Genomic DNA, 124,647 nt, shown 5'->3' on the forward strand with positions numbered 1-124,647 from the left:
GCACACACGACTTGTGTTTAGAGACAATAATTAATTCCTGATTTTTCTGTCTTGGAATACTTTTTTATCCACAGTGCCTCCTCCAGGGCTGAAAAACAATATCAAAAAGACCTTGATGAGAGTCTGTATCCTGAAGGCATCTGAAAGGTCAATAATACGTGTTGGTATCAGGAAACCAATCCTCATCCCAGTATCAGCCTCTTTGTCTTTTAGTCCTCTCATTTCTTCATCACAAAATCACTACAGACAGAATAACTGATTGCTAACCGTGTTAACAGCTCCCTGTCTGTCTGTCTTTTTGTCTGTTTGTCTGTTTGTCTGTCTGTCTGCCTGCTTTTTCTCTGTTTCACAGCCTGAGGGACTGAAGGAGCAGACAGCTGGTGTATGGTGATGTAAAGAAACGGCTTCCATTCTGCTCTCCACTATCCTTTTACAGCTTTATGTCTCAGTTTCTCTTTGACAGAGTAAAACCCGCAGCCTTAGGGCAGCTCTCTCTCTCTCTGTATGTGTGTGTGTGTGTGTATATGTGTGAGGACCACACTGTGCTATCTCTCTGCCAGGTGGACCTCTTCTTCCTCCTGGTGTCACACGGGGAGGGGCCTGGGTGTATGCAGGTTAAAACTAGCTCCTCTTATTTCCCTGGCAAATGTTGTCACCACAACCAGTCACATTTCTCTCCTCCTCCTCCTCCTCCTCCTCTTCCTCCACCTCTTTCTCTTCCACTCCTCTGCTCTCCTCTCCTCCTTCCTCCATCCCTCACTCCCTGCCTGCCCGTCAGAAGTCCCACACATCCCAAGAGGATAAGATGCCATGGAGGCCACAGGAAGAACAGCGCTCTATGTCTACTCCGTCCTGTTCATCTTAACAGGTGAGCGTCGCATGCGAAGGTGTTGCGGTGGGGTGTTGTGCTTGAGTTGTCAGTGCTGTGTTGGTGCAGCTATAGTAGTCACTGCGGTTGCTGTGTTTGCTTGGTTGGCAGGGTAAAAAGAAGGGGTGAGGTGAGGAGGAAGTTTTTCTTTTTTTTGTGGTGTGCAGCAACAAAATGTTCACTGAAAACTTGTGAAATCCTTTGTCTTTAAAGCATTCAGGTCAGGGAAGCAGAAACTGGCTTGCAAAATTTTGCAAAAAAAACACAAAAATAGATCATATGGCGCAAGAAGTGAATTTAAAAAAAAAGTTAAACTAGCCATTTTTATATTATTACATTTTGGGCAAAAATCTAGTTCTTTACGCAGAAGTATGTGAACTTCTCCACAGCCCTTTTCAATGCATATTTGAGTCTTTGAAGTGTTCCTTAGAGTCTATCTTGGTTTGCTTTGCATGTCCTTTTCATAGTCATCACCGTGTGACTTTACAGAATTAGCTTTTCTACTATTGTTGGCTGTTAGGTAAAGACAGCATGATAGGGTCAGTGGAAAGAAGAAGTGACCTAGGCCACAGTTCTGTGACTCAGTGATAACAGACACGTACCGGCTTCTCTCACATGACCAGATAAATCTAACAGAAAAGTCCCTCAAACATGGACTCTCCCCTGCTTTGATGTTTGTATCATTAACCTTCCATGAGGAGCACTATTTGTCTTATCTGAAGAAGGACAGAAGATGGTGGCGTTCGGACACGCACCGGGTGACTTTGTTTAGTGTCCAAACAACTTAGATGTGTGTGAGGGTGATAAGAGGCAGGTGCTTGTGGGTCTCCTCATGTAGTTGTTTGAATGTGTGTGTGTCTGTGTGCATGAACACCAAACTAAGGTATCCTCTCACCTTAAAGAGCATTGTCTCTCTAATCTCCTCTGTATCACCGCAACAATATCTGTGTTGTTTGGGGACAACAGTGGAGGAGCGGGCTCGGCACACTCCTCCTCATTCTTCCTTTTCACCAGATCTCAGCTGTTGTAAACACAGGCACACTGCTGCTACTGACACACACACACACACACACACACACACACACACACACACACATACATAGAAACTGGCCTGCAGGCCTGTAAGAGTGGAACGTGTCGTGTGGGCTGTCAACGCTGCATGTATCACTCAACCATCTTCAGGTTTCTTGAATCATCAGCAAATGAACAGTCTTAGGGAAACAGAAATTATACAGACAGAAGTAAGACAAAGTGATACAAGAGAAACGGGAAGAGATTAAAAGGGATTACATGAGACAAAAAATTAGAGGTTTTAGCGAGTTTGTTACACAGTAGCACTTCCTCCTCACATGCTGATACTCATCTCAACATGGTGCCAAAACAAAGTCCACTAATTCACCTCAAACTTAAACTTGAAAATTAGTTTGATGTTAAATTTTCCTGCCAAATGACACAATCAGGTCATATTAATTATACTTGCATTAAAGGGCATGAGAAAGATATATGTTTAGTGTTTTGTTAGTTTTATATATATATAGTTCAATAATCAGAAATGTATTCTTGAAAAAACTTTTTTTTTTCTATTTAAGTTGATAACTTCAATATGATTGATAACTTGAGGAGATTACATTTATCACAAAAATCGCAATGGTTTAAAAAATTACAAACTCATCGGTCAAACACAGCCCACATTCCCTTTTCCATCCAAGTTCCTATAAACAATAATTTCCGATTATTGGTGTAAAATTATGTTAAAGTTCCAATAAAGGGGAACCTGCTGGTGGAAATTTGATAACTTCACAGGCAGTTTGTACAAATCATAATCACATTGCAATAGAAAATTGGGTTACTAAACCAAAAGGAGTCTTTGTGCAGAATAAATTTTAGAGCACCATTAACGACTGTGGCATTCAGACTCCTCTCTGCGACACTAAACTATGTCAGCTTTCCTAATATAATGACAAAATGTAATGTAATGTATCTAATGTAATAATTTAAATAACTTTATTAATCGAGTCATTTTGTCTGGATGAATTTTTTTGTGAAAAATATGAATAGCTCTTGATAGCCTTTCCATCTTAGATAGTAAGACCCTCATGAATATAGTTGTGTCCCTCTGTAGTCGAGAATTCGAAATTGTTTTATATTTATCCATGTTTTTACAAATGTTTTGTTTCTCCCTCATTTCTTTATTCCTGGGAACAGTGATTTCTACATATTTGACTTGTGTTACAAATTGAGTGTGCCAGTTGATCATGTAAGGCAATTATTTCACATTTGTCATACCTGTTGCTTCGGAGAATGATTAATGGAGTCAAGCACAGTGAACATGTGTTTTTCATCTTTTAAAAAAGAGTGTTGTATCATCTGCAAATTGACTTACAATGTGTTTCCCATAATATTTATGCCCCCAGTCAAGTCATTCTTAATCACAATAGACAATAATTCAGTCAATATCATAAATAATAAATTAGAGCTGTTGCAACATTGTCTAATGCCCCTCCTGATCACCACTGGAGCTACTAGCTCTTGGCTCAAGTCCTGTCAGATGCATTGCTTATGCTGGCTAAGGTGTGATCCAGTCCCTCAGAGCTTCAAGGAGTGAGTGAGTGAGTGAGTGAGTGAGTGAGTGAGTGAGAAATTCTTGTGCTCTTGCATTGCCTTGAACAATAGATCATTAAGAGAATATTCAAAAGAGAGAAATTATTTAAAAAAAAACTACCACAAGCCAATCAGAGCCAGGGGATGTCTATGGAATAAATACATAAATAATGACATTTCATCTTTTCAACACAGTTGAAGATGAGTTATTCCCAGTTGTGTTTTCAGTTTGTTACCAGTGAACAAGCTCTCCTGGCAACCAGCCAAAGCTTCAACAGACTGCAAGGTGCAATAAATCAGCAGTTAGTTACTTAAGAGAGCCCAAGTGTTTGTTTTGTGACAAGTCAGGATCAAAGAGACAGGCTTCATCCTTGTTTGACAACAAGTCACTCTGTAGTGAGCTGGGTCAATATTAACTCACTACAGTTTCAGGACTTGGACAATTTCAGGACTAGGATACAGATTATAGAACAGACAGTCAAAACATACCTGAGTTAATCTTTTAAATTGTTACTCTCACTCCATCTGATCAATAGCACAATATTTTTCCAATATCTATATCATGTAATTCATGACATAGATGTAATTCATATAGCAACATATGCATGATAACTTTTAATTTGTAACTAAGTTTCATACATTTCAGACATTCTGGACTTTAGGCACCTTGGGTGATTATCCCTAAAATGTCTAAATGAGTCTAAATCATCAAAAGAATATATCCACTTTCTGCAACAAGCTTTATATCAGGAATGATGGGCACTGTATGAAGCCTACTGGATGTTGCCACTTGTGCAATAACGATAACTCTCTGTCTTTACCTCTCTCTCATTTACTTCTCCCACAGTCTCCACCACCACAGAGGTCAGCTCTGATTTCATCCACATCCCTTCATTAGTCCATCATGGCATTGAAGGGAAGCCACTGCTCCTGTCCGTGGAAACTCGCTTTCCGCTGGCCGACGCTGAGATCCAGGGAACTTGGTCCCACACCAGGCCGAGTGGCAGCAGGACCACATTGGTTACGTTTACCAAACAGGCCACAATCACTGACATGATGTACCGCAACAACCTCCGCTTCGAAAAACCCAATGTGTCTTTAACAATCAAGAAATTAGGCCAGGACGATGAAGGAGATTATCATCTGAGTCTCAACATAGAGTTTCATAACAAGACAGGACTGGTTATCAAGGAGGAGAGAACTGTGCATGTGACAGTGGACGGTGAGTGTTTAAATGACCTTCAGATCTGATCTGTCCGGTCACGATTACCTGTTTGATGACATTTATTGGACATAGCCCCAAATTTACCAGCATTTCCTGTTTTTTCCTCAGTCCCTGTGTCCACTCCAGTCATTGAGAAGAACCCGTCCTACGCAGTTGTTGAGGACAAGGCAAACGTAACCTTGACTTGCTCTGTTGAGAGAGGAACAAGAGTTGTGTTCCAGTGGCTGAGGGACAACATCTTGCTGGGTCCTAGTGACAGATTCCACTTCTCTCGAGGCAAAGCTACACTCCTAATCAGTCCTGTGAGGAAAGAAGACAAGGGAACTTATCACTGTGTGGCCAGCAACCCAGTTAGCCCGGGTCGACACAGCAGGAGCGTGGAACTCAATGTTTACTGTGAGTAAATATAGCCATCGTATTTCTCCTTCCTCTTCCCCCTCTCCCTCTTTTTCTGTTTTATAACATGGAGAAAGGAGGTTTTATAATATAGATCAAGGAGATGGATGTTGGCAGCTCATAACCAGCAGCTACTTTCATGTGAAAGCTGTGAACACCAGAAGCGATCAATAATAGCAAAAAGAAATCCATAATGCCAAGATAATATTACAGGGACTGGAATCAAATTTGTTTTACCTCCCTGGTTCCTGCAATCTCTCTCTAAAGTCATGTGACTTTTTTTTTTTTTTTTTTTTTTTTACAAGCTGTTGCTAACTTGTGATTAGGTAGGATTAACCTAAGTGAACCAACTTGAAATCAACAATGTAGACAAAGGAAGTCAACTATAGTGTGTGATTGCTTTCAATTGCTTGTTATTTGGCACACATTTTGACCAGGTCTGTTATCATTGGGTATATATATATATATAGCCCAGCCTTTGAAGTTTACTTTCGTTAACTTTCCCTAAAAGAAATTGTGATGTACGGTGTATGGTATGGTAAGGTATGATGTTTTTTGTTTTGTTTTTTAAAATCTAATTTGTCAGAGACATTAATAACAATACATAGAGTACATCTGCTTTTGTATTTCCTCTTTTGCACTGGTCTCCTGGAAATACTAGGTTGTATGTAAATTTCTGTGAAATCAGACTACTTACTGACAACTGAAAGCACGTGGCTGTTAGGGGATCGTATTTGCATGGGCGCAGACTTATCTCACAGAGCTCCTCTGTTCTACCATAAAGCGTGTAGACTTTGATACACTCCTGGTTGTGTGAGTTTTTGGTTGAACCTCAAAGAATCTTTGTATAATATTAACATGAATTCATTTGAATGAGTTTTAATTTTTAACAAAACTGAGGGGACATTAAAGATGTAGTACATTTATCCCTGGGACATCCCTGTAATTTTAATTTTTCACTATCTCTTTTAGTCAGTGTTTTCAAACAGCGGGTGTGTTAATATAGTAATTCAGCAGTGGGAACTGTACTACTAAGTACATTTAGCAGTTCTGTTTGCATAGACAAAGCATGTTTGTTTTAACATTCAATAACAGTTAAAATACCTCCCTCAGGTTTATCATGTTCACTTTCTATTCCACACAGTCTTTATTAATGTTAATGTGCAACTGACAATGTCTTATTTGTTTTCTAAATTTCTATTTGTAGTCTTATACTCTAGGCATTCATGTTGAAACTGACGGATGCCAAGAACTAACATTGATCTTGAACAGATTCACTTGGTACTTCTACTGTAGAAATTTAATTCTGCTGTTGAGCACAAAAAGAACAAAAATCTTAATCTGACATTTTAAAGGTAGTATCTTTTCTCATCGGATACCTGGAGGTCAATGTATCATTTTACAGCAAGCAGTAAAGTCTTGCACAAATTCAGGTCATATGAGTGATGAAATACTCAATCACCCTTGTAGTGTTAGAATTGTTTTCTCATTTTACATTCATTCATTCATTTGTCATTTTATTTCAGCTAACCTGACATCTCCACTAGAGCTGTTTGGTAGGTTCAGTGCCTTGTTCAAGGGCACCCCAACTGTAATTTAGGGGATTACCTGCTGCTCTTGAACCTGGGAACTTGTAGTCAAAAATTCACTTCACCGACCATAAGCCCATTGCTGTCCCATCATGCATTACAATAAGACAATTCATAGTAAAGTAACAATTCTGTATAATAAAGCAGTAGCAAACTGTCATGTTTCCCTGAACCCATTGTTTGCCCCCACAGATGGCCCCTACAATCTGGAGGTGAACTCAGGCCAGGGCCTGCGGACAGGAGAGGTGTTCACCATCAACCCAGGAGAACTGGCCTTCTTTGAATGCCAGGCTGATTCCAATCCACCCAACAGCTATGTCTGGATCTCCAAGAGCAGCAATTCAACCCATGTCATCACTGAGGGCCCGCGGCTGGAGGTGCTGTCCTACAGATTGGCCCAGGCTGAAGAGTACCTGTGCCGTGCCTTCAACAACGTGACACAGAAGCAGGACGAGGCCCAGTTTACTCTGGTGGTGGCCAGTTTAGGAACAGGTGGGTAGAGGGTGGAACATGGCGAGAAGGAGCAGAGCGTGGGTAGGTTATGGGAATCCTCTGAGATAAACACTCTGTAAACAGTGCGTTGTGCCAAAAGCAGAAGAGGTTGATGAACTATGAGAGATATATCTTGACAATGGCAAACACTGGCCAGTTTTGGGAACACCTGGGTAGATGAAATGCTGCAGATGAGGCAGTACATGCACAACAGGTGAGAAGTGAAACCAGGTTATGGATATAACCTGAAATATTCATGGCTATTATTAAAGTCTGGTTTTATCCCTGTTGCTAGGTTCCAGCACCTGCAGCCTGTATTAAAGTTCAGTGGCTGGGAAAGTAAACAGAGGAAGACAGCTGTTGTATTTGTTGACTAAGTTTTATAGCATGTGGAGTTTCTGTGTGACAACCGCGACGTTGATATGTTGTCTTGGTGATACTGAGACAGGCTCACTGATGGCTACTGCTGATACTGGCTATGATTGAAAATGCTGTTTATTGAGTCAACAGAAGTCATGACAGCATTCATATTTTTTATTGACATCAGAATCACTTATGAGCCTTTCCAAGAAATCCTCTGATGACTAACCTTTTCATAAATCTATAGGAGACTTCAGCCATGTTAGCTACTGTTATAGCTATTTATGCACACCAGTGCTTTAGGCTAAATGCTAATATCAGGAAGCTACCGTGCTCACATTGATAATGCTAACATGCTGATATTTAGCAGGTAATACTTAACCGGGTTTTAGTTCAATCTGTTAGCATGCTAAGATTTGCTAACTAGCACGATATAAACCAAAGTATTGGACAACTTGCAACTCTGACCTGATAATGGCGATAACCTGATATATCATTATAAATAAAAACCTTATAAGGACCTTGAATATCTATTGCAAATTTCACAGCGATCCACACTGCTAGCTCAGCTAACATGAGTGTTAATATCAGTTTGTCCTGTGTTTGTTCATAGGGAAGGAAAAGCACACTCAGGAGGGCAGCTCTGTTTTTCCACTGGCAGCCATTACTGTCTGCTCTTTGTTCATCATCGGCTGTATGCTGCTGGTCTTCCTCAGGAGAACCTGCCATCCTAAGAGAGGTAAGATAATGTCCTTTACTGCTGCTCTGTCAGTGGTTTTCTACCAAGTATTACTTATTACCTCTGATTAACATGCTCCAAGCTTGAAATGTAGATATCTGAATAGCTGCGATCTGAATATAATGGCTGTTAATCTTCTCCTTTTCCTGGTGTAAGATAACATTAACGGCTTGCTGCACCGAGGTCTTATATGTTAAAGTTAATCATAGATGTAAATAACTTGCAAATGTTAGTCAAACTGAAGGTAACCAGGGCAAAGTAACTACTGCTTTTGAATAAGTCAAGGTGAATATTGTAATGTTATTCCTGTATTTGTGAATAATGATTTACCTCTGTTTTTCTCTCTGTTACTGACAGTTCTTATGAGCATTTACAACAGGTAAGAGCCTTGAATATGAAATAAATACAGACACTTTTTTCTGTGCCTTTAATCTACATACTGTAGAGGCTTTAATTAACTGCTTTATTTGCCTGTTTTTGGCAGACCACTTTCAGAGCAGAAAAAACCCCATCGTTCAGGTAAACTACTGCTTGTTACAGATGTGATTAAGTATGCTTACATTATATTTACATATATACTTATCATATGTAATGTGAAGTATTATTGTAGGGAATAATATGGAAAAAGTGCTGTGGTTTTTCGTTAAACTGAAAAACAGAGCTAGGTTTTATGGTGTCATTACATTCATCATGTCACTGTGAAGTTTGACAGAAATATTGTTACTGTAACTGAACAGTTGGTCTGATATTAAAACTTGTGCATCAGTAGGTCACGAGGATGCAACAGAAGACTTTGGCATCTACGAGTTTGTCTCCATACCTGGGAAAATGGAATCTGCGCAGGTATTAAACATGTAAACGAACGCCAACCATCATTTTGTCTATGTGTTTGTGTTTTTATGGTTTTGATTTTCCTATGCGACTTCACCTCCAGGTGTCATGCAGATCTCTGGCCCGCCTCGAGTCAGTTCAGGATATGCACACCACCATCTATGATGTGATCAGACATGATCCTGAAACCCCCAGTCACAGTTTGCTGGAGTAACGTTCAGCTGGAGAGTTGAGATGTAACTTACAGTCATTTCACTTGAAGACTCTTTGTGTAGCTTTAATTTCTTTAGTCTCTGATATCAAAGCCTGAAACCCTGGATTTGGTGGCCCACTTTTTTTGCACAAGGGATGAAGGAGACTAGTGTGACTATACAACCTGATCGTGCACTGTTATTGTCCAGAGTTCGGGACAGACGTTAAATGTCTTTTGCTGACATTATTGTGATATGAAAATGTGTGTATGAATGGCTTGATTTTTTATGTGCAAGTATAACTGAAGATGGAATTGTTTTGTTTTTTTCCATTCAAAAATGAAAATCATATTAAACTAAGCAAGTTAGTAGTAGCTATTTTTACATTATTATGAATATTTTATAAGGTGCTTACAAGCTAAATTCCTGTACCTAGATCACTATTTAAAAAATATATCTAATATTTTAATTATTGAAGTTTTATTTGCAAGTTCAATAATATCTTTGTAATTTAACATTTCCCCCCAAAGAGAGTCTGGTTTATGAGAAGACAAGTGTTATAATGAATGGATTTTCTTGTATTGAATATATTTAGGTTAAATGTATATATTGTACATGGACTACACTGCAGATTCTTTATACATATTATTCTATATCTATGTTTTGCTGAAATCTATTTATTCCCATAGAAACTCTTAACCCTGTTTCCTCAAATGTAGCATTTTCTTTCTGCTCAACATAGATATAATGAAATGCTGAAATGATTAATAACTCTTAAATTATTGTACAGTTTGTTTTTTACTTTATTAAAGATATAACTGTTTACTATTTTGGTTCATTTTTGAATTTGTGATTGTTGCCCACAATCAGACAAAGACAGTGTATATCATTTTATAATTTCTGCAATTAATATTGGTATTTTTCATTATATTTGTCATTTTCCTCAAATGGCAATAAATGTCAGGGCTTAAAAATGAACATACTCTATGTCACAGATCCTACAAATATTTGATGAAGACAGCAAAGATGTCACTTGTTTTGTTGCTTCACAGTGAGTCTTTGTCTGATGTCCTGGCTCTGATCTCTTGTCTATGAGTTGTATGAGTTGTAGTTGGTCTCCCGCCATTGCTGCAGAGTGTTTGTTTCCCTCAGCCTGGCTGCACTGGTTGTCGTGTACCTGGCGAGATATGGAGACAGGCAGCAACAGACGGATGGTTCAGCATGTGGCAGCGTGCCCTCCACCTGCTCCTGCTGACACCTTGTCACGAAGAGATAAAAACGTGTGTGCTTGTTTGTCTATGTGTGTTTGTGTGTGCGAGAAACAGAGAAGAGGCAGAAGGAGAGGGAAAGCTGGTGATACAGACGAGCATGGAGAGAACCAGACACAAAGATGTTTGGTTAAGAAAATAGAGGTCACATTTTATCTGCAATTTGCAAAATTTATTAGAGACTGCAGAAGTTAGTTTTTGTTCTTTCCTCTCATTTTGAACAGCGTATAACTAAAAGGCAGGAGTCTGCCTTCTGCTATGATGCAGCTTATTGCCAGAACACTGAGTTGTCCCCAATATGTCACTCTCATGCTGAATGCTTCTATTCAGTCATTAGAAAATACTGTAGCACAAAACTTGTTAATATTCAAACTTTAGTTAAACCAGTATAGTTTGTTTACTGGTGAGTTTTGAAGAGATTTCCAATATACATCAACATGACAAATTATGACATTTTTACTTGTTCACTGTTTAAGGATAATAAATTGTCTTGATCTCAGCCATAAAGTGCTGCTTATCACGATGCTCCCCTGCATAACAACAAGCGGTTTATTGAATCTAGCTCTAATTATAGTTTGTGAACTGACCAACTGAGTGCTCTGTGTCTTTGTGGTGGCATCTCCGGGTAGAGGTTGCCATCTGTTCCGTCTCTATGTATGCTTTAAGGGAGAGGTCTTTGCACTGTAGATGACTGCCTAACAAACAACAGTGGTGAGTAAATTCACCTAAGGAGAGTGACCTCACCTTCATTTGACTGGGAAATAGCCTGAGGCATCATTAACCAGGAACTGGAGCTCACAGTGCCTGCTGTCTGCTGCACGCTGCCTGCTATTAACCAAGTGCTGCTCAAAATAACACCTAAGGGGGCAATTACAAAGCACGCTGAATGGGTCCATGTTTCTGCACCGTTTTGGTAATTATTTGGAACAGTTTAGAATGCAGAGCCAGGTCTAATTGCTTGGCAGAGATGGAGCTATATGGCGCGGAGTCATGGACGCCCGACATGATGACATGATCACTTTTGCTGGTGAAAGGAAGTGTGGTTTGCCGAATGATGCAGCAGCAAGAGAAAGTTAGATAGTGTTGATTCCATATACTGCAAATTCATGATAGAAGAAGTATTCAAATGTAAAAGTAGCAATACCACAATGTAAAAATACTCCATCAAAAGAAAAAGTTCTCCGTTAAAAATCTAAAGTACAAAAGTATTATTAGCAAAATAAGTTAATAAGTATCAAAACTGCATGTATGCAGAAAAAAGGCTCCTGTCAGTGTTATATTATTACTTTACATAGGCCTACATTATATTACATTATACAATACATACACTATACAATATACACTATACATTATATTATTGTAATGTTATTATTGATGCATTAAGTAATCAGTGTTTTAATGCTGTGACTGGTAGAGATGAAGTAAATGTGAATCCCTTTCGGGAGGTTTAACCGATAATCATGCTTCATGTTTTAGAAGATCAAATGTTTTCAAAATACTTAAGCAGTCTACAGTCATTAACTAAATCAACTTACTTACACTCCGCCACTGGCTATAAATCTGAAAAATCATATGGAGCTATGTCATTAAATAAATCAAGATACATTCAGTTAACCTCTGAAATCTGCCATATGCCTTTGTGTATTTGACTTGTTAAAAGCAGGAAAAGCACAAGTGTTAATAATGACATTAACAATGCTTCTGTTCTATTCATGTGTCCCAGTAAGTCATGACAATGACAGTGACAGTGCCAATAGCAGGACCTGGAGTGGAACTGAGACATTGTTAATTTATTAGGCCTACTGACACCTGTGCTTTTCCTACTGTGATGAACTATTTCAAAATGTCGCACCTGATAGAACAGAAAGGTGAAATAACATTTTTCAGCAATGACAACTGCTGTCATATATTCTGCTGTGAAGTTACCACCATCCAGTGGTGTATTATAGCACATGTATCTGTGTTAATGCTCCATGCCATATGAATTTATTTTCTAATCTTTTCTTTTTAATGAAGAATAACACATATTTTCATTTAAACGCAAATATTTTCAGAATTTTCACCTGCGAGATTCTCATTGAGTTTAAAAAAAAATAAAATAAAAAAAAATAAACTACATTTCCCAGGATGCTTTGGAATTTTTTTCCGGTCCCTGCCATAAGAGTCACGTGACAGTCAACTATGGCTTCCCTCTCGTAGTGATGGAGGCACATCGTTAACAACAAAACAAAACTGTGACTTTAGTCATTTATTTGTCCGCTGACACAAGTTGGATTTAAGATGCAGAAGATCAAGTCTCTCATGGCCCGGCAGGTGAGCGGAGCAGGTCCACACAAGCTGAGCTGCTGGCCGTTTGTCTCTGACAGCTGCATGTAGCTAAGCTAGCATAACAGCTAGCTTAGCTAACTGGCTAATTTGACAGCTCGTCGTGTGGCTCATTGAAGCGCAGGTTCAGCCGGAGTAACAGCCGCTATTTGAACGACTACAACACAACTACGACCTATTTCCCTCACATAAAGAAAATACATGTTTATAGGCAATTATACCCACGCTCTAGATGTACGAGTTTATCATTAGGCAAGCACAACAGCGGGGCACACCAATGGAAACTGGGTTGTTAGGGAAGTTCTCAGTTTGCAAAGCAGTAATGTTAGACCTCACCACTGGACACAACAGAGCTTATCGCTTTCAGAAATCTGCCAGTCGCTTCCACTTTTTGCTGTATGCAGTAGTGTGCTCATGAATAGCGAGCTATGTGACAGCCGGAACAGTTTATAACTGCAATACACGTTACTGTTACTAGACTTGTTGGGGCTTTTGAAGTGTAACAGTGAGTTTGATTTTGACAGGGCCTGAAAAGCCCCCAGGAGAGCATGGCAGACCTCAGTCCTGTGGAGAACCTGAGGATCCCGAGCAAGGTAAACTTCATGATAAGGCTGAAACTGTGGCTGTCATTTGCACTGTGGTGTATCTTGCATGATGTGTGCTGCATAGTCTTGACTGGACTTGACTTAACTCTATTACACCACAGCTAACAATGTGTCTCAAGTAGATAAACTATTTGAGGTAGATTACTACCAGTGCTATATTTATCTGTTTTCATTATGTAGCAAGTTCAGAGTAGCTGATTGTTTCCTGTAACAGTTAAACTGTTGTTCCTGCATTTGTCTCAATGCACAATGAAAAAACAGCACATTCTTAAATGATCGATTATTATGCACTGCACTTTTGTTGTGTATGAAGTAACTATTTTGGCCAATTTCACAATACATATAATTTAAATAAGTCCAATAAAATCCAACCAAACTTAGCAGTTACATCGCTGGGTTTGTCACAACATAGCTTTCGGATGGTTTTAGAATTAAACCAGACGGGTTGTATAAATTATGTGTCAGGGCTTTGTCTCGCATGCATTGTATTACATTTTGAACTACTTCCTGCGAATTGCATTAGTTCCATCACACCTACAGGATTTCCTAGGCAGCAGTGTCTAGTGAATGAAGGCTCCCATTTATATCACTTAAGACCACACTTCACATCAGTCCTAACACCAACAGTGTGAAAAATAGGCTGCAGTAACACCACTTCAGCATTTTGGCATGGATGCGTTTGGAAATGTGATCAGTCATGCTTAGTCACTGGAAGAATTTGTCATTATCCACTTGTACAAATTCAATTTGTCAAGAGCAGGCAGGGTTAAGCAGCAGAGTGGGTCTATATAATTTATAGTCACTTACTTGCTTACACCTCATTTTACTGCTGGTTGCTGGCTTTGCTTTGTCTTTGCTTCTGCTTCATAGTCATGACCTTCTATTAATGTGGCTAAGTAGAATTTGGAAGATGACCAATTGTATTTATTCATATGGCAGGGTGATATCATCCTGGTTGATTCAATCATATGTTTAATTTCTCAATTTCAAAAGACCTCTCTATTTTTTTGCTTGACGTTGTTTTGATTGTCACCCTAGTTTGGCCTGAACATTTATATGTGAGTGAAATTTTCTTCATGGCATGTTTTGCTAATTTACCATTTGAATAGTTTGTATTGTGGTCTGACCAGGTTTGAAAATACTGCAAAAGATAAGACTGAAAAGGATGTGTGTTTCTGTCACTTCATCGATAGGAGTTGCGAAAGATGAAGCTGAGAGAATTTTGAAAAATATCTTTCGATCTGTTGTTGTTCAACAGTCGCGTTGTCATGGGAAAAGAAAAAGACAGCGGTGTGTGATAAACACAATGCTGTCTCTTTTGGAAAGCTCAAACATAACATTGTTTTTTTTCTGTCAAATGTAGGGCTGGAGCTCTGTGTTATTCTCACAATGAACATACAGCCTCATGAGAAATAACAATGATAATACATAATAACCTAATAATTTGAGGTGATTGTATCATATTGGTGTAATGCATTGTAGACAATATTGCATTGCTGTAGCTAGACCTGTTGTTGCAGAATAAAGACATAGATGAAGCTCAGATAAGATAAGCAGTCATTTACACTCCAAGTGTAATTAGAGCCTGAATGAAAGCAAATGGGAGTGCCTTAGGAAAGATTTATTTCTTTTCATAGAATGCATGTCTCCCCCTGGCTTTGGGATTGGTATCGGTTGATGTGGCCAAACTGGATATGCAGTAATCAAACACCCTTTTATGTTTTAGGCCTGAAATATTCACCTTTGTTCATTCTGGAGTCATGGTCCACAAGAATGAATGTGCATCTTATCATGTCTGCTTTGTTTAGCTTATGTGATATGTGGCAGCATGGTATGGTAAGACAGAGATATTGACCAGGATTTAGTTTAGATGTGAGGGTTATATGCACTTAAACCTACTGCTCCAGATCACCCATGTATTGACTCTCCTGTGTGCACTGCAAACACCTGCGTATTGTGTGTTCAACCAAAACACAGGGTTTATTATTTGATGATGTTATGCTTTGACTTTATTTACTTTGCCGCTGGGCTTTTTGGCTTTCAGGAAAATGAGATAGCACCCACACAGGCCAGGCTTTATTTACAGTGGCAGTACAGTAAGTCAGCCCTTTGGAATTATTTATTTAATTTATTTTATGCATACATGTTTCCTAAAATATGGTCAGATCTTCATCTAAGTTACAATTCTGATTAAACAAGATCTGTTTTAACTAATAACACACAAATCATTGTATTGATCATGTCTATATTGAATACACAACATTCACAGTGTGGCTGGAAAAAATATGTGAACCCCTTGGTTAGTAACATTAACAAAAGCTAACTGCAGTCAGGCGTTATCAAACTTGGGGTCCAAATCAGTGAAACAAGATTGGAGGTGTGGGTTAGAGCTACTACCAACATGAAAGCATGTTGATGCAGGGAATGATTGACAAATTATGCCATTTTGTCATTATTTGGGCCTGACTTGAGGGTTTGATAATGTTTGAATGAGAAGAAAAAAAACAAGCTGTTGTGATGAGGACTACAACTAATGATGGTTTCATTATTGATTTATCTATTGATTCTATTCTAAATTAATAGAATAAAAAAATATTGAAAATATTCTATTTTTTTACATGAGAAAAAAAGCAGCAGATATTCACAGTTTTAATGATGGAGCCAGTGAATTTCTGGCATTTTTGCTTGAAAACTGATTTAAACAATCAAACGATTTTTGACTAATTGGTTATGTCACTTGTTTTGCCATAACAGATGATGCTTTGCAGCTTTTCGAGCAGTATAGTTTGCTTTGTGTTCTGGAGACATTTGTCGAATCTTTGACATGTCATCGACCAAAACAGGTTGTAGAGGCAACTTCCCCAACACATCTTCCTGTGTAATTACAGAAGTTAACTAACTTTAAGATGCATGGTGCAAAATGCTTAATACTGTTTTATGAATGTAGTGTCACTGCTGAAGTGGAGCATTTGATTTGGTTGCTTTCACAGATGTCAGGCTGGTTATGTGTGCATAAAGAGGTCAGATTCTTGGCTTTAGTAACAGTTTACCCTCAGGGGAAACTATTCTCTCAAAGAATTTGTGATCCCCCATGTTCACCTGCTGCTGTGTACTTAATGCCCTCCACACATTTACATTTAAATCTGGACAATGAGTCAGGGACCTCAATTTAATAAAAGTTCGACCTTATTCAAGATTTCAGCATGATATTATCCCCAAAACTGTTATACAAAAGTAGGTCCATCGTATTCAAGACTTGTGTAAGAAATTGGTAAGAAATTCTTATCATCTCATCTATCAAACAAAAGCTAATTCACGCCAACACAGCCTTGGCACATTTTTTTAATTAACTTTTTTATTTAAATGACTCCAAATGGCTTTGAGCTATTTCTGACCACTTTGATCTTTTTGCTCCTTTTCTTAATCTCTCTGGGTTCCTGAGAAGGTATAAGCTGCTTTGTGGGTTTGCACTAAAAACAAACACACCAACAAACCTTTTTCCCCTTTCCAGTCCTCTCTGATCAAAGCTGTTGTCCCTCTGCGAGTCACTTTTCTTAAAGGGATTTTCTGTGTAGGTGTCCCTTAACCTTTTCAACCCTGTGGAGCCTTTGATGGTTGCCATCATTACAATCTCATATTGTGTGGTAAAGCAGTGCTTGAATCAACAAAACTTTAAATTCTTGATATAAAGTATTTTATACTCACTTTTTTATATCTAAGAAAGATATAGTTAGAGCTGAAATGATTAGTTGAAGTAGGTAATTGACAGAAATCTTTTTATATTTAACTTTAAAGCTTTGGGGGACATGTTGGCAGCAGTAAGTTCGTCCTGGAGGCTTCATTTTCCTTGAGGCAAACAGTGGTAAAGTTACTGCTGCAGTTTCGTGTAGTACCAATTTCCCATCAGCAGGGGTCACCCTCAGTTTAATCATTACACATTTTTATCTTACGGTAGAGCCAGTCATTTACACAGGCTGAGTGCATCGCCTGCTCAATATTGCATTATTATTATTATTTCCTAACATTTTTAGGACTCATGTGATTGGCTTAGTGCCTCCAGCGGGAAACATGTATCTGAAGATAGGGATTGGGGCTAAAGCTGGGAGCAGGGCATGTTTGATAACCTGTTGTTAGTTCTCACTGGGGTTTATCAGTTTGACAGTTCGAATGTGTTATGGCCTTAGTCTATCCAATCAGGTTTGTTAGGGTGAGATGAGCTGTTGTCTAATTGTGCGTTCAAAGTCCTGGTTATATACTTGTATAACTGCATGACACCAGAGTACCCCTTGCTTTTGTCCCAATGAAAGACAGAGCTGAAACAATAATAATAATAATGATAATTATAATAATCACACACTTCCACATGAAAATTCAATATTGTTATCTGTTAACCGGCAGCTGACAGCAGTGTTGAAGCCTGGATATTGCTGTTGACCGTCATTTTGTGCTTATGTCCCAGAAGAAAACTGAGTTAAACCCTTGTTTAGTAGCAGACAAGGATATACACCCAGTTCTGCTCGCATGAATATTCAGTGCTGATTATAGTGAGCTGGTTTTGATTTGTTCATCTAATGAATGATTGCATAGTGGAAATAATCGGCCCTCGTCCCACTCTCCACATCCCATCGTCTTTCTCTTGCTGTGTCTCGCAGGATTTTCCATGAACCTCCTTTTGTTCATTCAGTCGTTTGTTTTATCCTGTGTTGTTGAGAACCTATTTGTCCTGCTCTTGATTTTCCACATTCAGTGAGCACTCCAGACGAATATGTGCTTTGATTCTTTGATAAGCCTTGTTAAACATCCCGCACATTGGATGCAAATAGATTTCTAACTTGCGCAACGGGATGAGAACTTCATTAATTTGACGAAGGGAATGATGGGCCGTTTGTTTGTCCCTCATCCTTCAAATTGAAATTTGATCAAAGCCTCAGAGCAGCTGGATGTTGGGTTTGACACGTGGGGCACAGAGGAATATGTTTTGTTTCGTGTCTGTGCCGCTGCAGTGTGTAGCCCCTCAATGAGTCATTCACTTAAAGAAGTTTAGTTTTTTGCACGTCACTGCAGGTAGCAGACTGAGGCAGAGGGAGGGAGAAGGGAGAAACTGACACTGGGGAGGTGAATTGCCCTAACCATACTGGAGAAGCTTCACAGGAGAGTCATTGTCTTTTGTGTTGCTCATTCCTCTGTCTTTTTCTTTCTGCTCTGACTTTCGCTAGCAGTGACTCATCCGCCTCACTCCCCCCTCCCCCTTTCACTTTCCTTCTCATTTGAGCTGATTTCCCACCCACCCTTTTGATGGCAGAGCGTGATTTCCTATCTCCTACCTCTACCCCTCCTTTCCAATCTCACACACTCACCCACACATTTCCCCCAGGGCTCCTGCTCACTCCTTTACCTGGTTCTGATGTGGCAACACACACACTTGCCTGAACGTCTGTGCTCTGCAGAAGCACACAAGCGCAAAAGCACACATTTCAACACATTTTAATGCTTTATTTATTTTTGTATAAATTTCACGTGTGCTATAAAAGGGGATTTTGTTTGTGTAATTGAATTAAATGAAGTTACATTTTACTGTGAACATATGATTACAGCATTGCCTCAATTAAACGTCACTCAGCAAGACACACTATCCTCCACAGAGGCAAATTCTGCCACATTGGTGGCACACTTCATGGCCTTGCTGCACGCTTCTTGCTGATAGTTTTTTGATCAGTATCTGCTATCGCATGAGTTCTATATGAGCTAATGTGTTGACTTTCCTATGAGGGATTATAATATGTTTATTTAATAGAGTATGGATACATATAGAGGCGTATAGATTGCTTTTATCCCATAAATCCACATCTATCCTGTTTCACCTCCTTCCCAAGCCCTCTGTTCTATTTTTAGTGCCATTATGCTTTAATGTGCTGATGCCTCATTGTATTGATCCTACACCAGCAAGAAGTTAGACTCAGCATTAACTTTAATAAGAGATTTCTCACTCAGAACACAAAGTGAAGCCACCTGGCATGAGATGTTTTCTTTATGTAACATTGGAATGAAATATAATGTACTATTAAGCTCTATATAAGATTTTTAGCCATACTAGTGGTGTGGATCCAGGAATGGCATGGGGTGTTGGTTGGTTAACCACTTTGGTCCAGACTGAAATATCTCAGTAACAAATAGATGGATGGCCATGGAATTATGTACAGACGGCCATGTTTCCACGACGATGAATCACAGTGACTTTGGTGATCCTCTGACTTTTCCTCTAGTGCCACCATGAGGTTAACATTTGTGGTGAGTTGAGTGAAATGTCTCAATGACATGATGACATAATGACAGAAAGTACAGCTTCAGCTTCAGCTGTACTTTCTGTTTAGATCTAATTAGTAAATGTTCGCATGCTAACATGCTAAACTCAGATGTTTAACGTGGCAAACATGGTCACACTTGTTGAACATCAACATGTTAACATTGTCATTGTGAGCATGTTAGCAAGCTGACGTTACATTTAGCTTGAGCTGCTAGCATAGCTCTAGCTTCTATACAGTGGTGTAAATTAAGATTTTGGACACTAATGAATCATCATCATTTTGTGTCAAAACTGACAGGTGTAGACTCCTACAATGGTACTTTTCTTTTGTTACACTGTTGGAATTTTGGACACTGAAATAAAATTGCACAGGATAAATAAAGTGCACTATATGGAATACTAAATATGGAGTAATTTCAGACACAGTTTTTCTCCTGTTCTACTTTAACTTAGCATTCAGCAGCTTTTCTGTTACATACTGCTAATATTGTATGACAACTCCTCCAGCTGGGCACTAGGTGTCCCTGTTCAGTTTTTAGTTGTGTTTTGAAGGTGTTGAGTGGAGGGTCATCAGCTGCATGAGCTGCACCTGGGCCGGGTGTGCTCTGCTCTATAAAATGTCCTCGCTCTCTTTGGGGGAGCTTTCCTCTCTCTGGCAGACCCGACGACAGCTGTGGTTTTCCTTTTGTTAAATTTTTTGTTAAAATTGTTCTTCCTATGTTTTCTATGTTTAAATAAATTATTTTTCCATAACTCATGTTGCCTCCCATTCTTGTCACAGTCTTTGAGCCGGGCTGTGATGATAGTCACCACTTTGTTCTTCACCTATGTCTCCACTCATTAAGGCGGTCAGGAGGGGATGTGGGTTTAAAGCCCTTCATCTAAAAGACTCATTGCAGAAATAAGCCTTGATGGATGCACAGCATGTTAATCAATGAGGCTCTAATGTTTCTCAGAGAAACTTTGAGGGGGAATCTCTTTTGAATTTTTTTGGCCATTCGTTTCTTCTCATCTTTCCTCTGAAGGATGCCTGCTATCCCCCGTGATAGCTGTCCAACGAAACAAGCTGCAGTCTTCTCCCAAACCCCATGGTTAATGTTTTCTCCTCCACTTTTCCCCACTAGATACCTCTTCTTTTTCCCTTCTAGCCCTTTGTTCTCCAATTCATTTATTCTGTCCTCTCCTCGCTTTGTCCTTCACCCTTGAACTTGCCCTTAAACTCCTCTGTACCTCTTGTACCTCTAATCCCATTCCCCTCCTTTAATGTTCTTTCCCCTTGCATCTTTCCTCCTTTTTTTCCCATTTCATCCTATTTCTCTGTTTCTCTGTTTTGATGTAATTTTCTTGAGGTTTCATTAGAGTTTTTGTTTGTTGTTTTCATTAATTGGGAAATGATGTAATTCTCTGTTTTGGACATTTTTCTGTTTGTGCCTCAGTGTGTCTGGAACTTTCTAAAGTGCTCACTTTTTTTTAATTCTCTTTTTCTCTTTTTGTTGCTGTCTGTCTCTCTGGGTCATCTCGTGTCCTGTCAGGAGGAGTTGCGGGAGCTGAGGGAGCAGCCCATCGACCCCCAGGCGGAGCAGGAGATCATCGACAGCATCGAGGAAGTCTACTTCTCTAATGACTCCTTTGACATGGTGCAGCACGAACTGGAGGTCAGATGCTCACTGTATGAATGAGCAAGCGCTTGTGTTATTGACTGAATGAGCACCACTCACCTGTGAAATGATGACAACAGACCCTCTCAGACTCTCACAAGTTCACACGCCCCCTCAGTGAAATAATAATTCCAGCAAACCCACCACATTTCAGTAATTCTGATAACAGCAATATTGCATTTCTAATGTGAATAAATATGGTTCTCCGTGCTTTGAACCTCATCTGACTGGCAGAGTTAAAGCTCTGTCTCACCTGAGCTGCTGTCTCTTACACTTCTGCTCAGCTGCATGCATACCATTGACATCTGGATTGATGGATTGTATCGGCTCAACAGAAGAAGGGTGTGAAATCTCATTAGATTTATCTTGGTATTGCTACACCATCTGAAATGAGACTCTCAGTCAAGGGGAAAGTAATTACCTATCATCCTTTGGGCCATGGATTTGTAATATCTTCTTTTCCTAGCAGAGTTTGCTCGCTGTTTACAATTTCCACCTTCTCACCTAATCTGACTTATGATCTGGCAAAGTGTATTTATTGAGCAAAAATCTTTTTGTTTGTTTGTTTTTCTTTCAAATGGAGGAAGAACTATCTTCAGTCACACCGGTGAAACCAGCTTAAGCTTGCTCTTTGAAATGACTAGTGAGATTTGAAACATTAAGATGCTCATGAATGAAGATTACCTCTCTTAAGAGCCCTGAGCACCAGAACTGGGATACTGCTGTAGTTCTTCTTTGAATATGTTTTCTGTCTGACACACACTTAGCACAGACTTTTACTACACTGAATAGTAGACAGCTCCAGCATGTAGCTGTATAGAATAATCAGTCCTGCCACCTGTGTTGTGCGTATGTGTCTGCAAAAGTCCCAGGTGCTTTCACCTGTGTAGCAGGAATCTTTTGTAAACAAACAATAAGGTTGTGTGTTTCTATTTGGGTGTGATTGTAGAAACTCCCACCTGAGCTGAATCTGCAGGAGCTGGAGGAGTATAGAGACAAACTGAAGAGACAACAGTCAGCAGTACGTATCTACCTCTCCCTCTCCCTCTCCCTCTCTCACACACACACACACCCACACACACACACACACACACACACACACACACACACACACACACACACACACACACACACACACACACACACACACACACACACACACACACACACACACACACACACACACACACACAACACACACACACAGGTATCAGGTGAAAGACCCAGCCAGTGTATTTCATGGTAATTTTTGACATTTATGTAAACTCAACAAGAGTTTGTCAAAAGAAGTTTTAATTGAAAAAAAACTTTATTCGGGAAGTTGGATAAATACACTGTTTTGTTAATTAAAACAAATCACCGTTCACTTAGCAGCTTTTTCCAGAAGTTTTGACTGTATCACACAGTCTTCATCTTTATGATTTTGTTATTAACGCCTCCGTTCATTTTTTTTTGGGTGAGAATGTGTTCTCCACTATACAGTAGATGTGTGTAGTGCATGAGATTTACAGATATCGTTGTATTATTCTTTAAGGAACAGCATTTTATTACTAATCGATGTGATTAGAATCTTCAGATTTGATAATGATCACTGACTGATTTCTGTTTTAGCTTCTGTTCTAGCATTTTACAGCTATCCATGTAATTTTGAAAGTTGGACTCACTACTCTAAAATAAATTCTAGGGAGAAATATCATTTTTATTGGGATCAGAGTGTACTCAAAACTGGGTAAAAAAATTAGACGTCCAAAGTTTGTTATTGATCGTGGTTGATGAAACAATTTCACCTCAAAGTCCGATTAGGAGCTCTTCTAGAAAATCTGGTGACCGAGTCAGACCTGCTCAGAGTTTGTGCTTTGTGCCTGGGTTATAATAGCATGATAGCAGACTCTTGTGACGTCAGTGACTGTGTTTTCCTCCTGTGGCCACAGCAGGACCACTTCCACAGTGGCCATCATTCGGAGGTCACTCAGGTACTCGCTGTTGCAGACTGGGTAGCCGTCCTGTCAACAAATTCTATTTATGGAAACATGTGGGAGAGAAACTGGCTCTTCTCCCCTCTGCTCCCTGAATCCCTACAGTCCTCTGCAGATTTCGCCCACTTGCCCTTTTTCCTGACAAGCTTCTGTACTTTCGCACACCTGTTTGTCTCCATCACTCCCTCTGCCCTGTACCACATCTATTCCCTCTACGCCTCCTCTTATCCCTCTTTTTTATACACTTTGCTCTTCCTCCACATCCCTTCTTTTGACATGTTTGGCAGTTTCCCACAGAGCTGACCGCTGAGTTGAGAGGATGCTCCCAGTTAACGAAGCCTAAGAGTACGCAAATGTAGTCTCGCACATAACCTCTCTCCGTCGCTCTCTTCCTCTCTCTCTGGCTGTGAGCCTGCAGGCGCCTCATGGGAATAGCCATGGTAATTGGTTGAGTGTGCTGTCAGCCAGAAAATCCACAGCTATGTTTCTCAGCATGCTTATCAATGCAAGCCTGCAACCCTGAGTCTATATGAGCAAACACTCTACCTGTTTGTCTACCTCATTACCCTGAGCCTTTCGTAAAATATACATCCTCATTTATATTTATTTTTTCAAGCTAAATTTTCAGGTCTTTTTTTTTGTAATTATCATAATGTTGTCTCTAAAGTTATGTAAGCACCAATCCCTGACAATTGCAGTTGTATATAGGTTAAAATATACAGGTCTATTACCACAGGAGTTCAAATCAGGGAATAAAAAACAGGAAAGATTTCATTTCATCCATCTCTTGGACATTTTGAGGAAAATTACCATGAGGTGGAGATTACACCTGTAGCCATTTATGAATAACGGCTTTCATTTTAATACTGTTAATAGTTTTGCCCCTATCTCTCCAAGACAAAGTAGATGGGTATTTGATATTGGTAAAACAAATTGAACTAGAATTGGTACTTTGTGGTCGTACACCTCCGTCAAATTTCTGTTTAGAAGCATGTCTGTCTAGACTCATATGATATACTGTATGTAGTGAAGACTTTGAAGGAATTTGATAAAAGTTATTCAGCATATGAATTCTTGAGTTATGGCCCAAAGCAACCGTGTACACCGGCAGGGCAGTGATTCTAGTTTTGCTTTGATTTGGTTCAGTATGGAGAGTTATAAAGCTTGATATCCAGTGAAATCAGTGTTACTTTATGCATCACAAATGAGAGACTATAGTAAGTTTGAAATATGCTAATAGAGTATACTTTAAAGAGGCTGCTGAATTTTAATTTCTAATCCATAACACGTTTTTTAAAATTTTTATTTCATACATTTGGATGTTTGTGTACATGTTGTGGTTCACCAAACTATTGCTGATCTCCTGCTGCTCCTGATGGAAAGTCCATCTCTACAGGTGGGCAGTTACACAGATACCGACTTGTCTACCCATCCACACACACTTCTGAGCCTCCAAAGACACAAAGTCCTCAGAGTGTGAAGCAGAGTTTAAGCCCATTGAAGATGCGATAATAGTGCTTTCACTTTCTCACCATGAGGCTGTCCTGTGATGGCCTTTCCTCCTGGCAGATGATGTGGAGGGTCTCCACACACTTCATCTGTGACGCCATTAGTTAAGCTGTAAAGCAGCTCGACATAGGTGTGCTTGTGTGTGTGTATGTGTGTGTGTGTGCCTGTGTGTGTCCAAGCAGGTCTATGAGTATGTGAGAAGAAAACGAGAAAGATGCAGAACTGAACCACATGTACTGCACGTACTTATTTCTCTGTTTACCACTCTTTTTCAATTTTGTGTGTGTGTGTGTGTGTGTGTGTGTGTGTGTGTGCGCGTGTGTGTGCGTGTGTGAACTTTTGCTTCACTTACGCTGACATTAACTATCCTCTCTACTTCGTTTTTCTTTCCCTCCTCTCTGCCTGAATCATCTGCTGTAGGGTAGAACAGGCTTGCTGTGGCATTGGGAAAGAGAACAACTGCCCTGTTTTCTCTGCCACAGTATCCAAGCTTAATTGGCATTTTTGACACACGCCTGGCAGAGGCTCGTCTCAGGGCTAATTGCCTTTTCGCGCTGCGAGACTTCGGCCCGTACGAAAAATGTCAGGGTTCAGAGACAGTTTGGTTGTGTGTGGCTGTCACAATTCCCACGTCAATGCATAAATGCTACGAAGCCTTAATTAATGTGGACACACAAGCTTGTATCATATTCTGAGGGCTCTTATCAGTTGTATTATTTATCTGATGCAAAAGCTGAACAACTGTTACCATTAACATTTCACTGAAGACCTTAAAATCTTAATATACCCCCTGAAGATGTGAGCACCAAGAATTTACCTTCACATGAACATTATAAAGTACATGCAAACATGTTTTTTTAGGGTCAGCTTAACAGGAATGTAACAACATTTTGCATTTCAGTTCCCATCCATCTGAAAGTAACTTTCTTTGTATGAATGTAGACTGCAGAGATGTCAGAGGAAGTGAATGTTAATGACGTGGATGGGCATATTCAAATTTTAATCAAACTTGAAAGCTAGCAATGACTGTGCCTCCTGCAGAAGTAATGAATTCTCCCACTCTGCTTGGTTTTTTAAAAGTTAGCAATGATTATGCAACCTTTGCCTAAATCGTGCCTGAATACCAAATTCCTCCCTGTGTTCAAATCAGGCTGAAACGATGTCCCACTGTGCAGAGGAAGTTTAAGGTGGTGTGTGTGTGTGTGTGTGTGTGTGTGTGTGTGAGTGAAAATAGACCATGAGAAATCACATACTTGCATTAAAAAGTGACATCCACAAACGGCCTCAACGGCACAGTGGTATTTTGAAAAGCAGGGAAGTGCCCCAACACCCCATTTAGTGGTCAGTCTGACAGAATATGACACTGCATAAGAGACATCGAACCTTTGAAATAAATTTTCCTAATGTTATTTTCTCTCCTTACAAGTGAAGAAGCAATGCATTACCAGTGGAAACCCTCACTCTTGAGTTTACTCTTTCTCTGTCCATAGCTTTCTCAGTCAGAAAGAACGACCTTCACTCTTTCTTAGCTGCTTGATCCTACGGCTTCCCCTAATAAGTGCTAACTAATTTAACTCTAATTGCCTTATACATCTCAATAAACATCTTTAAGACGTAGCAAACATGTTATTATTCAGACACATTTATTGTAAGCCTAACACGTATATTTATAGTGTACAGCCTCCGTGCTAATGAGCAAATGCTTGAAACTGTACAAACACGTTCAATCTCTGTTAGCAATGCTTGCATTCATTGTCTTTTTCTTTCCAATAGATAAATATGTGTTTGAGCTGCAGTATGTAGTCTGCATTAGGCATCTGTCTTCTCCTGTGACTCCGCTCATTTTTTCTCATTTTTTTCTCATTTCTTTCTGTCCCTGATGGCATGTTAGTGTCCCTATAGAAAAAAAAAAAAAAATAGCATTCATGGTCTTTCTGTGTCCAAGTTGATGATTGTTCATTATCGTTCAGTAGTTTTGGACAACATTCACTCCATCTGCTACAAATTACATGCACTGTGTCTGCTTTCCAAACCTAGTTACGGCACAATTAGCCTCCATTTGTTTATGTGAGTGTTAGCTGAGAACTAATGACTATGGCCTTGTGACTCAGGTAGGAGAGTTTTGTTACTCATAGTTGGGATTTCATTATATGCTCAGATTCTTTCACTCTCTGAAAAGTTTAATGTTTTGTGACAGTAGATTGCCAACAGGTGGCGCTATGGCATTATTTTCAGTCAGTTCTGTGAACTGCTGTCGGTCCATCTTTGGCTTTCTTCAATGAAACCCCTCATCTTGGTTTTTGTTTCTCCACCATTTCCTTGTCCAATTTCTTGTATTTTTTCCAAGCGCTGAATATTTTTTCACTATGACCATTTTATTCATGTGTTTGAATGTTAAGACACACAGACACTCAAACCCTGTGGAATGAACAGTTTCAACTAAGCTGTATCCGCCATCTGCTCAGGTCTCCAGTTGGCTACCATGCGACTACTTACCACATGTCGAAATGTCATCCCCGCTCCTAGCCTCGTCTGCTGCATACTAGCGGATATGAACACCTACTCACTTTGAATAAAGTCACACTTGCGTCGTAAAACTGCACACTGCTCTGTGTGTACGTGTTGGTGTAGATAGTTCCACTAATGAAAATGGAAGAGAGATGGCTAACCCTAACCACTGTGTGGCAGAGAAAGATAGTTGGTTACTTACAGCTGCTGGTTAAGTGTTTGCCCTTTGTCGTTATAATGAGCAGCACATTCATTTCCAGCTCATGTATTTTTTAGTAAGATTTGAAAGAGAGTCAGATTTGAGCTTGAGAGTTCATTCTTGACATTGACATTGAAATTAATAGTTTTTCTTGTAATTGATACAACCCATGAGTTCTAGGAAGGAGCCCTTACTGAGCATAAATTAGGGTGTAATTTATGCTGTTATTAAACAGACGTTCCTGTTACACCGGGGTCCTGTTTTAAAGGGCCAATTTTACTAATCAAAGTGAGTTTAATTGTTGTAAATGGCATGAGTCAGCCTGTGAAAACTACTGTATAATATCTTCTTTTATGAGCTTTCTCAGCCCTGATGATGTCTTAAGAATATTATCATTGTTGAGTCACTGTGGGTTTCAAGACTACAAATGTATAATGGAAAGCCTTGCTATCGCATAATGCAAGCCTTGCCTTTATACCCCTTTAAAATGCATTATTGTTAAGATTTGGAGGTAAACTGGAAGGTTATTAATGAAAATTCACACACATGAATAATTCAAGGACAGAATAGGAAAAGAAAACAATCCTGCGGACAGCTTACGATCCTTTTAACCTTTTGGAAACGTGTCATAAGTATTGAATGAAAAGGAAGGAGTTAACCATAGTCCCCCGCCTTGCAGTATGACCTTATTTGTATGGTCCTTCACTGTGGGAGAGGCTACGATTCATTCAATTTCCATTGACACACAGTGTTCTTCAGCTTTTTCCTTCTCCAGTAAAAAGCAACACCCATTGCAGGGGGTCACACCGATCTCATGACCGTGCTTAATACTGTGCTTCATGTCATAAGCAGGGCACATGCTCTTTAAATAATTACAACTTCACCTCAGCTGTGAGTCGAATTGGTAAAAGGCACAAAGTAGAGGAGAGAACATTAGAAAACACAATAGAAGCCGAGAGAACAGAGGCTTTTCTGAACGAAACAAGAGTAAGGCTATTGAGAAAGACATTGGATGAAATGAAACTGAGAAAGAGAGACACTCTTTTAAAAGGTTTTGGCTATACTGCGCTTTTGATACAGACGGAAGTGATTGTTATTCTCGCTCCATCCTCTATAGCAAGATTACACTGGCCAAACTGCTTTTGTGGTCTGACATTTGGAAAGAAGATCAAAATGTCTTTTGACTTGTTTTTTATATTCTGTTCATCATCTTAACTGCAGTTCTCTCTCTCTCTCTCTCTCTCTCTCTCTCTCTCTCTCTCTCTCTCTCTCTCTCTCTCTCTCTCTCTCTCTCTCTCTCTCTCTCTCTCTCTCTCTCTCTCTCTCTCTCTCTCTCTCTCTGTGTAGGTTTCTAAAAAGGTTGCAGATCTCATTCTGGAGAAACAGCCTGCGTATGTCAAGGTAAGCTTCCAGGGTCAACTCACCACCATATTAAACATCTGTTTTTGTCTTTTCCCAGCCCAGCCACTCGTCTTAAAAAAGTATTTCATCTGCTGAAATTTTATTCCAGATCACATCACAAATGCTATTTTTCTTTTTTTTTTTAATGGTATCTTTTCTCAATTACATTTTATGAATGGGCCTCAGGTTATTTTGATGCTATCATGGTTTCAGTGGATGTGATGTGTAGGTTTGCCGCCACTGACCACATAAATTTCTGTAACCATGGCAATATGAAATTTGACTCCATCTGTGGATAAGGAAAAGGGGACAATAATCTATTTTTTATTCAGAACATAGTCAGAATGTGAATTCAAACTAATCCCCTCTTTGATTGCCTCGTGATGTTGCAATGAACTGAAATGAACCAGCATGTGTGACGAAGTCTTTATATCAATTAAGCCATTCAGTCTATTTTTGGTCAGGCTAGACATTACAAGAGGACACATTTGATGTGGTGATTAGGTCAGAATGATTCTTCCAACTGCTTTTATTCACCTGATTTATTTGACAGTAGTGAACCGACGCAATCTCATTCATCTCGGTGTTTAGAAATGCAGCTTGCAGAAAGAGCAACTTTCTTGACCGTTAAAACCTTAAAAATATGAGCTGAGAGTAGTTTGTTTAACCCACTGCCACATAGAAAGGAGGGGAATTTACTTTCCTTTTTAGAGGTTTAATAATCTTGGATATCAACACTTGTTGTAAATGAAACTCCAAGTTATATAAATAGCTAAACACATCTGTGCACGTTGTATGTGATTTGTAGCTGCATTAAGTGGCCAATAAAAGTAGTTTAGTTGGAGATCAAAGAGCTGGCAAAGTGCATGTTTGTCTGTTGGATTTGATTGAATGACTTAGCCTTTTGAATTATTGGGCTTATAAATCAAAAGACTAGCAAATTAAACCTTGCTAGTCCCATCAGACGGACAGTATGGCTGCTAAAGTTACGAGTGAACGTCAAGTTTGTATTGAGTCGGTAAAGCTTTGTTCCTGGTGAGACACAGCAGATGACTGACAGCTTTAACAAATTTGTTAGTAGTGACTCACAGTGATATTACTGCCATTTTTAAGCCGTCTGAAGGTCAGTGTCTGAATAGTAAATTGATCATTATTTCTATGACCCTCGCTGTGACTCTGCAGAGTGCAAATGACAACAGGGCTTATTAATAGACATTGCCAGCGATTTCAGGGGGCATTTCCATTGACCCGTCTTAGCTCACATTCAGTTGGTCTACAAATGCCCTGTGGAGTTCAGAGGGCGCTTCAGTTTCTACATCCTCTGCATTAATATCACGATGAGAAGGGAGTTAGAATTTTACTACATAATTTGCTATCGTTCAGAAAGAACTCGATGCTTGTCTCTTGATTTACAGATTTGTTAAGTGTGTATATACAGCCTGGCAAATATGCATTATCAAGCCCATTGACCTGGCAGCTGAGAAACAGGGACATACATTACATCTCTGAGGCTCCTCTCACTGTTATGTTTTCAGCATTACACCTGCTTCTGTAAAGTGTTTCATCTGTTTTCTTTCTTTTTCTCTTTCCCAAGTCTTCTTATCTCCTCAGTGTGATACTTTATCAAACATGTACACTGAGACACATACTGCTGCAGAGACACAGAGCCACAGGGCGCAATGCCACCTCTCCCCAGTACTCGTGTGCTATGAACACACACATTACTGAACACATAAATTGTGCACACACATATACTCATGCCTCAGCGCTTGAAGTGAGCGCCTGCTAAGCGTCTGATGTGATTCATAGCTATGGAGTGACTAACCTTTCTTCTGTTGGCACCTGCGTCTGGTCACTGTTGCTGCCCTCTAGCGTTACAATGCCGCCGCTTGCACACACAGAAAGGGTCATAAGTGTGAGCAGCCTTCCACTTGTGGAAGGTTACATGAAGGTCATTATCATTGAGTCACTTACAACTGCTGATTACTAATTAACTAATTATATTTTACAGGTGCCCACATTAGTTTTTCCGTCATTTTTCCGTCATTTTTTTATGCCTCTGCACCGGTGCATTATGTTTTCAGGTTGTCCGTCGGTCCATCCCATTCTCGTGAACATGATATCGCAGTAAGCCGTAAGGGAATTTCTGCATTCACTTGGACTCAAGAATGAACTAATTTGATTTTGGTGGTCAAAGGTAAAGGTCACTGTGACATCACAAAACACGTTTTTGGCCTCTTGAATGTGACATCTAAAGATTGCCTTAAGGGATTTTTTTTTCAGATTTGGCACAAACATTCACTTGGACTCAAAGATGAACTGTTTAGAATTTGGTGGTCAAAGCTCAAGGTCACTGTGACCTCACAAAACATGTTTTTGGCCATAACTCATGAGTTCATACGCTAATTATGACAAAATTTAACACAAATGTCTAATAGGATAAAAAGATTGAGTGATGACATTTTATATGCAAATGGTCAAAGGTCAACTTCACTGTAACATCAGAACACTTGTGGCCATTATTCAATGCTGTAACTCAGAAAGGGGAGATTATAACCATATTTCCTGCAGCTTGGCTGGTTGCTGGAGGTAATTCTAGTCTGCTTCTACATTTGACTTTTAAAGTTGACACAAAATTGTTTTCTGTGAGTTCAAGGTGGCATCCAGGTAAACTGCTAGATTGGTAAAACAGTTAATGGGGTGATTTAAAATAACTGCCCTCTCTTATCGCCCCAGTTAAAAAGAGACTGAGTGGCTCAACTGCATGACCCTTAGACTTGTCAGGAAAGAGAGATCACTTTGGGTGGAGACGAAGTTGTAATGAATTTGCACCAGGTAGCCCTCACTCAAAGGAATGGTCTTGGACTTGTATTCAATTATTTCCCACTGGAAACACTTATTCATCACAGTTACTGCTGGTGACTTTGTTTTTCGTTCCCCATTTGCCTCCTTTAAGAGAGATTGGTAATCTGTCCAACCTTGGTGGTCATACCTGCCAATTACGCGGCTGTCTTAAGTTATTTCATTCGGTACAGAAGAAATTGATAGGAAATGGAGGTGGCAGGGTAGTTACTATGTGTGGATATATATGCTCACATAACCTTTAGGTAAATGTATGTGTGTGAATGTGGAGACATAAACACACTGTATGCTAAAAATGTCAACTCCAGCTGTGAGTCCCTGCACTCGTGTGTCCTGAATACCATCCAACTTTGTTTTCCGTTCACCTCAGCACGAAAAAAGCAACTAGGGCAGGGCCCAAACTGCAGCACCATTAGCATGTGTAGGCAGGATGGGTAACATGGGGCCAGTGCATAGTCAATGTGCTGGAGGGTCACAGGAAGGACCTCTTATGAATATATGAATAAAGAAGCCTGGGAGGAAAAAAATCTCCCTTGTGAATCAACATCTCCTCCTCCTTGACCTTCACTTCCCACTCCAGAGTTGTGTTTGTGGACATTGGAGGAGTCGAGCTGTGTAGTTTAATTGCACTTAAGTAGGCTCACCTTTCCTGTATGTGTACAATACATACAGATCTTCTGTGCACCAGTATTTGTGCGTTGTCAGATAATGGAATTCAGCCTTTCTTTACTTTATCCCCACATAGTGTTTTTAAGCTTATCTCAGCCATGCATACCTGTTTTTATCCACTAAAACCTGACTGACCAATTGCACCACTGTGCACAGTTACTGTATCTCCTCTAACACAAGCTAAGCTGATTGAGCGTGTTGTCTGTCAGGTTAAATGTAGCTTACAGACGGGATAGATGGCTCAGAGCTGTGGTATAACAACAAATTGGAGCCAGAGGCTACACACTGGGCCTTCAGCATGCTGTGTTTGTGTATGTGTGTGTGTTTCCGTTTGAAGCCGCATATGTGTGTATTCAAGCTGTTTCTGCCTTGTTTTCTTTTGCGGATTCATGCATATAACTCAATGTGTGAATGTGTATGTACATTACATCATGGACTGAGTGTTGCAGTATTAGCAGTGTGTTGATAATAAGCGTCATGACAATGGGTAGAGACTGAAGTGGTAGATGAATTTCTGGTGGACACAGAAGAGAAATTGATCCTTATTTGACCAGGTTTGCTCCTAAGTGCACCTCTTTACTCTGCTGAATATTACTGACTGTTGAACTGAAGTAAACCGATTCATTTGTTTTATACCTTTTAACTTTTCATCACTTCATGTCAGGAGTAGACATAACGGAGGTTTATAGATGTTAATGGTGCAGATGCTGAAGACCTGGCTGCACTGTTCCCAGCTTGTGAATCAGTCTCCTGATGAGTCAGCCCAGCTCTAGCCAGTTGATGCTGCTCAGCGAGCAAGGGCATTTTCTGACGACACATTTTTAAAAGCCACCACGTTACCTTCATTTATTAAGAAACCGTTCTGACCATTGCATATGAGCTTACTCAAGTGTCACAAGTGGAGACTTTACAGACGATTACTTATAAATGTTTCAGTAGTATTTGAATTGTAAGGGTACCAGTGTGTTATAGCAACACCATTTTCCTTGAGCATGTAAAAAGACAAAATTCTGATAATGATTTTCATAATAGTGGGTGTACTAGTACCTGTAAAAACTACACGTTGAGGTTTTATGTAGGGTGCCAATACATATTCTGTTATATAAGCTACTGTACATAAATCCACAATGTTCTTGGTTTATTTCAGGATTTAACAAATGCAATATTATGTGTTGTTAGCTTTAGTGGTAGTAGTAGGTAGATGGTAAGCGGATAAGCGTATTTCCCAAATTCTCAAACTATTCCTTTAATACATTTCAGCTTAGATTCAGAAAAACAATTTCAAGGTTAAAAGTTGATCTTTCTGATAATATACTGTTAGCTTGGACATGAACCTAACGTTTTTAAAAGTCCTCATGAAATATTCGGCCCCAAGCAGAAAAGCATAAGACTCGCATGGTGCATGTCCCCTCAGAGAAAACCCTGGCTCTTGAATCAACCCTTGCAAACTGTTCTGAGGACTTGTCAAGATCTTCGTCAACACTCGAGATCATGAGGGCAGATTGGTTTGAATGGGATCATTGATCTCGTACCCACAGCCATGAAGTGCCACTTGTTGATGTTGTTGTTGTTTTTCTTATTTTTATTACCGTTGAAAATGAATTTCCCCAGACTATATTCTATTGGTAAAAGGTTGTTTTATGTCTGACAGTGTTATGAAGACATCTTTTGTGAACACTGGACACTTTTTTTGCGGAGAGGTGATACAAAATTAAAAAAATAAAATCAAAGGACAAGCATCTCCCACCTCAGGCATGACATCTGGCAGATCCAAGAAAATAATAACACAAAGAGGACAAGAAAAGTCGAAAATATAACAGCGGAGCAATCTGCCCCTCGGCCCTACTTTGGCTGAGGGTGTGTTTGTTCTCTGCAGAGGTCATTGAAGTGGCATAATAAGTAATAACTGAACTCTGAGAGCAGTTCTCACTGATCGTTTTGTAAACGTCAAAGCTCTAAAGAAAGGAAGGTTTTCTCTGATTTTCTGTTTTGAAAGTTGTTCTCTGAAACACTTCTAATACACAATGGCACAGATGATACATGCCTTAACATAATAACATCATCTATAACATCTGTCTTCATTAAAGACTCGCGGCAGGATGCATCTCTCAGAAGAGTGCTCTGATATATGTGCGTTTGCAAGCACTGTTGTTCATGAAAGTGATTTGCTCAGAAAATGGCATTATTATAAACATCTCACTGACAGCATCATAAATGAACCAGTTTAACAATATATTGGTGTCCTACTGATATTACAACAATAGAGTATACTGGGACTGTTTCTTAGCACTAAATAGTACAGGTCGACCAACAATTAGCACTGGAATTGGCTGATGACCGCACTGCCTCCAACAGTCATGCACACAGGTCGCACGTCACCAGTTTGCATGGAGGCTACATTCTTGAAGTCAAATTTATGTGAAAACACACTGTCTTTGTGTTGCTAGCAAGCATTTTTGGTAGAATTTGGCTAGCCATAAATGCAAGCCTAGAACAGCCACTTTTACTCAAAATATCTGTGTGCATGTGATTAACTCCTGATAATAAATCTAACCAGCCCTTAAAGTCCCCATGAAATGGAACTTGTATGGTTATAAAATCTGGATTTAAGCAGCAGCTTGGAACAAGCTTGGAAGTAACTGTTGGTAATATGTAACTTGTAGTCTTAATGGGCCATGTTCTGTTGTCTGACAACAAAAACAAAAAAACGTGTAAATGATAACAGCTTGATTGGGAATTCAGCTGTATAGAAATATTGTATATGTGAGAACAGAGAATAGGAGAGAAGCAAACGGATAAGTGCTGAAACCAGCTGACAATAGGCCGAATGCAAATATGACGCAATGATGTCATGAATATGCTAATTGATGTAGTACGTCATCGGGCGGCATTTAGGGACTTTTCCAGCAGGCTTTAGGTACTTTCCATTGAAATCTCCATTGAACAGAAGGAAGTGATGTCAATCCTATACCTATGCTTAAACCTCCCATCAGCCCTTGCTGGCTTGAAGTGCTGGTCTAAAGCGACCCATCTCAGTCGGGACTGACTTTCAAGTAGTGGTGATTTACATTCCTTAAACCAGATTCTGAGAGAGACTGTAGTCCATTGATTTAAACTATCATGCTGCTCAATACAAAGTTTTGCTGCTCAATACAGATTGTAACGGTATATCTAAGTGGGAGATTTCCAAGTCTTTGCACCATTTCAGCAGTTTTAGTCTGTTCCAGTGTTTACAGTTACAGTATGCTCCTTTGCCATTTCTCCACTAACTTGGTCCTTTTTCACAGGAACTGGAGAGAGTGACGGCGTTACAGACCAATCTGCAGTTGGCAGCAGTCATTTGCACTAATGCAAGGAGGTAATAACATTCTATTATATACGATCTATTCATTAAGTGAAATAGCTCCTCGAATAGCGCATTCAGACCAAATCTGCATACTAAGTGTTTTTCACATGCAGTTAAGTTGCAGATAACTATTCCTTCCCTTCATATATTCTCATTTATGGTCACATATGACAAATGATTCTGTCTTGTCTGCCCTTGAAAGGAAGTAGCAAAAACATGCCAGTGTACACAATACTTTCTGCTCCATAATATGTTATTTCTTTGTTTATTAGGCTTGTTATTATCTTGTGGCCGATGAGACAAGACAATTTGTCTTAGTGTTCCTAAAAGTTTGGGTAGTAATACTGTATATTGTAGTATAGTATTTCCCTCAGCGCTATCACTTTTGTAAATTTGAAGATGTGTATAAAGCTTCATGTGCCAGGTGTTCAAAATGCTCAGGTACACATTCTGATTAACCTGAAATACCAAAAGCTTAGATTGTTCACCCCAGTGATTTGCTGAAATATGCTTTTCTATATAGACAGTACAGTTACATCAGTTATAGACCATTACCAATTCATTAACGTATTGATGCTATTCTCTTCCTGCACTGTTACATCTTGTGTGTAGACAACTGAGCGTTGCGAAGGAAGGATTCACAGAGGCCAGCCTGGGCCTACTGGCCAATCAGAGAAGACGACAACTGCTGACAGGCTTGCTTAAATCTCTGAGGACCATCAAGACGCTGGTAAGATTTACAGACATAATTTTCACATGCAGCATATTTTGTTCTAAACTACATGTGTCTTTAGTGTAAAGGTCACGAAGATCAGAGAAACATCTGCCTGCTGAAGTATCCTAAAGTTAAGGGAGCTTTTTGTTCTGTGAGCCAGAGCTCTGGTTTGGTTTAACCACCAAAATTTAATTAGCAGTCTACTTGCTAACGTGGCTGCCACACCCTGCACAGATTGCTCGACAGTTTGATGCCTGTTTAATTAAATAAAAGCCAGATCTGTTTGAGCTGGGTAAATCTCAGACAGCAGCCTACAAACTACCCTTCGAATTAATTGTGTCAAACTCGGCTACTTAAGGTAATTAACGTATTTCTCTGTACCATATTTCATAGTTACTTTTCTACTATTATATTTAATTAATTAATGTACATGACAACTGTTCCTCTGTACTATTAAGAATGAAACCAAACATGCTCTGTTTTAACCATCTGTTCCTTTGCCTTCATCATTTCCTCTGACTATGAACATTAAAAGATTTAAGCGACATGGTCACAGTTGGAAGCCAAACTAATGCTGAACTAGTTGTCACTTAATTTAGTGGACTGTTAGTCATTTGATGCTGTATTCATGTCTTCTTCCTGTCATTCTTCCCCTCACAGCAAAGAACAGATGTAAGACTCAGCGAGATGCTTGAGGTATTGTAATCCACACACACACACACACACACACACACACACACACACACACACACACACACACACACACACACACACACGCAGAGATATGTTTATAATTGACTTGAAAGGTAAAAAATCTGTAGGGATTCTATAGTGAAAGCCAAACCCACACAAACACTAGATGCTCTGACTACCGTTCCAGAGTATCTGCTGTAAGAACCATTTTCCAATAATAAATCTAATAATTGTATCAAACTGGGTCAGAAAAACACTGATGCACAGGAGGAAGTCGCACATAATGATATGGTGTTCATAAAAATGGGTACAGACTATATTGTACATTAAACCCTGTGTCGAAATTAAATGACCTCTCTTCTCTGTTTCTGCAGGAGGAAGACTACCCAGGTGCAATCCAGCTCTGTCTGGAATGTCAGAAGGCTGCCAGCACCTTTAAACACTACAGCTGCATCAGGTACAGTATGAGCAGATTGATGGAATAATATTTAGTTGTATCCAAATGGGAATGGAATGGGCTCCATTTACTGTAGCTGGATGGAAGGTTTTCTGACCTTTCTGATCTTTGTAGATTAAAATATGACATAAATAAGATCATTCTGAGTCTGATGTCAACTCCTTTTGCGTAGAGGAAACTAGGAAAATGGTCTCCTTTAAATCGTAACCCTATGTTTTCCTTGAAATGCAGAACAAAGAATGCCATATGTTTTTTGTCTTTACCTTTTTTTTCTCTCAAGGTTGGAATTTAATAAAGTGGTGTTAAGGGTCTTTTTTTCCTCTTGTTTTACTCATTATCATTGCCTTGTGGCAATTCCATTGCATTGACTATGACAGTCAAAGCATTTTTCTTGAGTTTTTACTATCTGCAGACATTGTCAATGGGCTTTTAGCTAAGTGGAAATTGTCCACAGCAGGACATTCTCGGTGAATATAAGCCTGCTGCTACCACTGTTTTCTTTAAGCTGTTTGAGGCCGACATGTTTGGAATATGTTTTGAATGCAGCTGCCAGATATTGCCTATCTCCTGAGGTGACTTCCTTCAGTTCAAAAAATAGTTGTTGGATTGAACGGAATTGTCTTATAAGATAAAGAGACACAGGCAGGCAGCTGAACCGTTAGGCTAACACAATAATGTTTTTAATGCCCCCACATGAGGGTGATAACAAACCTCCTGCTCTCTGCTCTAGAGTAAGAGTTAGATTTAAAAACAATCAGCTATATTGAAGATTATTGTGCATAAGCGTCCTTACGTAAGAATGCTTTCCTGAGCACACAGGGAAAGATGTTGAATACCAGAGGGAGAATCATCTCTCTCCCTTTGATTTCCTGTCTAATTGTGCCCAATTTGTGGCAGCAGGCGGGTGCCTCAGTGCTCCTTTTTATGTATTGATTAAGGATTGATCAGGGCTGCATGTCATTGCTGGCTTCCTCCTGCGACACCTTGTACAGACCCGGCCAGAATATTGTATTGTATAAGAGGTGTGGTGACTTCTTCACCAGCTTCCAACACACACCCATTTATACACAGTTTTTATATTATTATTTTTTGTTTCAAACCAATTTCTTGATTTAAAAAAAAAAAAGTGCCAAAAAACATCTTGTCAATCTTTTGGTAATCCTGAGGGGGTAGTTTCAGCAGTAACACCAAAGCTATCACTTACCACAGTGAATTAACAGTGGAGCAGAAGACAAAGGGGGCTTTGCTGTAATAATGCTATCTGAGTGATTGGATGACTGGTGGGAAATGATCAATAAGCCAGTATTATGCACAGGGGATTGTTGTGGTGCAGAAAATTCATCCCACTGTTCCCTCCCACTAACAGCTGCTGTTTATTTGTGTGGATATCACTTTTGTTTTCACAGTGTCATTAATTTACCATTAATGGTGTTCTATGTCCATGATGATGCTGAATGTGCTGGGGTGGGGGTGTGCAGAATAGACCTATGCACCATTTGCTATCTATGATAACATCCACTGCAACCAGCCTATCAATGTGGGAATGTCATAAAAAGAAGCACTTAAAGCTTTGAATTTCATAACCATCAGTGTCTCTGTATTCACTATAAACAAATGCGCGTGTGTGTGACAGCTGGCTGGTAATTTGCTTGCCGTCCTCACCTGTGCTTTCTTCTGCAGTATGCTAATGCCACTTCCTGAATGTATTAGTTTTTAACAGTAGTGCATTGATCACACATCTGTCACACTTTGCATTAGCATTCACATAGTGCTTTGGCTCTCTGCCCAAAATTGCCAGAACCCTGACTGCAGCATTTCCCTCAATAAGCAGCCACTGGCTGGGCTGTTTCACTCTGATTTAACCTTGTAGCGCCGCTTTTCCATGTGCTACCGAATGCCCTTCATGTAGGCTATGTTTCATGCCTGCCCTTCCTTTGTCCGTGTCCCCAGCCTTTTAAACGTCAACATTGTTTCCCCAACAAGGCACACACAGCCTCATGCTCCATCTCACTTCATTGTCATGAGACGGTCCACACGGCCAGCTGTTCGGCATCTTAAGACCCTCACATTTCAGCACGGTGTTCATAAAGTGTGAACTCTGCTGTGGCAAGTATAACAAAGGTGTAATCTAGCCTAGAGCTTTGTGAGCCCCACAATAATTATATAATCACAACATGTTTCATGTTGTGATTATGGATATGATCATGCTGAGAGGTGTAGCTTGTCACTTAGAGATATTTCAAACTTTTTTTGTTCAATATTTATATTCCAGTTTGCAAGAAATAAGGGTGTATACATTTAGTTATTGTTTTGATCGTATTTAATATCTATTCATAATTATCTGCATATTCTAGAGAGAAATATGGAAAATGTGTTGTTTCTTACTAAACTAGTGTCGTAAATGAGAATAATGATCTCAAGTCTGCAAATCCATGATTTCATTTTTTTTTTTTTTTTTTCAGCGTTTTTTTAACAATTAAAAATAGAATAGGATTCATCTAGAACAGGTGGTTTTAGGTGAATCTCCTCCAGATCTCCACTTCAGCTAATTGCCATTCTAGTTTAGAGGGGAGGTGGTTCGTTCAGGTGTTCTAATCTATTTGAAGGACAGGGCGATTCAACTGCATGTTCAAGAGGAGCTAAGTGTGGGAAGAAGGGCAGAGTGCCTCTGTATTAACATCTGTGTCAACGGATGTTTGCAGTCTCAGGAAAAAACAACTTTGTGCCGGCTGTCAAACATGACACTGCAAGCACTGCACCCAGTTCACCAATTTATTCAGAGCCACGGTGCCTTCGTCCTCGTCTTTGTGGTTGTAGTGTATGTTCTTTTGGAGGCTGGGTGATTGTGTCCCAGAGCAGATTTTTAAAAGGTGTTCCATATGTAACAGTTTGTAGTAGTGTGTCTCTTGTGTTTGTTTTTACTTGCGGCACTTTAGAGATCATGTTAAAGGCCCCCCTGCACTCAAAACAACAACAGGATCTTAGGACATTTTCAAAGTCAATCCTTGGTCTGAACGACTTCTAGTTTTGGGGGTGCTTGCACACATACAAAGTTGGCTGAACCACAGCGGATTTGTTTGCCTCTCTATTGGTCCTCAACACTACTTTTTCAGTTGCGCTTGTGTGCTTGTAAGAAAGAAGATGCTTAACATTTTCATTATTTTCAGTGCTGTAAAAGAGGAAGGGGAGATTATGACCATATTTCCTGCAATTTGGTCAGGCGGTATTTCTAGTCATCTTTGTTTATTTGCAGCCATGGTTCTTTTCATGATGAGCAGCAATTATGAAGGGATGCATTAATTATTCTGTAAACCTGTTATCTCCTTTCCAAATATTTGTATTTAATTGGATGTTCACATAAGCTACTGGAGTGAGTAGTCAGTATAACGGACAGACTAATCACAGCTTGTTCCATTAGTGGGCAGTCACATAATAAAAAAACACTGCAGTACTCTGCCTGAACCAGCAGTGCAAGATTGTAAGGGAATGTCTACAGTGAAATTAGCCAAAATATTTTATGTCTTGACTGTTTTCACATCCGGTGTAAATCTCGATGGAGTTGGCATCAATCAAACAACAGATCTGGGTTTTCATATGAAACCCGCTCAACTTCTTTGGACTGGATCCAAGTTCTACAAGGACTCTGATGTAGAAAACAAACAAACGAATAAACAAACAGTTGCAAAAAGAATGTGGGAATCTATTAGACTGGTATGAAATCATATCTCAAGAGCCAGCTACAGTTAATCAGCTTTGGGTGTCACAGCCCATGTGTCCTTGGTCATGAGTCTGATCTGTACCCATGGAGAACGGTCCACAACTCTAGTAGAGCCAAAGCCAATGCCAGAGCCAAATATCTAAATTTTACATAACGTTTTGCACTTGACGAACAAGAAAACAATCAGTGCACATTGTCTTCGTCTGTTATGATCATTTTTCCCAGTACTGTTCCCTTTAATCTGCCCTGCTTTCTCACTTGCGTAATTGTGGTTGCTGTTGTCCTTTCTCGCTGTGTTTCGCTCTTTGAAGCCCTTCCCCTGACACTTTGTTGCCTCTCTGTCTACCTCGTAACACGACTGCAGCAAATTATGGCATCTTCACAAAATCTGAGCATCCGGCCGACCCTCGAAGCACAGCACACACTGACTATTTAGCGAGTCAGCAAGTCACCATGGAGGCCTCGAGGCCCTGTGGACACCTATTGCCGGTGATAATTGAAAACGGGATGAAAAAAAAAAATACACCCCGATTTCTACAAAATTCTATTTCAATCCTCTTGTTCCCTGCAGGGAACAGATTGTTAATTAGGTTTTTCTCCTCATCTGTTATTTATGCATTCTGTCTGATCATGGAAGTGTGTCAGTATGTAGGGAGGAGCTGCATCTGTACACACATGAACACTCATAGGACACTGTAACTAAGTAATATGTACAGCGCATGGACACAATAACAGCAGGTGAACTGGGGTGTTGGTTTTGAGTTGACCCCTTGTGTTGCTACTCAAAAGTCCAGAAAGTTCTTGAAGAAGGTCAAGGTTCTTAGTGGCCATGGATCCTTTTTTATGGCATTGAGTGATCTAGTTGGTTTTCCAGTTTTCCATTTTAAACTTAGCTGAGAGTCAGTTTAGCTGAGTGTTTATGATGAGTAATGTGTGTTTTGATGATGTGAAGGGGCAGGTTATTGATCTTGAGTTGGATGGTTGGATAGGCAAGCAGGGTGGGGCCTAGCTGTTATTACTGTCCATTTATTCTGCCATTTTGTAAAATAATAGTTAACTTTTTTGTAAAATGTAAACATATACTGGAAGTATTTCTTGGTTAAGCCAGCATGGAAGTCACTGACTTGGCTTGAGCTGTAGAACTGCTTCTAGTATTTATGCTGAACTAAGTTAACTGGCTGATAGCTATAGCTTCATATTTGACATAAAGACATGTGAGCCAAGAAAGTAGATATAGGCATATTTCCCATACTTTTTTAATATGTGCGTTTGATTTCATTCACTTCTTAATGTTTACCAACCATTGTTGGGTGTCTGCCCAGCTGTGATGGTGACAGGTTTCTGTTCTAGGAAACTGCAGTGGTGTACCTCACTCTCAGTTGTGTTAGCCCCTGAGCATTGGTCTTGTGAGATGATTTTCTTTTCCTCTCATGGTCTTGCAACACTGTTCAGTTTGTGGTTTAGCTCCTTTTACTTTACCACCCTGCAGTGTGGGAGTTCACTTGAACGTTGTGTGATGAACAGGGCATTTATCCTGTTGGCCTCTGCTCCTCTGCTGTATCTCCTTAGTATGGCTGCCAGAGCTGTAAAGCCTTTGTTTAGCGCTCTCCTGGGCCTTGCATATGGACATTCAGATGTATTTCTTCAGTAGCCAGGACCTGACATTGATCAGCTCACCTCTCTGTTGTGGAGCCAGCTTACTCACTTCTTTGTGTGTTTTCTTTATCTTGGCTTCCAGCTGTAGTTTCCACTGAGGATACTGGCCATACTGATGTTAGCTGAGAATCATGTTATAATTACAAATGCCAACTCATTCGATTAAGTTTTGCTATAGTCATGGAGACTGTAAGTAGTTAAAAGCTGCTCAGCTCTGCAACCACTGACTCTGTATTCCATATATTTTGCTTGACTCTGTATTATACTATTACTGCATTATTACTGTATTTGTTTTGCTCGGTTTTCAAATATACTTGCTTTTAATCTACCATACTTTAGTTAGTTAGTTAGTTAGTTAGTTTACCATACTCATGGTGCTGAGGAGGTGTGTGCATGTGTGATGTATCCCTATGTGTAATTTGTGTTATGTATCATGTCTTCTTTGTATAATTTTCTTAGTGCTGTTTCATCGCTGTGTGGTTTTAATTGTGTCTGCCACAGGACTGCAGATGAAAATTAGCCTTAGGCTAACTCTGGCACAATGCATCAAATGGTAACATCTATGTTTAATATTGTACATGGTCCCTTAAAGATAAAATGACCGCATTAAAAGTGTGGCGCTGGTGTTTGTCACTTCACCTTGATTCTCTTACACAATTCTTGTAGTGACATTTCCTTCATATCCCATCAGTCTCCAGTCTGTGAGAAAATGCTCTTCTTGACTATGTTCGAACATTGTATGACTTTTATTTCACACTTGATGTGCATTCCTTTCCTTTCCTCATACAGATAAAAAGGGTTATAGTGCATCGAGTTGTGAAATGGCACGCTCATTTTGTTACCTGTTTTGCAAATGACCTGTGGGACTCAATCTGCAGTCTCCTCTCTGTTTCTCCCTCCTCCTCACTCTCCTCACCCTCTATCCCCAGCTGAAGCTAAGATGCTTAATTAGCAATTTGTTAAGGACACTCTCTCCCTTGGGCGACTGTGGTCTCACAAGGCACAACATAAGAGCAGGCTGACCTGAAAAAGACCCCAAGGAAAGCAGGGACAGAGGAAGGGAAATGGTGGAACAGAGGATGATTATGAATGGGCGAAGTGCAGGGGGAGTCACAAGGGAATTGAATTGGTGTCTTGGGATGAGCAAAGTAGTCGTCATTGCTGTTGCTACTTTTCAGCTTTTTGAGTTGAAAGCATTTCCCAGGATGAGGCAAAATCTGAGGACGTTTCAAGGACGTGTAGGCGTTTTGTGCCTTGAATAACATGCAAAGTACATGCACAGACATGCATGCTAACGCGATTCATAATCTGGATCCCACAAACACTTGAAACACAAAAATAAGACCTTCCTTCTCAAAGTAATTGTTGGGATACATCCATCGTATTTTTGGTCCCTTGTTGCCTTGTTTGTATGAAGAAGCAAAATTTCAATGGTGTCTACGTCATACTCTGGTTGCTTGAAAACATGTTCGCTGATGCATGGTAAACAAAATCATTGCATTTTTCATAACTGAATGATCAGAATTAATGTAATTTTTTCTGGTTAAATGTGGATACAGATTCTTAAAAGATTTGCTTGATTTTTGATGTTTCATATTTGGAGTATGTTTGGTATATTTTACTGTTGGTAAAAAAAAAAAAAAAAAAAGGATTTCTATGCATCTGCTTGAACTCCACCTTTCTGTGGGGGGGGGCATTTACCATTATTTTTTGTAATTTTCAAAACACATTTTTGGTACAACTGATAAATACTTTAACCAAAAATTATTAATGGATGAATTGATAATGAAAATAATTATTCGTTGTTTCCATATTCTGGAGGAACTAACCCTCAGTAATCTTTTTTTTTTCCCCCCACAGTGAATTGAATTCCAAACTACAAGACACTCTGGAGCAAATAGAGGTATGTGCCTCCCTGCTTTATCGCTAATTCTATTATTTGAGAGTGATAGCAGTAAAGAGAGTTTCAGCAGTGAATGATATTTTGCTCTAACCTTGTAATTTTCCATAAGCCCTCATCTGAAAGAAGTAATTTATACCTCATTTTGACATTTTGATAGCTTGGCTTTCTCATTCTGGGTCCACCAAATATTGACACTTTCAGAAAGTCATTATTGTGAGTGTGCAAACACAGTAAATTATATCTGTTTCATCTCTAGCTGTGCTGTGATACTTGTGTGTGATAAATGGTATGCAAAGCAATTTTCTCTGCACCGCTGCTGCTGCGCTTGAGTGGATTAATTACTTACACTTTTGTCTGTACACAAGAAATAGGCGTACATGCACACACACACACACACACACACACACCACACACACACACACACCCACACACATTGCCATGCACCAAGGTGCTTGTTTGTTTACCTGTCAACAAGAGTTTGTGAATAAGAAAAGCTAAATTCTCTACAAATATATAACACTTGCTTATATATATATATGTATATATATGTATATATATGTATATATATATATATATATATATATATATATATATATATATATATATATATATATATATATATATATTTGGGGGGCCAAAGATGAAAATTTTCCAACTTTAAACACAGTGGCTTTAATCATCAGTGAGTTATCATGAGGTACTTTTAAATTCCAGAGTACTTTTAAAATTCCGATTCACAGTGGCATCGGTTCATTTCTTTTCTCAAACTACTTTGGCCTATAAATTTAGTTGATGACATTACTGACTAATGACTTTCTCTCATGTGATTATAGAGAGTTTGTCATGTTGGCTGTAGTCATTGCGTTATGTTTAAGTGCAGGCGTGCGAAAACCCGTGGTGACGCAAGGCGTTTGATCACTTAGCCTTTGTCAGCGCTGTATTCGTTGAGCTCAGCTTAATGTGTCAGGGTTGTTACACATCCCTGTACTCCCCAACTTCCTCCTAACCTTGTCTTACTTTTTCACCTCTTTTTATCTCTTTGTCAAAAACTTAGATTCACACACACACACTGACATCCGCATCCAATTACCTGCCCTTGGCCTTGTGTGGTAGCTATACATCTGCACATCTATATCTAAATCCCTGGTCTTAACGTTTATAATCCCTCTCTTTTCTCTTCCTCTCACTTTGCCCTCTTTTTTTTCCTTTGTCATCTGTCTATTTCTGGCTGCAGGAGCAGCTTGATGTCGCCCTCTCCAAGACTTGTAAGCACTTTGATGTTTTGCACTACACCAAGGTGCAGCTGGCCTACAAGCTCCTGGGCAAGACACAGGTCAGTGGTTTTCCTCGTCTACAGCGTCACGGTGAATAACCAAACATGACTGGATGTGATGGTCCACTTGGTGTCTTCGCTTACTGCATGCGTCCTGTTGTTTTACTCTGTCTCTCTCTTATTTAGGGGCTTTTCTGGGGGATGTTTTATGGACTTGACAGATGATGTCAGCATTTTTTAATTTCTAAAAAGTTATTTTTGTTTATCTTGGCTTTCCCCCTCCTTAACATTATTTCAGCAGTGTTTCCATTCAGACTTTGAAGTTGTTTCCTTATTTTCTCGACCTTTTGCCACCATTTGGGTTAGAACAGAATCTTCCACAGACATCTGGTTAAAACAGCATAGACGTTGTTTCCCTGCGTCTGTTTGTTTTTGCTTCAGTGGAGTGTTTTTGCTCCAGTGAATCAATTCTGGATCTTGTCATTGGAGCAAAGAGTATTTTAGGCTCTTTGATTGAATGATCGAGGCCGCAGGGCATGCATATCATCTTTTGTGATGAAGTTATTCCTTGCTCACTGTCAGTCAAGTGATACCCACAGAAATCACCCATAAAAAGAAATGTAATTCTCAAAAATAATCCTTGGATAATATAAAATAAGCTGAAAAGGCAGAGATGATTGAGTGTTTGGATGTGACATCTTTTGGCCAGCAGTTAATTTGAAGCTATAAAATCTTACTGTAAAGAAATTGTGTAGTTTCTGTTAAAATTGTCATAAGTGACACGGATAATATTACTAGCTTCTTTCTGTCTTTCAGCCTTTGCTCCTCATGTTCTATCCCACCTCCATTTTTCTTGTCAAAAAGTGTTGATCACTAATACTTGGACCTCTCTCTATCACAACCCACTCACTTGACCCTGATCTCTTTCTCGTACTTTTCCCTCTTTCATACCCCTCATTTTATTCTTGCTACTTAGGTGTGAAACTACAAAACTCCCTACTACTCTGTACCAGCTCTCTCTGGTGTGGGTAGATTAAATCTGTCAAGGCCTGAGTTATAAATGAAAATTTTGAACTCTATGGTTACATTATCTTTGTCTCCCTTGAAATATTTGTTACTTGCCTACTCCAACAAGTAGGAGAAATTGTGGCCCAGTAACACTTGAAATGAGTCACCATCCAGCTATGCAAGGTAAATTTGAAAGGCAATGAGCCGTGTTACAAAATCACTCGCACCTTTTGGCCAAAGCTATATGGACTTTGTGATTCTGCAAATGCTCTTCCATTTCTTCCCCAGCATTTTGAGCCCTTACGCCCCCACCCCTGCCCCCCCGCCCCCCTGCGCTAACACATTTTCACTGAGCCAACAGATGATGGTAATTACAGTGTGTGAGGGTTCAGTGCTGATGTTGGGGCTGAGCCAGATTGTACCTGATGAATGTATGGAGGCTTGCCAGTTGAAAATTGAGTTAAATTGGGTAAATTAATGTTGTGCGGACATAGCATTTTACTCTAATTTCACGGTACGGCATTAACATGTTATATAGCCATTGTAATTTGTGTGAATTCATGGGAGATACATTATAAAATCATATTATGTCACCTTTTCCACATTACACTGTGCAGCACTAATGTTTGAGGGGTAGTTCACATCCAGGCACTCATACAACAACGAGCATAGTGCGTCATTGTCGTATGAAATGTTGACATAAATATGATAAATATGCCATATGTCTCTCGACATTAACAGCCCTTCTTGAGGTGGAGACTGTACCATCAGGGCTTGTTGAGAATAAATCATGTTTTTGTTATTAGTGTGATAATGAGCAATATTGGACTCAAACGCTAACTGAAGAGTTGTTGACTGGCTCTTGCCATCGCCCGTAAGTGTTTGTTGTTGTTGTTTTTGTTGTTTTCATCTTTCTCTCCTTTTTCTTTTGCTCCTGGTTCATCTGTTTGCCACACTTTTTGTGCTTCTGTGTTTCCTGCAGTTCGCCCCATGTTCTTTCTCTGAGTCTTAGCTTTTACTGCCGTGTTTTTCTCTGGTGCAACGTGCACACACACACACACACACACACACACACATACAAACACAAGCTTTAACACTTTTAATCTGGCGCTTTATTGTTGGATACGTGAATGAACTGTGTCATCAGTAATCAGCATTACACCATCACCTCTGACCATTTGTATCTCCTTTCGTTGGTCTCTTGGCCCTGGCTTCTATTAGAAGCTACAGAAGAATGACGGCATGATAGGTAGAACTTATGATTGTTTTTATTATGATAGTTGCCTCCTTTTTTTTGTCTACTTTGTACAGCCAGTGATTTTTTGTGGTGTTTTTAGGATGGATGATGTGAAACTCCCCCTGAAAGGAGGGGAAAATGTTTAGATTACTTGTGTGGCAGCAGGCAGCCAGAATGGATGAGGGGGTGTGTGTGTGTGTGTGTGCAATATTATGTGGTCAGAAGCTTGCAGTAAGAAAATTTAATTACTCTGCAGCACCCATTACCTATAGGGTTTGCTCAATACTGTGCCCACATCTCCTGCGACTTGGGTGTCCTGAATTCACTTGGGTCCCATAGCAAGACTGTGGGTGGGAGCTGCAAAACAGAAAATGATGGTAAATATAACTTGACTTTGAAAGAAAATAAAGCATAACAGACTCAAATTGGGACAAACAAAGCACTATGCAGAGGAGCAAAATTGTACTGCAATTTTTATTTTATATTTTTTTGGTGAAATCATGGTTAAGAGCAATTTTTGGATCAATGTGAAAAATTAAATCCCTGATTGTTAATGATAATGATGCACTGACAAAGTGCAAAAAGCACTGTGCACTACCTACCTCATACCAAACGGCAGACAGACATAATTAGCAACTAGGTGGCGAACATAGCGGAGCATTAAGCGTCTGGTATTTCCCTCAGGAGTTGTTGGAAACAGTAACAGAGCCAAAAAAAAGGGGGAGACAATTCACAAAAAAGTAAACAACAGCTAGATGTTGTTTAATAGACAAATTTAACAGTCGAACAGTAGTTGAGTTTTATTGCTCTGATAATGAATGGGAGATTAATGGAGCCACAAGTGAACCGTGCTGGAGGCAGTTAGCTGTGCTGCTATAGCATACACGTCACTTAATGTCTCTGCCATTGTGTTTTTCTGCTTCCTCTTTTTGCCCTTGTTATTTCATTAATGACACTTTCCACAGCAAACTGAGCTGTGGTGTGTATATCGTGGAAACTGGAAACAAAATTGCCCATCTTGACTTGAATATGAACACTGCAGTTCCCCTGATAGACGGCTATCTTCATGTTCACTCATGCCATCCTGTGTAGTGAACATAATATGTCTGCAAATAATTCAAAACATCAAGTATGTACAGTTTACATCTCCAAGATTGATTGGCAGTTTCCCTGCTGTTCGCCTTTTTCACAGATCCAGAGTGACATCTTGACATAATGGTTTTCATAACAGTGTGTTTGGCTCTCTCTGCAGACTGCTATGGACCAGCTGCACATGCACTTCACCCAGGCCATCCACAACACAGTGTTCCAAGTGGTGCTGGGATACGTGGAGCTGTGTGCTGGCAACGCTGACACCAAGTTCCAGAAGATGCAATACAAGGACCTGTGCACGGTAAATAGATCTGAGTGTGTGTCTGTGTTTGTGTGTGAAAGTGGTTGCTTTCTTCTTCTTCTTCTTCTTCTTCTTCTTCTTCTTCTTCTTCTTCTTCTTCTTCTTCTTCTTCCTCTGTTTCTGTTTCTGTCATTTAACATCTTTCTGCCAGAAAAGAATCAGTTCACTTGATTAGATGCCAGTGTGAAGAAGACTAACCACTCATGCGGTCAGTTAAATAATAAGATACACCACCTGCATAGTGCTGTGATGAAATGACATATGAGGTACTGCTGGGCACACACACCGTCCTCCACCCACACACACACTTTTACTCACAAGCTTCCCTTGGCTTCCTTATTGCCTCGTATCCAAGCGGAAAATGCCCCCCAAGATCAAAATAAATCACATTTGCATGCCCAGTGAGCCATAACTTAGTGATTTCATCATGGACTGGCTGGGAGTGAGTTTTCCTCCCTCAGGGGCTGTGTTACAGTCTGACCTACAGTGTTGAAGGGTATATAGAAGAATGGTTAAAGTTTATCCCAGCCTGATCTGAGGGTACAGTTTGTTTCTTTACACTCTCTCTTGATATATCAGCTGTCATATCTCTGACCCTTTAGCTCTATGTTTGGCCTCGCTCTTTTCACTGCACAGTTTTTAACAGGGGCATGGCCAGGGCACTGTGCTTACATCTACAAGCCCTTCTCTTTACCTCTTACCTTTGTGCTACCTCTTCACTCCTCATCTCTTCTTCCCCTGCTTCTTTGTCTCTCTGTTTATGCATGGTTTCCTACCCCGGTAGGTCGGTGGCCTCGGAGGAACATGTAAAGCCTCTGCATTCCAGGGCAAGGCTTCTTTTGGTCAGACCCAGGTCGTAGCACCAGAGGCGTTGGTGCTAGCTTGCATTCATGCTGGCAGGCAGGATGTTTTCTAAAGTTTAGCTGTCACTTCAGGCTAGGTTCGAGAATGTAACTATGATGAAGTGATGCTGATTAAATTTTAATTATTTCCAAGTTGTGGTCTGAGTTGTTGTTGGAGGACGCTTGCGTGTAAGAAAGTTGAGCTTGTTAGTTTGATACCAGTGGCTCCTGTTATAAATTATGTACTTTTACTGGAGTGCACAGCGTGGCTATATGGATGCATCAAATATAGCCACACTTTAGATATACTGTACTAAAGGATTCTTGACAATAATATCTGTTTCCAGTTTGCTTACAACCATAACTTTAGGTGCATGACCTGTCAGACCATCTGTGCAAGTACTGAATAATTCCTCATTTATATTTCCCTGGTATATAAATAATATTTGAGATTAATATCTAAAAAAAACTGTGATTTTATTTTATAGTGAGATTATCTATAATGTGAGATCGCCTGGGTGAACTCAGTCAAGACCTCAATCAAGCTTGAGATTGAGTTGTGGTAGAAAAAAAAAAATCCAATACGCGATAAAAGCTTTCTGCATATAGAAATCATGCTTGTTTTTAATCTGTCATCGAAAATGAATTTCGACAGATAAGATAAGACACAGTTCAAGAGGAATTGTTTGTTTCAGAATCTTTTTATTTTAAGGGTATTTTTTTTCCACAAAAAAAAAAAAACTTCTGTATCTTGCAGGTTTTTTGGCAGGAATATTTTTGGGCTGCCTTCCACATTTCAGCTCTATCCATATTTCAGTCTTTCACATGCTTCTGTAATGATGTATGTTGGATATTTTAGACTCAGTACAACAAAACACTCTTCCTCCCTCAAGCTGAAGGAATACAACTGTTCATTCCTTTCTGTTGTTGTCTCTTTTCTTTTCCTGTCGACCTAATTGTTATTAGGCTCACTGGAAATCTGTGCCATGGATCCCCCGAATTACTGTGTGCACGCAGCTGTGCATTAGTTACAGACACATGCTTATGTTTACTTGCGTTTGATAGATACTCTGTCAGCACACTGTGTTGCGTGGATGATCCCACTCATACCACAAACGAACACACACGCATAGACTGAAGAACTTAAGATTGATGGGATGTGTCGTTGGACTTTCAGCTGTGTGATTGTGATTGATGGGACAGCAGCACACACACATGCACACGCACACACACACAGGCACACACACACACGGGCACACACTCATATGAAGAGGTTTGTGAACACCCACGTGCAGTTCATCTGTGTCGCTGACAACATTTACAGCCTGTCGGAAGTGTAACGGTGAAGTGTTGTGGTTTGCGTTTACTCCTTATGGTGGATTATTTTATTTAAGGCACTTATGTACCTGCCTGTAAAACATCAAAAGTAGAGCTAACCAAAGAAAGAAATGTCTGTGTGGTTTAAGTGGTGTACACACACACACACACACACACACACACACACACACACACACACACACACACACACTGGAATGAAGTGTTGAGGTTTTGAAGAGGTGCTAAAAATATGAAGATGGGCTTGAAAGCTGGACCTGTCTGGGATTCCTGAGTGTTTGAATTGCCCTTCAGTGTCCCTCTCTGCAGTTGTTTGGGCTTTTGCAGCAGAGATGCACTCACTGAACTTGTTTCCAAGGTTTCCCTGGCCAGTATAAAAAAAAAAGTAAAAAAAAATAACATTCTGGTTCAAATCAACAGGCCGGCTAGGGAAATTAGGTATGCAATGCTCTCTGCTCTCTCAACATATGCTGTTGATCTGCTCTTGAGCAAGGCATTCAACCCTCACCTGCTCCAGTGGAGCTGCTCAGAGGATGTGTTGATGGTGTGGAGCTGTATCAATAGGAAACTTAGTGTTTGTGGAGAAGAGCAAACTTATTCTGTTGTTGTTCCCCTGATAAATAAAGGTTATCTTAATGTGAGAGCCACTTTAGAAACTCTGAACTTTCCTCTTTGTTATGCAACTTAAAATTCAAGGGAAATGGGAACACTCGGAAAGGTCACTTCTGATCGTGAAAGGGTCTTATTAATTTTACATCAGCATCTCATCATTATTGGCTAGCCTCACTCCTTATCAATCCCCTGGTCTGTCCGATTTTCCTCCTCATGGAAATGAAACCGTCCACTCCCAGAATCATAGGGGAAGAGGATGAATACTTCAGTAAATCGTTTAACTCAGATGCAGTAAACTTTGTTGTCTGTAGAAACTGTTAGTGGGGCTTTAGGGTTTTAGTATTTTTTTTTTTGTTTTGTTTAGTTTTTTCACCAATGTACTAAAAAAGCCATTAGCTGTAGTGATAATAGAGAAACCATCCTGATAATGTTATTAAACAACTGCTCATCAGTAACCCACAGTGATCCATCCCACTCGCCGTTGTGTAGTGCTCCATTATTTTGATATAGGCAGGCCTTTGTTGTTGTATATCTGAAGGATGGGCCATTGTGTGAGATTGTCGTTAAGCAGTGTCATGGTCGTACGCTGTTTTTTGTGTGTGTTTTGCCGACTGTTGCTGGTGATAGCTTCATTACGAAATGAAAGCAATCTACTCCCAAAAAAAACAGTTTTGTTTCCCTCCAATGGAATCTTATGTTTGACTTTTGATCCTCACGCCTGGATACCCATTCATTAGATTTTCTCTTTCTGATCTTTATGATGATGTTCGTTTGTTTTCTGGAGAATCTGTGGTTTGAGAAGTGACAGGAAAGTTTGTTCCTTTTTATTTTTATGGAGACTTTATAGTCAAGTTTTCATGTGCTATGAATATTGTTTGTGTTATGCTTCACATTAAAGTGCAACAGGAAACAGCGAAAAAATGTTCCAGTGTCAAATCCCCATTCCCTGATCTGGTTTTTAAGTCTGGTAAAAGCACTGTAACAACTGCATGAAATATTAATATAATAAAAAGAAGCAGTGACTTCGCCCCATTGAGATATCAAAAGTATTTTAGTGTTAGCCGCTCCATTTGCTTTTGATAAGATTAAAGGTACTGACTTTGACAACAGAGCCAGTAAGAGGGTTGAATTCTACCTGAGCAACAGAATGAAGCAGATAATGGCAGAACAGCACAGAATCTGTTTTTGTTTGTTTTACAAGAGGAGGATGATCTAATTCCAAGTACCTCGTTAAAAGAAGACTTTGCTTTTTCCAAACTTGTCAGTGAATCAGCAAAAACAGGAGAATTCAAAATATTTGTGCACAGATTAGTTTCATGTAGATACATTTCAGTGCGTCTAAGTAACCTTGTCTCAGTCCTGTGCACTTCCCTCCAATATTTAACACTAAACATTTTCTTTGCTCACAGTTCTTAAACGATTCCATTGGAATCTTCTTTTCAGACTTGTTCACCAAGTTGTGATGAAGAGTGTTTGTGTTAGAGAAAGAGAGAAATTCCTCTTTAGCAGAGTGTACTGTACTTTGTTTCTTTGCTGGCACAGCAGGTCTACAGATTGCTGACTATGTTTTTGATCTCTTGCAGGTTAATCTTTTTATTTATTCTTTTCTGAAAGGAGGGGGTGTGTGATTGTCTTTTCTGAAAGAAAGTGAATCAGCTAACTTGCGGGTACCTGCGCTGTCTTGTACATCTCTTTTGTAAAGTGTGTGACATTTCTTTCATGCATACTCCTCCGTACTCCCACACACACGACTGAAAAAAAATGCACTCAGTGCTTTGTCTTTTCAAACCCATCTGACACAGCTTGGCATATGTTATGAGCATAATGATAGGTAATTATATTCAGAAAAAAAAAAATGGCTGTTAGATGTAGATCCCGAGCTTGCCTCCCTCAAGCTCTCATCACTGAACTAGAAGGATGTGTCCAGCAAGGTTAATGGTTGGTTCCAGTAAGCAAAAAAAAGTTTTTATTTTTTAAACTTTTTTTTGTAGCCTTTAACACACACACACACAGACACACACACACACGCGCACACACACGCACACACACACACGCTGAGGATCTTAGCCCGCACACACACTCAGACCTCTCACCCCCGCGTCATCTCCCCTCAACCCAGTTGCTTGGCAACATGCTCCTGTGATAAGGTTGGCTGGTGGGGAACTGGGAATGTCAAACGCAGGCCTGGTTTTGTCAGAACTGGTTCATTAGCCTACCTATCTGACCACTGGTGCTCGAGCCTACATGTAACTTCAGCCAAGTTTTTCTCTTTTTGGGCTCTAAGCGCTGGTGCTCAGTTTTATTAGCACAGCTCTGTCATACTAGGACACCTATATATCTATATATATATATATATATATATAATTTTCCTATGAAAATATTCTTTCATCTTTTGCAATATCCATGTAGAGATGATCCCTTTATATTCAATACAGTTATACGCAGTAAGTTGCAAGTTGCTGTGGTCCGAACACAGTAAGTTGTTCAGCCCTATGCAGAACCAACAGAGAACAAAATTGCAGACAGGGAGCAACAACAGTTGCAGTTGTTTAGTGGTCTGTGGTGGTGGATGACAGCCAGTATTTGTATATAATTTTGGACGTCTGCTACTCTTGTATACATGACTGCACATCCTGCAGTTGCCATCATTGCATCAGACTGCTTTCCTAAAAAAAAACAAAAAAACAAACTAAACAAAAACAAAGCCTTAACTAAAGAAAATCCACCACATGTATAATTGGTTGAGTGGAATATTCAGCACTTTGTTGTGGTCGTATAGTTGTAAAGGTTTGTTGTTTTGTCATTGAAATGCTTATTTGGAAAAAACTGCAATCCATTGCAGGTATTATCCTCTCCAGTCTGACTGCAGTTAAATTATAATGTAGACTGTCATCCCAAGATGATGCATTAATGTGCTATCGAGAATGGACAATGTGTATTTAACAATGAAATATGCATGAAAGCATAATTTTACCTCCAGTGTTCTGAGCTGTAATACAGCACAGTATACAGTAAAACTAAGTGGTTTTCCCCACTTTTAACTTTCAGTTAAACATCAGTTTTCAGTTTTGTTGACTGATGGAATCAATAATATTTCACTCTTTCAGCACCAAATCATCTCTAAGAATCGTGGATCCACGCCTGTTGTGCTATTTAAATGCCATGGGCAACAGCTCTGTCAACATCTTTTTAGATGAAACTTTCTTGCTGATGGCTCACAGTCATGAATCTACTTCAGACGTCTCGCTAAGAAACGCTCTGTTGAGAGATTGTCCTGGCAAGTAATGGTTTGTCACTCAGGCTCTCTCGGACATGCCAGAGCGAAAAGCCAGAAGAAGGTTTGGGACTCTGTCTTTGCACAGTTGGGGGTCTTTATTGCAATGCACTGTTTTCTTTCTCGGCAGCCACCAGTGTATGGGGCTTGTGCTGTGTAATTCACAATGCTTTTGTGAAAGGTAGCAGGGTTCTACAGACACTTATTCATTATCGTTTTTTTACACAAAGGAAAGTGCGGCTGCTGTCGACAGCACTGTTTCATCTGGCAGTGATTAATTTGTCTGTGAACATGTTGACAGGCCTCTGTTGGCGAGTTGCTCTGTCGAGCCTTGAACTGTGTCAGTGGCTACTGTTGTGCCAACTGCACTTTTCTTAGGTGGTCCAAATTTTAACAGAACACACGCAAACCTTTTTTCCAGGCTGTCTGGATATGTGCAGGAAAAATAGCAGTGTGCGTTACCCTCTGAGTATTTTGAGCACTATGATTATGCATAAAGCTCGGTGACAGCGGTTGTGGTTGTTCCATGGATGAAGTGACATTGTTAGATAGGTAGGTAGGTAGACAGTTATTTATTTGTCATAAAGGAGGAGACCTGTGAAATCTTTTAAAATACATTATTATATGAAGCCATTTTACTGGAAGAATAACCATTAATATATTCTTTTCAATTGTAAATGAAGCCTTAATACTCCCATGTACTGTAGGACACAGTGTCTCATTATGAGACGAAATAATAAAGTTGACATCTTATGAAAGCAATAACTCACTTCAGGGTCTGAAGCATATGAACATTATATTACAGCTGATGCACAGACAGTGGTTGATTATCCACCTACATGGACATGGTATATATCTACAGCACTGGGCCTGTTATATGTGTGCTCTTACTTTATATTAAAGAGGCAAAAATCTCATATACGAGTATATGAACAAGTGCTGTTACTATGACAACCATACATTACATTATTGTCCTGAGTATGAATAACTCTGTGACGTCCAGTTGCTTTCGTAAATGACTGCTAAAAGAATTGTTTTAGTCACAGATGATAAAGTTGTGGTATAATATACTGTGCAGTAGTATACTGTAGTAGCCCAGATGTGCACATCTGAGATGTTTTTAATGTTCTGTGTATTGGTGAGGCACCTACTTAATAACATCCTTATTTTAATCTGTTCTTACATTAATTAGCTCTTGCATAAGATGAAAGCGTTTTTGTGTCACAGAAAATAGATGTTTTCCAACACACTGTCCTTGAATGATGAGTATAAGCAGGCTTTAATTAGATGTAATGTAGAGGACAGCTGATCATGTCCTTTTTTTGTCTGAGAATATTTTTATATCCATTAATTTTAAAGTAGTTGGGCACTGTGTGTGTTTCATAACTCGCATACGCATAATATGGCAGAAGCACATATAAAACATGTGACACAGAAATACTCTTAAGGTTTTCAAAGGAGCATCAGTGACCTTGTCTTCATCACTTTTTTGTTGGCAGCATATCACCCTGGACAGCTACATTCCCTGCCTGACAGATCTGTGCAAGGCATTGTGGGAGGTGATGCTGAGCTACCACTGCACCATGCAGTGGCACGAGGAGCACGACAAACAGGAGAACACACCCACTCCAGGTAAGAGACTATCCCTAACAAACCCTGTGAGTTTTTCTGAACAAATTTATAATCAGCGGCACTACTCTGTTTGTTCTGATGCAGCATCTCAGCTGAGTGCAGCTGCAGATTCAGAAATAAAAGATGTGTGTACCAGATCCCACAGAGGGCGCACATGACTTCCACACTGCTCACACCTTCTGTCTTGCACAAGCTAATATTTGGTGCCTCAAACGCTCCTTCCCTTTTTTTCATTTTCACTCCCCAAATCTCTCTTTGTCACCTGCTTTCTCTCTGTAGTTTTTCATTTAGAGTGTCCCATAAAACACCAAAACTGCTCCCTATACCCCAAACTGAAAAAGTAATTCACAGTATGACTTTGTGATATTGGGGTCAGCATTCTCCACACTCTCATTTGTGCCACACGTTTGTTGGCTGTTTGATTTCAATATACAGTAAGTTTACAGCTTTATAGCTTACAGAAAAGAATAGCTGAGCCATGGTGTATGAGAAGTGAAAAGAAGAAAGCATTGAATGTGTGCTGATGCTTCAGTGCAGCACGTAGTGTAGTGTAGTGGTACGGACTCTGAAGTGGCACATATCTTGCAGCATTTATTAAGCTTTTTTCAGTGCAAAGGTCGTTGAATGAGTCAGTAGCAGAATAATCACTTTTGATTGTCATTGGTAAAACACCTCTCTGCAGCAGCACAAAGAGATGTGCATTGTATTTTTACAGTTACAGGTTTAAGGTTATACCCCACCGATAATGCAGTGTTTTGTATGCATTATGTTTGCAGCATTATCAGATTTAAATTGGGTTAACTGTCTGTTCTAATCACATGAATACAAATTATATTTACACATTATTGAATTTACATGGCAGGATTAGTGTGAGCCAGTGGTATGGCTTCAAGGATAAATATATGTACAGGTGATAAATAATGAATGATGTATGTTTTTTCTTATGGTAATGTGTTATGTGTGACTTTGAGTTTGTTCTGTTTGCAGGCCAATAGAAACAAGTGTTTCCAATCGAGCTGTAGCAGTTAATAATGAATAACTTGACACAAATGGACGACAGTGAGATTAGAGTAAAATGATCTAATTCATAATACGTAATTGATGTTGTCTGCAGTGACCCTTTTTGACCTTCCAGTGTCATCTAGACTGGCTTTTATCATTTCAGGAAAGAATTGTTTTAGTTTTTTTTTTTTTTTTTTTTTTGACAATAACAGTGTAAAGGACACTGACTCCTCCCCTGGAAACTAACTGCACTCAAGTTACAGCCCATTAAGAACAGCAAGACGGCAGTGCACCACATCTGTCCAAACCCAAAGCTTATGTCTGGATCAACAAGTGTGTTGCTGCTTCTATCCATCCTGCCTCCAGTCAGCTGCCAGATGTGAAAACATCAGCCTCGTGAAGCTCTGTTGTCAAGGCAATACATACTTTGTGGTTTAGCAGTAAGCTCCACAGGAAGTTGAATTTCTTACCGATGTAAGAAAAGAAGCCATGGTGGATTTGGTTTATAGCACTTCTTACCTCATCACTGTTACGATCATTTGTCTTGCTGTAGATGGTGTCAGATATTAGCTGCAAATGGAGGGCTGTCATATTAGCTTGTGCCTTCCTGCACCATATTGAAAGATAGCTCATTTCCATTTTCCATACTGTACTGAATTCATTAGGCGAATGGATGAAGAAACCAGGGGGTCCTGAATTGTTGTTGACATGTTAAGTCCTCAGGATCCTCCTTGCAGGGGAAAGGACACACACCACGTTTCCTTTCATGAGCCCCATCTATCATCTCACTATTTGATTGGCTGTCACCTCCGTTCTCCGTGTAAAGGTGTCCCCGACCCTGGCTCTGTCCTGGCTTTCACCTTTCTCTCTTTATCTGTGTGTGTGTGTGTGTGTGTGTGTGTGTGTGTGTGTGTGTGTGTGTGTGTGTGTGTGTGTGTGTGTGTGTGTGTGTGTGTGTGTGTGTGTGTGTGTGAGAGTGTGTGTGTGAGAGTGAATAGTCCATCAGAGTAGTGATTTACTATACAAGCTTTATCTCATTTGTCGAAGAGTATTTTACAGTGACAGTGACCCCCATCTCACACAAGAGGCTTAACAGTCACACCCACTGAAGATCACTCTCTCCCCCCTCTGTCTGTCACACACACACACACACACACACACACACACACACACACACACACACACAAGTACAGACACACCTCTCCCCTCATTAAGAAAGCAAAAAGAGCATCCCATTGAATTTAAAGCTCTGCCACTTGATATATTGAGCTGGTCAGTCTTAACATTTCAGTAATTAATCTGACCACTTGATGAAAGGAAAGGTTGTTTCAGGAAGCAAAATGGACCAGGGTCATATCCCTACCTGACAGAATGGATTTGCTGCCGGAGCACACACCCTGTCATGCTCGATCAGCACTGATGGCCGTCAGGCGCAGGGGTCGCTCCGAGTGTGTGAAAGCATTTGACTGTGTGAGAGTAAATAACCATGACCAGCGCGTGTATCTGTTACATGCTCACTCAGAGTAGGAGCGTGAACCATGCAGACTAATACCGGAATGTATGGTAGCTGTCTGCTCTGCCGTGATAAAGAAAACCATCGGTTTTCAGCACTCGGGCTGAGAATTGGCCTTCACACCTCATTAATGTTCAACATAGTAACATAGCATATAAATGAAACAAGGCAGCATGCTATGTGAAATAACCTATACCAGTACATATTTGTAACTTGTTTTATTTTTGACTGATCCTTTTCATTCTATTTTCTATTCATGCAAACCTCCCTTCCCCTGAGTCAAAATGACATAGCACCGATCTAATCATATACAGTAATTGGATTTATTACAAGCCCTTCAAATGCATCTCTTTTAAAGGGCTTTCAGGTGAGAACTTACATATACAGTATAATGTACATAACTACCAAACCTTTCAACACATTAAGGTTTATATGTGAATAAAAACAGTATCATTTTATATGCTCAGACTGCACCGAATCACCACTGAATAAAGTAATTAAAAATCCACATGGTGACACGTGTGATGGAATGTAATCCCGTGACGTTAAGTGGGATATATTAACCATGTGGTGCAGTGCAGTTGGGCCAGTGTTTTCCAACTGTGCAGAGCTGGTTTCCAAAAAAAAAGTTTGTTGTATAAAAAACGTCTCAGCCAGTCTGCATTTTTGAATTTAATTTTCTTATTATTTTTTTGGCATCCTTTAGCTCACTGTCATCTGTGGGAAATAGCAGATAATATTTTGAATCCCATTTACAGTGATGAATGTCATGCCATGCCAATACAGTGTGATGAAAGAGCCACTGCTTCCATTTAGATTGTGTTATTATAATATTCAGAATCCAGGAGTCAAGTTCTGACTTCTCTCTTGCTAAACTTTCACAGATTTATGCTAAGTCATGCACAGGCTGCTGTTTTATGAGTCATAGTTTGAAAGCAGTGGGGAGCTAAGGCCCCTGTGGTTGTTTGTCATGTGAGTCATCAAGAACTCCGTTACCCACACTGCCACCAAAGGTCAAACACTGGTTATCACCTCCGGATTTGCAAAGGGTGGCTTTCCCTATCATTTAGTTTTCCCTCCCTCTCTGTCGTAACACTTTTTAATAACCATTATTAAGGCTTTCTCAGCAGTTAACCTGAGGAGGCTGTCCACACCCTCACCAGGTCAACAGTGGGAGACTGTAGTGCCACGAACTACAGCAACAACAGCAGAGTATGGGAAAGTAATGGTGATATAGTTGTTGGTGGAAAAGGAACAAGTGAAAAAAAATACTTTGTTAAATAGAACAAAAATGTTATAGATTTAGAAATCTTTAGAAAGCTGTAAACCATCACTTACACTGTACCCTTAATATGTTTTCTTAAAAAGAGAGAGAGATGAGATTTTAGTTTTAAACCAGTAGAACCTCAACCAGAGGCTCTGTACAGGACTAATCATCAAACGGCTGGAAATTTTGAATAATGATTCTTCTCAGTCATAATTCATTCAAACCTAACCACACAGACAAGATACACATATTTTCAGATTTGGTGTAAACTTACACTTTCTGACGTTGTTGTTCTGTCTATTGTCCATCGCAAATAAACACCCTTAAATCTGCTTAGAAATCATCTGAAAACTTTGGGTAGTGTTGACCTAATTCCCAAGTTTTGAAGAGTAGAGAACTCTCATTTTTAGTAATGAGAGTGTAGTTCAATATTAGTAAATACTACAGTATTTATTAGCAGGTAGTTGGTTACTCCATTAACACAGCCATACTCTTTCTGGCACACCTATAGCTCTCACTTTTGTATCATCAGTTAATCAATCACAACCTTTACTCTCTCACCTTCATCAGCTTTCTCAACCTTTTATTTCGTATTCTCCAAATTTTTTCCAAATGTTCTCTCCTCCTCACACACTCACACTCTCACTACTGACCCTGTGCTCATTAAATGAAACCCAGATATGTCAAGCTGTCATGTCACGATGTCTCCAGAGCTCTCTGTTCTTTTGCCTTTCAGTGAACGATGCAATTGTTTTCAGTTCTGTCTCTATTAATGACTCAAATTACAGCCAGTATTTTAGGGGTCCCAAAGACAGTGTTTAAAAGGGCTCTCATTGAAATTCCTAGACACTGTCACAATGTCATTTTTAGAAATCCTGACTAGTTTTGGCTGTAACATGACAGCAGTGTCTGTGCAGGTAATATGAAAGGATGGGAATTTAAAATGAGCTCACTCCTCAAGTAATGGAAGAAATCTGAGATGAATAAGAACGTATTTCATATGAATTCAAACACCAAGGAAACCCAGAAGGTTTATCGCTCATGTCACATCCATTTCTGAGTGTGATGATTGTAATCAGCTGGTGAGTGGAGAAGATAAACATACATGATAGCGAAGTGCAGTGGTATTTTTGCCAGCCAGAATTTAAACTTGATCAACTGTTATGAAAGTAGTATCGCCAAACAATCGTACTTGTTTAGTGCTCAATGTATGCTTGGATAGAGGAGAGGCTGTCAGTCTCCCTAGGGATAAAACCATGATAATAACCATACGACCATGATGCTGTTCATGAAACAGGGTTCATGGCTTGATGCCCTCACAGGATTACTCACAAAGTTTTACTGGAACTGTCTAACTGTTGGACATGGCAACAAAGCTTGTATTTAGCCGTTAAGATTTGTTTTTTAATGCAAGTGCGATAATTTGATCAGTAACAGATGCAGATAATGAAGATTTATGTAGAAAACGTCTTATACAAGTTGACTTGTATTTGTTTGGACTTAATGATAGGATAGACTTCTTGTTAAGCACCATGTCTTCTTGAACTAATCTTAGACATGGGCTTACACATTAATAATGTTTAAGGGAAACCCATTGTTCTGATCTATTGCAACAGATAAAACTTGACAGGAATTCCTCTTGAGGATTTTTCTCTCTTTGGTGTATTGAGCCTTCTGTCAGAATCCATATTGAGGCTGAGCAGATCCTTTGTACTGATAATTGCATGCCTCAGAGTACGATTAACATGGGTCCTGTGGGTAAAGTGTTGGTCCGCATGCAGACTGATAAAAAGGAACAATAGAGTCAGAAAGGCAAACTACACTGCACAGGACACTTCTTCTTCTGCTTTGTTTCTAAGAGAGAGGTTAGTAGGGATGCTGATCATTAATGGATGATTGCTAAATCATTATGAAAAGAGTACACCACCAATTTAGTATTGTACTCCTGTAACACTGTCAGAATCACTACGAGTGTAGCAGCAGTGATCAGAGCTCGTGATATGGGCCTGCTGTGAAATATGGAAGGATTTACCCTTCCATATATCAGTACACACCTCAACACCTCACTGTTTAGTACAGGTAAGATCTTCATTTTTTTTAACACCTCATGTAGGTGGGTGTAACAAGTCTCAGGAGCGATTGTAGTCTGTGCTTTCTTCGTTTCTTGTCTGTGTCTCTATAAAAGAATACCTGCACACACTCTTAAAGGTTTCTGCGGAGCTTAGATTAATCCTGTTTCATTGATCCCTGCTGAACACTGGCGTCTGAAGTGTTGTACTGGCTTTTTTCCCCCAAATGTACACAGTATTTCTTGTATCTTAAGGTTTAGCTTTTCTTTTAACTTCTTGTGATTCTTTTTTTTTATAGTTTTTTTTTTTTTTTTTTTTTTTTTCTTAACAGCACGCCAAAAAATGACCTGACTAACGCTACACTGATGACATCTTGCTTTTGAAACCTTTCTTCAACTGTTCCTGCTCTCTCCTTCTTCCTTCATATTTATATAATTAGATATACACAGAGTCTGGGGGGGGCGTAATATAATTCATGTTTGTACTGTTTTTTAATGGATATGCTTTCTGCTCCAGTGTGTCATTATGAAAACACCCTCACTGCCACTGATGCTAAAGTCAATGTGACTGTAGAGTTCACTTGTTTTAAAAATAGGCAAGATGGCAAGAGATATTTATCCTCTGCTCAGCTGACAAATACCTCTCCCAGCAGGTCTGGTCTGCAGTGGCTCTGTTTTGACTGCAGCTTGGAGACGTTTGAGTCAAGCTGAGTTAAATTATGTGTTTGTATGGTCAAAGCTTTAGGTCTTTCAACCATCTCGCTGCTGCAGAATAAGAAAAACATTACCCATGATTCATGCCTGTCTCCCTTGTTCTCGCCGACTAATGTGTCTAACATCATCTGGTTTAATGGTTAACGAAGTGCAGTGTTTATGATCTCAAACACAACGAGATCCACACATATTCTGTTAGTGACACATTTACGTTTTTCCTCTGTGCTCTTACACTGAAATCTGAAGTCGAAATTCTTGGAAATTTTTGTCTTTTGAGTGTCTTTCCCATCAATAATCTGCACCCCTTCCCAGCGAACGCCGCACATGGAGATGGATTCACCATGTTGTTTGGTTTGCCTGTAAATATACGTCCTTGGCCAATGCTTGAAGAACGCTTTTTTTTTTAAACCAGAAGTAAAGGAGGACGTCTTCATAACAGATCCTTCAGCAGAATTTTAGCTTCTTTTTTTTTTTTTTTACTGTGGCTTTTGTCAATGGTGCGATGACTAGAGCTATTTGTTTTTCCCCTGCTTAGAAACTGATGTGGTTGTGTATTTCGACTTGTCACAAGATATTTTATACTGCAATGCCCTCAATGTTAGTTATTAATGACTGAGTTGGTTATCAGGCAGCTGCAGTGGGTGGGGAGGCCTTCCTTCCAACAGATAGAATCAGGTTTGAGGCTCCAGTGTCTACAAGCACCTTCCCTGTTAACGCGTCTTTGAGACACTAAATCCCCAGCAGGAGAGTCGCCCTGCAGCTGACCCGGGCAGCTGGTTTTACTGTACAATGGTTTTTAACAGGACCAACAAAATAAGTTTCACAGTGTACAAGAGCCCAGGTGTTTTTTTTTTTTTTTTTTTTTTTTACTGATTCCGCTGTTTTTTTTTCATGGATTCTTTTCATTTTTTCCTGTCAAATGTTCAGTCCAGTAACATCCAAGAGGAACATGAACAAGGAGTCATTTATGAAATGATTTAGGATAGATTTTTTAAAAAGTATGTATTTAATGTGTAAGTTGTGGCACTTATTCATTTTAAAGGAGAGTTTTCTATGAATAAAAAAAAAAAAAAAGACACACAAACCATAAAAACAAACATTAACCAGTGGGATGATGCATGACCGAGATGAGTCTCAGCATTTATCTGTCTTCCTAATACATTAAAGGAATATAATGAGATCGACAGCCACCCACTTGTTGACTTAGCAGGCTCGGTGTTGCTGGCTATCCTAGAAATCCACTTCAAAAGGGGCAAGCAGCTTGAGATTGACTGAAGCAACTTTCAGCTAAAGGAAAATAGTGCAGCTGCTATGACACTATAGCCTCTTCACAACATGCGATTCTATCGGATCGATCAGAGAAAAAAAAAAGAACTCAAAAGGATATTGAGCTGAAAATAGAAGAGGAAGTATTGTTCACTGGAGATGTTGGTTCCATTGTCTGACAGGACTCAAAACCTTATTTAACTTCCCATATATTATTGTTCTAATGGTTTCTAGGTCGCTGTCAGTCTTCCCTCTCTTGAGGGACTGTATGAGCCACACGCTTTTCAGCTGCTGACTGACAACCACTTATTCTCCGGCTAACATTCAGGCATGGTCTATTATACTGAAGAACTTTTGGCAGAACCAAAGTGGGTCAGATCTGCAGATCAGCTCCATCATATTTCCCTGTTTACCTGAGGAATAATAATTTTTTTTACCATTGTCAAAGGGATATATTTAAGTTGCATCTTGATCAACCCTAACAATAGTCTTTTTTGGCTTTTGTGTGGATCCAGGCTTCACTTGCATCCATTCCTTTACCCTTTGAAATACAGCTGGTAAATTAATCGATTTGTGACATGTACAAAAAACAGAGACAAACAATTTATAAATGAAATGGATGAGAAGATACAGACTTTTATCAGTTTATTATTTTTTTAAAATCCATCTGTGTCTTTGTTTGAATGTTTCTAGACGATGCAGCAGCAGCAGCAGAGTCTGATGAGTTGGTGGTGGACCGCAGCTATGTGAAGAAGAAACTGGAGCATGGACTGACACGGATCTGGCAGGTTTGTAAAGAACAGTCTGTTTCCCTCTTTCTCTGTCTTTCTCTCTTTGCTTGGTCTGAAGCATGTCTCTTTCTTCCTTTCCACTCCTAGTTTTTCTTTACATATATTTTCTGTTGGATTTCTGCTCAACTCAGCATTGCTCAAGTTCTCCTTCCAAGGATCATCCTGTGCCTCTCATTTCTCTCTTCAGGATGTCCAGTTGAAAGTGAAGGCCTACATCCTGGGGACAGACATGTCTAACTTCAAATACGACGATTTCATAGTGGTACTGGATGTCATCAGCAGGTACACCGCACAGCCAGAGAAGACAGCTCTTCCCTTGTTTCCACTAATTGGTCTTCATTATCTTGCTATCTCTGTCATCTTCTTGTTTTTCTTTTTTCTCTTTCTGAGGATTCTCTACTTTGCTTTGCTAGATGAAGAACAATTTTTTGTTTGTTTGTTTTTTTTATTACTTTATCTATAGAAGTTGGTAATGTACAATAAAAGACATTTGAAAATACACTGTGTTGGTCTGACAGAACAAAGTCAACAAGAGAACAAACATGTATGTTTAGCCCATATGAAATTACCAGGTCGAAAGTGTTAACCTGGATTATGATTTGGCTCATTAACATGCTTTTTAAATTTAAAAATTCACGTCGTATCAACACGTATATCATTTAGATGGAACTATCATATTTGGTGTAAATGCATATGAGAAATTCAGAGAACTCAACCAAAAAAAAGTAGAGTAGTGAGGTAGAGATTTAGCGGCCTGTAGGTTGTAACAGACAGCAGTGACGGATGACGTTTCAAGGTTACTGCATTATACTTAAAAGAAGAAAATGCTCCAAGGAAAATATCTGAAGAGTTTCAGTGAGTATTGCAGTGTTTTTCCCTCACTTCTCCTACAGGCCTCAATAAGTATTCCTGGTACATCCACACCCGACTAGGTTTCAGTGGGAAATAGACAGTCTAGCCCATTGTCAGCAGTAAGGTCACTTATACAAAAATGATCTGTCAGATAACGGCCTTACATACCTGAAGGGGATGTCGGAGCTTGAGGAAGCTGTGGTCAGAGGAGAATTGACCATGACTGTGTACAGGTATTTTGAATGATCAGCTGAGACACTGTAGAGAATGTTTGCAGATAATGTCCGTGAACCCATCAGGCGTTTAATGAAGCCACTGCTCTGTGGATGAGGTCGTCTTTTCCTATAGTGAGACAGCTGTTTGCCTAGTCAGCTGTGGCAGGTTGAACAGCTTGATGACGTACCTATAAATGTTAAAATATGTTGTTTCAGATGGCCTGCTTAGGGTGCAGAATTGTGTGGTCGTTCTTCAACACCACTGCTAACAGTACACTGTCTGTCCCTTGACTGGCATGTTACAGTTACCACACCAAGTCTGTTTACACTGTGTCTCTGTGACCCTGCTGGCTCAGCTGTCATTCAAGCACAAAATGGTCTTCCCCCTAAAGGCTTTGAGGATAAAGGGCTGTTTTTATATGTCCCCAGTAAAAGTTTTTTTTTCTTTATTGAATGATAAAATAATATGAGCAATACCTTTTTAGAAAATCACTTTTAACTGCAAGAAGCAGATTTAAGGATGTTTTATTCGGGACCGTATTTATAATTTATATAATTAAAACTTTTTTTTTTTAGAACTTTACTTATAGATAGACTTTACTTGATTAATCAAATCACTGGTGGTGCAGTGGTTGCATCGCTGTGTGCATGTACACGTGTCCTCATTACAGTGCTTCATCCCACTACATGCTCCATCAGATAACAGCCAGATTTATTTTTACAGTGCACTGTAGATTAATTACATATATTTATATATCTTTTTCAATTCATAAAGAATAGTCGCCATTGTCTCGACAAATCCCTCTGCCTTACTTCCTTCCTCTCCATGTCCTTCCTTCACCATTGTCTCTGTCACCATTGGTTCCCTTCACCCCTCTCTTTCAGGTTGATGCAGGTGGGCGAGGAGTTCTGTGGCAGCAAGTCAGAGGTCCTGCAGGAGTCTATCAAACGCCAAAGCATCAACTACTTTAAAAACTATCACAGGTAAGATGTTTCCATCGCTTCTACTTGATCATATGAAAGTTAAACTTTAATTCTGTTCATTCACTGAGCTGATAGGATTGATTGTGTGTGGGTAATTAGACCCAGAGTTTACGGGACGGACATTTGCAGGTCCCCGAAACTGAAAAAAAGTGGTGAAATGAAAGTAAGTGGAAAAGATTTTTGGACAGCAGGTATGCATTGCTTGACAGAAACATTTGCACACAATCACTACCATTGGCTGCCTCTAATGCACTCCATTCCCAGTGTAATTGTCTTTGGAGGAGACGCATGATTACATGATAACACTCACTGAGCTGGAAGCACATTTACATCTTGATTACGTACCCCCCCCCACCCACATGCCAACCAAATGAATATGCATACCTTTACACAAGACAGCGCCACAACATCAGAGGTAATTTGCATTGAACAGTGATTGTGATTACCTGTCAAGAATCATTGATAAGATGCTTAAATATCAGAAAGCTACAGTATAATACGCTTCATCCTTATGACAAAGGATGGCAAAGCAGTGAGACACAGAGGCATGATGGGATATATCTTTAAATCAGAGGTGATAAGATGGAGGTGATCTCGTGTGAAATTGTAATCGGAATTGAAAGAGACAGTAAGAGGTGACAGACCCACAGAGAAGAAGAAGAAGAAGAGGTGGACATTCAGCAGCATTATTATTAACCCCTCCACAAATACTCTGACATACACACACATTTGCTCTGCTGGCCAGGAGGCTTCCAGTGTGCATCATTTTCACATTAGGTTTGATTAATTTTCCAGCCGGGTGTCATTCCCAAACTGATTACCCATCAGTGAACTTTGACTCGCTGATGCCTGGATTTGTCTGTCAGCTGCCTGCAGTGACACGCTCTATCATCGGGCGGGTGTATTGTTGGCCTGCGGGTGCAAACGACAGAATGACACTGTCAGGGCTCAGACATGATAAATAGTGCATCTAATTTTTTGCACAAACATTAGGTTTTGGTAGTCAAAGGTCAAGGTCACAGTGACCACGCAAAACACGATTTAGGCCTTTTGAATGTAATATATCAGGTTTGTAGCCATATTCTGATACATTGGTTTGTTTGTAGTCATATTCTGATTGGTTGCCTTGTAACTGTATTCTGATTGGTTGATTTATAGTTCTATTTTGATTTGTTGATTTGTAACTATATTCTGATTCATTAATATGTAGCTGTATCCTAATTGGTTTTTGGCCCTTTTCTGATTAGTTGGTTGGTTTGTCGTATTCGGATAGGTCAGTCTGTAGTTGTATTCTGATTGGTTGAATTGTAGCCACGTTCTGATAGAAACATGGTTTTGGCCTCAAGGGAATCCCTTCTCATTTTGTACAAATTTCCACTCTACATGGAGCTGATTAGAATTTGGTGGTCAAAGGTCAAGGTCACTGTGACCGCACAAACTATGTTTTTAGCCATAACTCAAGAATTAACACAGCAATTATGACAAAATTTCACACGAATGGTTAATATTTTACATGATTCTGGATAAACAGGAATGTAACCTGAAACTAGTCTGAATGGCAGAGGCATTTAGCGATAAATCAATTATTTTTTTCTAAATCATTTTCTCTGAGGGATGTTTTATTTTGATGTCCTTTAATTCTCAGTGCTTTATATTTCAGAAATATAGCTGTAGGAAAACTGAGCCAGTGTTGGTTAAATATAGGTCATTTAATATGCTACTGTATGTTGAAGTCAACCACAAGTTTTCCCTGTCTCTCTTGTGTTCCACTTTCTATCACCTCTCATACTTCAAACAACTTTAAGACAAGTAACAGGGGGTGGTGCAGTGTTTGATGTCAACACTGCTCTGACATTTCACACAGAAAGACCTCATATTGACCTCGCGGGTGAGCACCAGGGTGGCTGTCTTGAGCTGTGATCATAGTTAACATGGAAACGTGTCTCACACACACACACACACACACACACACACACACACGCACGCGCGCCACACACAAAGTGACGTGCGTACACACACACTAACACACACACACACGTCTTCCTTTTCATTTTGCATCAGTGACCTTTGCAGACTGTGTTTATGTCAGCACATTTAATCTGGCCTCTCAGACCATGGGAGCTGGTTAAATATACGAAATGGCATGAGGTCATTAACGCACAAATGTTGACTTCTTGTATTCTACTTCTTGTTTTTTTTTCTACTCTCAGGGCACGACTGGAAGAGCTAAGGATGTTTCTGGAAAATGAGACATGGGAACTGTGTCCTGTCAAGTCTAACTTTAACATCGCCCAGCTCCATGTGAGTTACAATCACATCACTGAGGCGGGGAAGCGAAGCATGGTGGCATTCATTTATTCCACACTCCGTCATTCACTGCGCAACCACCCCCCCCCACATCCCAACCCCACTGTGAAATTTGCATAAGGATATGAAACGTGTAGGATTCCGCTCAATGATTTCTGTGTGTGGGTGTGAGGGTGTCTCAGCTTGTGTATCAAGATAGGAAGATTGCGGTTCACTGCACATTATGTAACATAGATGAAGATAAAACAGTTGCTGTCCCTTGTGGCGTGTATGTTTGAGGGTTTTATTTCCCGCTCTCATGAGCAACAGTTAAAAAATAAAAACGTAAACATCAGAGCCCAATGTTGATCATGTACGACCAGCACCAAAATGTATTGGATATATAATGTAACCAACTCAAAGAAAAGATCATTGTGCTCACAACATGTTCAGCTCACTTCACACTGAAGCAGAAATGATAAATGGACATGAAGAAATGTCAGAAAGATAAATGGACTTAATTCAAAGTTTTTTATCTTTTTCATTTTCTTACATCTTGTTTTCTCCTTCATGTCGTCTTGCTCGGGTACATGTGCAACAAACATGCAAACGAATCTTTGGAATAAACTCACTGGCGTGAGAATGTCTACATTACTTAATGGCACACAGGCAGTGCATTGCTCGGCTGTTCTTACAAGATTATTTAAACTTGCTAAAATGTGCAGCGGTTTGTTACACATATCCCTTCAGGACAAAGCTCATGTTGTGACAGTATATTCTAAATTGTAAACTTTTTGTGAGATAGTATGGTTGATAGAACCTAGATGTTCTAATATTATTAAATTATTATCAATACAATTATTTTAAATTAAATACAAAACCTCTTTTTCTCCATTTCTTGTCTTTTCTGTCTCATCTTCACCAAACACAAACCTACATCTGTTGTCTTTCAAAGTGTATCTCTGTCCCATCTTCTCCAAACCAGGAGTTTAAGTTCATGGGCCAGTGTCGCTCTCCATCCGTGTCCCCGAGCAGACAGGCCGTGACCTCGTCCACCTTGGCCCAGGAGGAGCTGTCTCTGTTCCAGCAGTACCTTCAGGAGGGAAACCCATTCGAGATGCACATCGAGCACAAAGAGGAGGAGACGGAGGATGTGCTGGCATCTAACGGGGTAAGTACCATAGAAGGGCAGTTGCACACATGCTTCCAAAGTTGCTGTCATATCTGCTGATTCAGCTGCTGATGGAAGTTTTTCATTGCCACGAGTTAGATACTGTTCAACTGCGTACATAAGTATGTCCAATTAGCAAGGCCACCTATTGAGGTAAAACACCAAACAAGTTGAAAAAGAGACAAGTTGATTAATTGGGGCGTAATCACTGTGGGTCATTAAGTGGTTTACAGCAGCCCTCAAGCTGTCATCAGCAGGGCCCTAACAAACTTTTATTAACAGTGCAGGGCCAGCAGTGCAGAACCTGCCATGATTATTAAAGCACTTTGATAAATCATCTGATATGTCATATAAGCTGTTAAATAGCAAATCTGTGGGAAGCTCCAGTGTAGGGCCAATGTTTAAACACTGAGAGTAGAGCTGAATGTAATAATTTGGCATCTTTGTCATGTAGTAATTTTTTATGATTCTTCTTGCTCTTCATGCTTCAGGATTCAATAATCTTCCCCAGGAAAGCAATACTCCCTAGTATGCTATTTTAGTGTCAGATTTAGTATCCAGCCCTCCAGTATTAGAAACCTTTTTATTTTCTAATTTTCCACTCTGTGTTTTGTATTAAATATAAATAGGCAGCACTTTATCTGAAAAGACATGTAAAAGTATGGTGCCTTTCAGTTTTGCAGGCAGTCTGTGTTGTCCAGTGAAACTACCAGGCCTACCACTTTGGCACCATACATAATTAACAGAGAAGAGAAATTGTCTCACTATACATCTATCAGTATGCTTTGTAAGACCAGCTATGCTTGAATTGGGGAGAGCGTTGGGTTCTTATCTCATCCACCAACCGACACACAATCTAAGCACTTCTGCAAATATAAAAGCACAACGGCCACTGCATTTATCATTATAGTAAAATGGCAACCAAACAGTGGCTACTGCTGTGTGGTTAAGAAGGAGTGGGAGAATCAGTGTATGTTCACTAGCAAGGTGCTGTTAGCAGCATCAGTAGTCCTCTTGTTCCTTGAGGCAAACTTTAAGTCTGACACATCGCTCACTTTTTTTATATGGATATGTTTTCCTCTCAGGCTCAACATCAAAACCAATATTGCACTATCTACAATATGGGGCTTACCAAGGGCCTAGCTTGGCTCGCTCTTAAGCTTGTAATCCTTTCTATATGGCTGTTGTGTTGCCTCAACTTGCACATAAGGACAAAGAAAATATTGTCTTATTTCAGGGCTTTACCTGAACTCTCCTCTGAGAGGTCATTGAATTTTCAGCTTTTATCCCTCAAGCGAGTGGTTTCATGGTTGTGCACTCATCAGGGCTAAAAGATGCGGGTGTCATTTTTTTTTTTTTGTTAATCAACTTTTAAATGTTTTAATCGCATGGTTCTCTTTTTGAGTAGCCAGTTTGTATTTTGTGTTATTTTAAAATCTTTGTGATCTTTCATCGTAGTGTGTTATCTGATCAACAGCAGTGACACAATTTACCCATGGCATCAAATTTTTTTCACACTTATCTCCCACAACTGGTGATGTGTTAGGAAAGTTTCACAGCATGTTATAACAACATTTGACTTGTTTTTGTCCCTTTTCCTCCCCTCATCTCTACTGTATTTCTTCTTTGCACTGGTGCTTTGACCGCCATTTTTAGCGTGACCTCCGTCTGATCTTTCTCTTCCCTTTTTCTCAAGTATGAGTCGGATGAGCTGGAGAAGAGTGTGTATCAGGATTACGACAGCGACAGTGATGTTCCTGAGGAGCTCAAGCAGGACTACGTGGACGAGCAGACGGGTGACGCTCCTCTTAAGAGGTCAGTTCCAACTCAGATTATTTTAGACCTCTCTGTATGCGCACGGCTCAGTGGATGACAAGTGAAGTCCCATGGTATATCCAGGTGTCCATCATTTCTACTCCGCTTCAGATTTATGAAAGAAAGTAAACATTTCACATTATTCACACACACAAAATAAAATAATCTTTTAAAGAGGTTCTAAAAGGATGTGAAGTCACACATTACCCCACTTTATATGCATTTAGCAATGATAATTTTAGCTCACCTCTGCCTTACCCTGCTAAGTAGACAAAAAGCTTCTATAAAGCTTTTTGTCTACCCATGAAAATTTCTCTTTCTTCCCACCCCCGCCCACATGATTGAAAGACTAGTCGCTGTTTAATAACTGCGGGGGCAATCATGTGCTCCTGTGCACCGTGTGTAAAAAGGATTTATTTTCATTTGAAAGAGAAATTTGAATGCAATAGAGGAAAAATATGTTATCTTATCATCAGTGTTAAAATCTTAGTATGATTTATGCGAACAATACCCATCTTCGCATGGTATAGCTGTAATTATAGGTCATCCTCTCAAATTGATGTGGTGGGCGTCATAAATAACCACATAAATTTGGATGATTTTGATGCAGCATATTGGAGTTATGAATTTTAGAACCATTTTTGGTGTATCTCCTTCAATAAACCTACTGTGCTTTATGTGCATGTGGTGGAGTGAGTTACTGAGAATCTAAGATTGTGCATGTGTAGGTGTATTTATTCATATCTGAGAGCTGACGTCAAGTTTTACACCAGATTGATGTACGGGAAACAAGAAACACAAAACTATTACTTATTCAGTAGCTCCCCATTACAGAGGCATAATTATAATGATCATTTCCTGTCATTTAATGTGCAGCGACTTATTAATGCTATATGATGTTTGTGCTCAGTGTCAGCTCATTATTTCACAGGTCTGACATGCTTGATATTTTTGCTTTAGCTCTCACCACATTTCCAGACATTAGCCTATAGTCACTAAAATGCTAATTTCCTACTTTTATAAGCAGGAACCACTAACAGTTAATTATCGGATGGGTCGCATGATCACATCCAGAAATTACACAGCCCATGTAATGATTGCCGGATAATATGACTCAATGATCAGTGTCAGGGGTCTGGTACTGCAGGATCACCAGTTCATAGACTTCACCACCGGGGTCTTTCTATGTCTCCTGCATTGTCTAATGAGTTCTGATTGATCAATTACAAGAGTTTGACCCGCACTAAGGTTTTGAACCTATGCGATCGTTGCAGAGGATTAGTGATGTTAACACATATTACTGAGTCTTTCTTATTCTCATGTTTCTGCCCTTTCACCCCATCACCCCTCCTCCTGAACACATCAGTGTGTCCCGCGAGACCATAAGAAGCAAGAAAAAGTCTGACTACAACCTCAACAAAACCAATGCACCAATCCTCACCAACACCACCCTCAACGTCATCCGGCTTGTTGGTGAGTTCTACACACACACATACACACTCCACCACTTACCTCTCCTTGAGAGTGGCCCAGACTCACAGCCACAGTGGGTGTTGATCTCTGGCCTGCTGAGATTTCCATTTATTCACCAATTAAGCTAACAGCTCATTGTGGCCGACATGCTCAGGTGTGACTGAGCTGCACTAATAATGGTTAGCCCTCGCCCTGAGCGCTGACCTTTAGTTTCCAAAGAGGTGCTGACACGTCTTGGTGACATGGCTGTTAGGACACCGGGTCCCATTGTTGGAAGAGCGTGCCCTTTAGTGATGTGACCCCCTTGATGTGATTTTCATGCGTGAAGCGGAATAAGAGTAGGCAGTTACCTTTCCTGAGTGGTCCTGTGGCTGAATAAAACTTTTATTATATGAATTCATGTAATAGCTCAGGCTGATACAGATTCTTAGCATTACAAAGGATTTTTGGTTACTACAAGTTTTCAGAAGAAATGTTTGTCCCTCCTCTGTTCATACATCGAACCGTTTCCTGCACATACAGGACAAAATGAAATAACAGTTTGTTTGTTTTTGGTCACACAATAGGTAATATTGATTTAGAGCGATGTGAAAAAAAAAGAAAAGTTTTATTCCAAGCAGTCACTTCTAATTCAGTCTGTGCCGCTCTTTGATGGAGTTAGATCGCTCCCTGGGTCGTCGTGCAGAATTCAGGAGAAAGGGCGTGAAAAATGGGAGCGTTGGAGAAATAGTGCAAATCAGCTAGATTGAGTTTATTTTCTCTTTTTTTTCCTCCAATCATCAGTTCTGAGTCAGTGGTAACCTTGTTACACCCCTGAACCTCTGCACTTATTTCTTTTATTACCTTCCTGTTAAATGAAATCCTTGCCCTCAAGTGTATGTAAATGCAGTGTGCTCCAAGTAAAGTTCCTCCCTAAAGGATGTAGTTCCACTGCTCCGCTAGTATTACTTACTCTAGATTTACTTAAGAACAGAAACATTTCATTCATTGTAAACTGATATTTCACCGAATTTGTCACACTCTGCTATACAATCGGTGACACATAGAGCTTGTCCAACGAACCCATATTTCTGTTACCTCTGTGTTTGTGTCCTCTCCGTACAGGAAAGTACATGCAGATGATGAACATCCTGAAGCCGATCGCCTTTGACGTCATCCACTGTGTGTCACAGCTCTTTGACTACTACCTGTACGCTGTATACACCTTCTTTGGACGCAATGACATGGTACAGTATTTCTGGTCAATTCGGCTGTTTGATTGCACAAGAGCAATAATACTGAGAGGCATAACACACGCTCACAGTACATTGAATGTACTAGACCTCCAACAAAACCTTGTGACTGAACCCATGTGGTCTGTTCTAATGTCAACCACTGTCACTTTTTACATGTGTGACTGAGTCCATGGTTACCACACTGTACAATACACTGAACTTATAACCTTGAGTTCACCACAAACTGATCACATCATTTGATGTGCATCAGTTAACACACCAGCACACACATTGTACAGACAGAACTAGCAGTCAGACTACAAACGTCAAGGTGCTGCCAGTGTGTGTGTGTGTGTGTTTACATAACAACACATGGCATAAAGGTTTAAGGTGCCAGCAATGCACCACGACATCCCCAGTTTAAGTTTGTTTTTTGTTTGTTTTTTTTTTTCCTCTGAAGTGAATGTAACTACTTATACTACTATAAAAGCTGCTTAAAATTACTTCTGCTGCAACGGTGTTATGGTGCTTTAAGAAAATTGCCTGTATTTATTGTATCTTAAGATGGATTTTGCCATTTTTAATGTCTGATAGATGATGTACAGTTAGACAGGGGATAACTGCTGTTTCCATCTTTTCTCATCGCTGTCTGTCTCACAGTAAAAATTCCAGCTGAGCGATAGGTTACAGTCTGTGAGCCCAGTCTCCCCCACTCCATCTAAAGACTATCATGTCATTTATACTGTGCCTCACAAAGAAAGAAAACAGCATTTGTGTCACCATCGCCCTCAGGGAAGTGGTAATGATAGCAACAAAATGACTTCTGTCCCATTGAGGTGGGAAGAGATAAAGAGGATAAACGCTCTGTGGGGGCCGCTCCAGTACAGATTATTGGTGTGTTTGTATGTGTGTGTGTGTGTCACAGGGGGGGGGGTGAAGGAAAGTGACACACTGGTTGCGTGTTGACGGCTTGTCAGGAGGGTTTTTTTTTTCTGATGTGCCTCCATTGGACCACTGAGTGTGTTTCTATCACATTCTTCATGCCTTTATTCGTCCTTCTCCATGACACTGTCTTCCTTGTCTTAATCTCTCTTTTCCTTTACACATGCGCTGTATGTCATTTTTCTCAGATGAGCCTGCTCCTTCCCTCCCATCTTCATTTTCATCTTTTCTCCCATATCTTTAATCTTGTATGCTCTGCTCCTTTCACATGGCATCGCTGCTCTTTTTATCCTTTGCACTTTTTTTCTCTCACTACTCCCATGCCGCTCTCTATCTCTTTGTCTTCATCTCTCTGAAACTCTCACTTTCTCTTTTTCCCTCTGTACCACTAGTCCTCATTAAGTATCACTTCATGAACCCACCCATTTCATTAATGGCCTCACTCAGAGAGGCACCTACACTAAAATGCTAATGTCCCCATGAATCTTTAAAAAGCTGCTAGAGAATACTTTGCACATATGCTGGTATTTTGACCTAGGCTCCGCTTCTCTTTACAGCGCTGGAATCAAGATGGACTGCTTGACTTTTCTATGTGCAGAGTAATGGTTGTCATTAATATTCAAAAGGGTAAATACCCCCATTATCTGTGTATATTGGCCCTGTCAAGTCGAGCTGCACTACTGACTCTGTCACACATGAGAATACGATGCATTATGTGGCATGCTCAAAGATTCTCCATCACCATTGATAAACAGGCTTTCAACTGTTGGTATTGGGAGAGGCAGGTTTGCAAACCCATTTTTGGAAAAGTGATTTATGTTTCAAAAAGCTGTGCCCCGTGGGAATAACTTGGAGTGTCTTGTCTAGGAAGAGAAAGAAGAAGGATATAGTGAGGGGGGGGAAAAAACGGCAAGACAGAGAGATGTGAATTGAAGGATGCACGGAAGATAAAGATGGATGAGTACGTTCCGCGTCGCTCTGTTTTGCAGTATGATGGCAGAGAGAGGGGAGGAGAGGGACTGGCTACCAAAACAGAGAAGAAGGAAACAGGTGCTGAGACAGACCTGCAGAAAGAGAAAAAGAGAGTCAGGAAAGTATGTGACACTTGAACAAATGGCTTCTCTGAAAAATGAGCAATAATTTTTATTCTCGACTCCTGACTCCCACAGACAGGTCTTCACACTGGGTGCTATTCATCTTGCACGCACATGTGCAAGTCAGAGTGTTTATACCGACAGAGTCACCGATGACCTATGATAAACCCCCCCCCACACCCTCGCAAATTCATTCTGTCTTCTTTTAGATAATTGAACAAGGCTGATTTAAGACTCTGATCTCACATACTGATTCTTCACTGATGGCCGAGAGCTGGACTTGAAATTTCCTCCTCTAATGCAAAGCTATTTAGGCCAGGTAACTGAAGGGGCACTTCCTCAAAGTTTGAGGACACCAAAGAAACAGATTTTAAAACGGTGGTTAAAACATCTATTATGGTTCAAATGCTCCAAATAAGGTTGATAAAATTTCCCACAATGCATCGAAATTGCATATTTGTTTACATAACCTTGATGACATTTTGTTTTTTGTTTCTTTTCCACAGGCTGTGTGGTACTTCTTGTGATAAGTAAACTGAACTTCACATACAAAATCCGTGGAATGCCCCTTTAACGTGTTTATTTGTCAACTATATTGTTTTGCCATTTTACCATGTGCACACCTGTACAGTTCACAGTGAGTAGTGGACCTCTACATGTCACATGGACATAGACTGAAGCAGATATTGTTTCCTTGTCTTTTTTTTTTTTTTTTTTTTTTTTTAATTAAACGTCAATTTGACTGCTGATTTTGAATGGACCATTTTATATAACCTTAGGATTGGTCACGTTCTGTCATAAATATCTCGATCAGTAGCAAGTTCATGGTGCATCTGGTGTGTGGACACCGGACACTACACAACAAGAAGTACATTGTTTCCTAGTAACAAGGTTCAACGATATTTGGATATTTCCTTACCACACCTGGCTGATCAGCAGTTTCTGATTAGTTAGAGTCTATCTGTGGTTCTGCAATTAAAGACCATTTAAATGTGAGAAAAGAATACTTGTACAAGATTAATTCTATCCGTTACTTCCATAAATCTAATTCGGTTCCTTTGTTTGCTTCTTTCTCTATGCATTTTTTTGAATTCTGTAAGACTTTCTCAACATTGTTTGTTTTTTAATTTGAACTTTTGCTTTTTCTTTTTCCTGCCTGCTTTTCCATCCATAGCCTGTCCCAAGCCCGTCATTGTCAACTCGTAGTGGCAGAGAGGCGGGTCCTGCCTCGGTGGTGGGCCCTGCTTGTTTGGTAAGAGTAGACCCAGAAGTGTTTTGACCTATGCACAGGGTCGTACTCGCTTTTTGAGTCCAAACTACTAATCAACACTTGGTTGACTGGTAGTTTGGTTGGCTGATTGTGGTTGATTTGAAGCTCTTAAGCTGTGTGTGATTTGCTTCCTTGGAGTGACATCAAGCACATCTGAAATTGATTTCAGAGGCATTTAGATGTTAAGTTTGCTGAGCTTTCACTCCTCTTTTACCTCTCGTCTCTCATCTGCTGTAGCTGGTGTGATTGTCTGTTCCTCCCAGTTGCCCCACCCTCTTTTGGATGAGAGTCGGCTAGAAGCAGAAAGTAAAGATTCTCTTGTCTCGTGAGATGAGAGAAGATGTAGCCGTGCGTGCGTGCGTGCGTGCGTGCGTGCGTGCGTGTGCCTGTGCGTGCGTGGGTGCTGTCACACTCTGTTCTCATAGAGGTAGATGCGTGTGCACGGTGCAGACACTAACTGTGTGTGTGTGTGTGTGTGTGTTTATGTGTGTGTATTCTACAGTATGAGTCATCGGGTCTGGGCCTTATCAGCAGCAGACTGAGAACCACACTGAACCGGATCCAGGAGAGCCTCATTGACATGGTAAGACTGGCTGTAACTTCAACCTCCTCCCTTCACGTCCTTATGTTCATCTCTCCTCTTTATGCCTCTCCCCCTGTTTTTATGTCCATCCACTCCATCCATCATCCACATGTGTGGTCTTATTGTTGAGAGAGCCCAAAGCACGTGTCACCAGAAAATGCATTATGGGTCGTCATTATCTGGCCAGTGGTCGCTCACACCTCCTTTTGTTTAAGTGGCCCCAGCAGGGTGGATGTGTGGGTTACTCCATTAGGGCCCTCAATCACTGCTCCCTTCTGTAATACTACATAGAGACAATTAGTCTGGTCCAGTCCACACTCTCACTTTTTAGGCCGATAGTGTATCTGCCTACAATGTTTCTCCTCTCTGTTATATGATGATACTACTGTCATCTCTCACTTCTGCCTTTCATTCGTCTCCATATTAAACAGCCTTCTTGGTGTGTGTTCAGAGAAACCAGACTTGGATTTTAATCTGCCACTGAAGTGTTGCTCCCCTGGAGACAAATATGAAATTCTGTTGATATTTTGTCGTGTTTTTCTTTAATATTTTTAGTGAGAAAAAAACAATAAGTTGTGTCCCATGAGTCTAATTATGATAGAAGTGGGAATGAATGGCTCACTGAAGTCATGTTTTAGTGAGTTCAAATGTGAATGCTAAGAATCAACAGACCTCTTTATTTATTTAAAAATGTAATCATTTATTTACGAATGAGGTATTTTAAGTGCAAAGAGATCACTATTACTTATGCATTAAATTCGATTTTTATCATATGTCACAAGTTGTGATTCACAGTACTCCATCTGCTCTAAAAATGAAAAAGAAAATGTACTTTTTCCCATGGTGAGATCCTGAATAATGTTTCATTTTTTATTTTCTAAGGACTGGTGGATATTTTTGTCAGTCTGTCTCTCTCTCTTGAATATCCTTTCTAATTTCATTTGTACATTCACATCACGCCAGGCTGTGGGACTCTCTGTTAAAGTTAGAAATGTTTTGTTTCTGGTTCTGACTTCTGTTTTGACTTTTAGAAAAGATCTGGCATTAACTTGATCATGGATTTGGGCTGTGCTATGATCAGAGTTTACAGTGTGCATACATTATCGGGGGTTGTCAGCTGTTACTGCCAATAACAACCTAATGACAAGCTGTCACGGCAACCATTAACATTAATGTAGAACGCATTAGAATATAAATCGAGGTGAATGGAACCGAATTGTTGCCTTTGCACGTAGATATAATCAGCAGTTTTCCACAGTAGCGACCACACACCATCCAAAGCGCTTTTTTAAAACAAAGCATTTATATGACAGTGTAGCATAATGGCATTTTAGCAGTGCTAGCTACTTGGCTGTAATGTTTATAGCTGAGTGATGCAGGGGTGACCTGAGGAAAAGGAAAAAACAAGAGGGAAAATGAAGAAGGAGGACAGAGGGAGGAAAATGAATAAAAGTCAGAAAACCCAGAAAAGATTGATCAATTATCAAAACTTTCAATTGTGTTCAGCAGTGTAATGCAGCGACATGTTTTCTCCCGGTGGGGGGCACTATAGCAGCTATTTACACCTCAGTAATTTTCTGGCTAAATTGTGAACTATTTTCAAACGTCAGACGAGCTGCGGCTGATGAGCTCGGTGCTCAGCTGCCTTCTGTGGAGAATATGTTTATCCTCTGAACTGCTCAATTGATCAAATGGACAGGGACAGACAAATGAAGAGACTAGGTGGAGAGAGAGCGAGAGAGAGAACAGAAGAGTGTGATGCAGCGTACGGAGACATTTGTGGCTTTCTGTGAGAGAGAGAGTGCGAGTTCTCTCAGGAGACAAAACGGTGCTAAACCTAAACCACATGCATGCGCGCGCACACACACACACACACGCACACACACATCTCAGATGAGCATAATCATATCACTTTGTGGCTGTCTCAGGCTGCCTGATTAAGACCATCTCAGAGGGGGGGCGTGTAACTACTCTGTAATTCTTTTATTCTGTCCTTTCGCATATGCAAAACTAGTTTAGCTCATCTTGATAAATCTTAGTATGTTGGAAAAATGTCCTATTTTCCAAACTAGCAAAGCACTCCCTAGTTTTTTTCACCACTGTCTCGCTCTCCTGCTCTTCTGTGTTACACATCATGACCTGCACACATAAATCACACATACACACACTCTTCTACTAAAAGTATTAATATACATTGGCCGTGTATACCTGTTGATATTTGTGTAGCGCTCTTATTTCCAGAACTGATGCAGATTGTCATATAAGTTATTATTTATATCCAGTTTCCATGGTTTTATTGGTTGTGGGGATATATGGATTATAAATCCCTCTTTTTTTAGGAGTGACTTCACTCCATCGGGAAAATCTACATATATTCACATAGAGCATACAAACGCACTCTTCCACTTGCATACAAATACACACACCCACACACTCAAGAGATTGCGGCAGGGTAGACCTCATTTGTAAACAGATTCTAAAGTTAATTGCACGCTGCATTTCAATTGAGCTGCCGAATCCTTGCGGTTTTGTTCCCCTGATTTGCTGTCGCAACTGTTTGATTCCAAAACCAATGTGCCGGTAATGACTCAGTCTCCCATATGAACAGCAGCAAGATTCCATCTCGTCTCATCGTAGGTGCAGAGTGGCTTCAGCATAAACTGGGAGCTCCGTGGGGAAAAAGTAAAAGATCATCCCCTCGTTTATGTTCTATTTCCCTGCCTCCCGTATTCTTGATTACCTTTCTAAAACCCCTGCTGCTTGCCAGGTTTTGACAGTTTTCATTTTGAGTTCACTCACTTTGGCTTTGAATATTTCATTTAGAGTGTTTGCAGGTTGTGAGGTTAGGGAGAAACTTCTGAGAGTGGCAGAGGTGTAATTGCCTTGTTCAAATATTCAACATTTTCCACAAAACACTTGTTACATAATGTTTAATCACGTGCGCTGCCATATATCATCTTTACCTGAATGTGAGGCTTGTTTCACTGGAAAGGCGTCAGCTTGCTTGCAATCCTTGCTTAGAAAAATTCATATCCTTTGGTGATGCAGCTCGGGGCAGGTTGGGTGACAGTGCCATATCAGAATAATGCCATGAACCTCATCTGTGGCCATATTGTCGCTGCCAGAAAGTTCAGCTGTGACAGCTGTTGAGTCATTGCTGCGGGCCACATTATGAAGAGAGCTGACACAAGTTAGCATTTCCAGTGAAGGCCACGACTGGTTCACAGTCATTTTACTTCTCTCACTATATAAACCACTACTATTTACTCAGTCAGTTCATTTTTCTCACTTGCTTTTCTAAGTATTTCTCTCTCATTCCTTTCATTTTATTTTCCTTCACTTTTCCTCCTTCCATCTTATCTGTTTCTCCTATCGCCTCCTTCTCTTCCGCAGCTGTGTGTGCCAGTGATTACATGCCTCTCAGCTCTCAGCACAAATAACTTCTTGTATCGTTCCACATAGTTTATCGCTGCTTCTGACTGAATATACAATGGCGTGTTTGTATGTGTGTCCATTTCAGTGTTCACCATCGGCCCAGGCATGAAGATAAGATCACCTGAAAATTATGTTTGATTTCCTTTTTCTCTGTTTGATTCGAGTCTTACAATTGCTCAAGTCAACCCACAATTGTGTGATTTTGTGGATTAGGTGTGTGTGTGTTTGTGTGTGCATCTGCCTGTTTATGGGTCCGCGGCTTTAGCGCAGAGTGAGGCTCAGGCTTCTTCATGCCTGGCACTGAAACAGGAATGAGGAGTCGGGTAATTTCTGTGTTGGCACCAATAGTCTGGCAGTGGGTACCTCTAGATACGTACACAAAAACACACACAAACATACATATACCAAGAATTTACGATTTGAACTTTAACAAACAAACTAACACACGCAGGTATGTCGTCCTACTGTACATAATTTCAACACTGAACACTGTCCAACACACTTTTCATCCTGCCCGTCTCCCAGTGGCAGGGTGATAATCCCTAAGCATGTGGTGTGGTTGTGGTTTGCTACACTGGTTTGGCGCAGCTGACACACACTGGCGCGCTGCCCCTCATGAGTGGCACTGGCTAATGTCACACACGCATAAACACTGGCTACATTGTCTCATACACACACACACACACACACACACACACCACACGCTGAACCCAGTCATTAGTTCTGCGTCTCTCATGAGGGCACATCACTGTCGGGGCTGGTGTCTTTGTTGGGGCCTGCTGTCTCACTCTGTGAATGGTGCGACCAGCCAGAGGGGATTGCCATTTGACAGGGATTATATATCATAATTAAGCTCCATGGTGAGATCTTTATGCTGTAGTTGTCAGGATATCACAAGTATTGACATTTTGTGGGGGTTTCAGCGGATCTCACACACACACACACACACACACACACACACACACACACACACACACACTTCATTGATAGGCCCAGCTGCAGGTCATGCTCCTCAGCCGTGATGGGGAAACAGTTGATCCCCATAGATACAGCAACTCAAGTTCCTGTCTGCAACTTCTGCCCATGACTCACCACATGTCCCGGTGCGGCGAACACGGCAGAATTACACACTTCAATTTAAATACTTTCATTTTTATTGTGAATTTCTCTTTTTCCCAGCACCGTGTGCTTCAGTTTGGTCCATTCATGTTCAGTTTTCAGATATTTTCTTCGTCTATCTTGGTTATTTTGTCACCTGAAGCAGGTGAGCGGACCAGCAGCTACGGGAAGGGAAGTTTCCAGATAGGTTTATAGGGGTCGGGCGGTGTCGCACAAAATAAATGAAAGTCCTAATTCCATTTGACATTTATCTAATGAGAACCAAATTTCTAGTATTAGAGTGACAAAGAGGTGCAATAGGATCCGGTTGACAGTAATTGCCTAGCAGCCAGTACACTCAACTTGGCCATAAATCTCCATGGAATGGGTTGGAGAGGAGTAAGCAGTCAATCAGGATAGATTGAGACACTTCAACTGAGAGATCACTTTTCAACTCCCAGCTAGGAGTTTCCTTCATGGCAAGGGTGATCACAGAGTTATCAAGGTCTTAGTTATTTATTAGATATTTAGTTTACAGGGAAACAACACTTCAAAGTTTTGCCAGTTAAAGCTCCCTTTTTATTGTTTGAAAGGTGCAAAAGCCAAAATTGTTTTGTTGGGCTGCAGGAATTCACTCTGTAGTTCTTTGCCTTGGTCTTGTCTATTGATTCCAAAATGCAAAGGCACTCAGCTCACTATTAAAGAAGACAAAAAAAAAAAAACAATCACAAACCAAAATATGTGTGGATGTGATTTGATCCAGTTTGACTAACACTGCTGGCAATATGAGCAAACAACTTGACAATTACTGTCACATTTTGAATCAAATAATGAAGCTGAATCCTGATTGGTGCACTCGAGTACGCAATATTTCCTGTCGATCCTGCAGGTGTATATAACATTACTTCACACTGTTCAAGTGACAGATCCAGTAGACTTGAGACTGAAAAGGAGGTTCCCATCTCTCCCCAGGTGTCTGCTGCTACTACTTTTCCCGTAACCACCTCTAAACTACCTCCGGCTGTTACTCAAAACTGAGCTTCATAGAACGCCCCATTGACATGCAGGGTAAACACAATAACAAAATAGATGCTCCAGCAGAGGTGAGCCCTTGCTCAGCACTTCGCAAAAACAGAGAACTTATCAGAGCCAAGTGAGACCCATGGTCCGCAATGCAGAATGGCTTCTTTAGGTGTACTGAGGAAGCCAGTAGCTTTAGTTTGTTTCCCCAGCAAAAAGACAAATCGCAATTGAAAGCCGGATTGTTTGAAAAGCTCACAGGTGTTTTTTCTGTTCAACAAAATAGCAAGGAAGTTATGTTGAGTTGGAAGTGTGAGTATGAGCCTTTACAAAATCTGCAATGTGCTCCAGGAAGGTGAGACTGGAAGTGGAAGCTGGTTGGATTTTTCCCTGTGGACATGCAATCCTGCTCCGATAACAACTGTTCATCCTGATCAATACAAAGCTTTAGTGTCACTTCTCCCCAAGGCATTGTGGGAAGGAGATTACACGTCCCATGTGAATACCATTAAAGCACAGTGAAAATCATTTTATTTAAATCCTAACAAACACATACACAACTGCTTTAACCATCTATCCTCATTAAGAATCATTTTCAGCTGAGTAAATAGCTCAGCCTCTTGTCTTTGATCTGTTTGAAGAAAAACAGGAGGGATTGATAGTCAAGCTACTGCTGTATCCCTGTTTTCAGTTTTACCCAAAGGTTTGCTCTTGTCTGTTTTCAAATCCTTCCCTGAACACTCATTTTTTATAAGTTTTCTTTTCATTGGGAATTCAAGGGCTTAATTTCTAATTATTACACAAGGATAGATAAGCTCCGTGGCTTTGATGCTTGATGTCTTCATACAATGTTGTTGGTCCACATTGGGAAACCGCTTTTGTATTAATACCTCACAGACAGAAATAAAACTTGTTTTCCCTTTCGCCTGTGCACAGAATACAAAAGACAAAAGGTCCTCAAAGACATTGAAGTTGATGTTTTGGCAAGCTGTTCCTTTTTCTGCTACTGGATGTTAGCAAGGCTGACAGAAGCAAGTAAAGCAGTTCTTGCACAAGGCTTTGGTAGCAATGCTGCTCTCCAAAATTCCTGATCAAATTATTGTTTGGCTTTAAATAAACGCAGTTGCAGTGAAATGTCTCTTGAAGCGCCGCTGTTCCTTTCCATCCATTTTCGTCCTGGCGTCTTCTGTGTGTTTGTTCTCTCTGTAAACACCAGAAATATCTCTCACTGAAAGAAGCCATTACTTCCGCAATCTGACTCACTCTTCTGTTTTGTACCGTTCATATTAATTATTGATCCTCGATGAAGTCTTATCAGCTCCCGATGGTAAGGACACATCCACTACAGCACGGCTGAGAGACTGCAGTATCCGCACCACAAGCTCAAAACAAACAAAAACAGACAAGGCAACAAAGATGGCAAGAGAATAGTTTAACCTTAGCAGCACCGTAGTGTCAATGGATGCCGACAGAACGGAAGATGTTTGGGTGATAGAGAAGACAATAAGTAAAAATAAAGCTGTCAAATAAAAACTTTTCTTTCTTTTTTTTTTTTTTCAACATTTCAAACATGGTGTAAATCTCCATTCTATTGTTTCTTTCTGGGTGGTTTAACTTCTGCTGTCACACTAAAATAATTCATTAACAAGAGTACGAGTCAAACTAAATGTTTTTAATTTGAGCCAAATTCTGCCTCTTACAGCATGATATTGTTATAAAACATTTAGACTCAGTGTATGAGTGTTAATGTGTTCATATAAGTGGGTGTCGTCTTCTTCCGCTTGGTTCACCAAAGTGTAACTTGAGTCTTTACTAAAGTGGCCTGTAGTTACATCTGTGACAGATGTATATTAACGTCTTATAAGTTAAAGGTTTTAATTACTTAGTCATACCCAAGGCATTACGTTTGTTAAGTGATATCCACGACCAGAGAGCTTTCTGTTTAAAACTTTGAAACTATCTGTCTGTTACAGTGAAGTTTTGGGCTCGTTCTTAATCATCATTCAGCAATAAGGTCTTAAAATGGTTCATTAACTTCAAGAGCCACTTGTATCTGAGCTCCAGTGCCAGACAGATAATTAAAATACAGTGAGCTGACAAAGAAAAGATTTGTTCTCTCCCTCAAGTCCTTCGTCTTGGCCTCAGTTTTTTTTAGTTTCACTCAGATTTTCCTGGGTACTCAGACACCCACACAGAGATTTTCATTTCTCTAATACAATAGGAGAAGATAAATGCAAAGTGATGACAGGGATGGGTATTATGAATGCAATGTAACATGTATCCGATTCAGTTGTCAATCGGGACTGAAGTTCATCAGGAGAATTACAAGTTTCAAAATTTGAAATGTTTCCTCTGACATAGTCCCTGTTTGAAGAAATGGGATGACTCCAGTTCGATGCGGCTTTAAGCTGTGCAAAAACTGGTAATGAGAATGCATTATCAGTGTACAGGTCATTAACAGGGTCTTTCCTTTTCCAGGTTAAAAGCACAGCTAGTTGTGAAGGGGGAATTGCATGACCAATGGATATTTTTTTTTAAGCACCACTTACACGTAGCAGACTCCAGCCGACCCCTTGGCTTGTTTTTCCAGTTACTTGATTCAGGATCTTTTATCAGCGGACTGCTTTCTGTTCCTCTGTGCTGCTGTTGAACAAATTGTGCCCTGCAGTGCAACCTTGTTTACTACCTTGAAATGTACTTTTTTCCTCACTTACTGAAGTGGCAGTTGATCTTTAGAGTGGAGTGCATTCAGAAAGTATTCAGACCCCTTCACTTTTTGTGTTTTGTTGCAGCCTTATAGTAAAGAGTTTGAGCTTTCTCCAATATCAGCCAGGGTGACCATCAAGTTTTTGGTCACCTCTCCTACCAGGGCCCTTCTCCCCCTTTTTTTTCCTGTATCCTTCCCCAGATCTGTGCCTTGACACAGTCCTGTCTCTGAGCTCTGCAGGCAGTTCTTCCTCCACATGGCTTGGTTTTTGCTCTGACATACATTGTCAGCTGTGAGACTTTAAACAGACAGACATGTGCCTTTCCAAATCATGAATTTACTATAGGTGGACTCCAATCAAGGTGTTAAAACATCTCAAAGATGATCAAGAGAAATGGGATGCACCTGATGTAGTTAAGTGTCTGAATGCTTATGTCGATGTGATATTTCAGTTTTCCGTTTTTAACAAATTTGCAAAACATTAAAATTCTGTTTCAGCTTTGTCATTATAGTTTATTGAGTATAGATTGATGGGGGAAAAAACTGAAAAAATGATTTCAGCACAAGGCTGCAACATAATAAAATGTGAAAAATTTGAATGGGTCTGATTCTTATTGAATGTACTGTAATCACCCTTTCAGAATTTCCCCAAACCAATCTGTACTTTTCATAAAAGGGAGTCAAATCCAGAGTCTGTAAATGCATTTCATCAACTCTTAGTCATAAGTTGATTACAGACTATGATTATTTTGTTTGTTTGATCTCTATATTCAAATTGTTTTTTGTCACTAACTCAACTGGGTTATTACTACCACAGAATAAAAGAAGGCTTTTGTTTTGAAATCTGATCATCCCATACAGTAATTCTCATTGTTTGCCATGACTCACAACACTGCTCATGGATTTCTTTTTTCAGATCTCACTCAGCACCCCAGGTTCTTTGTAGGTGTTAAACTTTGATCATGATTTAAGTTAGTACACCGCGATGACTGTCTTAACATAACCTGCCAAACTACCTGTCAGTTGTATATAAAGGCAGCTGCCTCTGGCTGTTGGTAAAATTTCCTCAGAAATGTGATTTGTGAATATCTGCTGGGGGAACAGTTTGTGCTCAGCTTTTGACTCTGACACTGAGACTGCTCTGGCAAACACAATTTGAGAACAGTTCATTGTAGAACTGTTTTATCATGCTTGGATGCACATGATGTATTTTCTCTCAGAGGAAATAATTCACATGCTTGTCATAATAAACTCAGTGCAGCACCTCGCAACCACTAAAACCGGATTCGTGTTAATTTTGCATTTGTCAGAACATTTGATTTCTTTTCCTCTAGTTTTCCTTTTTCTCTTCATTGAGAAGAGGAAACTATTCACCATTAATTAACTCTGTGAGGGATTTAATAACGCATGGTAATGTGACCTGACATCTTCAAATGTTTTGTTTGTTTGACCAAAACTCTAAAACCCCAAAATACTCAGTTTACTTGGGTAAGAAATTAAATTAAATTTTAATTTTTTAGCGTCAATATTTTTGTCGAATTAGATTTTATGTGGTTTATACGTTTTTTCACTACTACACAGTATATATACTATAGCCACTGAAAATCACCCATGACCAATAATTATCAGTCAGTATTGTCTACATAAATAATCCATTATGGAAAAGCAATTTTACTATTTATCTCAGCGGGACAGCAAAGAAAGTGCTGCTCGCAACTCCTCCTAAATATCTTCAGCAGCTGCAAGATGTAAATCAAATGAAGTATGACCTCTTCCCTATAAGTCACGCTATATGGAAAAGTCTGCTTCATCCCCCACTTTTCAGCCTCTTGTATGACATTGAAAAATCTGTCTCTGATGCTGAATTTGTCCAGTATGGCATTCTTTTGCAGGCACTTGGCAACGCAGCCGACACATGGACTTACTTTACTTTCATCTCGCCTCAGTCATTTGTCATTTTGATGGAGTGTCATCATAAAAGTGAAATCATAATTGTTTTTGCAGTCATATTTTTGAGGACATTAGATAACGAACAATTTGCATTACAACTGATTACGCTTGATCTCTAATGATGACTGAAGAGGTGATATCTTTATATGAAAAGCTGATTTCAGAAGCTTGAATTATAAAGTTACATTTTTACCTGTTTTTGTGATAAATTTGCAGATTTTAGCAGCTGCATTTTGTTGCATGTATGTGACCATACGTTACTGTGCTTGAGCCATAATTGCCACAAGAAGAAAATCAAGCAAAGAAGTTGAATCTCTAATTTGTAGTTAATTTATGGGAAGAAATACATTTTCTAATCTCAGCCTCCTTTACATTTATTTGCAGATTAAAACAGGCTGAAGCATTTAAATAATATCTGAGTATTTGTATCCATTATATTAAAATGCCAGACATCTTTCTAAGTGTGAGACATGATTTGCATGTTTACCCCCAAAAATCATTTCAATATTCAAGACCACCAAAGGGTATCAACAGTGGGAAATTATGTTAATGCTATTCCATGAAATCATGTTTGCCATTTTATTGTAATGAAGCATCTAATAAACTAATGAACATGAAGATGGCACTCAGGGCTGACGCAGTATCACTCGCATGACACTCAAAACAGGCGAAGAGGTAAAACTGTTGAGGTTGCTTCAAGCTGCCTAAGCTTGCAACATGTCTAAAAACGCCTTCGCATTCATTTTCTCACTTGAGAATTGGAAACGTAGGAACATAACATCCTGAATGTCCCCTTTTTTTTTTTTTTTACCTAGGTTTTCAGTGTAGCACTTGATTTCACCTGAAGAATCCTGCAGAGTTACATGCAGTTAAAAAAGAAGTGCAACTTTTCTCCCGACAGTCTTTCAGAAGCCCTCTTTTTCTCCTATCTGCATAAAGTGTTTATGCTGCAGGGGCACAGTCAATGAAAGGTTAAGCCTCCTGTGCAGTGGGTAAAAATAGACCAAACCAGACTTTACTGTGATGTCAAAGTAATGCGACTGAAGCCGAATTGATTTGATTCATTCAGAGGACAACCACCACGGTGACTTTTGTAAATGCAGCCCAATGATAAAAGTTAGTATAATGCAGCAGAATATCTGTAACATCAGACAAAGAAGAGGTTGAAGAGAAAAATGCAAATGAGTGCTCAGCAGCAGTGGTGCCCAAAGAGGAAGGGACATCTCGGGTGAGGAAATATGTTTTCATAAAATGTATCTCTCGTCCCCACAGTTGTTTTTTACCTCAATAACTTGTGTTCAAAATTCAGCACATTCAACGTGACCTTATCCACAGAAACACATACATACATCAATACTCTTCATGTGCAGGTGCATTTAGCAGCTGGCTTACAAATGAAAATCTTCTGGATACACTTTTTGTAACCTCTGTGAGCACAGTGTTCCCAGCAGGAGATCTAGAAACCAGTCAAATACATTGCTGAATTCAGAATGTTATGAGTCATTTTGCCGCTTAGAAAGATGAGTTATGGCTCCACTCTTCTATTACTTTTAGTTTTTTTTTTATGTTTTTTTAGCAAACAATTTTTTTTACAACTGCTTAAAAGAAGAAATGATCTGCCATTGTTAACATTGTATTGTGCACGTTTGTGTGCAAGCCTCTGATGCTCTGGCGTGTCATCCATACAAATGGCCATCAGCCGCAGTTTTTTTATCATGTTTCAAATCTTAAATCATTTGTCGCCGTTAGAAATGGGTACTAATGGCCTCTCTGGATTAACTCCATCACAACTGCACATTTGTCATGTTTATGTGCTGCGTTTGAAATGTTGAGGTCTGTCCCTACTTTAGTGGCTTCAGCCCTTCAAAGTGAAAAGGACTTTGTTATCAAATAAGGTTAAAACTAACATGAGGTTTACCAGAAGAAAAATGTTGTGAAATCCAGGAAATAATAAATTTACCTCTAATCTTTTTATCTCATCTGAGTCTTTTTCTTTTCTTTTCAGAACAAAAACACATTTTTCCAGCGTGCAACTGGTTTATTTGTAACATAAGAATCTTAATAATAAACTTAACGGTTTCAAGCTTTGGGATGTTGTTGCCATATCAGTGAGAGAGAGACAGAGAGAGAGAGAGAGAGAGCGAGGTTTTGCCTGAGTGTGCCACAAACACATTTACGACTACAGTCTGATGCATACTTAAAAACATGAGCCGCACATGTAAATCCTAAAAAGCTTCAAATTAAGTGCAGTGCAGCTCTGTGATTAAAATAATAAGCTGATAAAAAAATACAGTGTATCTGGAATGTCGAGCCATGGTTGCTCTCCCTTTGCCCTGACTTCAGAAGAACTACACTTTCAGCTGGTTCAGCTGTTTACAAGCCAAGGTGTGGGCGCTTTGGTGGGGACGAGAGGTTCTGCTGCGAACGCTCTGCAGCCTCTTGCCAAAGGAGAGAAAGTCTGCAGTGCACAAAATGTGCAAATCATATTTTAACATTTCTAATCAGACGTTAAACGTAGTTAAAAATGTAAGAAGTATCGTTAACACTAATGAAGTGTTATGAGTAACTTATTCAATGATATGTTGTTATTTAAAACTCATAATGTTAAATTTTACCGTGCTGAGGAGTGTATCATTCCATTTAATATCTCATTTTATTCATGTGTCTGACTTTTAAATAGTAACAGTGTTTATACTTGCAGAGAGTTGCTCTTGGGAGAGATGTATTGCGCCATCCATAGGGAAGCCATTAGATTTTCTCCACTGTAAAACTATTATAATTCAAGCGTTAATCTTCTGAATGTGATAGAATTTCATTTCAGACTGATAATGGTTTCTGCAACACTGAGGGTTTGATTGAATGCAGAGGGATAAGTTAGAGGTTCTAGAAAGGTTGCAGAGCAGGAGACAGTATTATCGTTCTAGCAGGTCTCTACCATAAATTGTGTGAGGAGTTGCATACTGTGCATTTTTGTACACTTGGCTGTTAATATATCTTATTTTAGTGAATAGATGGCTGCTGGAGGAATTTAAGATGTCGTTTTCTTAAAACACATCACTGCCTGTTTTAAAACAGTGTTTCATCTTCTTAATACAAATGAACTCTCTTTCTGGTTTTGTGAGATGATAAACTTGTAACATGCGGGCTTGTTATCGCACAAGCTTTTTTTGATGTTTTATGGATTCTTAGCGTCAGATTTTTTTGGATTAATGAGAGGTGATGTGGACATATATTTAAAATACTTCCTTATTCTGAAACACTGTAGTTTGTTTCTGCTTTGGCTGCTTGGTGCAGGAATAAAAATCTGTCCACTGGTGGTCTGGAATAATGGTGCTCATACACAGTATTAGACCCGGATTGCACAGGAGTGGGGTATGTAAGTGGATGATATGGTACAGCATTAATAGCTCCCATTCGTTCATTACCTGTGTGATTGCTATTGATTGCCAGAGGCTGCTTCAGGGGGCGTTGCAGCTGCAGAGTGCAAAGCTCCACATGCCAGCGTGATACATCATGCCATCCAAAACATGCTTTATAGAAAACACTATGATCTGGCCGGCTGTGTGGGATCCCGGCGGCTTTATATGCAGATACAGATTATTGTGATTGATGGGAAGGATTTGGGTTGAAACCTTTCTTTTTCTCTTTCAATTGTTTTTCAAATGAAGGGATAAAAGGTTCGCTGGATAGAGAGGTGTAGTGGAATATATCAGAGGGAAGATAAATGCTGGCAGTTGAGGAGTGTTTGGTCAGCAGAATTTTTAAGTGTGTGTGTGCTTTGGATGTGACTGAGTTCCACAAGGCTGATTGAATTTCAGATTATGCTTACCTATCGGCATACATCTACATTTTGTCTTCATTTCACAAGTGAGAGGTTTGTTTTCTCAAGTTAACTGTGAAAGAAACGGTGCTCTTGCAGAGCAGCAGAGCACCACGGTTAACACTCATAGTTTTAAAATAATTCAAATTATTCCTCACTATTTTATCCAATGTGACCTCTGCCGACTGATCAATGCACATCTCAGTTGCACTTAATAATGATAGTAGTAACTAGACTTGCAAGCAGGTATAACAGCATCCAAGCGCCTGACAAAATCTGCACCTCTTTTACAGAAAAGGAAGATATACCGTATAAGTACATTTATGACTTTCCCGTCCACCCGTGTGTTCTCCAGGAGGCTGTAGGGGAGAATGCAGGAGTCCACGGCCCCGGAGAAGACAGGAAGGAGAAGGTGCCCAGCCCCCATCTCAGTCAACTGGTGGTCCTCACTAACAGCGCGAGTCTTTATGGGCTGGCTCAGAGGGTGGTGGCTACGGAGTCTCTGTAAGTAATCTCTACATAACACTGCAGTAAAACCACAAACTGTTACTTTTGTGAACATTATGTGAATATGAGTCATGCAATAATTTAAGCAATGATAAAGTTAGCATTTTAATTACACTTGAGGACAACACAAGGCAGCACTGGTCTTTACTCCCCCCAGTGTGAAGGAAAAGATTCTGTGCTTGTTTTATGTCGTGGCTTGTGTGTCCGGCCAGTCTGATGTAAATTCAGCAAAGCTTTTTCTCTGATTAGATTAAAGAGGCTGGTTCTCGCTCACTGCCTCACCTCTAGGTGCTGATAATTTCATCAGACAATATTACACAGGCTGGCCATCAAAGATCTGCACTAACTGCAGCGTGTGTTCGTGTGTGACGTCGATTTACATCATGAAAGCTTGTTAAATAGAAAAGAAAAAAGGATTGTTGAAATAGAAGGAGAGGCGGAGAAACTTTCTTTACCCTTAAACAATTCCTAGCTTTGTCCTTTTAATTTAGTATTTGTGTTTAACTCTCACAATCACTCTCACTGATTCATGTTCTCCCCCTCTGCCTCCCACTCTGTTTTGGTTCTGTAGTCATTCTCCTTTCTCTCCTTCATTGTCTGCTACATCCACATACTGCACAAAAGCAGCCTCACACATAATTAGGTCAAACTATCATCAATGCTGACAAAACTCTTGGATCCTGAGAGGCCTGTAGTGTACAACAGCATTATAATGAAAGTCTGTAAACCAGGGGCCCAGACGACGACGCTGCAGAAATGCTGAACAGGCTTCCACTCTGTCATAAAAAGTTTTTCACGTATCTGAGGCAGGCAGCAGGCTCAGAAGAATAATGAAAGTAAAAGAGCTGAAGTGCAGAGGTGAAGATATTTCTTGGGTAAAGTTAGAAACGAAAAAATCTTTTTTTTTTTTTTGCATGAGAATTTCCTTTCTGTCAGAGAAAGTATCATTACAAAAGGCAGATAACTTTAGTGTGAGAACGTTTGACATCTTCAGCAGGTGCTATTTAAACACCATCTTGAAAGAAAAGAAAAGAGCTCCTCACTGTTGTGTCCGAACCAATGAAGCGTCAGGGAGCCCTGAGCAAAAATCAAAGATAAGAGCTCAGCAGCCTTCTCGCTGTTGTTTGCCCTTCTAGCTGTTGTTCAGGTGTCGTATTTATACAAGCGTGATCAGATAAGTGTGAACTGCAGGGAGTGCTTTTTCTCTCCACACTGCACCACGTCGCCGAGGTAAACACAAGCTGTTCCAGCTAACCTTAATGTGATTTTCTCTGCTCCATGAAAAGAACAACTGCGCACTGGGCTCATTTATGGGTCGCTGGCTGTGTTTAATGTACTGCTTTCGGATTTAGTGTTAACCAGACAGCACATTAATATTAATTCTTGCTTTTAATATAAAGATTTCTGTTGGGGTTCCTAGTGTTCACTGCTGTGCAGCATCCTTACAGATGCAACATCATGGTAACCAAACTGAAATATCTAAATTACTGGCTAAATCAGCCATGCCGTGATTAATTTGGAATTTACATACACCAAACCTAAGGCTCAGGATTCTGTATTTGCCAGTCTGAAAAGTGAAAAAACACTCACTTAGTTTTTAAGTTCTCATGCATCTAAAATGTGTTATTTTCTGTTGCGGGAAAACAGTGATCAGAATTATTTAGAGGAGTTTTCTTGCCATGAGAACGGCTAAGAAAATGTTTCCAGTCATAGAAAGTGAAAAGAGAAATGTGGAGAAAATAAGCAGCTGATCATGCACCAAATTATCTCAAGTAAATGAGTTAACTACAACTACTAGTCATATTTTTAAAATCTTCCCACATTTTAATATACAAAATACAAATACATTTTCTAGACTGAAATAAATTTGGATATTTGGAGCTAGCTCAAAGCCTAATGTTATCTGTGTATATGTCTGTCAATAAGTTGCAGCAGAAATGTAAAACATATGTTTGTAGTAAGAAGAAAGAGTGTCATCATTACATTTGTCCAGCAGAGAGAACCTGCCTTCAGTGTAATGTTTGTTATTGTTATGTGTAAAAACACTCAAGTATAGATATTGGTATTAGCATCAAAAGTGTTGTTTTTCATCAGCAGATAAGTGTTGTTGCCTTGTTGAGTTGTCTTCCTCTCTTAAAGTGCACTATCCAGTCGGCCACGCTGGATGTTGTTGACTGGGGACTGTAAGGAAATGGCTGATGTGAGCCGTGCTATACAGCAGCAGTCATGCTCAATCATGAACTTCAGCCCACTCAGACCTGCTCCCTCCGTTTTTTTTTTATTTTGTGCACAGTAACACTTCAGAGCCATCGATCAGCCCGAGTCAGAAGGTTCTCATTTAGTCAGCTGGATTCACAGAGGAACGGGGTTACTGTGTCTGTCCATATTGATTTTTTTTTTGTCCTGTATTTTTTTCTTGGTCTCAGTATTGTTCAAGGATAATTGAAAACCATTCATTGTAAAAACTGCAGCCTGATTTGTTGGACATAAATGATATTTTGCTTTGTGACGTGAGATGTGAGGATTCTGAATAAAAGTGAGCGCAGATCCACGGGATGTGTGACAACTCTGGAGTCTGTTCATCTTAATCATTTATTACATTAAACTGTAATGATCACAGGGGAGAAATTAGATTGCTGCAACTACAGAGAATGATGTAGCGGATTAAAACGGACAAGTAATTATGTTAAAAGAAAATTTTTATGAAAAGCACAACATTTGTAATTCACAGAAAAAACTCTTGGTGCAAGTGAGCATCAGTAAAAGTGACTTTGCCTTGTGTTTTCTTAACTTGTATCTGCCAAATCTAGTACTGTGGTGACAGACAAGATAGGCTGAGCTTTAATATTAGAAGCTTCATGGGTTGAGGATTTAGTTTGCTTGTGCTGTTCTCTGATAATGATGAACATTTAAAATTATTATTATAATTATTAATTTTGTGAAGAAGCCCAACTGAAATCTCTAATCGTCAATTGCTCCGATTCAGATCAAAATCAAAAGCAGCATCAGGTTTTGGAAATAGATGTGTCGCTCTTGAGAGACATGAATGAGACATAGTAGTTGTCTTTTGTTAAGTTATGTACATTTTTCAGACCTTATTATGCCACCACTGTGAATTAAATGGCTGTTGTTTTTTTTTTTTTCAAAGTGTGTTTCTGGCTGAGCAGTTTGAGTCGCTCCAGTCGCACCTGGACACAATGATGCCTGCAGCCAAGAAGCCTTTCCTGCAACAGTTTTATTCCCAGGTATTGTAGACTTAATACATATTACACATTATCTCCAAAGTCATGTGTGTGAGTAATTACAGGAACTGTTGATCACTGTCAGCTATAGTTTGGATTCTACAGTCATTCTGCAGTAATTAATACATAATGTACTATGTGTTTCACTTGATGTGCTCCCTACAACAACATTCCAGATGTATTCAATCTTTGATTTGTAACGATCATTCAGCATTTTAGTTTTCTTTGGGAGCATATTTCTCCTCAGGGATATATGACTATGTAACTGCAATCCAGCTCTCAGTCCTGTTCTCCATCAATGGAGGAGAAAATTGTCGGTTACTCGTAACCACACATGCAGCTCTATTGAAAGCTTCAGGTGTACAGACAGGTCCTGCTTTCCCCAAACATCAAATGAGTGTCATGTTCTATAATTTCACTCTTGGAAATGTTATTGCAGTTTTATATTGTGCAGTCGATGACGTCATGTTACATGCGCAACATTTTCATCTCAGGAGAGACCTTGAGTTCACGTCTGCCTCTATAACACACATTTAATAGAACACACACATACATGTATTCTGCCTCTCTTGCTCTCAGACGGTGTCTACAGCCAGTGAACTGCGGAAACCAATATATTGGATTGTGGCAGCCAAGGCCATCGACTACGAACAAATGCTACTCTTGATGGCTGGAGTTAAATGGGACATTAGAGAGATAATGTCACAGCACAATGTGTACGTGGACGTCCTGTTAAAGGTAAAGTTTCATAAGAAATACGTAGGTGACTGTTGATGTAACGTGTGATGTCATGTACTGCAGGTTAGTGGTTGATGAATAGGCACAAAAGCAGTGGATGGATACAAGATTTTGGGATCTTAAATGAATCAAATGGAATTAAATTAAGTGATTTTTAACTGACATTCATCCAATGAGGTGGTGAGAGTAAAAACAAGTTGCAGGCCAGTTTACCAAAACAATGAGCTGAAAGGCGCTAAAACACTCTTTAACAACATCTTTCATATTACATGTCGTGATTTGATCCTTTGTTAATGTAAAAATATTGATGAGTGCAGCTTCAAAGAGTCAAAACTTGCATGTGATTAAGTTTTCAAAGCCAGTGTTAATTAGTCACAGTGCTGCATTTTTAAAACTTATTTGTGCTGCATTAAGCATCAGTTCAAAGACATCGATGAAAACATCATTGCAACAGCTTTCTCTCGTGATTCGTGGAGATGATATGCAAACATCTCCCTATTAAGATTGTTGCATCATTTATGCCACTAAGACTCTTTGTCAGTTGAATATAAATGAAAATACTGAGACGACTGGTATCCTTAATAAAATCCCTTTTTTCCTCCTCTAGTGTATTTTACATTTAGGAAGAGTTCATTCAGCCAAACAATTACTAACTGTCCACTTCATTCTTTCACTGTCAACAACAGCCACACTACCCCAAAACACACAAAAAGCAGCTGCAATAGATTTGCTTTAACCTTTGAGGGATTTTCCTCACAAATTGTTTTTCATGTCCTTGTGAAATATAATCTTGGTTAATATCTGGGTCATTTACATAAAGTATTAGTCTTCATTTCACTTCAAGTCATGAACTCTTTAGTTCCTTGTTGTTCCTCATGAGCTTAAATTCATTCAAGGACCTTTACCATCAATTATTTGGTCAGGTTGAATAATTTAGTGGACGGGTGAGCTGCTGAGAGTTGAATGCATATCTCCCGTGAAGTTTCAGCGTCGTTAAAGATATTTGAGCTCACCGGTCCCTTAAGTATTTTTGGAATTGGGAGTTTTCCTCTAAATGTGTGTCTTTATGCATGCTGGCTTCTTATCCCATTATAAATTTTGCATGGGGTGGAAGGACACACAGCCTTAGTTTTCTCACCTCTGCCATTCAGAGGCGGAAAAGTCTGAAGGGCTCGCTGTGGTGTGAAATCCTGAACAGACTGGCACCAAACCAAGACAAATCCCTATATATGCATCAGCATGTCTCAGAAATCTGTTGATTAAATCACGCGTTAAAGCGCAGATGTTGTTGAAATCCCTGCAAAAATAAATTCATAAGCATAAACATAAATAAATATTCAGGCATGAGTTCACAGTTAACGTTATCTGCTTATAATAAGAGAAGTCAAACTCACCTTTTGAATTCCTGAATGGCTCTTAGATACTCGTCTGGCTCCAGCAGCTCTGCAACTGAGCCTAACTAATTTAGCTTATGAGCTAAATTGCCTGAGGGGGGAATTTCTGACTCACTGGCCTGGTTTAAACGCTGTACCGTGTCAAAACGGCTGATGGACTGACATGGAGCATATAACAGAGAGCATGTACTTTTCCCCATCAAGTGCTAATAGCCTCCTCTGCCAACTTGTCAGATGCTTATAATACATATGGATTGTGCTACGTGCACTGATTGAGGAGTGTACTACATTTTGTTGTACTGCACACTGGAGAATATTTTATTCATGAATTTAGGTTGATCACTTGAATTCAACAATGGCATTGATTTGCATATAAAGTGGCAAGGAAATGCAGCAACCTCAGAATGACTTCAGTGATAAAATGCTCAAACTATTGTGAGACTGTGAATAAATAACATTTCAGTCTTGGGTGTAAAATTAATGGGAATGTATGCCCTAAAATTCCAGTTCATTTTCATCAAATATGATGCAGTTTGAATTAAAGTCATCAGGCATTTATGTACCGGAAAATCACGAGCTTCACTTGGGACGTATCCATCACATTTCTAAATAGTCCTTATGTGCTGCAATTTATTCCTGTCATACAGCAACATATCATACTTGTATGATTTCATCCATAATTAAACATTTCAGAGAGAGCAGTGAGTTAAAGGTTGCCACTAATAAAGTACGTATGTGTTACATGTGCCCAAAGTCTGAATGTGAACATACAGGTTGGACACACGTCAAAAACTTAACAAATGAGTCGAGTTGGGATGTTTCCCAAACCAGAGTACAGTATCCATCAGCGCACAAATGTTTTGTTTTAACGCCTGATTTGTGGCTTGGTGGATTCGTACTGTATTTCTTTTAAGTATTTATAAAAAGAGATTGATACAAAACCCTAATGCAGTTTATTCTTCACAGACTGTAAGTAATTGGATTGTGCAATTCACAGCATGAGGTGGTTTTATAACACTGCTCGCTTCTACAAAGTAAGACTGGAGGAGCTGGTGTTGGGCTTCATCCAAGAACACAGAGTAGCTCAGAGCGAATCAGAGGAAAAGTGCTGTTGTTCATGAAGATTTTTATTTTGTTTATTTCTTCCAGTTGGGAACCAAAGATGTGTGGGTCCTATTCTGGCCTCCTTCTTGTTTAGTTTCGTTTGTGGCTGTAGTTGTGTAGGGCTGTGTACATAAATACCATAAATATGGCTGTGTCTTTATTATACAAGTTTCATATATTTGTATCTTAATTTCAGCAGCTGATCTGATTGTATTCTCCTACTTTTTCTAATGGTCAAGTTAACTCTTCAATGTGTTCAACGTTGTTCACCTGTGCTTTCTCCTCCAACTTTTTCAGGAGTTTGAGCAGTTTAACAAGCGGCTGGGTGACGTTTCCAGACATGTGCGCATCCCACTGCCTGTGTCCAACGTCCTGTGGGAGCACTGCATCCGTCTGGCCAACAGGACTCTTGTTGAGGGGTAAGAAAGTCATAAAACACCTCCTCGACGTCAGGGGGATGTGTGAGACCTGGTGTCATTCAGGTGAAGTTGTGGCCTCTTGTTATTGTTAAACCTTTTTTTTTGTGCATAATATTTTCTATATCAAACAGTGACTCAAATAATATATGTGACACAGATCTAGAGTTGCAAAACTTACAAAGTTGCCCAATTAGATAAAAATTGGAAATTGAAGTTAGCTTCAGTTAGGTTTTGCAATTCAATGCTTGACTACACGGAAAAGGCAATTCTCCGTATACACTGACTTTTCACACGGTTATGAGCAGCTTGTTAGCAGAAGTCACATGGACTCACAAGCAGCACGAGTCTTATTGCAGGTCCTGTAACTTTGTACACTTTTATACGTTCTGAGTAAGAGCACTGCTGCTGTTTGCCGTTTGTTGATTCTGTCACGCTAAGCTTTCCCACACAAGTACCATCCATCTATTTATATCTATAAAAACATGTGCATAACGTAGGTTGACTCTGGCTGTTGTCATCTACCAGAAGAAAGGCTCAGAAGGTCAAATGTACTGTAAACACCCTTTCTATGAAGGCATTTATGGTGTGTTTCTGCCACATAACTGTGGTATTATAAGGACACTATGTCTGTTGAGTAGCTGTTCCCACCTGATCAAATGCATTCACTCATAAATATACTTTTTAAAAATAGTCTGAATCTTTTAAAGCAATGAATACAACGATTTTTGATAATTTGTCAATAAAATAAAATCCTTAGTCAGCTGTAAGGTTTTGTGTATTAAACATTAATTTAGGATATCTCTGCAGCTGTTCAAGTTGATACTGAATTATACTGCACTGAAAGGAGGAAAGACATGGCAACCATTTTATGAATTACTCTAAACAGTAATGTAAGTGAGCTAAATGCGCTTGCAGACCTGTAGAGTGGTGGTTTTCTTTGTTAAAACCACGGGGACTGTGAAAATTTAAGCCTCTTGTCTTGTTACGAAAGGTTTCTTCACTTTCTGGGCACAGTCATAAACAGTGTCCCTAAGCTTGTGTCATGTACAGATACCAAACAACACATGTGAGTTATTACATCCTGGTTTTTTGAGGCCCCCGACACTATTGCATCTTTACGGGGAAGCCCATAGAGGTAGTGACCCAGGAGAAAAGTAAAAAAAAAAAAAAAAAAAAAAAAATTCTTCTCTTTACATCTTTGTTCAGTTTTTCTGTGTTTATCCCACAGTCTGAACATCTGCACATCATAAATTAAAAAAAAAAAGAAAAATTCTTTCCAAAGCATGTCGTCAAGCACTGTGAAGAACAGGGGAAATTACCTACAATACGTAAGAAACCTGGAGACTCAGCTGCCAGGTTCCTTTGGAGTTATCGCTCAAGAAAACCACAATAAATTCCTGCTCTCCTCCTCATGCTGGCAACCCTCTGTGCCAGCCTCGACACATCCCTCATAATGCATTTCACTGCTTTCTCCCTTGTAAGCGAGAGATATGAGTTGTAATAGGTGACAGAACGCCAGAGTCTGTGTGTGTGTGTGTGTGTGTGTGTGTGTGTGTGCGCGCGCGCGCGCGCGCGCGCGTGCGTGCGTGCGTGAGTGAGTGTGTGTTTGCACACGCGCACACACCCCCATTGTCTCTTTACTCAGAATCTGTGTGTTGAGTGTATGTGTGAAGTAGGTTTTTAGATTGAAGGTGTGACAAACTGAGCAGCACTGAGTCAAATTGTGTGGATGGTGACGAAGCGAGAAGCTGACAGTTATCATGAGGTTACGCACATTTTATTGTTGGGAACAAGTAATTGGTTGATACTGACGCCAGAGTCATCACCAGGTTGCAGTGAAAGTGTCGGAAGGGTTGTAATGGCAGGCACAGAAAATGGTTTCGGATGAAAACAAATCCTCATTAAATGGTTTAGTACTTGCCAAGTGTTTTAAGAAGAGGAAAGAAAGTTGGACATTAAGCATAGGTGGACAGCCTGGCCTCACCCCCTGGGAGAGGGGGACATGTTTACCTCCCTACACATTCGCTGAGTACTTTTCTTCACATTGCGCAAGAGAACTTTTGAACTCTTTCCAGTAAACAAATGGCTCATTATGACTCCGATGCTCTGCAAAGTTAAGCTACAGCTGCAGAGTTCTGCCGTCTGCCTGATTCTCTCAGTGCACTCCCTCCACACACACACACACACACACACACATTGTCCACCCCTCTGGCACACCATAGCGGAGTGGTCACATTTGTTTGTTTGTGCTCCGCCTCGCTCAGTCTGTTATTCATTTTCTCTGTCCAGCGCTCATCTCCCCTTAGAGACTCACCAAAATGGCTCTGTTAGCATTCTGAGCTGACGCTCAAGCACTCAGCACCAAACTCTGGCAGTCCTGACAAGCAAAAGAGAAAGAGAGAGCGAGGATGACAGGGAGAGGTGATGAAAAAGAGAGAGAGAGAGAGAGAGGGTGAGGCACAAAATGGAAAGAGAAGAGAGAAAAGCTGAAGTGTGAGACAGAGAGAGTTTACAGAGAGCAGACCTGTCTGTGTGGTGTGTTAATGTACTGGAGATGTCACAGACACTGACCTCCCAGTGGCAACTGTCCCCGCTGCCAGACACATTAAACACACACACACACACACACACACACACACACACACACACACTGGAATGCATGTGTACTCTGGCCCACACACACGTTTGACTGACAACGCAGACAGCTGTGTGGAACAACATGACATAATGTTGAACAACATTAACATTTACATACACACACAAAGAATCCTGTATATCCTTACATTACAGATACTCTGCAGTTACATGTCTTTTCTGATGCTTTCTACACCTTTCATTTTAATTACATATTACTGTGTTATAATCATCACATACAGGACAAGCTTGTCCAAATATTCACAAAACAAAAATAAAATAAAACTGGAGACCATTTTGCGATGGGATCACGGCAGTCGTCAAACCATGAAGTACTCAGTAGTTATTACTACATCAATGCATGAGTGCTCAGCTCCGATCATCTTCTAGTAACTACACATTTTTCTACAGTTTACTTTGCTGCCTGGGTTTTCACAGAGTTTTGGTATCTTCCCATTTATACACTATTTAGACTAAAACCTTAATAAATATTGACTTGTGACAAGTTCCAACACGTCATGCAGACAGTTTTGGATGCATAAAAAGAACCACAGTGGAGGGGGAGGGATCATGAAGACAAGAATTTTAACCACTTCAACGTTCTCCTTCATATGCAGGATAATTAGGATATTTAGGATAATTTCTGGGAGTAATTCCTGTAATTAATTTGACATCACATTATTAAACTGAAGATCATTCTTCAATTAAATTAAACTGAATAAAATTAGTCTTGCGAGCTAAATGATAAATGTGTGTTGGACATTTTCACACTGCACTCAGAATAGGCAGGCAATGAGGTAATGAACTACATCCAAAACCAATCCAAGTTTGGAGACAGATCAGCTCTGTAGAGATATGTGATGCAGAGCGGCGGTGGAGAATGGTGAGGTCTGCCTGACGAGCTTAAGGCTTAAGTCAGAGCATTTGAGGGTGGAGAACGTACAGTGTGAAAAATTCCCCCGAGGCCACACAAAATATGACACCTGTGACAACTGTGATGAATCAAAATGAAAAATTCCACAGAACAGACTTGCTTTGCAGTCATTGCCTAAACCTCTATACCTGAATACTTTGGGCAATGCTCTTTTTCCGCTTTCTTCTGTAGCTACGCTAACGTGAAGAAATGTAGCAATGAGGGCCGGGCCCTGATGCAGCTGGACTTCCAGCAGTTCCTCATGAAGCTGGAGAAGCTGACCGACCTGCGACCCATCCCCGATAAAGAGTTTGTCGAGACCTACATCAAGGCTTATTACCTGACGGAGAACGATATGGAGCAGTTTATCAAGAATCACAGGGTAAGATGAGGAAACCGGTTGGTGGAGGGAGGACTGAAGCTTTCATGCTGAGAGGCTGTATCTGCTTTTTCTCACTGACCTTCTGTGTTTTTTATACAGGAGTACTCCATGAAGCAGCTAGCCAACCTGGTGAACGTTTGCCTGGGCTCACATATAAACAAGAAGGCTCGTCAGAAACTTCTGGCAGCCATCGATGACATTGACAGACCCAAGAGATAGACTGATGCACGGACCAGACCCCTAAACGTATCAACCGACCCCCAGTGATTGACACTCCAATAGAGGAAGTCCCACCGTGGAGCTCAGTGTCGAATGTCTTCATTTTTTTGTCTAGAACAATGTTGAGGTGTGTTCAACGAGCTGTACAGTCCATACGACAGTGGAGCTACTGTAAACAGCAATTTGAAGCTCAAATGTTAGCCAGATGCTAAGTACATGTTAATCTGCAGTCATTATACGGTTAAAAACACAAACTGCCTCTTGTTGAATGCACCTCATGACACAATGGTGGACATAAATATTAAAACTCAGTGTCACACTCGAGCATGCTGCAGTTACTCTGTGCATAGAGCTACCATAACACATGCTATCACCCACTTCATTTAACAAACATGCTGCTTCTGAAGTTTTTCTGCAGATTGTCTGCAACCGTAGATCACTTCAGTGTGACCATGACGAGCAGATCTTGCGTTTGTTTTCCAGATAAACTTCTACAAATACGGAGTCTACTAATTGTATAAATGTGGCGTGACCGTGCGGCTGTTCATAGACTTCCATATGTTTTCACCAAAATGTGCTCAAGCTCTGACACAACTCCTACCTTGAGATTAAAGAAAACAACAAGTGGATATTTATGAGTTGCTAAATTTGACAGTCGCATAATGTCGTGAAGCTTTGTGGTAAATATGCCCATGAGAACATTTGAATGGTTATACCCCTCTGCTGTCTGAATGTGTTTCCTGATGGAGAAGCAACACAGTAAATCTGGCTTATTGGTCACTTTAATCTTTCACTATGAAATATTCCAGCTCATGCTTTTGCTGTATATTAGTTCACTTCAGGGTGTTTGTTGTGCCTGACTGAACGCTCCTTTTCTTTGCTTTGTTTGTTTTGTCCATGAATTACATAAATCTAATATAATGATGATTCTGAAAATAATATAAATTGCTGTAGTTAGCGTTAACATTGTTAGATTATATCCGCACCAGCTGCATTTGTTTGTTTGCCATCTGTCAAATCTGAGGAGGAATGATTTTATTGTCGTGAGGTGAGTTTTTGAAAGTCTTTGGACTTCAGTCTCTGGTCTCTTGCTGTTCAGTGAAATGTTGTTATATTTGATCCATTTTGTTGCTTTGCGCATTCAGGCACTGATAATGTAATTTCTCATGACCACCCAAGTTTTCCTCCCTCATATATTAGTTAAACCTGACCACACCTGCTGGGGGGGGGGGGGGGGGTTAAAAAAAATGAAGTAACAGTTTTTGGTACAGCTTCATATACATTTTGTGTGCAACTATTCCAAGAAAAAATACTGTAAATGTGAATGTTTTGAACAATGTCTGTATTTATTTCTTGCTTTGTGTCTTGTTTGGGTTTTTATATGATAACTGCTGCAAGCGTGCTGTCATTTATCACCTCTCAGTATCTTATAACTTATCAACTGAAGCAAATACAAAATATTTAAACATTGTCAAAATTACATTAAGGGTCAAGTGCACTATAGTGGAAATCAGTAATCAGTGTTAGAATTGTAGGTTGAACCAAGTTGATTCTAACATAATAAACACACTAACAATGCGCTTGTGTTGTTTGTTATTTTCACACACTTTATCCTTGTGGTGTCATGACTAAACTGCGTGATCCGTAAATTCTATCACACCTTTAAAAGCCCTGTGCTGCTGCAGGATTAGCAGAGTCTGTCATTTGCCGTTCACCAGAATATATGAGTGTTACCTTTCAGCAGCGCCACGATCCATCCTAATGATGCTTTCCTCAGCCAGGAGCAGGACGCTGTCAGACTAATTAATGTGGCTTCCTGTGTGGTTACAAGCCCTCAGCCTTCCTGTTTAGGAAGAGCCCACTGATCAGGTTCAACAGACACAAATGTGAAGGATTGATTATAACTTTGATGACTCACTGTTTTTATTAAAAAATTAAGTATCAGTGGGTTTGATATGATAGACAAGAGTGGTCTGATTCTAATTAAACTCCACTTTCTAATATTTAAGCCCTCAAGCAGTATTCAAGCTTTCAACCCCCTGTGCACCGCCTTTTCTCACAGTTCTCCTCACCCTCAAACACTCCTGACTCGTGACCCTCCCGACACCAGCGTTCCCACCATGGACACGTTCGGGTGCCCAGCTGGATCGTACCACTCCTGTCTCCTGTGATGCCATGCCCAGTTATCCGTTCAGATAAAAGACCAGGCCTGCGCTCAGATTTCATCAGCCAAGTCCATAGAAATCACTATCAATGACCCCCATGCCCTCTGTTCCCTCACTACACAACCTTCATTCATGTCTCTGCATAAATATTTAACTGAGAACAATTACTGGCAGGGACTATTAATACTGTGTGCTTTGCGTGATGATTGATAAGACAATTTGACTGTGGGGGTGAGAGGGAGGGGTGGTAAGGGGGGTCTTTGAATTCTCTTTGAAATTTTGAGCTTTGAAACTGATTAAATATCCCCTGAACTCACTAATGTACAATTGGACCAATAATCACGGTTGATTGGACTTCTTTTTTTTTTATAAAAGTGACTTCCTGAAGGAGAAATTCATTTTTCTGTCTGTTCCACAGAGAGCGCAGCCACTCTCCATCCCTGGTCTCTGCACAGTAGTTTCTCAGATACTGATTAGACTTTTTATCGGGCTGAAAGTGGGAGGTATGCTGGGAATTTGCAAAATATAAAAAAAAATAATGAATGCTGTAATTTGTCCTGACATGTCAGGTACAACAAAACTATCAAAGGAGGTCAAGATTGTTTATTATATACTAGAGCAGCCCTGTCTCCTAGAAATAACATTTATACAACTAAACTGTTTTCCCACTTATGTTGTAATGGTCATGTAATCAGACTGTGGACTGTGGAATCCTTCTGTATTAAACCAGACCACAATCTTTCCCTAACCTTAACCAAGTGCATATAGTGGCAATGTATACTGCAAATTAATGTTGTACTTGTATATTCTGGCAGAAAACAAATATGCTGTCTGCCATCATTGTATTGATTGTGATCAGTATGAACACATTTGCGACTTGCCAAATACATAAATTAACAACATATGCTCAGTATGTTAATAGAAAATTACCGCTGTTTCTCTCAAATATACACAAACCATCACCGCTGGGAGATCTTTTGAAATCACAATTTTGTATATGTAGCCTACTACAAGATTGGTAACTGGTAAGTGCTAGTTAAATGCTAATGTTTAACTCTTCAACTATATGTAGTTAGCTTTTCAATCTGTATCAATTATTCACCTTGGTCTAATTTGTCTAATTTAGATACACCAAAATTTAATGAGTTTCTCCCTGACCCATGTTCCATCCCTCCAAGTTTGGTGCAAATCAGTTCAGTACTCTCTGTGTAATCCGGCTGACAAACAAACAAACAGACACAGATGAAAGCCTAACCTCCTTGGCAGAGGTAATAAATAGGAGAAAAAATTAGATGAAGTCTTAGAAGAGCCAACTGGGAGGAAAAGGCTGAATAACTTGTCCTCCCCTTCAGGTCATCTGTCACTTGCGTGACAGACAGGAGAGAAAAGATAGGGGGTTCATCTCGAGAGATATAGGGGTAAAAAACACATTTGGGGTGTCAGGTGAACTGGAACCCACATACACACATGGAGACCTTTTATTCTCAGTGTCTCACTCTGTAAGAGCAGAAAATCGAAAACTGTAACCAGGGAGATGTGCAAGGTTTAGACAAACCCATTCGCTCCCTCATAATGACAGCCAAGTGTATTCACAGAGCTTTTCATTAAAGCGGTCTTATTGATTTAGCCCTATCGCCAAACACACCTGCGAGGGAATGGGAATGTGTGTCTCCCGAAACAAATGGCAGACATGTCTATTACTGCATAGAGAGAGGAGTTAAGAAATGCTCATGGCATGTGGTTCAAAATGACGTCTACTGCACTGTGCAAATTTGACATGCTAGCAAAATTGTTCAGCTTGCTATAGAAGTCAAGTAATAACTGAAGTCAACAATATAAAATTACATTGGGGTGGCTGCAAATAGGGGTTTAGCGTTTGGAAATAGTTTAGATACCTTGCAGATTGCATGAAAGGGATAATTTATATGTCTGAGAAACCTCTCAGAAATTCAATAAACATCGCTGTTTTGCAGTATTTAATGAACATAATGCCAAAGCTTTCTCTTCTTATTGAATGGCATTATGGATTGAAGCGGCTAATTGGATGTCAGACTCCGCTGCATAAACTTTCACGACAGCCCTCTGAGAATCTTGTTCCACCAGTCGCTGCTAATTTGTTGCTTGACTAGCTGTGCTTGGGCGGCAACAAATGTTATGTATGGTCGTAAACAAGAGCAGGGAAGGAAAACCTCTCAAGAAACATTAGAACAGAATGAGGTAGGGGGTGTTCCACTGCAAAAAAAGCTATCTATTCAAAGTTCAGTTTGAAGTGACATTGGTTTCAATTGAAGTATCAGTAAATGGGGAAGTTTAATAGGAGGGCCTGATATTTCAGGGTAGAACAGTATAGTGAGAAAAAAAAATAAAGAAATGAAAGCTCATCCCTTTAAAACAGGAGAGTGATTGACTTTGTGTTTTGTGTCAGGGTATTTCCCAAAGGAATAAGATGTACTGTACAATATCCCAATACACCTCTACCCACAAATGTGATGAATCAAGCCTTTTATTCCAGTTCCCATCATGTAATAATATACATCTTTTCAACAGCCCTTTCTAATGTTCTTGGGAATACCCTCAAACAAAGCATAGTCAGTTCTCTTGACATTGAGAATGACCACTTTCCACTTGGTTTAAACAAATGGATGGCGTATCTAAGACAACTTTTTTCTAAGAGGTTTATTTTACCACAGAAGAGCCCATTTGGTTTCTTTTTCTTTGGATAAATGTGTTTAGGATCCTCCTCTTTTGTGCTAGAGTGCTAGAGGACAGAATATACAGTGTATGATGTTATTGCAGTGTAAACTGTACTTGCACCTGTATTTAGCAGAAAATATATTCATCTTATCAAAAGTCTTTCATTTTGTAATTTTAAAAGATAAAACATAAATTGACACAAACAACAGCAAAGTCTACAGAGTCTATAGCCATGCTAGAGACTGGTACTGTGGTGCTTGTAGCTAACATGCTCACAGTGACGATGCTAATATGCTGATGTTTAGCAGATAAAGACCGGAAGTGAAGGAACTAGCTGTTTTAGAATTTATCCTGAGGGGACCATAATGCCTGAGCCAAATTACATGGCGCTCTCTCCATTTGTTGTTGAGACATTTCACTCAAACTGTCTGAACAACATTCTGTGACTATTGATGCAACAGTTGTTGAGATGTTTTAGTCTGGGCCAAAGGACAGACAGACAGACGGACGGACAGACAGAAAGACAAATAGACAGAAAGACGGACAAATGTAGCCAACCTGAGCCATGCTGCTGGTGTGGCTGCAAACTGCAGGTGTACACCCACACAAGCATCCAAACTGCAGGAACTACTACTTTCTTTGCCTGTAGGTCCAAAGCTGCAGAAATTAAGCTGATGGCACTGCAGCTCTTAGCAGTTGTATAATGGTTTAATTTGCTTTGCCCCAGTGACACTGTGTGTCGTTGTTATTACTCCTTATTCATGTATTTGTTTAATGGGCTTTGTTTCAGACACCGCAAACATCAGTGCCCCAAGGCCACTTTGCAAAACAGAATATTCATTGAATTTCAATATTTTTGCATAGACATGATTTTACATTCCTGATAACAAATGACTCACATCTACTCTGCCTAATAAGTGAGCCATGAATTAGGTCCATAGACATACAGTAGAAGAGTGTGAATCACACTAATCGGCAGAATATTTATACTGATAAACAAACAAAATGATCACAAAAGATCCCACGTAATTTCACGGGTCTCTGCCTCTCATGCAAACAGAGTGATGACTTTTCAGTAGCGATACAGATAACAGATGAGAGGGTCTCTGTATTTCATCAGCTACAGTATCTCACTAATTGTGTTTGCAGTTTATTCATGGCCTCACATAATGCAAATAATTCTAATGAGAGTGTGTGAACTATATACAATAAAGTGTTGACTTGGAGTATAAAAAAGGCTACTATTTTTGCACTTCATCTTTTTCCAACCATTGACCAGTGTCCCCAGATTACTTTATATGGCTGTATTTTGAGAATTTAATATACAATATTAAAGTTTAACGATATTAACAATCTGCAGGTTTGACTGTATTTATCATAATGCAGACGAACAATCTGCTGTGGGAGATTCAAAAAATATGTTTGACCTAAAGAATAAAACAGCCGTACTCAACATTACTGCATGTTTAAATTAGATTTAAATGACCATTGTGCCTGTTGATCCCAAGCTCAGAAGTCAAGGACACATCAAGAGTTTTGATCGACATATTGGAATCACATTTTTGCCCTTCAGATAACACTAATACTGACAGAATGCAGCACAACATAATGTCACTTAAGGTCACTGATGTAGTCAGATTTTGTGTCTTTTTTTAGAAGCAACATGATGTGAATGGCTGAAATATGGGGGCAAAGAAGAATACCCGGAACTTTCAGCGTATTAAAAGAAAAACTAAACATTACGACATTGCAGGAAAGATGCTGTAATAAAAATCTCTCTTCTGACTGTTTGTTGCTCTCCACTGTTGCAAGTGAAACTGTCACGAGACCATCCAAACAATGACCCAGACATTATTACAGTATTTTCATTTTTATTCAATGGCAAAATAATGAAAGCAATACATCATGCACGCGAAAGCAGACCTGCTCACATCCTCTGTCTTCTGTGGTAAACGTGTGTCACAACCACCATTACCATATAGACCAATATTTCACACATCAATTTTTCAAAGGCTCCTCCGTATAATCTGTATACTGTACCTTCCATTTCAATCACTGGGTTATCAAAAGGCCCAACATGCCCCTCTTGGCTTTCCCTGTCTCTCATTACTCAGAGGATCGCTGTGGGTTACAGATCGGGGAGTTTAAAGAAGTCAGAGTCAAGATGATGGCAAATGGAGGTTTAACAGGACCTGAGCTAACCTTAAACCGTGACAGATTCCTTTTAATGGCAATTACACACCACCTTCGCTCAGCACCCATACTGACAGCATATAAGTGTGTGTTAAAGTGATTTAGAAAGGCAGAGAAATACATATTACATATTATATACTAGCAATACATTCTGTAAAAGTAGTAGATAACATATATAATATAGGCTGTATGGTGCACACACTTCCATGAATGCTGATGTCTCCAGCCTCTGTGTCTTCTCCTCTCATAGCTACAGAGGGAGTTCAAGAAGGCACATTGACGGATAAGTCCAGTTAATGACAACATAGTTTTGTCCATAAAATCTATGGGTTCAAAAACAATGGAATCACCAAAGTTATCAGTTACGAATCTGGGAATAGGGAAACATCACTACAATGAAGTATTCAATCAGGTAACAAAGTGAACCAGAAGCTTTATTTTATAAAGATTCTGGCGTCGACACCTGTGATGGATGTTTACAGCAGAGGGTTTAGTTAACTATTTTACCTTTTGCCTTTGGCTATCCTGTTGACTGACTTTCTGTTAGAAATACTGCCACATTCACAGATTTCAGTCCTCATCAATAGAATGGAACATAGCAGACCATAGGCAGACGGTGTGCTTGCATCAGCTAATTGGAATCAGCTGTTTCATGTATGCTTTACAGTCATTGGCTTGTTCACGGCTCTGCAGCCACCAGCTGACTCATTATGTCCAATCATGTATGTACATGAACGTGTACGTACTAACAGTTCCATCACGTCTACCTTATTGTCTATAATGTTGATTTAATAAAAATTTTAATGTTTAAGTGCAGCACGTGTTTTTGAAGTGGGGTTCGTCTCCAAGAGGAATCTCTTCTAACTGTGTAAACATTTGCTAGAAATGGCCAATTCTTTGATGTAAGTATGTGCAAGTACCTTTTGGCAGTTTTCTAAATTGAATTGTAAATGTTCAAAGTTTCTATTAATTCTAAATATCACCAGGAATTTTCATCCATGCTAAGTTTGAGCTTTAGATTATTAACTGATGTTACAAAGAATCAACCCAGAACTTTCAACTATGAAAATAACATCCAAGTTTTACTAAACCGAAGTTATCCTTTAATGATAATAATAATAAATAAAAATCCCTTATTAGTATAAAAGAATAAGAAAAGTTCATATAGTAAAAAAACAGTCCAGTCTAGACTAAAAGATCTTCATAATGCAGTCTGTTTGCAAAAACCCACATCCTGACAGATGTGGACAGATGTGGAAGTGAAGTGGAAGTGCGCCCTTCTCGACTCAAACACTTGAAGCACTTTGAAGAAGATGACCATCAGCCCTCTTGATAGCCTTTTCTCCATGGCCTTTACGTGTTTTGATCTTGATGTTGGTTATCCTGAAGGTTTAGGTGTGATCTCAGGGGGTAAGGCTTATATGCAGACTGCGGGCTGAGCTCTGTGCTGGCTTAACTGAGCTCTGACAGATTTTTCAGAATCTCCCCTTGGGTACCCCTAGGATGATAGAAACTGCAGACGGACCTGCTTCAGATAAGTCATCCCATCCAATCCTACTTGGGCTTTAGCCAGGGCATTTGCATATTCAAATGAACCCCAGGATTAACTTGAGGTTTGCGCTGTGAACTCACTAAAGCAGTTGCATTATGCATCTGTCTTGGGCATGTGCTTGAATTTTCCCCAATTATTAAAATATATGTACCGGTAGCAGCTTTCATTACCTTTAAAATACATAGACAAACAACCGTGTTTACCTTCTGCTCAAAATAATCCACTGGTTTTTCTTCTTCTTAGTGTTCCCCTATATCTCTGTTTCTCCTTCTAACTCTAGTCATTCATCATCAGAAGAGCCGGGGTCCCTGAGAGCAAATTGCTTGCATGCACGCAACTGATCACGCTAGGCAAATCACAAAGGGAAGGATTTCATGAAAACAAGGAAAATCTGCTCAACTCTGTCTCTGTCACAGTTTGTTCCACCGAACAGAATCCTGTCTCCAGTGTCTGTACTAATGCTTCAGGATGCTCTGGTCTATGACGGCGGTGTGTTGGTGCTTATGTGCGTGACACTTCCTGATGTTAGTCTTCCATTTCAAACCTATGAAGAGAGATAGATTGGTACTTTCTGGGTTTAATTTAAACTTGATAGGTGATAAGTTGTGTGTCCCAGCTAGTGTGCCACAGGCAGGGTTGAATGACTGTAAACAATGCCTTATCTGTGGGTGGAAAGTGGTTTGCTGCCCCTTCCTAACCTGCTATGGTATATTATCTAGCAGGGGAAACACACTCTTCCTTTTAAGTCAGTTACTTACAGCTGCACACAAAGTGACTCCAAGTATCAGTGTTTGGGATGTTTATGGTGAAGCAATAAAAGCATCAGCAAGAAACTTACACGTGACCGCCAGGACCAAGCTAACACTCGACGTGGCTACTTGAGATTGATGAATATTAATTAGCCAAATGAATTTGCTTAGCTTTTGATTGACATTATCCTGTAGTCTGTCCCTTTTGCTTTTATACAACAAGTAAACCACACCAGGGATTCAACTGGAAGCAGGCCGAGACCCTCTTTTCCAAGTGATCTCCCACCAGAGCTCAGCTTTCCCAGTATAAAGGAAACTAGTCAAAAGTGTAAGAACAGCCAGGGCCCGCCATCAGAGGGGGTGAAAGGGTACTGAAGAACCCCGGGCCAAGGCCCAGGGGGGGCCGATGCAGAGATCATGCAAATTTCTATAGTTGACCATTAAGTGGGATCAAGTACAACAATTTATATATATATGACTTATATCCCTGACAATACAATTATAGTATAGTTACATATAACATGTGAATAATAACAAATATGTGTTGAAAACACATTTCAACTTGTGATCAGATACCCCACCCCCTGCTGACATTGTGAAAATGGTCCGATCAAAACACTTGGCCGGTGAGATGTCTTTCTCTGTCTCTTACAAATACATTGACAATGGACAGTCTGTGCACACTCTGAAAAGAAAAAAGATCACAACATGATCCTGCAGGAGGAAGGATTGTTGTTGTCTTTTCCACGCAGAGACGGCTGTACGTAGCTGCTAGTCAACTGCTCGTGCACGTGGATAATATTAATGTTAATTCTTTAACTCTGACGCTGAATGTTTGCTTGCTTAATCTAGATGAATATTGAAAAATATTTTGTCCTGAGGAGACGCAAAGATAATCTGGACCAGATGTATTAACAAAAAAGAGAACCAAGAAACTTAAGAAAACACATGAGGGAAAGATGAACAGTCCCACCAGTGTGAGTGCTGGAGTGGGTGTCGATGAGGAGCTTATACCTAATGAGTGGCCCAACACAGAAAAGTTTGTTGTAAATGCACCAAACAACTGGGGTGATGTCAAAACACCAAGGCTTTTTTAGTATCTCTGATTAATGTTCAGTTGTTCTTCATGTCATATTTTTATTTATGTATTTGTACCTGCAAGGAATATGCAACCCAGGTTAAAAGTGCAACACAAATACATGTTTTATTTTGCTTTATTTCACATATATTAATATGAACAAAACAACAACATCTGGGAAAATATCAATCACCTACATCAATCTAGATGCTCTGACAGCTGTATCTCTTCAAACATCACTTAAATTCACACTGCAGGGATAGTAAAACTGAAATAAGTTAGTGCTTCTCCTGCTGTGCTGGGACTTCTCATAAAATGCTTTGAGCACTGTGGAAAATCCAAGCACACAGCCTTTGGATGAGAGGGAAATTTTGGCCGCTAACCCGGCATTTAACGAGGCTCCGTGGTCCCTTAACTTTAAGCACTTTGGTTTTTCGGCTGTATTATCATAAGCTCTGTGTGTTAAAGAATTACAACACTGAAGCATATCTGTATTTTTTGCACAGTAGATGTTGAAATTTGTGGTTCAGGGGTAACAGATGCTGAATTTTAGCCGAGTAGGATCGAAGGTTTTTGAGGGTTGACTGAAACAAAAAGCCTGGTGAACTTTTTCCTGCACAAATATTCAGTCCAGATAAATTTAACACACAAATGTGTCTGTTGTATAGCTTCAATCAATAGGATTTGGTTGACAGCACGGTCTAAGAGGTTGATGACCTTTTTGAATACACTCTCAGGAGGTGTGATTATGTCCTTCAGTTTGATTTTCCTTGAAAAAGTCTCCTTATTGACTCCTCCTAACACTCCTGTTTTTAAAAAAAGGACATTAATAGCTGTGTTCCTGGTTCATGTAAATGTACACCGAATATTTATACTGAACAAGCATTCCACATCAATGAGTAATGCAGGCTGCATTTTAAGACCATTTGAGGATAGCGAGAAATATGCGGATGAATCAGACTTTGAGTAATGTCAGCAAGGAATACATTTGCTAATTTGTTATCTGTAAAAGAACAGGTAAAAGTGTACTGAAGTGTTCTGCCTCCCTAGGATCTAGAAAATTGCATTGTTTGTGTCAGTGTTATTATTTTGACGCTGTCAATGATTGTATTTCTGCTGTCACGAGTGATAAAATATCTGGCAGAAATGAACTCACACAGAAACAGAACCGAGCGAAGCTTTTACACAAGATGTGAGTCAAAGCTCCAAATGAAGGACAGGCGGAAATAAATTGTTGTTGCATGGAAAGCCTCTCCACTGCCATAGCAAGTACTCTATCAAGGGCCCTGATAATTAATAATTTGCCTCACAAATCTCATTAGTGCATAATGAGGGAACAAGTGCTATTAGAGAGACATGACTGAGACGGTTATCTTCTAAGACATATAAGCCCTGGGCAGAATGACAGGCTCACTCCTGCTTTTAGCACAAACAAGATGTAAAGTGAAGCCTTCCTTCTGTGTTCTTTGATGCACTCAGGAGGTGATATCAACTTCACACCATCAAGTTGTGTTCGACCTCCACTAGTTCATGTCAGACTTTCTTTTTCAACAGCATGACTCATTTGTTTAGTGAGGTCTGCGTTACAAGTGGCATGCCAGATGAATCCTCTGTTAGTGCTACTCTCATTCCTGGAAGGTTAGAAAAATATACTTTTTGCAAATGCTCCCTCTCAATCTTTCCTTCTCATTTCTGTTACTCTACAAATGAGGGCTATACCACAACGCCTCGGGTCTCTCATTCCCCTGCTTCTCTATCAAATAGGATCCTAAGATGAATGTATGTGGCAGTAAATATGGTTACAGAAGTGGTTCAGTGATCTGCTTTAGGGCATTGCTTTGGCACTTATGTTCTTAATATCAAAGGATTTAAATCACGAGGGCCTAGATAATTATCACGCAGCCAGCATTGTCTTCCAATAATACATCAAAGGGTTTGAAAACACAATGCTCATTTAAGATTATAATTTATGAGTGTTGCATGGTAATCCTGAAGGAGGAGTTATTTCATTAGGCTATTTCTACTCTACTCTCTCTATATAGACTTCTGGGGTATGCTAATTTCCTGAAGAGGAGAAACACCATCAAGTGCAATTTAAAAATCCAATACAAAACTTGATTGTTCTGTGCTTTGTGAATACATTGATCTGGCCTTTAAAACATGGAATAGTGCTGTAAGTGCATCATGTTGAAAACCAAGCACAAATGACATGATAGTCTGTGAAATTAGTCATTTAATACTTCTGGGGATGATGTGCCAATCATGAACTAATGAGCCTAAAACCGCCACTCTGCAAAAGTCTAGCAATTTATAATGCCTGAATGAAGCCACCACTGTTGAATCCCATCATGACTCAGAAGTCCTATCTCTCGTGAGCAGATAGAGATGATGGAACAGATTAGTCCCCGAGTGAGAAGACATTTCAATGGTTTGATTTATTTTCTTTGAGGCAGTGGCATTGAACACAGTAGGGGTTCTTTTCTCTCACATTACGCTCAAAATACTATAGCCGGTATGCAACCACACATTCATAGACAGCATGAAACTATATTTCATCAACACACGCAGATTCTCTCTCTCCCTCTTTGTGTAACCTCACCACTGATATCATTTGTTCAGATTTTAATCACAAATACAGATCTCTTTTTCACATGCACAATTTATTTTACATTCACAAACTTGAATTTTGTATTTTACAGATTTACAAAGTTTGATTTATAACTACAAACTTTTAATTATTTGTGAACATCACTTCACAAGCTCAAAAAAAATGTTGATCCTAATTTGAGCGCATATAGGTATGGGGTGCAGTCATGCCCATGACTTACCATTTCTTGCTGGTTGTGGGGGACCATAAGGTGTGGTACTGGCCTGAGGTGGATTCTGACATCCATAATGAACAAAAATCAGATGAGGTAATCTCATAAATTGTACAATCAAAGTATTGTTGAGATGTTGTATTTCACTCAGTGTTTAATTTGCAAGACATGCTGTGATATTTTGTTTCACTTTATAAATTTGATCTTTAAGAAGAATTTATTAAATATTCCAAGGCTCATTTGCACCTACTCTGTTTAATGTTGTTTCAATATGATATCTGGGTAAAAAAAAACCTAAAGGTTTATCTGTTATATTACTTTGAATAGCACTGTATGTTGTTGTGGTGGCTAGAGGCAGCGTTGCTGTTAACAGTGGGCTAGTCCATGGAAGAACAGCATCACAATGTCTTGGAGAAATTGCTATTGAATTGCCCACAAAGAGTTTGAAGAAGCTACATGGGAAAGGGCAATATTACCACCACAAGATGGGCAAGATGGACTGAGGATACGTTTCTGAATGTATGATGGCTGACAGCTGATCTAGCCTACACGTTTTACTGGTGCACTGTCCATGGAGGAGAACTAACAGTTCATGTTATTCTCCTATCAGTATCAGTGTTTTAGGTTGTAAACAACAGCATCTGAAATCAGGTTTCATAAAGACTAGGAGCCATGTGTCATAGTGTATATTATCTTTACTGGTTTGAAAGAGAGTGTCTGTTGAAGTCATGCAAGCAGCACTACAGTATTCTGAATATACTTACAATAATGCTAATTCTATACAATGCAGTTTACATGTGTAATGGGAAATTGAGTACAAGTTCCCCTTGGGGCTCTGTCCATGGTGCTGATATAACTTATACTAGCCTACACCCAGTATGTAGTACACTGTGCAGCTATTGTACATATGGTTAAAAGCTTCACACCAAAGCCTATATAACAACATATGTATGGTGGATTTCATGCATATTATTTTTGTTTCATCTACAAACTGACATACTGTCGGATTAGTTGCCACACACAGGCGCTAGCACGGTGGGAAATAAAGTTCCCTTAACTACAAGTCTAAGCAATGAATGATGTTGAGGTCACGGAACATCACATGACATCACACACAGAGAATGCTTGATGTAACATCAGCATTCCAAGTCCTTTATTCCTAATTTCAGCACAGACTCTTGTCCGAGTTACTTTTAGAGGATCCACAGAAGAATTGATGAACTTCTCTTAAACCTTTGCTGAATCTTGTAAAACTTGACAGTAATGTTTGGATAACAGAGGAAATACTATAATCTTCATTCAACCTTCTCTCTCTGCCAACATGCCAATCTTAATGGTGGGATTGGTTGCAGTGCCTTGGCTCGCCACAGCTGCTGGTCGCCTCATCAGGTCTGGTCTGGGGCTTAATTGTTTCAGTCCCAGCGTTAACTCTGCAGATCCTGTGCTTCATGAATCACCCCTGGATAAGTGTGTACCACCACCAGCCCTGACAGACTTGAATGCCAGAAACTACAGTAATCTCAGGTTGCTGTATTGGGATGCTGGCTGCCAATCCACTCTCTTGGACTGTTTGAGGGATGAAACTCAGCAAAGAGAGCAGGATAGCACCTCCTTCTGCAGTCCTGCTGTGATTCAGAGGAGTGATTATGGCAGTGAGAGGCTTAAGCCTCCTCCTCTTGTTCTCTACCTGTCTCTACCTCTCTGCCATTCCTGCCCCATGAATAAGAGAGCCTGGGCAAATAAGAAGTCACTTGACCCAGAGACACCACAGGGTGCTGGCAAATTGATAGGAGGAGCTTCAACAGGTTTGTCCACAGCCACAGCAACAGACAGCAGTTTATCAACACCTGTTGCATCAATGGATGAAGCAGCAATTTTAACTCATATCACAAGGCCCAGAGGAAAAACGTTTTTTAACATTGCTCAAGAAAGACTTGCTGCTTTCTTGTCCATGGTTCAAGAAAGAGTTGCAACTCATTTCAACATGTCCACAGCAAGAATTGCATCTGGATTTTCCTGGGCCACAGCAAGAATTGCATCTGGATTTTCCTGGGCCACAGCAAGAATTGCATCTGGATTTTCCTGGACCACAGCAAGAATTTTGACCATCGTCAGAGCAACAATTGATGATTGGCCCTGGAAATTTTCAAAGATTTTAACTGCTATACTGCTATACCAAATGGTAAAGGTGGTATTTTATATCGTAAGTCCTGGATTTCTCTGCTGGTATATTGCAGTTATTTTGACTGCAACAAGACCTTAAACAAGAATGCCACAGGGATAGTAATTGCTCTTAGGCCTGCCACTGTTTGACATGCCACTGTTTTAGGATCTGTAAAATCATTAACCTGATCCCTTTGGCCTGGAGTAGCAGTAGCAGAGTTCCTACTTGGTCTACTTTGTCAATTTCCTGGGCACCTTGGCTGTGTTGCCAGGTGTCATTTGCATTGAAACATCAGCATCTTTTATGTGCAGCAGTGGCTTTTGACCACTTTGTTTCTTAAATAAAGACATTCAGGAAAACTGTGTGTTAAAAGACCTTGCATCCTTGCAAACCGTCGGTTAGATGTTCACGGTACAGTTCTCATTTGCTGCTGTGAAGCTGCTGAGTTTCTGCGAATAGATAAAAAGTCAGTCTGCAGAACAAGTTTGATAAGTTCCAGATCTCCTGATGAGACTTGAGGATTGATAAATCTATTTAGAAGTGCTACATAAATAACCGAAAGCCAATGATCCTCTCTTCTTACACAGAGGCAAGGCCAGCCCACAGCAGTGCAGTTAGAAATGTGAGTACATAATGGTAAATAACATCTAGACGAGTCAAAGTGGAGGCCGATTTATGAATAGATAACTACAACAAAATCTATAGACTGAGACAAAAATTTCTTCCACAACCCTCTGTTTATAGGATGTGGGGAAACAAGCCTCATTTCTGTTAAACAGCTTCAACTTCATCCTAATAAATTAATACTTTAATCTAAAGGTTTATCATCAATCCAAGTATTATAAGTTCTCCTCTCAGGAGTGGCAGTTTTGCAGTTGAGAGGGCCAATTATTCTTGCTTTAGGAAACTAAAATATAAATTTTTTTTTGCACAGAAGCTAAATAATTTGAACCAAGCACTGATGGGACCATGCTTTCTGGCATGTAGCCTACTATGCATAGAAATTAAAAAATACAGGCTAATGCCAAGTAGTTTTCATTCAAATTCAACAGAATCTTTAGATCCTTCATCTACAGCAGGCTCCAGCGTGATATCTTGCATCAGCTGTTTCTTCCTGTCCTTTGGCAACAGCAAGTCAGCCATGATTGCTCTGCTCTGCCCGTTTGAGGGAATCAGCATCGCCCCCCTGGCACAGCCTGGCTGTGCTGACTGTCAAGCTCTACCCCTCTGACAAGCGGCAGGCAATTTATGCAGGCCCTGAATGGTCAGCGGTGCTGAATAACATGTTAAGTGATGTCATGAGAGTTACCCCAACATGATTGGTTGGGTTACAGGGATGAATGACATTATGTGTGTTTGACTTCAGGGGTGGAGTCTAAATAGTGAGCTCAGTACAGCTGTGTCACAGCAGCAGGTTGTTCACACAACTCATCGCGGAAAAGCTGCAGATCTGTTCTGGGTTTTTTTTATTTCAAAAAAGTTATCTTCAATATGTCAGAATGTTTAATAAAACCTTTACGCACTGTTTACTCAGCCAAACATATGTTGTTCTAAAACATTTTCAGGACAGACACAGGTTGACATCAGCCTTTTGACACATGAAATTAAATCCAAGGAATTTCTTATGAGGACGAGGAATTTGGATGAATGGGGGAAAGGTCACACAACACACACAGATCACGACTTTTATTTATTTATGTTTTATTGAGAACCATAGACTAGAACCATAGCCACCATGTTTCCAGGAGGGTGAAAAGAAATTAAATCTAAAGAATAAAAAATGTAACCTATGAGGACGTTTACCTCTTTTACAATAACAAACTTCTGGACTTAACTGGTTTACAGCTTTCTTGCTGGACATGAAAACTTTAGTGTTGGTGCCAATATTTAAAAAAAAAAAATTTTATTTGTTATAAAAAATATTGTTATTTTGATATCCTTTAAGCAGATGCTTAAATCACGAATATTGTTTAACTTTATGTTTTGTTAATTAATGATTAAGTAATGTTTGTGCCCAAATTACCAGTTGTTTAAACTGTAGTTTCCTACCTCTGAGACTTACTGACTTCTGTATATAAACACAATAATCTATGGCCACGTCGTGACAATCTTTGGTCTCTCGGTGCTCCAGGCATGTTTGCTCATGGACTGTGACTGTGAGCTGGGTTGATGTGTGCTGCAGGGGTGAGAGCTGCAGTGCAGTGTATCCAAGTAGAAAAAACCAGATGAGCTGCTATCACACCTCGATGGCTGAAATGGACAGCAGTGTCTTTTTTTATGTAACATAAATGATTTTTTTTTTTTAAATACAGAGCTAAATGTCCGTCCTTTACTGTTCTTGTGCCTACAGTAGTGAGGCTCATTTCTGATGAATTTCTGGCCGTTACAGCTGAAAATGCTTCAGGCCTTGGGCGAAATAGTGGTTCAGTGCACAGTCAGTACACTTGAGTTGGAATGAGTGGACATGAATGTGTGCAGCGTGGGAGTGGGAAGGAAAGGGAAGTGACCATCCACAACATCAGTGATCTGAGCAACCATGACCAAAAGCTGCAGTTCTGATGGTGTCAAATGACCTTGAAACATCTTTGGACGCACAGATGACGATCCAGACGTGGACCACTGTCATCTCTCGTTTTGACACTGCTGAGTAAAACCGCACAAACTATCACTTTCTCTGCCGATTTCTGAGCTCACATGACACATTGTTGGATTGGTGCAGCGTACTGTGAGATTGTCGCTGTCAGGGAACATTCTTGAATGCCTGAAATAGCCAGCTGCTGACAGTTTCCTGAAGTTTCCCAGGCCAGCGTGCTCCCAAGATGGAGGTTGGTCAAAGCAATTTACGGCTCCCTCTAACTTTGTGTTTTAGTGTTCCATTGAATCAATTGAAGAGAGCTCATAACAGAAAGATATCTGACAATTATGGAGATTTCACCCTCATTCTATCTCCTCCATCTCTGCCTTCATATGCAATACAGTTTGCATACAGTATCAGCCTTTGTGTTGAATATTTTCATTTAAATATTTCTTTTGATGATTTAGGTGTTATGCTGTTGGCAGGGGACGATATTTATAAGAAGAATAACGAGATGGCTCCATACACGTCCAACTTCATCATCATATATTATTATCTCATAGACTCAGCAGGGCTGTGAATATGCAGGAGGACAGTGTGTCTTCTTCTCTTGGCTGTACCATTATGATTCAGCCGAGCCTGAAATTACATATTATACAGTATCTGCCTATAGAAAGGCTGAAAAATATTCACGTAAATGACTGGAACTCAGCCTTGTTAGTGCGATAACAACTGTAGGGTGTGAGCAGACGTCCATCTTGGAGATGAATAATGTCAGTTGATTTTGTCCTGTTGCACACATGGGGTGCTGGTATGTGATTTGAGCTGGAGCTTTAGAATAGAAAGGGGGCTGTATGGTACTGCCAAGCCTGAGGGATCACAAAGC

At 39.9% G+C, this 124,647-nt stretch overlaps 2 protein-coding genes across 7 annotated transcripts; both read left to right on the forward strand.

Moving 5' to 3' along the window:
• The first annotated feature begins 613 nt into the window (after nt 1-613).
• On the forward strand, nt 614-10,120 carry hepacam2 (HEPACAM family member 2). 2 transcript variants are annotated; one of them, XM_056398585.1, is made up of 9 exons: nt 614-868; nt 4,317-4,691; nt 4,803-5,090; nt 6,872-7,171; nt 8,145-8,270; nt 8,628-8,649; nt 8,755-8,789; nt 9,037-9,113; nt 9,205-10,120. In XM_056398585.1, exons 1-9 carry the CDS (start codon nt 811-813, stop codon nt 9,313-9,315), a joined length of 1,392 nt encoding a protein of 463 aa, XP_056254560.1. In that variant the 5' UTR covers nt 614-810; the 3' UTR covers nt 9,316-10,120. The 2 variants fall into 2 exon arrangements, with proteins under 2 accessions (XP_056254560.1, XP_056254561.1); XM_056398586.1 differs by having other exon boundaries at nt 617-868; nt 9,040-9,113.
• A 2,614-nt stretch (nt 10,121-12,734) lies between these two features.
• On the forward strand, nt 12,735-107,350 carry vps50 (VPS50 EARP/GARPII complex subunit). 5 transcript variants are annotated; one of them, XM_056399134.1, is made up of 29 exons: nt 12,735-12,873; nt 13,410-13,478; nt 21,327-21,449; nt 22,402-22,473; nt 28,992-29,045; nt 35,864-35,934; nt 36,535-36,652; nt 37,298-37,333; nt 37,705-37,787; nt 45,022-45,064; nt 46,299-46,397; nt 49,835-49,975; nt 57,538-57,670; nt 66,194-66,288; nt 66,479-66,573; nt 68,244-68,342; nt 70,553-70,643; nt 71,584-71,799; nt 73,496-73,614; nt 74,981-75,087; nt 76,192-76,313; nt 79,512-79,589; nt 80,110-80,190; nt 94,576-94,724; nt 97,876-97,972; nt 98,549-98,707; nt 101,503-101,624; nt 105,364-105,553; nt 105,653-107,350. In XM_056399134.1, exons 1-29 carry the CDS (start codon nt 12,841-12,843, stop codon nt 105,770-105,772), a joined length of 3,015 nt encoding a protein of 1,004 aa, XP_056255109.1. In that variant the 5' UTR covers nt 12,735-12,840; the 3' UTR covers nt 105,773-107,350. The 5 variants fall into 5 exon arrangements, with proteins under 5 accessions (XP_056255109.1, XP_056255110.1, XP_056255111.1 ...); XM_056399135.1 differs by having other exon boundaries at nt 71,614-71,799; XM_056399136.1 differs by lacking the exon at nt 79,512-79,589.
• Nucleotides 107,351-124,647: the final 17,297 nt, after the last annotated feature.

This window comes from Seriola aureovittata, chromosome 16, assembly GCF_021018895.1.
Source record: "Seriola aureovittata isolate HTS-2021-v1 ecotype China chromosome 16, ASM2101889v1, whole genome shotgun sequence".
In the NCBI taxonomy this organism is placed as follows: Eukaryota; Metazoa; Chordata; class Actinopteri; order Carangiformes; family Carangidae; genus Seriola; species Seriola aureovittata.

Coding starts and splice junctions, on each gene's coding strand:
- vps50 (XM_056399134.1), top strand. CDS start 12,841: ATGCAGAAGATCAAGTCTCTCATGGCCCGGCAG. Junction 21,450..22,401: donor TGGTGCAGCACGAACTGGAG/GTCAGATGCTCA, acceptor GTGTGATTGTAG/AAACTCCCACCTGAGCTGAA. Junction 76,314..79,511: donor TCTTTGGACGCAATGACATG/GTACAGTATTTC, acceptor TTCCATCCATAG/CCTGTCCCAAGCCCGTCATT.
- hepacam2 (XM_056398585.1), top strand. CDS start 811: ATGGAGGCCACAGGAAGAACAGCGCTCTATGTCTACTCCGTCCTGTTC. Junction 8,271..8,627: donor AACCTGCCATCCTAAGAGAG/GTAAGATAATGT, acceptor TGTTACTGACAG/TTCTTATGAGCATTTACAAC. Junction 8,650..8,754: donor CTTATGAGCATTTACAACAG/GTAAGAGCCTTG, acceptor TGTTTTTGGCAG/ACCACTTTCAGAGCAGAAAA.